The sequence below is a fragment of the Lynx rufus genome, unplaced genomic scaffold (genome assembly GCF_022079265.1).
Source record: "Lynx rufus isolate CCGP_SWC_20201006 ecotype Redwood Valley unplaced genomic scaffold, mLynRuf1.p SCAF_5, whole genome shotgun sequence".
Classification (NCBI taxonomy): domain Eukaryota; kingdom Metazoa; phylum Chordata; class Mammalia; order Carnivora; family Felidae; genus Lynx; species Lynx rufus.
In genome coordinates, this window is record NW_025814867.1 from 132,962,960 (window position 1) to 133,107,138 (window position 144,179).

General features: G+C 38.5%; 1 protein-coding gene and 1 pseudogene across 6 annotated transcripts; one reads left to right on the forward strand and one right to left on the reverse strand.

The window, feature by feature from the left end:
- Positions 1-31,394: 31,394 nt before the first annotated feature.
- LOC124527282 (40S ribosomal protein S2-like) lies at positions 31,395-32,313 on the forward strand (annotated as a pseudogene).
- A 22,336-nt stretch (positions 32,314-54,649) lies between these two features.
- Positions 54,650-93,125, reverse strand: CUNH21orf91 (chromosome unknown C21orf91 homolog). Of its 6 annotated transcripts, none has more exons than XM_047100380.1 (7): positions 92,812-93,115; positions 91,774-91,907; positions 66,907-67,443; positions 65,827-65,889; positions 63,253-64,652; positions 57,767-57,952; positions 54,650-55,254 (listed from the first exon to the last, which is right to left on the reverse strand). In XM_047100380.1, exons 1-5 carry the CDS (start codon positions 92,943-92,945, stop codon positions 64,486-64,488), a joined length of 1,035 nt encoding a protein of 344 aa, XP_046956336.1. In that variant the 5' UTR covers positions 92,946-93,115; the 3' UTR covers positions 54,650-55,254; positions 57,767-57,952; positions 63,253-64,485. The 6 variants fall into 6 exon arrangements, with proteins under 6 accessions (XP_046956336.1, XP_046956338.1, XP_046956339.1 ...); XM_047100382.1 differs by lacking the exon at positions 92,812-93,115 and adding an exon at positions 92,258-92,489; XM_047100383.1 differs by lacking the exon at positions 63,253-64,652 and having other exon boundaries at positions 92,812-93,125.
- Between the last annotated feature and the right edge of the window lie 51,054 nt (positions 93,126-144,179).

The following is a 144,179-nucleotide window of genomic DNA, read 5'->3' on the forward strand; positions in this document are numbered from 1 at the left end:
TTTCTAAGGGTTGTTTTGGCTATTTGGAGTCCTTTGAGATTCCATATGAATTTTAGGATTTCTTTTCTATTTCTATAAAAGAATAGCATTGGCGATTTTTAAAAATATAATTTATTGTCAAGTTAGCTAACATACAGTGTATACAGTGTGCTCTTGGCTTCAGGAGTAGATTCCCATGATTCATCACTTATATACAGCATCCTGTGCTCATCCCAGCAAGTGCCCTCGTCAATGCCCATCACCCATTTTCCCCTTTCCCCCTCCGCCCCTGCCCCATCAACCCTCAGTTTGTTCTCTGTATTTAAGAGTCTCTTATGGTTTGCCTCCCTCTCTGTTTGAAACTATTTTTTCCCCTTTTCTTACCCCATGATCTTCTGTTAAGTTTCTCAAATTCCGCATATGAGTGAAAACATATATCTGTCTTTCTCTGACTGACTTATTTCACTTAGCATAATAACCTCCAGTTCCATCCACGTTGTGGCAAATGGCAAGATTTCGTTCTTTCTCAAGTAGTATTCCATTGTATATATAAACCATATCTTCTTTATCCATTCATCAGTTGATGGACATTTGGGCTCTTTCTATGATTTGGCTATTGTTGATAGCACTGCTATAAACATTGGGGTATGTGTGCCCCTATGAATCAGCACTTCTGTATCCTTTGGACAGACTCCTAGTGGTGCTATTCCCGGGTCGTAGGAATTTTTTGAGAAACCTCCACACTGTTTTCCAGAGCTGCCTCACTAGTTTGCATTCCCACCAACAATGCAAAAGGGTTCCTGTTTTTCTCTACATCCTTGCCACCATCTGTTGTTTCCTGAGTTGTTAATATTAGCCACCCTAACCGGTGTGAGGTGGTATCTCATTGTGGTTTTGATTTGTATTTCCCTGATGATGCATGATGCTGAGCATCTTTTCATGTGTCTGTTGACCATCTGGATGTTTTCTTTGGAGAAGTGTCTATTCGTGTCTTCTGCCCATTTCTTCACTGGATTATTTTTTGGGTGTTGAGTTTGGTAAGTTCTTTATAGATTTTGGATTCTGACCCTTTATCTGATGTGTCATTTGCAAACATCTTCTCCCATTCCATCGGTTGCCTTTTAGTTTTGTTGATTGTTTCCTTTGAAGTAAAGAAGGTTTTTTATCTTGATGAGGTCCCAATAGTTCATTTTTGCTTTTATTTCCCTTGCCTTTGGAGATGTGTCAAGTAAGAAGTTGCTGTGGCTGAGGTCAGAGAGGTTGTTGTCTTTTTTCTCCTCTAGGACTTTGATGATTTCCTGTCTTACATTTAGGTCTTCCATCCATTTTGACTTTATTTTTTATACGGTGTAAGAAGGTGGTCCAGGTTCATTCTTTTGCATGTTGCTGTCCAGTACTCCCAGCACCATTTGCTAATGAGACCGTCTTTTTTCCACTGGATGCTTTTTCCCGCTTTGTCAAAGATTAGTTGGCTGTACATTTGTGGGTCCAATTGTGCGTTCTCTATTCCATTGGTCTATGTGCCTATTTTTGTCCCAATATCATACTTTCTTGATGATTACAGCTTTGTAGTAGAGGCTAAAGTCCAGGATTGTGATGCCTCCCACTTTGGCTTTCTGTTTCAACATTACTATTTGGTGTTTTTTGTGGTTCCATACAAATTTTAGGATTGTTTGCTCTAGCTCTGAGAAGAATGCCGGTACAATTTTGATTGGGATTGCATTAAATGTGTAGATTGCTTTGGGTAGTATTGACATTTTAACAATATTTATTCTTCCTATCCAGGAGCATGGAATGTTTTTCCATTTCTTTGTGTCTTATTCAATTTCTTTCATAAGTTTTCTATAGTTTTCAACATACAGATCTTTTACCTCTTTGGTTAGGTTTATTCCTAGGTATTTTATGGTTCTGGGTGCAGTTGTAAATGGGACCAATTTCTTGTTTTCTCTTTCTGTTGCTTCATTATTGGTATATAGAAATGCAACTGTACATTGATTTTGTATCCTGCAACTTTGCTGAATTCATGGATCAGTTATAGCAGCTTTTGGTGGAGTCCTTCAGGTTTTCCATGTAGAGTATCATGTCATCTGCAAAAAGTGAAAGTTTTACTTCTTCTTTGCCAATTTGGATGCCTTCTATTTCATTTTGTTTGATTCCTGAGGCAAGTACTTCCAACACTACGTTAAACAACAGTGGTGAGAGAGGACATTCCTATTGTGTTCCTGATCTCAGGGGGAAAGGTCTCAGTTTTCCCCCCATTGAGTAGGATATTACTCAGGATATTACAAAGTAGGATTGAACCAACCTTGCAGCCCAGGAATGAATCCCATTTGATCATGGTGAATAATTCTTTTAATATACTGTTAAATTCAGTTTGCTAGTATCTTGTTGGGAAATTTTGCAGTTATGTTCATCATCTTCATTCTTTTTAGTGGGGTCCCTGGTTTTGGAATCAAGGTAATGCTGGCCTCATAGAATGAGTCCAGAAGCTTTCCTTCCATTTCTATTTTTTGGAACAGCTTGAGAAGGGTAGGTATTAACTCTGCTTTTAATGTCTGGTAGAATTCCCCTGGGAAGCCATCTGGCCCAGGACTCTTTATTTTTTGGGAGATTTTTGATAACTGATTCAATTTCCTCATGGGTTATGGGTCTGTTCAAATTTTCTATTTCTTCCTGTTTAGTGTGTGGGTATCTAGGAATTTGTCCATTTCTTCCAGGTTGTCCAGTTTGTTGGCATATAATTTTTCATGGTATTCTCTAATAATTGTTTGTATTTCTGTGGTGTTGGTTGTGATCTCTACTCTTTCATTCATAATTTTATCTATTTGGGTTCTCTCTTTTTTCTTTTTGAGAAGTCTGGCTAGGGGTTTATCAATTTTGTTTATTCTTTCGAAAAACCAGCTCTTAGATTCATTGATCTGTTCTACTTTTTTTTTTTTGATTCTATATTGTTTATTTCTGCTCTAATCTTTAATTTCTCTTCTGCTGGCTTTGGGGTTTCTTTACTGTTCTGCTTCTAGTTCCTTTAGGTGTGGGGTTAGGTTTTGTATTTGGGATTTTTCTTGTTTCTTGAGATAGGCCTGGATTGCAATGTATTTTCCTCTTATGATTGCCTTTGCTGCATCCCAAAGGGTTTGGACTGGCATGTTTTCACTTTCATTTGCTTCCATATATTTTTTAATTTCTTCTTTAATTGCCTGGTCAACCCATTCATTCTTTAATAGGATATTATTTAACATCTATGCATTTGGAGGTTTTCTAAACCTTTTCTTGTGGTTGATTTCAAGTTTCATAGCATTGTGATCTGAAAGTATGCATGGTATGATCTCAATTCTTTTATATTTATTGAAGGCTGTTTTGTGACCCAGTATGTGATCTATGTTGGAGAATGTTCCGTGTGCACATGAGAAGAATGTGTATTCTGCTGCTTTTGGATGAAGAGTTCTGAATATATCTGTCAAGTCCATTTGGTATAGTGTATCCTTTATGACCATTGTTTCTTTATTGATTTTCTGCTAGATGATCTGTTCATTGCTATAAGTGGAGTATTAAAGTCCCCTGCAATTACTGTATTCTTATCAATAAGATTGCTTATGTTTGTGATTGATTCATTTATATATTTGGGTTCTCTCAAGTTGGGGGCATAAACATTTACATTTGATAGCTTTTTTTGATGGATAGACCCCATAATTATGATATAATGCCCTTCTTTATTTCTTATTACAGCCTTTAGTTTAAAATCTAGTTTGTTTGATATAAGTATGGCTACTCCAGCTTTTGACTTCTAGTAGCATGACAGATGGTTCTGCATCCCCTCACTTTCAATCTGAAGGTGCCCTTAGGTCTAAAATGAGTCTCTTGTAGACAACATATAGATGGATCTTGTTGTTGTTGTTGTTGTTTTTTTTAATCCATTCTGGTACCCTATGTCTTTTGATTGGAGCACTTAGTCTGTTTACATTCACAGTTATTATTGAAAGATATGGATTTAGTGTCATTGTGTTATTTGTAGGTTTCATGCCTGTGGTGATGTCTCTGTCCTTTGTATTATTTGCAGCATTCCACTCACGGAGTTCCCCTTAGGATCAGTTGCAGGGCTGGTTTAGTGGTCATGAACTCCTTCAGTTTCTGTTTGTCTGGGGAAGCCATTATGTCTCCTTCTATTCTGAATGACAACCATGCTGGATAAAGGATTCTTGGCTGCATATTTTTCCTGTTCAACACATTGAATATTTCCTGCCACTACTTTCTGGCATGCCAAGTTTCAGTGGACAGGTCTGCTACTACCCTTATGTATCTACCCTCATAGGTTAAGGCCCATTTGTCCCTAGCTGCTTTCAGAATTCTCTCTTTATCTTTGTATTTTGCCAGTTTCACTATGACATGCCATGGTGAAGATCTATTCTTTTTGAATCTGAAGGGAGTTCACTATGCCTCCTGGATTTGGATGTCTGCTTCCTTCCCCAGATTAAGGAAGTTCTCAGCTATAATTTGTTCAGGTAAACCTTCTGCCTCTTTCTCCATTTCTTCTTCTTCTGGAACTTCTATGATATGGATATTATTAGATTTCATTGAATCACTTAGTTCTCAAATTCTCCCCTTGTGGTCTAGTATTTTCTTATCTCTCTTTCTTGGCTTCATCATTTTCCATAATTTTATCTTCTATTTTACTTATTCTCCTCTCTGCTTCCTCCATCCTTGCTGTCATTTTGCTAGTTTTTGTCCTTGCTAGTTTATTTTGCATCTCATTTACAACATTTCTTTTTCAAAATTTTTTAATGTTTATTATTTATTTTTGAGAGAGAGAAAGAGAGACAGAGCGCAAGCAGGGGAAGGTTAGAGAGAGAGAGAGAGACAGAATCCGAAGCAGGGGAAGGTTAGAGAGAGAGACACACACACACACAGAATCCAAAGTAGGCTCCAGGCTCTGAGCTCCAGGCTCCAGCACAGAGCCTCACACGAGGCTTGAACCCACAAACCATGAGATCATGACCTGAGCTGAAGTCGGACGCTTAACCAACTGAGCCACCCAGGCGACCCTCATTTACAGCATTTCTTAATTTGTGTGACTATTTCTTAGTTCCTTGATCTCTGCAGCAATAGATTCTCTGCTGTCTTCTATGCTTTTTTCAAGCCTAGCTATTAATCTTATGACTATTATTCTAAATTCTTGATGAGATATATTGTTTATATCTGTTTTGAGCAATTCTCTAGCTGTCATTTCTTCCTGGAATTTCTTTTGAGGAGAATTCTACTGTTTCATCATTTTGGCTAGCTTTCTGTCCTTTATGTGTTTTCATAGCTTGTTATGTGTCTTGCACCTGTGAGCACCACTATATTAAAAAGGGGTCATACACTGTCCAGGGGCCTGGCCCTTTAACAGGTGTTTTTGGAGTGTGTTGTGTGCTCTCTGTTGTTGTGACTCTGGTTGTTTTAGCTCCCTACTCATAATGATGGTTTGGACCTTCCACCAGGTCTGCTTTCATTTTTCATTGAAGTAACCCTGGAAAAAATTTAAAAGGTGGGGGAGTGGCAGAAGAAGCCTTATCCCATACAAAGAGAAAAATGACAGGGGTGAGGAAAAAGAAACAAGAAATTGACCAGGCAGAGAATCAGAGAAACTCTAAGACTTAATCCAGAGAGAGAGAGAGAGAGAGAGGAAAATAAAGAAGAAGGAGATACAGAAGAGGTATAAAAATAATAGATTAAAAATGTCTGCCTAAACAAACCAACCGCCAGAAAAGAGAAGAGAAGAAATAAGAAGAAGAAAAGGAAAAAAGAAAAAAAATATATGTATATGAAATAAGACTTTACTAAGAATCAAATCAGAAAATGCAAAACCACTGGACCAATATGACCACTATCTGGTGATGCCTTGGAACTGGTGGCTGTGCTGGTCTGGAGGAAGGGCCGGCTGGTTGGGTCAGTGTCAATTTTGTTCTGGTAGATAACGCAATTACCAGAGGGGCGGGGTTTGGTGTAAGCAGTCCTGCCTCCACTGTGGGCCTGCTGTCCATTCCCTGAAACCCCATCTTGTTGGTGATGGGGAGAAAAATGGCAATGGCCTAGTCTCTCCAGAATTGGGTGTCCCAAACCAGTCTGTTCAGGCTGTCCTCACAGTGCTGCACCTGTGCAAGTGGGCTAGTTTGTCCTGCTCCACAGTCTCCTGTGCCTCCCAGGCACTTAGCTGGGATTCAAATCCTGATGTCTTAAAGGATCCCACCCCGGTTCTGGCTGGCTAGCACCTGCAGGGTTTTTTTGTCTTTGGAGCAGCAATATACCTTCTTCCCACAGCACTCAAGGGTGGCCTGTACCCTCCGACTGCCTCTCTGAGCTTGCTACTGAGTCTGAGGCTGGCTTCTCCTATCCAGGCATAGGGCAGCAGGCCCCAGTTCGGAGGAAGTCCCCAAAACCTGGATTGTGTTAGAAATTGGTTCTTTCGGGGCGCCTGGGTGGCGCAGTCGGTTAAGCGTCCGACTTCAGCCAGGTCACGATCTCGCGGTCCGTGGGTTCGAGCCCCGCGTCGGGCTCTGGGCTGATGGCTCAGAGCCTGGAGCCTGTTTCCGATTCTGTGTCTCCCTCTCTCTCTGCCCCTCCCCCGTTCATGCTCTGTCTCTCTCTGTCCCAAAAATAAATAAAAAAAACATTGAAAAAAAGAAAAAAAAATTAAAAAAAAAAAAGAAATTGGTTCTTTCTTCATTTTTTTCCATTCCTCAGTCCTTGGTTTTCTCTTGTCCAAATACAATCCTATACTTCCACAGCCTCTCTTTCTCTTTCTTTTGTCTCTCACAGAAGGGGATCCCTCCCCAGTGTGCCTATGCTGCCCATTTTATTTCTCTCATTTTGCAATCACGCACCTATGGCCTGCCAAGTTGTCCCTGTGGGTCCCTGGAGATGTTTCTGTCACTGTAGCCCGGATTCCTGGAATTCCAAGTCTTAAGGCCTCAATACTGCTGTGTTTGAGGGACAGGGAAACTTCAGGTCCCCCTACTTCTCTGCCATGTGTACTCCTCCCATTGGGATTTTGATAGGGATTGCATTAAATCTGTAGATCATTTTGGGTAGTATGGACATTTTAATAATATGAAGTCTCCCAGTTTATGAACATAGGACGTCTTTCCATTTATTTGTCTTCTTTATTTCTTTCAGCAATGGTTGTAGTCTTTAGTGTATAAATCTTTCACTTCCTTAGTTACATTTATTCCTATTTTATTATTATTTCTTAAGTGTTTTATGTATTTTTGAGAGAGAGAGAAAAAAAATGTGAGCAGTGGAGGGGCAGATTGAGAGAAGGGAACAGGATCTGAAGCAGACTGTGATAGCAGCGAGACTGATATGGGGCTTGAACTCATGAAACATGAGATCAGGACCTGAGCCAAAGTTGGATACTCAACCACCTGAGCCATCCAGGTGCCCCAAGTATAACCTTTTTCTATAGAATAAGGACAGGCAAAAGCTTGTCCTTGGAGATAATCATTAGAGGCCTTGGCTACAGGGAGCAGAAGATCTAGGGGCTGGTGAAACAAGATAGGGGTTCACTATTAGCTTTAAAGCCTCATTATTTTCCTTTTCAATCACTTTATCTTCTTCTGTCTCCCTCCTCTTCATCCTACTTCCTTCTCTTCATCCTCCTTTCCTCCGTTTACCTCCTCCTCCTCTGCTTCCTTTTCTCCTCCTACCCCACCACCCAGTTCTCTCCCTCTCCCTCTGCTGGTTTTGTTTCTCTTCAGTCTTCACAGACACTGTGTATAGGAAATACGTGAGGAGTAGCTAAGATTTTGTCTTTTCTACGTTTTTGTTATCTTTGTACTCTGAGTTCTCTACAGGTCCACATCCCTTTCTGATACAGATACCTGATACAGAGCAACCAGGTAGAGTTTTCAAAGACAGGACCACTGCTGATGGTGGAAAAAAAAAAAAAAAGGAAAGAAAAATATCTGGTCACTTGATCTTCTCTCAGGAAAATGTCTAGATTATCTTGAAGGTTGGGACCCATGCTCTCACTGCCTGCGGAGCAAGTTTGAGCCTGTTTGAGGTGCTCTTTCCCTTTCCCCTTCCACTCCAGATCTAAAGAGATAAAGAAGGAGACTGGCTGTACAGCCTCAGACATCTCTAAAGCAAACATGAAGGAAAGTAGAAGTGTAGCCCACTTGCCAGGGTTGGCTTCCAACTCCCCAAATTCTCACCTTTATTTTAATTGTCTTGATAATACAGAACACTTCTTATTAGAGCAGAGATCAGAGTCATAAGCTCTTTCTCTCTTCTGACCACTCCAATAAACCTGACAGTTGTGCTTTAGTGAGTTTCATGGTTAACATGGATTCAGTAGCAAGTGCTGAGGTAGGAAGACCAGCTTCACCCTCTCCAGCTGGGGACAAAGGAGAGCTGGGCACACCTGTGCTGTAGGATAGCCAAATGAGTGACAGTCGCTTCCTAGGTATTAGCATCAGTCTGTTACCCAATGCACAGGCAACTTTGGCAGTGCTATGTAAATTGAACATTTACTCATGCTTTTGTATTTTCTTTATTTTAGTTTTTGTTGTTGTTATTGTTGGGGAAGGGGAAAAACAAGGTTTTGGTTCATGGCTACGTCTACAGAGAGGATCCATGTAACACAGAAGGTTAGTTAAGCAGTTAGCAGTTAGGGGAGCCCAGGACAGAGGGAAGACTTCGGTGGGAGAAAGAGGCCTGGCCAGAGACCCCTTAACCACTTCTCCCTGACCACTTGTAGTTGTTTACTGCACAAGTCCATCTCTGTGTATTGCTTAGAGGAATTTTGTTTGACTTGACATAGAGTTGTGGAAATACTTCTGATTCTGAAGCAGGTATCTAGGGGTAGGACCAGGGGGAGAAGAGGGAGGCCTTTTTGATTTGGCTGTCAGGTCTGTATGTTCCAGGAATTCCAAGAGGGAGTCTTGGATGGCATTTCATACAGTAATCATTTATCGGATATAGTCATATTCAGTGAGTTTGGCTACATTAGGTAGGCCAACTTGGAATCCAGTACCACCCATGCGTTATATCTGTGAAGATAGATGTGAACTCTTGAAGCATGTGTCATTTGAAATTATCTGTATATGAAACACCTTTCTTGTTCCTTGCTCTTTAGTGGCTTGTATTAATTAATAGTCCTGCTCAAAGCCATACCCTCTTTAGGACCAGCCTGGAAGAGTGGACTACCTAACATGCACAGAAACATACAGAAACCCAGGCAAAATGAATAATGAGTTCTTCATTTCCAGATAGTCCAAATTCCCAGTCAGTTAGTATTCTTGGGACTCAAGCACAGTTATATTGGAGGCTGTGCTGGATATAGAACAGCATGGATAATGAACTTATTGTGACAATTTGATTTCTGATACCTGGGAAGTAGACTGGCCTACGATAAATAAGGATGACCTTTAGAATATTATAGGGAGTTGATAATGATTACATCCTGGGAAAGGCCCAGAAAGGTTATCTCCCAACCTTTCTCAAAAATTGATGACTTGGGGCGCCTGGGTGGCTCAGTTGATTAAGCATCTGACTTCAGCTCAGGTCATGATCTCGTGGTTCGTGGGTTCGAGACCCGCATCGGGGGGTGCTGAATTAGAAGAAATCTTAAGAGACATCTGGGCAACTACTGTAGCCAAGTCATTAGGTAACACACCAATCTCAAACATAAGAAAAGCACCTTCTGAACTTTGAAGCAGAAGTTGGAGCACTCCTGCAGAACAACTTTTTTTGATGCTCTTTACTTCATTTTCTTTTGTAACATTTCCTTGTCTTTTATATCTTTTTTTTTCTCAACCCTTAGCTTGCCAAAGGGGTACTTGGGATCTCACAGACTGTTCTTTACAACAAAGATGGATACCAATATTTCCTAGGGCACAGTGGTTAAGAGGGATGTAATCAGAGGTGTTTATCTTAAGAAAAGTAGGTTCTGGCTAAGATACTTCATTAGGGTAATTGCTCAGTTTCAGATCCAAATTCCAAACCACTTATAAATAAACATTTCTCCTTGGATATCAGAAATGCATTTCTGTATTAGTTTCCTAGGACCACCATAGCGAAGTACCACAAACTGGAAGGCCTAAAGCAACAGAAATTTATTCTCTCACAGTTATGGAGGCCAGAAGTCTGAAATCAAGGTGTCTGCAGGGCTGGGTCCTTCTGGAAGCTCTGAGGGAAAATCTGTTCCATGCCCCTGTGTTCTAGGGTTTGGTGGTTGCCTGCATGCATAGCTTGTAGATACATCAGTTCCATTTTTGCCTCCATCTTAAAGTGTCTGTCTTTCCCCACGTGTGTCTTCATGTCTCCAAATCTCTCTCTCTATATAAGAACACCAGTCATTATATTTAGTGCCCTTAATCCAATATGACCTCATTTTGACTTGATTATGCCTACAAAAAGACCCTGTTTCCAAATAATGCCACATTCAGAGGTATTGGGGGGTTAGGACTTCAGCATATCTTTTTGGGGAACACAATGCAACCCACAACAATTCCAAAGCCTAACTCATGATCTTTTCCCTAAAACTATGTCTCAGACTTTCTATTCAGTTCAGTCCTTTATTTATTTAACAAATATTGGGTACCTGGTGGCATAATTGTTGGTGCTGTGAATATGATAGTAAAAATCAGCAAAGACCATGAAAACAATTTGTGTATGTCTGAAAGCATCCTATATTTTGTCATTTCCTCTCCCCAAATCCAAACCATCATCATGTCTTGTTAACTTTATTTCCTGAGTATTTTTCAGATTAATTCACTTCTTTCCAACTCCACTTTCATCTCCAGAGCTTACACTTTCACATTCTCTTGCCTGGACCATTGTAATAGCCTGATTGCAAATCACATTTAATTCTACTTCTATCTGATAAGTTCTACATTGCAGCTCTATTCGCTTCTACTTACCCCTAACACATACACCCTTCATGACTTCCCAGTACTTTTAGGATAAAGCCAAACTCTTAAATGCAGCCAGTGATGCTCTGGGTGTTTGTTTTCTGTCTGCTTGTCCAGCCTTGGCTCATACCATGCCTCACCCCTCACTTTCTTAGACCCAGCCACACTGGTTTTCTTTTAGTCTCTCAAATGTTAAAATGTATACAGATCACTTGGGAATCTTCTTAAAATGCAGAATGAAATAGATGAAGTAGATCTGTGATGGAGCCTGAAATTTCTGCATTTCTAATCAGCTCCCAGGTGATATGGATACTGCTGATCCAGGGCTCAGCTCTGAATCCAAAGGTCAGCCAGTCCCCAGGCCTCCTTTGCATATGCTTTGGCACATGTTGTTTCCCATTTTCCTCAATACTCTTTCCTCCTCTATTCACTGGAACATATTGTTCAGATCTTGATACCTTATCTCTTCTTAAGGAATTCTCTAATCTCCCCAACAAAGCCAGTCCCCTCAACCTTACTGTGAAATCTCATGAACCATATATCTCTCCTTCTTAGCACTTAGTACAGTCAAGTTCTATGTTTTCTCTGGACAGTTTTTTGATAAAATATTTATCTCTTTCACTAAATTATAGGCTCCATGATGGAGAGTCTGTATCTTTTTATTTATTTATTTATTTTTTTTTTAATTTTTTTTTTTCAAAGTTTATTTATTTTTGGGACAGAGAGAGACAGAGCATGAACGGGGGAGGGGCAGAGAGAGAGGGAGACACAGAATCGGAAACAGGCCCCAGGCTCTGAGCCATCAGCCCAGAGCCCGACGCGGGGCTCGAACTCACGGAGCGCGAGATCGTGACCTGGCTGAAGTCGGACGCTTAACCGACTGCGCCACCCAGGCGCCCCGAGTCTGTATCTTTTTCTGATTATCATTGTGTCCCCAGAGTCCACCATACACTTTTGGGCTGTCAGAATAGACATTCATTAAATGTTTGTTGAATGAATGAATGAGTGGTATCCAAGACCCTAATAGTCCTTCCCTTCATTAGTAGGGTAAAGGAGTGATATAATCATGCTGCCCCCCCCCCATGGATATTTAAACCCAGGGAAGAGAATGGCTTTGTCTCTCCCTTGGTTGCTGCTTCTATTTTGGGTTGCCTCTGATGATGTCAACAACCTTTGTATACACTCTGAGTTTGTTTCTGCCTTGCAGCTATTCAGTTCAGATGGTGACCTGGGGTTAATAAACTCGTGTCTTTGCAAGCAACAGACATTCTCTCTGATTGCTTCAAATAATAGGGACTGATTGTGAGGATGTATGTGAAAATGAGGAAGATGGAGATTGCAGCCGGACAGGCTGTGTACTCAGATAGCTCTACATGTCTGGGGTGAAATGCAGCTCTCCAGGTACCGTGTCCATAGTGCAAGTTGATTGCTCTTCAGTATATGACCCTGCCACTGAGACAGCTGACTGAGACAGTTACTCTTCCTGTCTCTGTATCACTCGGAGTCCTCATTTCTGATCTTGCCATCATGTGGTTACTTTCCATTACCAACTGCTTATTCATTGTTTTCACTGCTTCTTGGTCCCTATAGCATCACTGCATCTGCATTTTTAGCTTTTACTCTCCGGTGTTGGCAGCTCATATTCTCTCTCTCTCTCTCTTTTTTTATATGTAATTTATTCTCAAATTGGTTTCCAGCACCCAGTGCTCATCCCAACAGGTGCCCTCCTCAATGTCCATCACCCACTTTCCCCTCTCCCCCACCCCCATCAACCCTCAGTTTGTTCTCAGTATTTAAGAGTCTCCTATGGTTTGCCTTCTTCCCTCTCTGTAACTTTTTCCCCCCTTCCCTTCTCCCCTGGTCTTCTGTTGGGTTTTTCAGGATCCATATATGAGTGAAAACATATGGTATCTGTCTTTCTCTGCCTGACTTATTTCACTTAGCATAACACTCTCCAGTTCCATCCACATTGCTACAAATGGGCAGATTTCATTCTTTCTCATTGCCAAGTAGTATTCCATTGTATATATAAACCACATCTTCTTTATCCATTTGTCAGTTGATGGACATTTGGGCTTTTTTCATAATTTGACTATTGTTGAAAGTGGCAGCTCATATTCTCTGTATACCTCGCATTCAAGTTCAGTCAGAGAGCATTTGCGTGTTCTGCTTAGTTGCTATGGTCTTCTTCTGATTCTCATGCCACGGCAAGTCTAAGCCACTGACAGGCCTATACCAGATCTGTAAGTTGCAGTGATGTCCTGAAGATGGCTGTCTTCCTGGTCCCCAAGAGCTTATTGTGAAATATTTAGGAATTTGATGAGCCCAGTTGTTAAACAGTCAATAGTTCAAAAGCAGCCAAACTACTTCGTGGATTTCAGCAAAGGTTGAAACTCAGATGTCTTTTTTCCCCCACAGAGCCAGTTTTTCAGCATAATGCTGAATGGAATAGAGAACAAGGCTCACCCCCAGGAAGGACTCAAAGTCATTTCCCTTGTGTGGTTGCCATTCTGAGACTTCTCTAATGGTGACAGTGTAACTAACAAGTGCTCTGCCGTGGCTGATTCAGTCTCCCCTAATCACTCCCAGGGCTTCCTAAGTAAAGACAGACTTCTTTCACCATTGTCTCCACCTTAGTTGCTATTATATTTTTCATTGAGTTACCCAGGAAATAAACTCTGAGATAGAGCTTCATATGCAAAGACTTATTAGGGAGCACAGTTGAGTTCAATTTTTATGGAGGAGAAAAGGAGGTAATATTGCACAGAAGGAAGGCTTGAACTGCAATGCAGTCATCAAAAAAAAAAAAAAAAAAAGGCATCAGCCGATCCCATAAGAAAGACCAGTAATTAGATGGGGGATGCCCATTGGACAAGGTGGCTCTTTTCAGAGTGGTGTGAGGAACTTAGCTGAGAACCATCATTCCAAAGGGAATGAGTGCCTCGTCTTAAAAGGTCATCTGAATGGCTCACCCACATCCACTACATATCGTAAAATGAGTACTGCTCTGAGCTACCTGGGTTTGGATTGCTCTATTACACAACAGTAATCACAGGATCATCAGGTATGTGGCATCCTCAGTCTCTGACCAGGACAGTGGTATTTTCTCCATAGCTGCTTCATAAATGCTATAATTAAATATTCCAAAAAGTATCAAAAATTTAAGTATATTATTCAAACTTCATTAGGGAATTAAAAGCCTAAGACCTCTTTCTGTTACCTGTCTAGACATGTATACGGATGTAAGATTAGAGTTCAAGGCTTTTCTAGTAGATATGGAGAGTGCCAGGTCTTTCTCTGTTTTCTCCCTTTTTTCTTTTTCCCTCATATTATAGTCCTTTTGATCCAAACTGTAACCTTGTAGAAAGGTATCTGAAGAGATTGGCAAATAGGCTAAGAGTGGTGGTGTTTGGGGCTACTTTTCCTCTTTCAGAATGGAATGGAATCCTAGAACGTATGCCATTTGCCAGTTGGAGGATATGTTTCTTTACAAGGACAGAGAATTTCAAAAGTTTGACTTTGCTAAAAAGATGCTATTATCTGGTCTCATTCCACAGAGGAGAAACTGGCTTTTCACAGAAAAATTTCAATTGTTTTAATTGCACTGTACTGCAGTAAAAATGTGGACTTTGTGGAATGAAATATGGTTCTGAAATATTCCTAAATTGAATCAGACAATATACAAAGAGAACCTAACTTCTGCATACTGAGGCTTTGTCCCTATGAACCTTGCTATCGTAAATCTAATGTGGTCAAGGGGATTCAGATACCTCAAAAGCCTCGTGAAAATTCTTGGTAATTTGATTCATATTTTTGCATCCTTGCCCTTCTCTGGTATGCTTTTGGGTTAGTATAGAGGAGGATGATGAATAGATCAGGAAAAGAGTGCAGAGACATTAACTAAAAATTCTTGACTAGTTCACAAGACTAACCCAATCACAGTCTCTTCTGTGCATTGGAATCCCTGAAGAGGGATTCGATCCCAATCCCCTCTTTTACTCATGAGGAAAGGGAAGCCCAGAGAATTTAAATAACTTGTCCAATATCACATTGCCAGTTGTTAGCAAGATGAGATTAGAAAAGCAGCTATTGTTTGTGTTGTGACTATATCAACTCCTGCTTTTATAAACTTATTCTTCCCCAAATACTTGTCAGCCTGTACCTCTTGGTACTCACCATGCCAGGCACTGATAATCAAAAGATGAGTAAGATAGAGGTGGTTTTAGCCTCATGAAACTTACTCAAGGCAATCTGGTGAGACCGAATAGAATATAGTACTCTGTGGTGGAGAATGGAATTAATAGGATGGCAATCCAACTAAACTTTCCTTAGCATAGTCTTACTTACTGAACCACTGTTAGAGCCAGCCAGGTTTCCTCTAGGATAACATTCTGAGAAAAGGATGCTTTTCTTTCCTGCTTTTTAATAAAGAAGTTAGAGACTAAGTTCACAGGCTTTGTGTCTGTTACTTTGCTGCCAGCTTTGCCCTTGTTCTCACAGAAACCTGGAAGCTGGCTAGTTCAATAAATCTCAGTTCTTTCTGCTAGGGTTGATAGCCTATAAAAGGTTTATTAGCCTGTTTTTGTTATCAGGGAGAGTCATTTATTTACTCTGCTTCCCTTGGTTTAAACTCTTTATCAAGTAGGACTGATTGCCGATATGAGGCAAATAGAAAGATAGATAAGTTGATATATGAATATTTATAATTCCGGTATGTTGGAAATTGTATTTAGAAGAAGGCTCCAGGGGCACCTGGGTGGCTCAGTCCGTTGAGCGTCTGACTTTGGCTCAGGTCATGATCTGGCTGTGAGTTTGAGCCCCGCGTCAGGCTCTGTGCTGACAGCTCAGCTCGGAGCCTGGAGCCAGCTTTAGATTCTGTATCTCCCTCTCTCTGCTCCTCCCCTGCTCGCACTCTGTCTCTCTCTCTCAAAAAATAAATAAACATTAAAAAAATTAAAAAAAAAAAAGGCTCCAGAAGAATATAAGGCCAAGATACAGTCTGAACCATATCAGATAAAGGGTTAGTATCCAAGATCTATAAAGAACTTATCAAACTCAACACCCAAAAAACAAATAATCCAGTAAAGAAATGAGCAAAAGAATTGAATAGACACTTCTCCAAAGAAGACATCCAGAACCGACACATGAAAAAATGCTCAACATCACTCATCATCAGGGAAATACAAATCAAAACCACAATGAGATACCACCTCACACCTGTCAGAATGGCTAACATTAACAACTCAGGCAACAACCGATGTTGGTGAGGATGCAGAGAAAGAGGATCTCTTTTGCATTGTTGGTGGGAATGCAAGCTGTTGCAGCCACTCTGGAAAACAGTATGGAGGTTCCTCAAAAAACTAAAAATAGAACTACCCTATGACCCAGCAATGGCTCTACTAGGCATTTATCCACAGGATACAGGTGTGCTGTTTCGAAGGGACACATGCACCCCCATGTTTATAGCAGCACTATCAACAATAGCCAAAGTATGGAAAGAGCCCAAATGTCCATCGATGGATGAATGGATAAAGCATATGTGGTATATATATATATACAATGGAGTATTACCCGGCAATCAAAAAGAATGAAATTTTGCCATTTGCAGCTACATGGATGGAACTGGAGGGTATCATGCTAAGTGAAGTCAGTCAGAGAAAGACAAAAATCATATGACTTCACTTATATGAGGACTTTAAGAGACAAAACAGATGAACATAAGGGAAGGGAAACAAAAATAATATAAAAACAGGGAGGGGGACAAAACAGAAGAGACTCATAAATATGGAGAAAAAACTGAGGGTTGCTGGAGGGGTTGTGGGAAGGAGGATGGGCTAAATGGGTAAGGGGCACTAAGGAATCTACTCCTGAAATCATTGTTGCACTATATGCTAACTGATTTGGATGTAAATTTAAAAAAATAAAAAATAAGACAAGTTAAAAAAAAAATAAAGGTCAGCAAGAATTTCCACCCCTCCCCCCCACCAAAAGATACAGTCTGAACAACAACAATTGAGTAAGAACCATACCTAAAGACAAGATCAGACAGGAATGTATTAGGATAAGCTCTGTAGAATTGCCTATATTAAACTATTTTTTTTAAAGTTTATTTATTTATTTTGAGAGAGAGAGAGAGAGAGAAAGTACATGTGTGCAAGCAGGGGAGGAGCAGAGAGAGAGGGAGAGAGAGGATCGCAAGCAGGTTCCACTCTGCACAGCTTGAACTCATGACCTCTGTGATCATGACCTGAGCCAAAATCAAAAGTCGACTGAGCCACCCAGGCATCCCTATATTAAACTATTTTTAACCTACAAAAATGGCAGTGCTTTCTAATTCAACCGTATTCTATTGCCTGTATTGAAATCAGTTTGATTTAATATTCATTTATTTGTTTTTGAGCAAATGTCCTATTAAGAGCCTTAGGCAACCTTACCTCTGTATGACTCGGCTTCCTTATTTGAAAAATGAAGATAATAATAGGTTTGAAGTATGTACATATTTTAAAAAATGAGTTTATCTAGCCTGGCACCCACTGGCTTACTATTCAGATTCTCCAAGAACCTTAGGTGCCAGCCTCAGATGCTGGCTTATGCCTTTAACTTGTTCCTAGGATTACTGAGGCCTCTCTTGTTCAGTCTTAGTCACAGATTGAAGTTACTCTGTTTTAATCCACCTGCAGCTCAAATCATTGTCTCCAGCACATTTATATTGCATTTTTGTATTCAAGCTCTGCCATTCTGTTTTTAGTTTTTCATTTTCTTGAGGTATAGTTGACATACAGCACCAGATGAGTTTAACGTATATAGCATAATGACTTGACTTACATTTATTACAAAATGATTGCCATAGTAAGTTTAGTTAACATACACCATCTTATATACATAAAAAAAAGAAATATTTCTTTCCTTATGATGACAACTTTTAGGATTTTTTCTCTTAGCAATTTTCAAATATACTGTACAGCAGTGTTAACTATAATCATCATGTTGTATTCCTAGTTTTGTACAAATGTACAAAACTAGAAGTTTGTACATTTTCATGGCATTTATTCAATCCTGCTCCCTCCTGACCCCTGCCTCTGCTAACCATGGATCTCATTTCCTTTTCTATAAGTTTGGCTTTTTGTTTGTTTGTTTTTTAGATTCCACATATAAGTGAGATTATACAGTATTTTCCTCTCTGGTTTATTTCACTTAGCATAATGGCCTTAAGATCTATCCAATGGCAAGTCTCAAATGGCAGGATTTCCTTCTTTTTTATGGCTAAATAGTATTCTAATATATATATCACAGTTTCTTTACCCACTAATCTGTCAGTGGACACGTTGGTGGATCCCATGTCTTCACTATTTTAAATAATGCTGCAAGTTCTGGAATTTCTAACCTTTTAGATCAGTGGTTCACAACCCAGGCTGCCAGGATGCCAGTGGATCCACCCAGAGAGCTTTTAAAATGTAGTGATGCCTCAATTCCACCCTTTGGCTCTTGATTCCATTGGTTGTGGAGGTGCCAAGGCATTGGTATTTTTTCAGAAGCTCCTTTGATTCTAATCAAAGCTTGGGCCAAGAACCAAAGTGCTGCGAGAAATTACTCCGTGCTTACACACCTTTTTTTTTTCTTTCTTTTTTAAAAAGTAAGCTCTATATCCAATGTGGGGCTCAAACTCGTGACTCCAAGGTCAAGAGTCATATACTGTACTGACTGAGCCAGCCAGGTGGCTCATGCTTACACATCTTGATTAGTGTTTCTCCTCTCCCTCCTGAGGCCCTGGCATCCTGAGGACTCACTCCACATCATATTTATACTTTTTTTCTGGCTTTTGCATGTAACCTTTTTCATCTCCTTCCCAATCCTGCATCTGTAAATTATTAATGAAGAAGATGTTTTTTCTTCTTCTAGTGCTTCTTCTAGTGCTCAGGACAAAGCTGCTGGCACTAGAGGCTGGAGGGTACTTGTGTTTGGAGGGCTCAGGCCACTGCTGGCAGGACTCTCCTTATTCCATTGGGAACCCCAACAAATTTGGATGTGGCTTTAAGAAGTGCCAAGAGATGTAGGTGATAAGCCTCTGAGGTCTCCTGAAACATGCCAAGTGGGGGGCTCTAAGATATATCACTCTTCTTTCATTTCTCCTCATTCATCATCTGTATTACTTGGTGCAACCTGCAGTTCTGGACACAAGCCCTTGCACCATTATTAATATCTTTGCTGGGCTAGTTCCTCTCTTCTCATCTTGACAACTGGAATTTTATCCATGAGTTAATTCCAAATTCTATTCACTCCACAAGGCCTTTCCTGACCACCCCCTTCTAGTCTCCTGTATTATTTGGAACTTCCATAACATAAGGCAGCAGCCCAAGTAGAAATAACCATGGATTAGGAACCAGGCCAGACTCTAATTCTGCACAAACCAATACTGTCTGAGCATCTATGCTATAGTATTTGTTGACTGACTGACTGAATGGATGAATGAATGGTCTTGGGTGAAAAACTTTTCTGAGTCTCCATTTTTTAAGCTGCAGAATAGAGGGCCATTACAGAGAGGTGGGTTTTTTGTTTTGGTTTGTTTTGTTTCTAAGAGTGGTCCTTGCAATGCCTGTATCAGAATTCCTTGGGGTTTTTGTTTAAATGTTGAGTCCTTTTCTCCTTTCTGAATCAGAATTGCTGGAGGCCTGAGAATGTTTAACATTGCACCCCAGGTGACTATTATGGTCAATAAAATTGGAACACCATTGAATTAGTTGTTATTTGTTCAATGAAAGCGACATGAAGGCAGTCTACATGTAAAACTTTGGACATCATAGAGAGGGAAATTCTTTTTTGTGGAAGGTTGATGGAAGAGATCCCTTGGTTGTTAAAGTGTTAAGTAGTGGAAAGAACTTGAAATACTCCAGGAACATTAGGATCGTCTGCAGGTAGAAATTACGTTGGGGCAGAGTGATAGCGATGTATTTGAGTATCATCGATTCACATATCCTCCCTTTTGTAGGTGATAATTATGCATTAAATACCTTGCTCATTAGGCTAAGGCAAGCACTGGGGAAACAAGAGTGATTTTTGCCATATCAGCTCCATGTTGACATGGCTGTTATTATTACTCATGCTTGGCAGTGTCGGTTGCAAGACCAGGAACCAGAATCCCCAGGAGATAACTGAGTCCAATTTCCAAGATACTGACTGTGTTCTTACAAAATCTTGACTCTGCATTGCCACTTCTTTTTCATTTGGAGTCTATGGATTCTGTTTTCCATAGGAATGACTTTTGAATTTTATAAATGAAGTAAGGGAGACTAAGATTTTCTTTATAATGTTTTTTTTTTTTTTTTTTTTTTTTTTTTTTTTCCGGTAGCTGTCTTTGCTGTGATGTACCAAATCTAAGCAGGGGCACATGTTATGTTACAAGTTTTTGGACTGAAAAATCTCCTAAAGATATAAAATTACCAGCTGTGATGACTTTATTCATGCTTAAATCAGCATTCAGCTTCAGACGAAATTTCTAGTCATCAAAGAAAGAGCAGACTTGCTGTGATTCTGATTAATTGTCAGAGACCTGCTTGTAAGAAAAGCTGGCTTTTATTTCTGACTATATTACTGAACGCCTCTGTGATCTTAAGTATGCTTAAAGAGCTTTAGGATATCTTGGTTTCACACTCTGTAAAATGGAGATAAAAATACATTGCATACATCTTTCAGAAGTACCATGAGGATTAATGAGACAATGTTAGCAGACATATTAAAATCACCCAATTTTTTTTTTTTGTATTCGGACTTCTGATTCATTTCCTAATACTAAAAACAGGGTCATGTATTAAGAAAAAAAAAAAGAGAAAACTATGAAGGCTTAAGATTATAGTGAGCTGTAATAGTAATTTCCCCAAAAGAATGAACAGATGACAAGGAGGATTATTAAGCTCCTATATATAAATCTTCCCTTTTACTTAAATTCCATGTTTTGCTCATATTTTATAAAAGAATTTTTTACAGTGCTAGGAATCTTGACCCGTATACCAGCTGTCTGTTTAATTTTAAAACCACTAAAATGGACTAAAACCTTACATTGTCAATAATGATTTGCTTTACTTGACTAATGAGGGTGATATCCCTAAGCAAGTAATAAGCCCAGAGCCCAGAGCCCAGCCCTGGTTGAGTGTTGTTATCTTATCTCTGGACAACTCAGTCTCTGTTGGAGGAAATTCATGAACCAAAATTCATGGACTACGGGTAAGAGAGGAGCCATCCATCATCAGGGGCCCATCCATCATGCTGTTGCCCCACATTGTGCAGGGGGTTTGCCTGCCATGAATTTCATCAGTGGCTGTATTTCATAAGTCGAGCCTGGTGATCAGGCAGGGTCACCCTGAAGCCCCATCTGGAGAGTCAGGCATCACATGGCTGCCTGTCTCTTCTAGATTGATGGCTATCCCAGCATCTGTAGGTTTTAAAGCAGCTTAGGAAAAGCTGGAGGAGCAGCTCTACAGGCCACAGGAATTGTGGGCTGAGGGGGAGAAGAGCGGCCGGACGGGGAAAAGAGAGAGCAGAGAAAACAGGAAACAAAATATGAGAGAAGAAAAATATATAAGCAAAGTGGGGGAAGGAGACACCAGAATTATATGTAAAAGTGAGGATAAAGGGAAAAGAAAGCAAACCCAGATGGAAGGAAGCCAGAAAGATAATCATTTCACATTCACTGAGATGATATGTTTGGAGACACTTTCTCCACAGACTTTTGGTGTCTGGCGTGCGTGTGTCTACTTTCCCAGGAGCCTTTCGTTTTCAGTGTTTCTGCATATTTTCCCCACTCAGTCATTTCAATAAAGCTAGGCCAATATTAGCTCTGTTTTACATGTGAGAAGAGGAAGGCAGGTTTATTGTGAAGCAAATAAAGCTTAAGCTACAGGGCACTTCCCTAGCACAGGCTCTTTCCAAGGCTCTGGGAGGGGCCTTAACAATGTGATTATATCGTCATTGCAGGAGGAACCACAGTCCAGATTACTGTAGTCTTTTTTACTTTCTGACTTCTCCATCAGGTTTCACCTCCTGTCGGGTGACCTTGGAGTATTTTTGGCACCTGGCTGAGAGAAGTTGAGTCGAGGATGCATTTATGCGGTGTGGGATTTTTAGGTTATTTCCATGTGTGGGTAAGTTATTGCTAGCTGTTCTGGGGTAGGAGTAGCTTTCCAGACACATCCTATGGTGCCTTTCTTCTCCCGCTCAGTCTCCAATTCTGATAGCCCTTGGCTCTGTGCACAGTAGAGAAGAAAGAAGGCTTGAAATGAAGGGCGTCAGAAGCTAGTTTCGGGGGATGTTTTCCAGTCATCGGATGTGTAAGAAAGATTGCAGCAGACCATGAAAAGACCTGGAGGAAACTTAAATGGGTATTACTAAGTGAAAGAAGCCTATTTGAAAAGGCTACGTACTGTATGATTCCAACTATATGACATTCTGGAAAGGGCAAAATAGACCCAGTGAAAGATCAGTGGTTGCCAGGGGTTGTGTATGGGGGAGGAGGTGATTAGCCAGATTGCACAGAGGATTTTTAGGGCAGTGAAGATACTCTATGATATTATAATGATGGATATATGTCATTATACATTTGTTCAAACCCATATAATGTATACCACCAAGAGTGAACCCTAAAGTAAACTGTGGTCTTAGGATGATTATAATGTGTCAATATAGATTCATCCTTGAAATGAAAAGAAAAATGCAGCATTCTGGTGACTTATGTTGGTAATGGGGGAAGGCTCTGTATGTGTGGGGGTGGGGGAAAAAAGGGAAATCTCTTCTCTTTCTCTCAATTTCGTTGTAATTTTAAACTGCTTTAAAAATGTGTTAAAATTGGAAACCCAGCAAAAATACAAAAATTGCCAAAAAAAAAAAAAGTAAGCAGAGGGGATTCAGTTGTTTTTGAAGCCTAGTCAAAGTGGAGATTCCTTCTGGTCAGGAATATACATGATAATGTGGAACATATACTTATAGGCTACCATTTTTCTTCCTTTTTGCTGGGAATCCCACAAAATAGAGTTTATTATAATTGCTGTGTTTGTAAGGCAAAAACCAATACAAACAGCAAGTACAGCTAAGTGTGAGGTTGCTTTTTTATTTTATTATTATTATTATGAAATGTTTATTTTTGAGAGAGAGAGAGCATGCAGGTATGGGTGAGTGGGGGAGGGCAGAGAGAGAGGGAGAGAATCCCAAGAATCTTGCACTGTCAGCACAGAGCGATGCAGGGCTTGAACCCACAAACCATGAGACCATGACTTCAGCCGAAATTGAGTCGAATGCTTAACCAACTGAGCCACCCAGGCGCCCCGAAGTTGCTTTTTAAAAATGGATGCCAGCTGTCAATAGGAGAAAACAATTTGAATTAATCATGATAGAATTTTTTTTTCTTTTTGTCCCCTTTAAAAAATATTACAAAACAGGGCCACCTGGGTGTCTCAGTTTGTTAAGCATCCAACTCTTGATTTCGGCTCAAGTCGTAATCTCACAGATAAAGCTGTGCATTGTCTGCATTGGGCTCTGCACTGAGCATAGAGCCTGCTTGAGATTCTCTCTCTCTCCCTTTGCCCTTCCTTCCCTCCCTGTCTCTCTCTCTCTCTCTGTCTCTCTCAAAACAAACATTTTAAAAAATATTACAAAATTGTCATCATAGGAAAAGATTATCAAAGAGTATGCAGACAAAAATGTAGGGGGGAAAGTATTATAGCAGTGTGTGAGACAACATAAAAATATCTTATTATTCAGGATTTTGTGATATTTGTGGTATTTGTCAGCTTAACATTTTTTTTAGTTATGATTTTATTTCTCACTATAAATTTGTATTTTCATGCTTAAATTTGGATTATAATTGTATATTTTTCTTAAAGTATGTTTTGAAATCACATATAATCTTTAGTTCCACAAAACCTAGATTTGATCGTGGAGTAAAAAAAGGTCAAATAGATAGTTTTTCTGAGGTCACATGGTGACTGGCAAAATAGGCCATACAGCACGGAACAGCAGAGTTCTCTTCAGCCATCCGTCTATTTCTTTGGTCTTTCTCTAGTTTTAAGACAAAAGTGAAAGACAGCACTACCTTGAATGTGCAATCCAGAACACACACAAGCATTTAAATTGATGTCACCAAAAATAGAAACATCACAAGAATGTGACCCGGAAGGAAATGACTAATAAGTCATTGATTTTATTAAGTGGTAAATTTAGTTACAAAAATATATATATTAAAAGGTAAAACAAAGTATTAACTGAATTTTTTAGTTGTTTTCCTTTTATATAGAGATGAATAGAGAGTACAGATGTGTATTCAGCAGGCAATAGGAACAGTGCCAAACTTGAAAACAGGAAACCTTGATTAAAGACCCTGTTCTACTTGTAATGAGCCTGGTAATCATGGCAGATTTTGTTAATTGTCCCCAAAATTCTTTCCCATTTTCTTCTGTGTAGTACCCGTTGCTCAGGTATAGCCTCCCAGCTAGACAACATCCCCTAGTCTTCCTGTAACTTAGGTGCAGTTGTATGACTAAGTGTTAACAATGGATTGCAAGTAAAAATGTTTTTTTTTTTTTACTTGCAATTCTGTATAATGCTCTTATACAGTTCTTATAATATTCAAGAAGAGGTTGTCTGCTTCTCCCGTTCATTTTTGTTTCTTCCCCTGAGCTGGAATGCAATATTAGTGAGCCCATGTTCACCTGTAAGGGCAGAACCCAAGAGGGCAACAACATAGAAAGACCCTAGATGCTCAGACAATTCTGGACTGTGACATGAAAGAGAAATAAGTAGTTAATTTTTTTTTGAAGAGATGTTAGCTAAAGCTACAGTGGTAATGGTATTGCAATATAAAATGTATCAAATCAGCAAGTGCATCCTAAACTTATATGCTACACGTCAATTATATCTCCATTTTTAGAAAAGATTTTTTTCTGAGCCACTGTATTTTTGAAGTCTCCTTGCAAAAATAGCTTGTAAAAATGGTTTGCAGCCTAACCAACACTGAACTAGGAGCAAGTTACCACCTCTGAAAGCTTCCGTTTCCTCAAGTGTAAAGTGGGGACCATAATACCAATTCTGGCCATGCATGCAGCTGCTCTGAGTATTAAATTAAATAATGTAAATCAGAGATGAATACATTACATTGTATAATATAAAATATTATTTATGTTTGGGTGTTACCACTAGTGGGGGAAGAAGATGAAATGAGGTTTTATTTATTTATTTATTTATTTATTAAAAATTTTTTAAATGTTTATTCATTTTTTAAATTTTTTTTTTCAACGTTTATTTATTTTTGGGACAGAGAGAGACAGAGCATGAACGGGGGAGGGGCAGAGAGAGAGGGAGACACAGAATCGGAAACAGGCTCCAGGCTCTGAGCCGTCAGCACAGAGCCCGACGCGGGGCTCAAACTCACGGACCGCAAGATCGTGACCTGGCTGAAGTCGGACGCTTAACCGACTGCGCCACCCAGGCGCCCCTGTTTATTCATTTTTGAGAGAGAGAGAGAGACAGACAGACAGAGACAGAGTGCAAAAGGGGGAGGGGCAGAGAGAGAGGGAGACAGGAAATCTGAAGCAGGCTACAGGCTCTGAGCTGTCAGCACAGAGCCTGATGTGGGGCTCAAACCCATGAACCGTGAGATCAAGACCTGAGCCGAAGCTGGGCACTTAATGAACTGAGCCCCCCAGGTGCCCCTGAAGGTTTTATTTTTTATTTTCTTAACAAATTTTTTGTTTTGGAATAAGCTTAGATTAAGAAAGTAAGTGCATAACTTTAGTATACCTTTAGCCGGCACCCCCAATGTTAATGTTTTACATTCCCACAGCACATTTTTCAAAGCTAAAAAATCAGCATTGGTCCATTACTGTAAATCCAGACTTTATTTGGATTTTACTAGTTTTTCCACTAAAGACCTTAAATTTTTCTCCCAGAATCCCATTTATGAGACAACATTGCATTAATTGCCATATTTCTTGATCCCTCTGGTCTGGACATTTTGTTTTTTTCTTATTTTTCATGACCTTTACAGTTCTCCCCCCCCACCCCCTTTTTTTAATCACCAAAAACTTAAAACAGTTTTAAGTGGTATTGACTGGATATTCTGTGGAAAGTTCCTCTAGTTGGGTTTTTCTGATGTTGTTTTCATGGTTTAACAGTAATGATGGTTTGGGGGATTTTATTTTATTTTATTTATTTATTTTTTAAAATGTTTTATTTATTTTTTGAGAGCGAGCGACAGAGTGTGAATAGGGGAGGGGCAGAGAGAGAGGGAGACACAGAATTCGAAGCAGGCTCCAGGCTCCGAGCTGTCAGCACAGAGCCGGATGCGGGGCTCGAACCCATGAACTGTGAGATCATGACCTGAGCCGAAGTCTGAGGCTTATCCGTCGAGCCACCTGGCACCCCTGGGGTTTTTTATTTTTAATGAAAAAGGTTATGTAGGATAGAAAGGGGTAAGGGGTAAAAAAAAAAAAAAAAAAAAAGCAAGAGAGCACACAAGCGAAAATAATCACTCTATTTCAATTTGATTGCTTAATTAGCTCTAACTATTGTCCTAGTTAGCATGCCCCTGTGGCAGAGTAGAATTTTGTACATTAGCCTTATAAGGTACCTTTGAGAATGGCAAGAAGGTATCAGCTTCCTTCTCTCTCTTTATACCTCTGAATGGGCCTAGGTTGTCCATTTACTGTCCCTTCCTTCATTCTGGAAAAGTATCTAAAAAGCATAAGGTTATGATTCTGGAACTTGATGGCAGATGGGTATCCAGTGGCATGAGCATCTTGTCTCGTGGAACAGAAAATAGTCTTTTTTTTTTTTTTTTTTTTTTTTAGAAAAACTGTTCACTTACAGCCTCAAAGCCACAGTGAACTGGTTCGCAAACCCTTAGCATATTGAGAAGACTTTTTTTTTTTTAATTTTATTTTAAGAGAGAGGAGGGAAAGGCAGAGGGAGAGAGGAACATTACAAAGGCAAATATCAATTATAGGCAAGAAAAAAGATAAGACTTAGTGAATTTAAGATCTTGAAGAAAAGTTTCAATGAACAAGAAGGCTAAAATCTTTCCTTGGATGCTGAACTGTAGTCTGACTCCCCTCACATTATAAAGGGAAAGCAATATTTTGATTAGGACAGGATTTAACCTACATACTTCATTTTGTATTTACTTTTTAAGTTGATCACATCCTGGGCAAGAACCTGCTAGGCAATATTGTTTTATTTTTATTTTTTTAATTTTTTTTTAACGTTTATTTATTTTTGAGACAGAGAGAGACAGAACATGAACGGGGGAGGGTCAGAGAGAGAGAGAGGGAGACACAGAATCTGAAACAGGCTCCAGACTCTGAGCTGTCATTACAGAGCCTGACGCGGGGCTTGAACTCACGAACGGCAAGATCATGACCTGAGCCGAAGTCGGACGCTTAACCGACTGAGCCACCCAGGCGCCCCAGCAATATTGTTTTTAATATTTTAAGTAAAGATATCCATCTTGACTGCCATTAGAATTATTAAAAAAGGTTTACTATGTCATTTCTTCTCTGGCTATATAAAGTCTTGAGTATACAAATTATCATCAGCACACACACACACACACACACACACACACACCTATACTTAAAAAAAAAACAAAAAAAAAAAACCCAAAAAACAAACAAACAAAAAACCCTAAAAAGATAAAACTGGGAAGGATCTAATTTTAATTAAATTCCAGAGTCCATTCTTTGAAGAGATCTTTTGGCTAAAACCAATCCAATCCATGGATAGCTCTGTACTGTTATCTTTCATCTTTTTTTTTTTTATATGAAATGTATTGTCAAATTGGTTTCCATAAAACACCCAGTGCTCATCTCAACAGGTGCCTTCCTCAATGCCCATTACCCACTTTCCCCTCTCCCCACCCCCATCAACCCTCAGTTTGTTCTCAGTATTTAAGAGTCTCTTATGGTTTGCTTCTTTCCCTCTCTGTAACTTTTTTTTTTCCCCCTTCTCCTCCCCCCTGGTCTTCTGTTGAGTGTCTCAGGATCCACATATGAGTGAAAACATATGGTATCTGTCTTTCTCTGTATGTCTTATTTCACTTAGCATAACACTCTCCAGTTCCATCCACGTTGCTACAAATGGGCAGATTTCATTCTTTCTCATTGCCAAGTAGTATTCCATTGTATATATAAACCACATCTTCTTTATCCATTTGTATATTTCATCTAAGATCCATTCCTGGAAATCTTGTCTGGACTCAAAAGGCAACACCTCAGAGAATACTTGGTGTATATGATCTTTGTCAGCATCCACTTTTCTTTGTCTATACGTGGCTTCCCTCTGACCATTAATCTCCTGTTAAGCACTATTTCCCTATATCCCCATTTCCTCCCCCACCTAATTCCCTCCTTCTTCAAACTCATGTCCCAGTTTTCACCATGTCCTGCTGAGTCTGCTTCTTTTTAAAAAAAATTTTTTTTCAACGTTTTTTATTTATTTTTGGGACAGAGAGAGACAGAGCATGAACGGGGAGGGTCAGAGAGAGAGGGAGACACAGAATCGGAAACAGGCTCCAGGCTCCGAGCCATCAGCCCAGAGCCCGACGCGGGGCTCGAACTCACGGACCGCAAGATCGTGACCTGGCTGAAGTCAGACGCTTAACCGACCGCGCCACCCAGGCGCCCCGAGTCTGCTTCTTAAACGCATCTCAATTCCATCCATGTCTTTCTTTCTCTACTATTCGGGTCTAACACTACCACTTTTCTGGTGTGACTCTCTACTACCATTTTTCTTTCTTTTTTTTAAAGTGTATGTATGTATGTATTATGTAATCTCCACATGCAGCATGGGGCTTGAACTCATAGCACCAAGATCAAAAGCCATGCTCTTTGGACTGAGCCAGCCAGGCGCTCCTGTACTACTACTCTTCTTCTGGACTAATGCACAGTCTCCAGTGCAGCGGCAGTGATATTTCTGAGACGTAATTCTCTTTGTATTGGTTCCACATGTGGCTTTTAAGTAGCTTCATCCCCCGACCCGCGTAAGGGAAAAAAAAGTCAAAATTCCTGAAAAATACTGATAATAGATCTAGTCTTGCCAGATCTGGTCTACCCATGTTTTCCCAGCCAGATGTTTGGCATTTCCACCTTGTTGTTCTTATTCACCATCTCTCTCCTGCTTTCCTCCCTTATCTTGCTCATTTTTCTCCCCACCATTGACCCCTTGGCCATTTCTTTCCGTCCCTAAAAGATGCCCTACTTCCCCACTGACTCCCCAAGACCTTCACTCACTCTCCAAATCCCTTTTCTCTCATTCTTCAGGATTGCATGCCCCCACTCAGCCCCCAGGAGAATCTCCCTGCCCCTTCTTTTCTATTAGTTTAGGTTGGGGTTCTCAACTATGCATCCCAGACATCCTCATCTTCTTCTTTAATAAACCATCCTCTTTTGTAATCATGAGCTTGTTAAATATTTTGTAAATAAATACATTTCTTAACTATTTCAAAGAAATACATACATCCTAAAACCCTCATGGACCACATTATAGAGGAGTAGAAGATTCATCAGATTTGCAAAAATATGGCAAATAAATGGTAGCAGGGTCTAATACCTATCCCTTCTCAGTGCAAAAGTTTTCTTTTACTATACAGATATTATCGAGAACTATTTTGCATTGCACTCTAAACCTGTGGGAAATTTTCTTCTTAATTAGTATGCTCTGAATTTAATTTTCTGTACTTTCCTTTCCTATCCTAAGTGAGAGTCCATTTAGGAGCTCTCAGTAGGAGGAACTGGATAATGTAGTTGAACATGTTATAATTCTAATGGAGAGAGTCAAGCATCCTGGGATTACTCACAGAAAGTCCTGGCTATATCTGATAACAACCTTGGTTTTGTTACATGCCTGCATATGCATAGTTACATTCTTAAACTGATATCCAAACACAGTTAACTATAATAACTGTTGTGTGCTTCTAGAGGATGTAAATATATCATGAAACAAAAAATGTAATTGTGGATGGTAGGTAGCAATTCCAAAAAGACTCATAATCACTGATCTATTTCTTCTCTTTTAAACCCTTTTGTGTTTAAGCTTCTAACGTATCTCTACATAACATATTCCCCCACCCTCCACTTTGATAAATATGTTTGATGAACACTTTGAAAACATATGTATTTTTCCTTGATTATTTCTAGAAGAACAGTTTTCAGATTTTTAGTTATTAAAAAACAGCTTTAGTTTAATTCTGAAAATTTTGCTTTTGTAGCAAGACATCTAGGTGTGTTCCTTGGAAGCTACTGAACACAACTCACAACTTTCTGTCATCTGTATCTATTCACAGTGAGAGAAAAAGTGCCTTTAGATCTATATATAGTGTTATGTCACTAGAGATCCTGTATTTGATTCCAACCGAACATAGTAGACTGTGGAAAAACAGACAGGAATATCTTGGTATTTTCATTATGACTGTGATTGACTTGCTGTGGTATTCCATCCTCCTAATGAATATAAAATCATTGCTGAAATGTCCCCATTCAGCAGAAATACATAAACAATGAAGGAAAAGTAATTTAATTTTAGCTTATATTTGACTGAATGGTTACCAGTTTGGGGTAGCAGCCACAAAAAGCCAAGCAAATTCCAATGCTGTCAGGCAGTGTCTGGCAATAACAAGCAATTACAGTTTTCTTCTTAGAAAAGTCCCCAGATATTTCATCAAAAGTACTTAAGGTCAAATAAAGCATATATTCTCTTGCTTATGAACATGCATTCTAGAAACATCCTCCATGTGCTCTTTCTGGTTTGTTGCTGCTGTCGAGTTCCTTCTTTCCCCATTTTCAGGGACTTGCTTGCTCCACTTGACAAAATCCTCTGGTCATTCATACCCCGCCCTGCACGGACCTGCCACCTCGGCCCTCCTAGCCCCACTGCCAGTACTAACCCATCTTGTCACTCCTCTTCTTGATGCCAGGGGAGAGTTGAGTTTCACAACTCTGGGAATATAATGTACTTGGTATAGTCTCAAATGGAACTCTAAATGTATTTCCTTTTAGGAATTACATGGTGGAATTCCTCCACACGTGGTGAATACATTCTCCCCAGTGCCTTGGAACCTAATCGTCACATGATAATGGTTGCATAGAAAGTATGTTGAACAACTGACTTGGGGGTGATTTGGGGAAAATTGTAATTGCCTGGACTTCTGGAACTATTCATATTCCTATACTATTTATATTCACTTAGTATCAAAATAAATGGTGATTTTAAGAAATATAGCAGTTTTGAAACAAAATCGACTACTGTTATAGGCGTGGTATAGCCATCAAGTCAAAAATGAATGGCGAAGTACAGAAGACTGACCTCCGAGTGTGGCCTTCATCCCACATTTACAAAGTATTGTAATTCTAGAATTTCACCAAAAGATAACTACGTGAAACCTGTGAAATCAAGGTAACTAGGAATAATTTTGACTTTTATTTTTCACCACTCCTGCCCCTAAAACTCAATGTATATTAGAAAGCAGATTTAGCTTCTTCTCTGGGAAAACACCAAATGGTGGATGACACTGGTGGGGCCTTGGAATGGGAGGCCACAGCGGCTTCCGAAGCCGCATCTGGGGCCAGGGCAGGCCAGGGTGGGAGTCGGGTGGGGAGGTGGCCTTGTCCGGGGCTGGGGTGGGGTTGGGGCGGGTCCGGGGTTGGGGCGGGGCGGCGGAGCTAGTGGAGGCAAAGCCTAAGGTGAGGAGTGGATCCTGGTCACCAAGCTGGCCGCCTGGTCAAGAACATGAAGATCAAGTCTTTGGAGGAGATCTATCCCCATCAAGGAATCCGAGATCATTGACTTTTTCCTGGGGGCATCCCTCAAGGATGAGATTTTGAAGATTATGCCCCTGCAAAAGCAGACCCATTCTGGCCAGTGGACCAGGTTCAAGGCATTTGTTGCCATCAGGGATTACAATAGACACGTCGGTCTGGGTGCTAAGTGCTCCAAGGAGGTAGCTGCTGCCATCCATGGGGCCATCGTCCTGGCCAAGCTTTCCATCATCCCGGTTCAGTGAGGCTACTGGGGGAACAAGATTGGCAAGTCCCACACTGTCCCATGAAAGGTGACCGCCCCTGTGGCTCTATGCTGGTGCGCCTCATCCCTGCCCCCAGAGGCACTGGCATTATCTCAGCCCCTGTACCCAAGAAGCTACTGATGATGGCTGGTATGGATGACTGCCGCACCTTGGCCAGGGCCTGCACTGCCACCCTGGGCAACTTTTGATGCCAGTTTTGATGCCATTTCCAAGACCTACAGCTATCTCACCCCTGACCTTTGGAAAGAGACTGTGTTCACTAACTCTCCTTATCAGGAATTCACTGACCATCTTGTAAAGACCCACACCTGAGTCTCGTGCAGAGGACCCAAGCAGATTTAGAAGTATACTGTGTTTTATTAGGTTACTTATAAAAATGTATTTTTGTATTTTATTAATTTAAATAAATTTTTAATTCCAATTCATTAATATAGAGTGTTATATTAGTTTCAGGTGTACAATAATTCTAGGTTATTTATGTTTTTTAGAAATTCTTCCTAAAGGAAATGTTGTCTATTGAACCTTATTCACTGCTGTCCTTTGGGGGTTAGTGAGAAATAAATGGGTGACAAAGAAAAGAAGTTGTTGTATTGTTGAAATTGAATGTACAGGTTAGAAAAGTTCTGTGGCTTCAAGATTGGCGATGGATTTCATTAATTACAATTAAAAACTTGCAGTGGAAACCACCCAGGAAATAAATCTTTAAAGTGTGAACAGCTTTTCAGAAAGGAATTAAGTGATTAAGTGGCCCCAAATGGTCTATCACATAATTGTATAATCATATGGATATTTTCTTTGATGAAAGAAAGACAGATAATTTGAGGACTATAAATAGGGAAGCAGACTGGGACAAATAAGCCAGATATAGGAAGGTCTTTTCTTCTTCAGCCAAAATCTTCCTATTGATGCATTACCATTTTTAATGGATGGTGGAAATTAAGTTTTCTCTAAAAATGAAGTCTCTAGTGTATGAGTTACATCTTTTACTATTCTATTTTTGCAATCTAAATTTTTGCCTTTCTAAAGGCAACTTTATAGAAAGATACTTTCAAAAGTATCAGGCAAATTATGAATAAAAAGCGGTTGGGACAAGCTGAGAAGAACAAGGATGAACACCCAGCTCCTTGGAACTCCCTATCTGCTAAAATGTGATGCCACCCCATTCAAGAATCATTTGATAACATTAATTTGATCTTTAAATGTACTCAGTTGAGTTTTGTTTTTTAACACTAGAGAGAAGGCAGGGTTCAGAGTCCAGGAGACTAGGTATGGGTTTAATGGGTTTGATATCCAAAGATTCAGGTCCATTTTAAGAGACTCACAAAGAAAAAGATCCAAGAACATTAGCCAGAGTTCCAGGCCCGCAGAGATCAGTTGAAATCTGGGTTTGTGGGTGTCCAGGGGCTTTAGCGACAGGAAGACAAAAGGGGTAGGATGTGTGTAGGCAAGAGCAGGCAATGATATGAATGGGTTTCTAATATTTTACAATACAAGAAATGAGTCCTATAAATATACACAAAAACCTGGCTTTAAAAAAGGTAAAATTAGGTTTATCCAATGATGTTACAGAGAAGTATTCCTGATGATTGGAGGAGACAGGAAACTGAACAAATGGTGTTCACAATACCAACCTGTGGGAGTTCCTTGAGGAATGGACTTGCCTTTGTCACCTCTGGGTCTTTAGGACCTAGAGCTTGGAGCTGAATTGTGGCTTAATGTATAGGACTCTAAAAGTCTTCTAAAGTGACCTTAGGGGAGCAGAAAGAGATTTGAGTAAATTAAAATGGGCTCTAGGTATAGTGAATTGTAGAGTATCAAAGTATTAGTTGAGATGCTGAATTCAGCCTATAGGCTTATGACATATATATTCTTTTCCTTTGGCTTAATTAGCTCAGATTTTTAAAAAGCAATGAATTTTGATTTCCTGGCAGGGAGATGCACCCTCCAGTTTGCCTTGTTTATTCTATGACACAATTGTTTTACCAGGCTCATACCTGAAGCCCTTTGAGTTTGACCCTTTGTCACTACCTGGGAAACAAAGAAGCACAGTGAGCTGAGTGAGCTGATGTTAGTGAGCTGATGTGATAAACAAAATTTCACAAGTTCAACTAGGATGTTTCCAAACTCACATCACTACCTCAAAACTAGAAGCAGATGGCTACATCCTCTTATTCAGTTAGTGTCTTCAGCACCCACTTGCCTATCAATAGAAGCCTAGAACCTCTTTTTTAAGGACCCACCCAATTGGTTGAAGGACTACAGCCAGGTTGATCATATTTGCAAACAAGAGACTTTGCAAATAGCATCTGATACTGATGATACAGTTGGTTGGCACGGTTTTCTTGGTGGTACTCACAGGCTTAAGTGCTCGTTAACTGCTGAGGCTGGGTTTGCTAGTTGCACACTGTGCTCAAACTAGCACTTCCTCCTCTAACAAACTTCCGGTGCTTCACCTCAGGTCCTCAGTCAGACTGACTCTCCTTTCCAGGTAACAGTCTCCAAGGCCACCCTGGTTCACCCAGTTTTTCCACTTTCAGGGCTCTGTGAGCAGAGTTCGACAATGGATACCTTCTCTCCTAGAAGACTCTGGATTTTTTTTTTTAAGTTTATTTATTTATTTTGAGAGAGACAGAGACAGCACGAGTAGGAGAGGGGCGGGGGGGGGCGGGGACACAGAGAATCCCAAGCAGGCTCCACACTGTCAGCACAGAGCCCAATGTGGGGCTTGAACTCATGAAATCATGAGATGATGACCTAAGCAAACCAAGAGTCAGCCACTCAATCTACTGAGCCACCCGGGCATCCTGACTCTGGATTCTTTATGTAAAAAGATTCATCCTTCCCCACGCCACCCCACCAAGTGACAGCTTTGCTATCTGCCTTTTCCTCAAACAATAAAATCTTGTTTGGAAAAGAAAAACTACTTTTTCATTCTGTGGAGTCCTTCACTCACCCTATGTGTGTCCGTTGCCCTTGAGAGATTTACTAACTAAGGAAGACCAAAACTTCCTAAAACAGAGATAATTTCCTTTTTCATAACTTTCTCTAATTTATTTTCAAACCACATCAACCTGTTTGTCCCAGGCATAGGCATCCTACTGCATTCATATTTTTCATATAAAGCTTTGCATTGATTCAGAAAACAAAAACTCAGGTATAAAAACATTAATGTGGAAAGACGATTAGATTTAGTAATCTGAACAAATTCGGTGAAATACTTACCTGAATTACAAATTATGTGAGTGAGGCTGTGGAAATTCAATTCTTAGAAGGCTCTCTTTAACCAAATATAATAATTAGGTCAATTGCCATAACTTTGTAGATGTTGAGGGCTTTCCAACAGGGTCTCATATATGCTCCCTTCTATTTTATACATAATTTAAAAATCTCAAAGAAATTACCCTGGGAAGACTATAAATGGGAGCGATCAAATCCTAGCCAATTAATTTTTTTTTCTTTTTTTAAATCAGTTTTACCAATGTGATTCCATCTGGCTGAATTGAGAAGGTAATTTATTGCATTTGGTAAAAGGGCAGTCCTTTTACTAAATTATAAATATGTTAACTAAATGGAAATATCATCTAAATTACATGCCTGTTCCCTTCCTGATGAACTGCAAGTCTGAGCTTCCCAGAGAAGCATTCAATAAATAGGCTTTAGACATAGGGCTTCTACTACTGGCCATCAAAATAATTAGGTATAGAAATGTTTTAGAAAAATACAGACATTTATGATTTTAATTTACTTTTTTTTAGCTTTGACTCTAAAAGCAGACTTAATTATGGCCTAATTTACATGTGCTTAATAGAGATCATGTTTAAAAATGTATTAATTTTTTTTAAAAGTTCATTTATTTATTTTGAGAGAGAGAGAGAGAGAAACAGAGAGGGAGAGACAGAGTGAGAGGGAGAGAGAGAATCCCAAGCAGGCTTTCCACTATCAGAACCGAGCTCAATGCAGGGCTAGAACCCATGAACCATGAGATCATGACCTGAGACAAAATTAAGAGCTGGATGCTTAACTGACTGAGCCACCCAAGTGCCCCATTAATTGTTATTTTATTTATATAAAAAAAAATTTTTTTTAACGTTTATTTGTTATTGAGAGACAGAGAGAGACAGAGCATGAGCAGGGGAAGGGCAGAGAGAGAGAGGGACACACAGAATTCAAAGCAGGCTCCAGGCTCCGAGCTGCCAGCGCAGAGCCTGATGCGGGCCTCGAACTCACAAACCGTGAGATCATGACCCAAGACGAAGTCGGACTCTTAACTGACTGAGCCATCCAGGTGCCCCAATTGTTATTTTAAAAATAACAACAGATCTGTTGATTAAAAATACCTATGCAATTCTGTACACTGAGAAGGCTCCTTCCCACCCAATCCTCCCTTGGTTTCCCTTTCCTGATTTTCCTTCTCTTGTTTACCCTCCTTCCATAAAGATAACCACATTTATTTCATTAATCCTGAAATTTTCTTTTTTCTTTTTTTTTTTTTATCCTGAAATTTTCATTGCATTTTAATGGGGGAGATGGGGAAGGAGACAAATGAGAATTAACTTTATAATACATAAATAAATACAAATGTTATTCTCTGCCCCTTTTTACATAAATGGCAGGCAGCATACTGTACAAATTGTTCTACATCTTTTTATTCATATTTATTAATATATTTGCCAGATAATTATATAAGAGTACATGAGTAGCTTCCTCTTTCTTTTTATAGCTGCATTATATTATGTTGGATTGTTTTCAGTTTTATGCTGTTACAAAAAATACATCTGTGAGTAACTGTGTACATCTACCACTTTACATATGTGCAAGTATTTCTGTAGAATAAAATGTTAGAATTGGCGTTGTTAATTCCAAGAGTATATTATGAATTTGTTGTTCTTGGAGATGTTGTCCAATTACATCCATGAGGGGTTGTACCAAGTTATAGCCCCACCAATTTATGAGAGTGCCAATTTTTCCACAATGTATTTTCAACACTGTGTATTATCAAACTTTTAGTTTGTTAAATCCATCCAACAGATAACACGGACAGTTTTAATCTGTATTCCTTATATTACAAGGGATATTACACATCATTTTCATATATTTGAGGCCCACTTATGTTTCCTTTTTGGTGAATTATCTATTTATATCCTTTATCCATTTGTATTGCTTTTTTTCTTGTTTGCTGAAACACACTTTATATTTTAGGAATATTAGGTCTTTGTCCATAGTACATTGCAAATATACTTACCAATTTGTCATTTGTCTTAACTTCGCTTATGGGCTTTTTGTTTTTGATTCTCTGGTTTGTTTTAGCACACAGAACTTTTGATTATGTGGTTGAATTTATCAATCTTTTTTCTTTTAAGACCTCTGGAGGTTGGAGTCATTGTCAGAAAGATCTTTCCTTGTTTTCTTCTAGTACATTTATAGCTTTATTTTTTTTTACTTCATTTTTTGATTCGTTAAGAATTTTTTCTGATGTTCACTGTGAAATTTGAGTTCTATGTTAATTTTCCCCCTAGATGGGTACCCACTTGTCCCAACAGCACATATTAAATAGCTTGTCTTTTCCTCTACTGATCTAAATTGCTATCCTTAATCCTATTATGTATTTTTATCTGTTTTTTAGACATTTTATTCTATGACTTGGTCTGTTTATTCATGGGCCAGATAACAGTATTCTAACTGTTAAAGCTTTGTATTTCAATATCTAGAAGTTCCAGTCTTCCTACATTGCTCTTCATTGTCAGTTTTCTGTCTGTTTTTGCCTATTTTTAAAAATGTACTTCGGCATTATCTTATCTAGTTTTAAAAAAGGTCATTATTTATTGTATTAAAAGAATAAAAAAACTTACAGATAAATGTTATTTATATGATGTTGAGTTTTTCTCATATTAAAAGTATGCCTTTCCTTTTGATCAGTTCTTTTGTGTTCTTCAGAGGGTTTTACATTTTTCTACTTTTAGTTTTTATTTCTTAAGATAATTCCTAGGTGTTCTGCAGTTTTTGTTGGTATTGTAAATGAGATCATCCCTTCAAAGTTATTGACACGCGTAAGGACAAATACAGATTAAAAGTAAGAGGTTTAATTCTTCCCGTTGAAAATAAGGGAAGAGGTTTTCCTCCCCTTCTTTTTCTTAAAGCATTTCTTTTAGAAACTTCTAATTGGAAATGCTTTCTTTTCTCTTTGAACTGTATATAAATTCTTATGAAAACTGGATAGGCCTGTTGTCAGCTTTTCAACTCGGGGAATGCCTTTCTCAAGAACTCAGGAACCATCTCTTTTCCACGTAAACATCCAAGGAAGATAGCACCCTATTTCCAAGTTTCAGCAGAAGGGTAGGAGCCTAACTGGAGCTGACCTGGCTCCCAGTTGTAAAACTACCTCCTATCACAAAAATATGAGAAGTTTGTTTTTACTTTGTCAGTTAACTAACACAGATTAGCACTTCAGTTGTCAGGTAAATGTAGGATGAACTATGTGAAATAGAACGTTGCTGTCAAGTCTGATGGCTTAGGGACTAGTTATTGTTTATCTTGAGAATGTGTGCATAATGAGTTGTATCTGCCTATGTGGCTGAAGGGTGGAATTTCTCTCTGCCTCTGCAGTCTCCTATCAGGTTCCCTGTAATGTGTATCATATTCCAGTTTAATGCTTATTCAATAATAAAATTGTTTTCTTTTTCTACTGCCTTCGTGGAGAGGATTTCTGGACTGGAAGAAGATTTTGTTTTTCATTCTCTTTCCTCACATGCAGTGGAGTCGTGTCCTTCTCCTTCTCCCTCTTCATATTTGGGCATGTTGGCAGAAGCTGTGGCTATCTTGGATTCTGCAGGTGCCCTTGAAGATGGAAGCCTCCCTAAGATGGCTAAGGTGTTGAGGAAAGAGGAGAATTTTGGAGCCTGATGATGATGGAGCTTCTGTGCCAGCCCCGAATTGTTTAGCTTTAGATTTCTCTCATGTGAGAGAGAAATAAAATTTTCTTGTCTCAGCCACTGTTATTTTGGTTGTTCTGTTAAGTGAGGCTGAATCAGTTATTCTAACTGATCCACTGCCAGAAAGAATAACTTCAGATAAAATAAAGCCAAATCAGCTTTCTTATTTAAGCATCCTTTAACATTTAACTGGTTTTTTTTGTTGTTGTTTTTTGGTTTTTGGTTTTTGGTTTTTTTTGCTTACACCCATGTACTGCAAGTCAACTGACTTAGTTATCAAGACATGCATTTTGCAACCAGTTTATTTTTGGTCTTTACCATGAAGCCATTTGGTCAAATTTCAGTGTCCTCTGGGTGCTTTTCTGGCTTTAAAAAATGACTAAGACGGACTTTTGATAATACATAACTTTATCTCTTACAGATAAAAATACTAAACTTTGGTCACATTTTGAGCCTCCATCCACCATTAATGCATATGTTGAAATGGGCCTAAAATGTTCTTTAAGGGGAATCTTAACCCTCTTATAGGCTCACTTCTGTGGATAGTAGCTAAATCTTCTGTTTCCACATGGGGCTGGAAGTGCCTTCAGCTTCTGTTAAAGGATGTTAATTCAGTTCTGGCATTGCTGATGATTAAAACCCATCATTCTGTCCTACAGCAGCACCAGAGAATATCTCCAGGCACTTGTCAGGAAGTATAACATTAAATTCACAGCCACTCAGTATGAAGCAAAAGCCCTCTGAGAAGAGTAATATTTATGGAGGACAGCTTGAAGAATATGCAGTCCTTCCCTTCTTCAGATGATCTGAAATCCATCCTTAACTTAAACAGATCCTCTCAGGGCTGTTTGTCTGGATTCCATAGTTTTGGTCCCTTGTACAATGACTTTTATATAATTATGTTTTGTTGTTATGACTTCTGCGTACATCTAAAGATATTATAAATAATAGCTACGTGAACTTATTTTAACTACGATAAGGCTATAGTTGACTCAGTTACTCATTTCATGGCATGGTGGTTTCTTTATGAGGTCACATGCAATAACTTTCTCTGTGGTTTCATTACAAAACTGCATTCATTAAGTGACTGGTTACTTTTTATTGGTTTGTTTTGTGGATCATGTATTATTTTGTGTATTTTTGTGTGGTATATAGGGTACTAAGTCTTATGACATCTTTTTCTGTAACAGGGGCATCAAAATAAACCCTTGACTTAACGTAGCTTCTTGTTTCACACTTCCACAAATTGTCCTCCTTTTTCATGATCCCTATTCCTGTGACTTTTCCTCCTTGGCTCATCTGTTTGGTTTTGTGTCTGTGGATTAAGGATAAAGAAGGCTAGTTGGATTCATTCTGTTTTTCTTAGCAGTATAAAAAACAAACAAACAAAAACACTTTTTTTTTTGTTAGAGTGGAGTTTCATTGAGTTTTTTTTTTTTTTTAATGTTTGTTTATTTTTTAGAAAGAAAGAGAGACAGAGTGCATGCAGGGGAGGGCAGAGAGGGAGACACAGAATCCGAAGCAGGCTCCAGGCTCTGAGCTGTCAGTACAGTGCCCGATATGGGGCTCAAACCCACAAACCATGAGATCATGACCAGAGCCAAAGTCAGACGCTTAACAGACTGAACCACCCAGGCACCCTGGAGTTTCATTGACCTTTTAAGAAAAAGAGCTTTAAAGTTGACAGTCTTTTAGAATGAATGTTTTAAGAAAAATTGGAATTTTGGCTTTATTTTTCAGGCTAATAATTTAGTTATTTTTTAAACCTGTTTAGAATTCTTATTTTACTTAACTTTTTGAAAGTTGGTAATATAAGGGCACCCGGGTGGCTCAGTTAACTAAGCATCCAACTCTTGATTTCAGCTCAGCTCATGATCTCACGGTTTGTGAGATCGAGCCCACATCAGGCTCTGTGCTGACAATGTGGAGCCTACTTGGGATTCTCTTTCTCCCTCTCTCTCTGCCCCTCCCCCATTCATGCTATCTCTCTCAAAATGAATAAATAAACTTAAAAAAATTTATAATAAATGGGGTGCCTGAGTGGCTAAGTCAGTTGAGCATTCAACTCTTGATTTTGTCTCAGGTCATGATCCTAGGGTCATGGGATTGAGCCCTGTGTAGGGATCTGCACTGGGTGTGGAGCCTGCTTAAGATTCTTTCTCTCTCTCCACCTCTCTTCCTTTGCTCCACTGCTCATGCTCTCTCTCTTTCTCTCTAAAACAAAATTTTAAAAAATTAAAAAAATAATAAAAATTAATAACACATCCATACAGCTCTAAATGCAAAAGGAACAAAAAGTATAGAATGAAAACTCTTCTGGTCCCCAGTTCCTTTCCCTTAGAAGTTGCCAATACTATGATTCTTTTGTGTTATGTTTTTGGTATTTTCTTTTTTTTTTGTATAAGCAAACAAGTATATATAAACTCTTTCTTCTGATTTTTTATGGTAACATACCCATCACATTGTGCTGCCTCCCCTTTTGTCAGAAATGGTATATATTAGAGCTTTCTCCATATCAGTACTAGAGTGCTTCCCTATTCTTTGTTCCAGTTGCCAAGTATTTTAGGGCTGTACTTTATTTAACCACTTCTTTCTTCATGGTCCTTTTGGTTGTTTCTAATCTTTTAAAATATTATTAGTATGAACAGTATAATCTTGTACAGAACCAGTTTGCCTATTTGAGTTTATCTGTAAGATAGAGCCCTTAGAAGTATAACTTTCAGCTCACTTTGTACATGTATTTTAGGTTTTGATGGGCATTGCCAACTTGCTGTCCATAGAAGTAGCAGTAATTTACATTTCCCTAGCTATTTTTGTATTACTTCTTAAATGAGGATCTCAAAGCATCAAATTACTTTATATCATTTAAGTGCTGTATAGAATTAACCATAGATGGTCTTGGCCCTTAGGAACTAGCATTCAACAGAGATGTATTTTTTCCAAGTACATACATATTTTTTAATTGACTGTTCAGCTTTTTGTAATTTACTTGCCCCCATTTCTTTGTCTCGCTTTAGGAAAGTTGGGAAGAGTGAGCATGTGAAACTGGCAGAAACAGCTAGAAAGGTGGTTAACAAATGGTAGTCCTCCCTTGCCCCAGGGCCCATCATGTTGTCTTGGATGTCTCTTGCTCCTGGATTTAAAAAGGCCTGTGGCTGCAGGACAGGAGGGTGGGGAGAGATGAGCTGGAAGTCTGGTATCTAAAAGCGGAAGCTTAAACATAGCCTCGCTCAGGAAACTGTCCAAACTACAAATTACTCTTAACTTAAAAAAAAGAAGAAAGAAAGAAAGAAAGAAGAAAGAAAGAAAGAAAGAAAGAAAGAAAGAAAGAGCAAGCCCCAAACCATTCTCACGAACGATTCTGATGTGAAAGAATAAAAAAGCAATTTTCAAACAATGTCCTGTGCACTGGCGGACTACAGCCATGAAGAAATCTAGTTTCCCAGGGGTGGTCCTGGCAAAACAGCTCTGTCTCCAAATGGTTCTAGACCTGTTTCTGCCCATCTCATTATACCTGTGAAGTAAAAGGACAAATATGTCTTTCTCTTCGGTAAAATAGAGTCTCAGAGAGCTTGTTACAGCAAATACTCAGAGCCCAGGAAGAGACAAGCCACACACAATTGGGGAATCAGGAAAAGACTGTTTATTGCACACCGGTGCTGGCCCAGCAGAGTCACCTCCAAAGGCTGAGCCCTGAACCCTGGCATTGGCCTCCTTTTATGGCTGGGATGGTAGGGGTTTGAGAGACAAAAGAAAAAGGGGAGAGGGCGCTTATCAGTGATGCTATCCGGGCAGTTGGTGGACAAGGGAGGCAAGCAAGATTATCGAAGCCAAAAGCATGCAAGGAGAATATCCAGCCTCGGACATCTGACTGGCCCCTTTATCTGGTTTTTGTAGCTTTTCTTCTCAAGCTTTGCACTGGGATCCCACAATGGAGATGTGGCCAGAGGAGCAAGAATTTGAGAAGGTTGTGCTGCCTGCCTCCCTACAGTCCTCACACCTCTGTTCGCAGTCTCATGAGAAGACAGAAGAACTCTGCCTCAAATTCAGGGCCCTTCCTCCAAAAGTAGTTCTCACACTATTCTGACTTATTCTCAGATTTATTCTTTTCACAGAAGCTGCACTCCTAACACACAGAATTATGTGCTCATCTGGTAACATACTCTGTTCTTTTCCATGTCATGTCATTATGCTTCTCCTGTGCCTGGAAGATTCTCTTCCCACTTACTACACATCAAAATTCTAGCTGCACTGTGCATTCATTAAGTGTTCTCTTACTTTGCTCTGACAAGCTCTATGTCATCTCTCCCTTGGCCAAATGCACGTTGCACTTTCTCATACTTCTCATCTGGCATTCTGGGCAGAGCATTCTGTTTATGAATTTGCCTCTTGTCTTCTCTTGCATTGGATTATAAGCCCTTTTATAGCACAAACCATTATCCTTCTATCCATTGCAGTGCCTGACTCACTTGAAGAGCTTAAACACACACACACACACACACACACACACACACACGTACACACACACGTACACACACACACACATATACACACACACACACGTGGATGTATTTAGCATATGCCTAAAGCAATTATGACTGAAGTGAATGAATGAATGAAGACGTGTAACTTTCTTCTTGTTAATTGAATGGCGGAAAACATTTCTTACAATTGATGCAACCAGAAGATAATGTTTCCTCCATTTCTGATAAGCCAGTGGTTCTCAATGCCATCAGGATCATCTGCATAGATTGTTAAAACTCAGATTGCTGGGCCCCACCCCCAGACTTTGATGCAGTACATCTGAGATTGTATATTTCTAACAAATTCCCAGGTGATGCTGATGCAGCAGGTTCAGGCACCACATTTTGAGACCTACTGTAATAAGCTATTAATTGTGTAAGTATCATAACATAATTATTCTTCAGTCACTTTTGTCCAATTAGCTCTGGTCTGTTTACTCAGGAGGGGATGTTTGATACATTCCAGAGACAGTTTGGACTGTGCCAGTGTGTCAGTAGACTGTGACCAATGAGACCAACCTTCGTGGCTGGCATTGTTTGGAAATTGTTGCTCCCTTGAACCTGTGAGGGAATCTAAAGAAATCCTTTTCCCCTGTTCCTTACCTCCCTGAGGAAGGACAGTAGACTTGAAGGTCAATCACTGTTTAAACTCAATACTCCGTTGTGATAATGCCTTTGGATGGTATACACCACTATTTAAACTCAATACTTTGCTGTGACCATGCCTTGGGATGGTATACAAAGAGCTACAGCATTGTACTGACATGGAACCTGTGTGGTCCTAATGCCTAGATTTTTAAAAGAATAAGTTAACAAGAATATAATCTGTGGGACCCAGCACAAAATGAGAATGAGGGGTCTTTCGATAAAGAATGATGATGAATTTCAAGGTGGCAACAGCAGAGGATAAAGCCAAGTGTGAGGCCCTTCTCAGTGTAGAGCCTGTGTGACTGCTCAGGTCACGTTTCCATGAAGTTGGTCCTGATCTTGGCCGTGGAAGGGTTTCCAGCCATTTCTGGAAGAGAAAGCAAATGCCAGGGAAAGAGACAGGGCGAGGCAGAGGAATTGTATGATGCATGTGGAAATGGTGGAGCAGTAGACTGGAGTTAGAGCTGACTTTCTAGGCCCTTCTTTCCCTCCACTTTGTTACTGTGCTGCTTTTCCCCCCTCAGAATACAGAGCACTGAAGGGATGGCGTGTCCCTCAGGAGATACAGCCCATGATGGGTTAAGAAAGAATGCCAAAGACACCACCAACCCGCCACCCCTTGCAGAGTGTAGTGAGGAGCCTGAGAAAAGCCAGGTTGGCTGGGAGCAGTAGGTCAGTCACCCCAGGAGCCTACCTGAACTTAGAGTGGATGCAGTTCTCCCCTTTTAGTGTATCTTTTTCTTCAGGTGCTTCCTTTAAAAAAATTTGTTTTAATGTTTATTTATTTTGAGAGCAAGAGAGCATGAGAAGGGGAGGGGCAGAAAGAGAGGGGGAGGGAGAATCCCAAGCAGGCTCCGCACTGTCAGTGCAGAACCTAATATGCAGCCCCATCCCACAACCCTGGGATCATGACCTGAGCGAAAATCAAGAGTCAGATGCTTAACCAACAGAGCCACCCAGGTGACCTTTAAATTTTCTTCTAAAATGACATATATTATTTTTCTGTGGAAAATTTTTTTCTTGGAAAAAACCTTGTATTTATTAAAAAAAAATAAAGGAATCCATAGGTTTTCCATTAAGCGTCTACTAGATGGCAAGCTCCTTGGAAGCCAGGATCTGCCCCACACGTCTTGGTGTCCTTGTTCCCAGCACAGCACTAGGCCCACAGACAAAGCGAGGTACAATTATGTTGAAAAATTGAACAGAATTGTTTCTGACATTTGCTCTAAAACTTCAAATGTTCTCCATAGTGGCTAGCACAGTGTCATTGTTTAAATATTTTAAAAGAAGATGGCTAGTTTGAGGCACACATTTGGGTTATGAGCTAAAGTTTTGCCAGCTTTATTATGGAATTTTTCTTGTTATAATAAATTCCTTTGCTAGAATATGTGTGCAAAAAATTTAAGACCATTAAGATTTAATTTGACACAAAGTAGCTGTGTCATCTGTATAGCCAATTTATAAGTCTGGGCCTTCTTTTTCACATTCATTATTTGTCATTTAACTGAGCAATCAATTAATTAACATCCATTTATCGAGTCAGGCTTTGCTAATAAGCACAGGGGATCTTAACACACACAAATAGACATAAGTACTCATTCTTACCTTATCATCTGGTGATCATGGACATGTAAAGAAATAACAGTGTGGTTATGACGTGTGCCAAAATGGTAGTGGTAGTAAAAGGGCTCTGTGAACCTAGGAGAGGAGCCCCTGCCCTCTGCCTGCAGAGTTGAGACGAATTTCACAGAAAAGGTGCACCTGAGGAGTGTCTCCAGAAGTGGTGGATGGGCTCCCTGGAAATATCCTCAGACTTCTTCTAAGTATGTCAGCCAAAATGGAAGAATCCCTAACGTTCCTTGCAGAGGATTGAAGAGATGGCCTGAAAACGTTTGGGAGCAAGCGCATATTTCCACTGACCCTATTTGTTTCTTTCAGGCACTCAGCTGTTTGCAATTCCGACACATAACTCTTTTGACCACATGGTTCTGTTTGTTGTGGTGAGAAGACTGTCCTTTAATATTTTTATTAAGGAGCATAATTTCTGTCCTCACCACCCTCGTATACTGGTTTCTTCTTTGCTCCTTTTCTTTTTTCAAAGATCCTTGAAAAAGCCCTGTTTTACAGAACGCTCCTGAGGAAGAGCTAATTAGTTTTCTCAGCAAAATTAAAGGTGAATCATCTTTGAAACTCATAGACCTTTATACATTTCTTAATTCTTCAATTTCCAGTAAGAGTCCCCTATCTTCTGATGAAATTTCTTTTGCTGATGGTCATTTGTGATGAAAACAGATTCCTTAACTCTCTCTACAGAGGGTGAAAGAGAATCTGTTTCTAAAGAAACCATATAATACTTAAGACCTTTATGGTTATATTAATTTGGGGAAACATTTTAATGGGACCCTTTTTAAAAGAAAAAGGGTATAATAAAGTTTCATCCCTCCAATTCTTCATAGTCTGAGGACTTGTTAAAAAGGGAGGTTCCTTAAGGCAGTTTTGACCTTGAACAGCAATTCTGCGTTCTCAAAATTGCTACAATGGAACTTTGGAAGTTTTGTGGGAATGAGGACAGTAACTTCTTAGAACCTGTCACTTCAGTTTTATTCCCTCAATGTTGTTTTGAATAATGGGAATGGGGGACATGGATAGGTGGGGAACATACCACGTATGGGTTCTTTTTGTTTGATTTTATAGTGTAATACACACGAGTGTTTCATAAAGATATTTTGGTGATTGTGTTCATTATCGAAGGAAGCAGGGACTATTGAAGGAAGCATAGAGCTACTGAGTTTTGTGCTTCCCTATTTGGTGCAAAGATGCCTTGCTCTTCATCTCCCAAGTTCTGCTCCAACTTTGGGGGTGGAAGTGGGTTGAAAAAGCTCACAGAAATAGGTTTCATGGGAGGCCAACACTCTCAGCCTTCCAGGGAGCTACCATTCTCCCTTCTGCTCCCCATGGTCTTTACGCAACTTAGGCAAAGAATGGTTTTTGTCTATTTTATGGCATTGCTCTGTCTCCTCCTTTCCTCATCACTTCCCCCTGAAAAATCTGAAATCCATGAGCAAAAGATACTGCTACCTATACTCAGCAGTTTCAGGAAAGCTGAAAATGTTGAAATATTTGGGTTTCATTCTCTTCCTCTGCATATTTATCCATGGATTTAAAAGCACAGTCCTAAGAGTTATTGAAACAGGGTTTACTTGGTAAGTGTCACAACTGCTAGGGCACCAGTGTTCTCTCAGCTGACCTTCCCCCATGTAGCAACTTTCTTTTAAATATTGCTTCCACTGCTAAACTGAAGACAAAATAAAGATGAAGTATGATGACAAATCCCTAAGAAATGTTTCACAATTTGCTCATTCAGAGTAAGGTAGAGTCCGTCGTTCACTTAAAAAACAAAAACCATCCTCCTCAGCAGAATTTGCTTTTGTTTTTCTCTCTGTAATTTACTGCCTGGTTAGGGTTTAATAACACAATATACTCTAGTTCACTGCCACCATAAAACTTGCAGGCAGAGAAGCAGCTACAGTTGAATACGTTCCCACTCTGAGTAAAGAAATGAAATCCCGAAGTTTAATCTTGGTGGCAGTGGAGCTGTGAAATGATAAGACAAATCAAGTTTACCAGACATTTTTGCTGAGATCAGGTTGCTAGATATTCAAGCACTGCAAACCTCCTGGGGGCCTATCTCATTCAGCGCACTCCACTGCTCACTTGGTTTAAGTTCTGAACATTTATTTGTGTTGATTGTTAGTATGAAAGTGATGTAATATTGCAAGAATTATGACCAAACCAAATAGTGCTTCCCGAGCTTTTCCAAACAGAAGACACTTTGGAGCACCAGAGGGGTGAAAGCTACAGTGATTTCAACATGGTTCTACTTTCCGGTTTTTTAAGAGAAGCATTTTTCACTGTTGGATTAAAGGGAATGCAGGATGTGATGAGGCGTAGATCACTGAATTGTAGGAGATGCCTGTGTATGTGTCTGTTACAAAATGGGAGTTTTTATGACCTAGGGATAGGTTTATGAATAGGAATGTGAATGCTGGCTGAAGAAATAGCATCTTTTATTTGTTGTCTCCTAGTATTTAAGCTAAAAGATCATCTATGATCTGGCCCATTTAATTAATATCACACAACTGATTGGATGTATACTATCTCCTTTCATACTCCTTAGGCGTGAGGGTTATTTGCAAGGCAGATCTGCTGATGCTTAAAAACCCAAACAAATGGGAAGAATCACAAAAGGATATAAGATAAGGACACTTTGTACATAGATACTAGAAATTACTAAATGTTGGAGCTAGCAGCTGAGCCCAGACCCTGTTAACCAGAATGTCTAGTCTCAAGTCCCAGCTTTACCACTTAGAACCTCATGATGTGGTCAACTCAGTCTTGTGCCTCAATTTCCCATCTGTAAAGTAATAGTACCCACCTCTTAGGTTTGTTAAGAGGACTAATTCATTTACTGTGTGTAAATCATTAGAGCAATTTGTGGCACATGCTGTTCGTTGCTTTGTTATTATTTGCTATGATCATTTACTCCAAGTTCCTGATGTCTAGTTTAATGCTCTTTTATATGACTGCTGCCCAGAAAAGAACCTAATTTCTAGGTTCAAATGAGCTACATCATGCTGGTAAACACAGAAACTGGAAATATATGTGTATGTGTGTGCATGTGCATGTGTGTCTCAAATATAGCAGTCTATACTTCAAATCATGCTACAGCAGGGACCTTGAAAGAACTGTTTCTGTCTCCTTCCATTGAGGAAGGCCATCTAGAATATCGTAGGTGCCTCCTAAGTGATGTGTCCTTTAAAGGCCATCACTCTCACTGCCCTCCCCCTGAGTGGCCTTTCATACAAATGTTGAGCCTCCTCTTTTAGTGGAAGTTTTAAGGTCACCAGTGATGTTGTTAGCAGTTGACAAACCTCAAAGAAACATCTTGGCCCAAGAGCTTTTTCCAGGCTCTGTTTGCACAAGTCATCTGAGTGGGACTTTGGAATTTGCAACTCATCAGTAGTAATAATAGTCCCAAATAACCAGCTCAAGACCAGGAACGTGCCTCCAAAAATTGTACATTTTTAGAAGCGGAACTAGGTTTTCATCACTGACCATAGTCAGCATTGGATTTACTGTTTTAGTTTGCAAGACTCTTGCTCTTTTCTGAAAACAAAAAAGTGCCTTTACCTTACGGGCAAAATGTAAATGTGTGACATGTGCTTTTCCCCAGGCAAGTGACTCACTGCAGATGTAATGACAAGCAATCCTTCAGTTTGATAGTAGATCAGTGAACTCGATGTAGAAGTGCAGGAAATGTGCAATGTTAGGAAATTGGATAAGCAAGTTTATCTCTAAAATAAGCCTCAACTTGTTAAAAGTACTACTGCAGCCAAAGTTAATGGCTATCAAAATTTAGAAAGAGTATATTCATAGATCCAATTCATTCCCTCAACATTAGTTTAATGAGCATTTACTACAAGTCTCTCTACTAGGGTCGAGGACACAAAGACAAGGAGATACCGTCCTTGCCCTTGGGGCATTTTGAGTCTTTGGCTGAAACTGATCCTAAATAAATGCTTTCCAAAATGGATCCATAAGTCTAGTGTTAAGGGAGCACAGAAATTTGGAGAAATATTTTCAGAAGATTAAACACTTAGAGTGGGTCTCAAAAGGGAAAAATAAATTTCTGGAGAGAACGGGGGAAGGACATTCCAGAAACAGCCAGAGAGCATGTATAGAGGCAGAGAGAAGGGGTTGCATAGGATGTGCTTGGGGACTTGGCTGGAGGGAACATTTCATTGAAAACTGTAGGGAGAAGTAAAGTTAGTAATAGTAATTGGGTCCAAAGGTACAGAGCTTTGGATACCCTGGTGGGTTTAAAACCCAACCTAAGGCAACATACCATCACACTTTTTAAAGTATGAATGTGATGTGGATAAAGGTCTTTGAAAGCTGACTTGGGAGATAGGCTGGTGTATGGATTAGGATGGGGAAAGTCTGGACAGAGTGGGGGTATGTTGGTCAACTCAGGCTCTGTAACAAAAACCATAGACTGGGTGGTTTAAACAACTTATTTCTTATAGTTCTGGAGGCTGAGGAGTTCAAGATCAAGATACTGGGTGATTTGGTTCTTGGGGAGGGCTCTCTTCCTGGCTTACAAATGTATGCTTTCTCACTGGCTTCATAAGGCTGAGGGGGCTGAAGGAGGAAGGAGGTATATGTGTTGGGGGAGAGAACATTCTAGTCTCTCTACTTCTTAGGAGGACACTAATCCCATCATGACCTCATGTAAACCTAATTACCTCCCAAAGGCCTCACTGCCTAACAGGAACCTAATTTGTAGGTTCAGATGAGCTACGGCATGCTCCCAGACTGTCACATTGGGAGTTAAGTCTTCAATACATGAGTTCTGGAGGCACGCAAACATTGAGCACATAACAGAATTAGAAGGCTCCTTAATGACCAAGGCATTAAATAGCAGGGTTAGAATTAAGGTACCTCAGTTTTCTGATCTGTAGAGTGGGGAAATTAATTATACCTTCCTCACAAAGAAATTTTGAAAGTTAAATGTCACAATGTGTATAAAGCAAGAGGAACAATGCTTGCTCTTTAGGAAGACTCCATACATGTCAGTATTTTATTATCTACAATGACGAATAATAGTATTCACTAACTTTTTGAATTGCTTTTTTCACATTGGTTAAATTTGAAACTCTAAGGATCAGGATTTGTATTTAGAGCCATTATATGATTCCCCCCCCCCTTCGTTTCAAGTGCTTTGTTATCACAGAATAGTCTTTCTTTTAATTTTTAAAATTAAAAAAAGTTAACATATAGTGTAATAATGATTTCAGGAATAGAATTTAGTGATTCATCACTTACGTATAAACCCAATGCTCATCCCAACACGTGTCCTCAATGCTCATCACCCCACAGAATAGTCTTTTTTTTTTTTAATAATTTTTTTTAAACGTTTATTTATTTTTGAGACAGAGAGAGACAGAGCATGAATGGGGGAGGGTCAGAGAGAGAGAGGGAGACACAGAATCTGAGACAGGCTCCAGGCTCTGAGCTGTCAGCACAGAGCCCGGCACGGGGCTTGAACTCACGAACTGCGAGATCATGACCTGAGCCGAAGTCGGACACTTAACCGGCTGAGCCACCCAGGCGCCCCAGAATAGTCTTAATTCATAAAATTTGTTGTTTCTTTTCTAGCTTTCAGTGAATAAGCCCTAAGAATAACAGCCAAAAATTTTTACCAAATGTTTTCCAATTTAATATTTTTATCAGTTTTACATTTATATCATTAAAAAAAAATCAAACTGCATTTTCTTATGGTAAATAGCAGTCCCGTGCCTCTTCCCACCCCACCTTCACCCTCCATCACTTAATCACCTGATTAAGGTGGGGCCTTAAAGTTATTTTTTTCCACTTGTTAAGTCATAATTATTTAGGGGAGGTGTTTTGAGATTATGTAACTCCTCTATCTCTCATGACAAACTCAATTTATTCACTTTTTAAAATCAGTATGGATACCTATTTTCCCATTTTATTCAAATGATTCACTAATTATTTTGATACTTAAACTGTTTCTGATTTAGCCAATGGAGTCCTGTTAATGTGGCTTCTGTGTTCTTTTGACATGTCCACATCATGTTTTAAACACTTTTGTACTTTTGGGAACAAAAAGACTCATCTTGTTCTTTTCCTGCCCTAGTCCTAAAGTCAATCATTTCCCTAAGGGGCCTGATTTAGTAAAGAATGGTTTGTAGAAATTAAGGTTTGGGTTCTAGGTGATGCTTATTGCTTTTGTCCAGGGTCAGTCTCCCAGCCCCTTTCAGTGGACAAGCACATATAAATGTGTTTACGCATATGCACCTGTATTCCTCTATCTACTTAGCTATCATTTATCTATCTTAAAAATTATGAGTCCACTCTATTATCTTCAGTTCCAGTCAAGCCCACAGAGTTCATGCTAGTATTCTCCCTTTCCAATTTGTAACTCTTTCAGGAATGAGAAACCAGGCTCCCATTCTCCTTAATATATTCATTTGATCAACCTCTGTGTATGTAACCAACTCTTCATCGCCACTCTTTCCCCCTTCTTCCTGCAGATGCCCTCTTCAGCTCACTGAGGCTCTAACACCCCACAGCCAGGTCTTCATCTCTCCTGATGCCCCCATGGATGCCCTCCTTATCTCTCTGGCGGTCTGTCAGACTGCATCAGCTGCCTCCACCCCCCCCAGCTCTAACACCTCGCACCAGCAGCACCCCCCACCCTCTGGACAGCTGGCTTATTTGTCTCACCTAGTAGTTCCTATGCTGAATTGGTCTAGAAGGAAAGGGGAAGAGGCAACACAAACTTCCTGAATTTTCTTAGGGCATTTTGCTGGTGCTATTTCTGGCATCTCCAGTAATGAGATTTCAGTGAAGTTGACTGCTCAGAACAATTTAGCACAGCCAGACATGTGGCCAAGCTGCAGGCTGCTTTCAGACATGAGTTCTTTCTTTATAGCAGTCTCTCATTCTCTTCCTGTCCATTAGCATGACAGGAAACCAAGCAGTGGGTAATGGGATAGGTCCTCCTTTTACTTCTAATGAGCATTAAGTTAGTGGTAATGACTAAGAAGAGGGTTACTTAACTAACAGTCTCAGATCTTGTTCTAAAGTTTCTTTGTATCTGGCTACACATCTGTATCAAATTCACTTAGGTGTGGGATTGGAATTTGGCTTACTGAGTTTTGCTGGTCCACCTACCTTAGCTTTCTTCTCACTGGTTCTAGAGTGTGGTACAGAAATATGTCATTTCTGCAAAAGAATTAATATAATATATAATATAATATAGTATAATATAATATAATATAATATAATATAATATAGAGTGGGACATTTGGGACTTTATACATGCTGTTGTCATTTTCTTCTGTTGTCAAGGAAATCCCACCCACATTGTACATAGCCCTTTGAACATACAGCTACAATAATATAGGACTTTAGCACCTCTGTTTTGAAGAACCAGTTAGGAGCAATGAGCATATGTTTTCCTTTTTTTCTAGGTAATTGCAGTGGACATTTAGAAGCTTCCATATTTCCTAGGAATGAATTTTGCTGAAACTGGGTTTTTGATGTAAGGAAGGCACTTGCTGTCTTCAGGTTCTGATAGGAACTGTTCTTATAGCCTATCCTGGTTGCCCTCCCAGTGAGGACATCTAAGATACTCTCTGGATTCACTAGCAGTTGTCCTGGTTCCAACAAAGCCTTGCTTTAACTTAGCAGGGAAAACTTACCCTGTTTTTTTCTTTTCCCTGTGTTTTTCTCTTCTGGCTGTTTCTGTGGTCCATCAGAGTGTGAAGAAATATCCTACAATTCCATTAGATGGAACATCTTATATGATAGAGATAAAAACTAGAAGCCTGGATAGAGGTGGTATATCACAGGAATGCTGGAAATGGAATGGGGAGATTTGGGATTTGGTCCTTGCCTCTGTGGCTACTAAGAGCTGTAGAATGTTTGGAAGTTTCTTAAGCGATTTAAGCCACTTAAGGGGATGAGACTAGTTAAGCAGTTTCTTATAGGGCTTTGTAGATACCCAGGGCTATAGATCACTCAGAGCTGACCTACAGCTTTGGTGTAGGTGACAGTTTGGGGGACCTGGGGGTGGGGGGCAGTCACTAAGAAGGATGTGAAGGCAGTTTGTTCCAAGAATCTCCACTGTCTTTCTTGCAGAGCAGTAACTCTACTTTCATACGTTACAATTTATGTTCTTAGAGGACTTTTTGTTTTGAAAGGCTCTCCTAAAATAAAACAAAATCAAGTCAAATAAAGGCTAAAGGACTCTTGAAGTCCCCTTTAGCACTACATATTTAGTGGTTTCCTATGATATTTATGTATCTCACATGCTGGTTCACTTTGTTCTCTGAGATGAGACCAGTCTGTGTCAATCTGGGACAGAAATTCCCTCCACACTTTGATGAAAAGCAAGGTAGCCCTGCAGGATGTGAACTTTCTGTTTGCTAGTGCTTTGTTCACACAGGTATGAAGATGAAAAGAAATGGAAGAAGCAAAGGAAATGTGGTTTTACATGTCACTAGCTCAACTCCGCCTACATTTTCTTTTCTGTTAAGGGAAACTCCCCGATCTTTCTTTCGGAAGGGCTTCAGCAGTGCACAAGGGCCCCACATTTTTTCTGGTGCTTTTCTGAGAGGCAGTGTGGCAGCAACTTAGCAGGGGGCCCAGATGCTGGATTTTCTAGTTTCAGAGCTATCTGATGAGGACAGAAAGGAACAAGTTCCCCACAGTGAGACAGCCAGAAACTTATTTACCCAGTTAATTGTGGGGAGCACCCAGGACTAAGCAAATTTGTTTCAAGGATGTTGGCTTTGGGGTGATGGTGGTTAAGATTTAGTGGTATCTCTCTGGAGAATTATTTGTGTGGTAGAGGTAGGAGAGAGCAAAGATAATAAGAGATGTACAAACAATCAATATTCTAAAACCTTCAATAATTTATCTAAAATTATTGGGTAGTGATTTTACTAGGGTTAATCATCTACATAAGCTTGTGGTTTTAATTTTTACCAAATAAGGACTCAAAATTTAAGAAATAAACACAAATAAAAACCTACCGTCTACTATTACTATCACTTTATGAAAGAAAGAACAATTTTCCACTCCCATAATAGGAAAGATATAATCTCAGAATAAAGGTGAGATGTATTGATGGAATTATGTTCTACTACACAGATTACCATACTGCTTTACATTTTCATTTTCCATGCCCAGGTGGAAATGTCCAAGCCAGTTATTAGGGGCTGAGCTGTAGATGACCCAACTTCTGACTGTGTGACGGAATCATCCCATTGTTACTCCTAAGAGAAATACTTTTCCTTGATAAAAAAAAAAAAAAAAATGTGGGACAGTAATAAGGTGTCAAGACTTAGTCTTTTTTTTCTTTCTACAGACAATACATAGACAACTGTATAGCTGTTTATGAGCCAGGTTGATTCTGCTATCTTTTCTCTTCTGTCACAGAGGATCATACAACTATCTTGCTGTAAAAGCACCTCACAGTTTCTTCTTAAATGAAACCACACTTCCTTTATATTCTTTTCAGCTCAGTTCTGCTGTTCATGCCGGGGCTAGGGAGATTTTCCATTGCAGGCTTCTTAAAATTCATGATCCTTTTAGCATATGAGCTGGCAGTTCCCCTGAAGATCACCGAGTTCAATGCCACCCTTTACAGATGAGAACACAGAGCGTAAGAGAGTTAGAGTGGCGCCCAGCAGTGACAGAAGAGGGTCAGAACCTAAGTTCTCGAATGTCAGTTTAGCAATGCCTTCCTCATTACAACTTCCTCTTCTGCCTTTACCGCTTTCCATTCAGTTGCCTCTTTTTCCCTAGAAGAGCCCTTCTCCTTCACGTTGCCTTTTCTTGGCTTTGAAGTTGCAGATCTGAAACCGTGTTTAGCTAGGCCTTGGCTTTCCTCCACACTCTGTATCCGTACTAGCTTCTTCTAAAGTGCTTTTTATCTAGGGTAGATACTTCCCACTTCTATGCTGAAGCTTGACACCAACCGACCTAGACAACAGAGTCTTAATCCACTCTTCAAACAAAAATAATTGCTTGAAAATGATTGCTTAAGTCAAAGCTACAGAGTTCATTTTTTCTGCTACACACTATTTGCAGTAACTTTTCAAATTTCTCATTTCCCCCCACGTTTGGAATTTTATCTAGTGGGTAGGGTTTTTGTGAATTTTGTTTTTGAGTCACAATGTTATCTGAGTTTCAGATTCTATTTTCAGCAGTGCTTTCAGCTGAGTTTACAATTGCAAAAATATTCCTACTCTGTATGTATTTACAGCAACAAAATCTGAATGCAAATTGAGAAATTCAATCAATGGCGAGTCATAGACCCCAGTTTCCACCTTTTCTAAACAGTCTGGCAACCTTGCCTCCGGTAGCCAGGATCTCTCTCACGCCTGAGACAGCAGCTATTTAGCACTTCACCATTTCTCCTGAGCCTCTGACCCCATCATCTTTTTCTTTTCTCTCAGAGAAAATAGAATTGGCCACATAGGGGCTTTTTCAACTTACTCTTCAATGAATCTCCCTCGAACACGTGCATCTGCAGTTTTGTCTTCTCTCTGATGTGAAAGCCTGAGATGATCCTAAACTTCTTCAAAGACAACCTGTTCTAGATATGCTAGCCTGTTCTGCCTCTTCAGTACTCTACTCCTTTGATTATGGCTACTTCTCCATCTGTAGCCTTTCCACTAATCTGTCCTCTTAGTATTTACTCATGATAAAGTACTTCTCAACTTAAAAAGCACAACCACATTCTGACTTCACCTTCATTTATCGTTAAAATTCTTAGAGATCACACCCCAGTTCCACTATGCTACCGCTTTACCCACACTTCAATTCATCGTGCTCTACTTTTTTCTCCCATAGGTCCATTAAAACACTTCTTATTGAATTTTTGGTTGCTAAATCCGATGGACACTTTTCAGTCCTTATTGACTTAAACTTGCTGTGTAATCCTTTTCAGTTGACCAGTAAAACCTTATTGGCTTTTGTATCCTTTGGACCCAAAGCCTACGGGGCGTGTTAGAATTCCTGGCACATAAAAGTCTCAGTTTGATGACAAAATTTAAATGGAAAATAGGCAGGAGCCAAGTGGTGAAGGCTTTTAATGCTGAGCTCTGAGGATTCGTTTTGATTACACGAGCAATGGTAATCTAGAAAAGACTGCGCAGGGAAGTAGTAGTATTACATCTTGTGGGAAGTAAACTCTGGGGCAGTTGATGGTTTAGAGCAGTGGTTTGCAAAGTGCTCTGTAGACCAGCAGCATCAGCATCACCTGGGAGTTTGTTCGACAAAAATTCATAGGTCCCACCCCTGACCTATTGATTCAGAAGCACTGGAGGTGCAGCCGCGTGATGTTATGTTCCATGAAACTCAGAACCAGCATTTTGGAGAATATTGAAATAGAGACAGAACGAATGTGAGTTATCAAAGTCCTGAAATAGTCATGAAGGTGTGAAAAGTGGGATACGAGGAGAGGTGTATTCAATCACTGGATGAATGCCTTAGGCATTGTTTTGGTAACTGATTTACCTCTAGAGGGCATGCAATCCTAGTGTTGCCTATGAAGTCTCATTCACTCATTCATTCTATAGATGCTTACTGGGCTAAAGGTCATTTAGTATTTCCAGGGAGAACACAGGCAAAGCCCTGAGCTAAAATTATGACCAACACTCTTTCTATTAGATCACCTCTTCCAAGATCCTGGTAGATACAAACCGTAAGCACTTTCAGTAATCAGTGGAGGGCAGTGAGAAGTTCTCCAAAGTCACCCCAAGTGCGAACAATGAAAATGTTTAATTGGAAAAGACACCCACATTACCAAAAGGTTTACTTTCTCTTCAAAATTTTCCCATCAGATTCAGCTAACCCAGCAGGCAGACATTGTGGTCCTGAAGGCTTTCAGTTCACTTTTAGAAATGAATGTTGTTAAGATTTCAGAGCAGAAGAACATTGGACATGGACCCAGTGCATGAAGTGAGTAACTGAGTTCTCAGTTGCAAACCAGAGAAAGCAACCACTTCACTTAGGCTGAAAAGGAACTTATTCAATGGGCAGAGATCACGCAAAAGGCTTGGAAACCAGAAGGAACAAAATGTACAAGATTCATGACCAGATTTACACAGAGCAATGGCTACTCAACACCAGATGCCAGGAGCTTACCTGTTGCCCCCACTGGATACTGGATGTAGGATGTTTGTCCTCTTGAGGGACATTGCTGCTCTCAACATGGACCTTTCCTACCCAGTTTCTTTGCTTTGCCAGTCAGAGTGGGGTGTCCCAGATGTAAGAGAGGTTGGGATTAAGTTTTTGCTTCTAGAAGTCAAGGTGGTTTGTGCCATTTGAACACTGGAATGGAATTCAAACGGAGCACGAATGAGAGAGAGAGAGAGATCCATTGATATAAACTTATGAGTCATGTGTAATTTAAGATAGTAATGATCTAAGACATGATCTAGATCAGATACCAAAAATGAAACCTTTTACTAATACTCAGAATCCAATATATAAATGATATAGAAAGGATATTATTCTGATTGCTGCTCTCCCTCTGTTCTGTCCAACACATGCACACCTACTTGCTAGGCTCTAAATTACCTGCAAAGAATTCCAGGCCCTATCATGACATTTAAAGATGACGGAGAACAAATTTTATTAGTTTTAAAATTCCCAAGAAGGCTTGGCAACTGGGCAGGAACAAAGGTTGGGAAGGGGCACTAAGCTTGCATTCTACCAACTATTTGCTCTAGCTTGGTGAATTCAGGCTTAGAAAAGTTAAGTGATGAATTTCCCTTAACATCACAAAGTAGTTAAAGCTAAAACAAGACAGCAATTTCACTTGTGGTCTCGTGCTCTTTCCAGTATTTTCTCCAAAACAGACTCCATTGATCTTCACTTGCCTCTTCTGGAAAACAAAGTGGTCTGACTTAGACTGTTAGACATTGAAAAGACCTTCAAGGATGATTACTATTCTCTTAGCAACCTGTTAAATGTTTCAGTTCTCAAACATCCCTTGTTTTGTATTCTGCCTCTGATCTTTTTTGTACAACTGTCCTTGTTTCCTAGTTTTAAATTACCACAAAAGCAGGGGCGCCTGGGTGACTCAGTCAGTTGGGTGTCTGACTTTGGCTCGGGTCATGATCTCACACTCTGTGAATTCAAGCCATGCATCGGGCTCTGTCCTGACGGCTCAGAGCCTGGAGCCTGTTTCAGATTCTGTGTCTCCCTCTCTCTCTGCCTCTCCCCTACTCACGCTCTGTCTCTCTCTCTCTCCTTCAAGAATAAACATTAAAATAAAAAAATTTAAAAATAAATAAGTTATCGCAAAAGCATATACATTACTTTAAAAATCATTTGTGTGGAAAAATTGTAATTTGTGAATATTTGGATTAATAATGCTAACCACAATTAATGACCTTGAATACTTTAATTTCTATTTTAATATTATTTTAAAAGCCAATTTAAAAATATTCACAACAGCTTTATTCATATTAATCCCATACTGGAAACAATTAAAATGTCCATTACAGGTGATGGATAAACAATTTACAATACATTCATACAATAATAGAATATTGGTCAGAAGAAAAAAAAAGAGGGCACAAATTAGTGATCTTTTTGTTAATATGGAAGAAATTTCAAAGCATCCGGTTGCATGAAAAAAGCCAAAGGCAAATGAGTACAGTACATCCTATGTAACATTTATGTAAAGTCCTAATATAGCCAAATGCAAATTACAGTGATGGAAGTCAGAACAGTGGAGGGGAAATGGGGAGTTAAGACGACTGGAAAGGGTCACAAAGGTTGATGGTTACACAGTTGTGTACCTTTGCTAAAACTCAAATACCACTCTTAAAACCTGTGTATTTATTGTATGCAAAGTACACTCCAATTTAAAAAGTTGCACAGACACCCAGTAAGCCACAAGAATCTTATTTCCTGTTTCTGGGCTCTTGATACAGAGGGAATATTAACTCTCAAAGAGATTCTCACAAAAAATTAAGATAAATTGCTAGAAGATGATTGTTAAGTATAGACTCCCTAAGCCTGCAAAACAAAACGCTTCATATAGGTCATCCATTTAAGGAAAGAAAAAGAAAGTACACTTAAAAATATCCACTGGGTGGCTCAGTCGGTTAAACCTGACTCTTGATTTTGGCCTAGGTCATGATCTCATGGTTCGATTCATGGGGGATAGAGCCCCGCATTGGGCTCTGCACTGACAGCACGGAGCCTGCTTGGGATTTGCTCTCTCTCTTTCTCTCTCTGCCCCTCCCCTGTTTGCACTCTCTGTCTCTCTCAAAATAAATAAGTATTAAAAAAAAAATCCACTGAAGCTAACAGATAACAAAATATTTATTTTATTGTTGTAAAATTAAAAATAGACAAGCATATGCAGTTACAGTTCCAAAGCAGAACAATACAAATATATAAATTATTGCAGTTTTAAAAGAAAAAATAGCCAGTAATGTCTGAAACCCTCTTAAAACCAACTTGTTTTTTGCCAGTAGTTGCATTTTCTTTTCCCAAAGACCCTAGCACAATTTTGTAAAATAAATTTCTAACAGCAAAGAGAGGTAAGTTCAATGATCGTAGTATATGCTACTTTAAAACAAGGTTAACACACACATACGGACTATAAAAGTAGGGATGGCAGTATTTAAACAGAAGACACTACTGAATACTTTGTAAAGTGCCTCTTTTGGAGGCAGCAGACGGAAATAAACATTCTACACAAGTTTGAAAAAAGAAACACACATTTGCTAAAATTCCCTTTGCTGTGTGTGCAGCTGAGGAAAGTTCAACTAACAATTTAGGGGGGTGGGGAATACTCATCTTCATGATTTTTTTGTTTTACTTTGGTAAGCTTAAAATTGTGTACTAATTCAGTATTACTAAAATGCATTCGTAGGCTGGACTCTTTTTAAACCAAAAGAATAGGGAAAAGTAGGTTACAAGCTAGGTGCTAAAAAAAATCTAATGCTAGAGACTTGCTATGATTGGTTCATAGCAAGATGACCAAGTTGCGTAATGCGTTAGACTAAATTCTATAATAAGGGCAATTAGGAAGGGATGAAGTGAATGGAAATACTGAGATGTAGGACAGACCCTCGTTATTCCACAGTACTAAAGCCCTCCTCCAAGGTACCTTTCCTTGTGCTGGAGCTCTATTACCTTATTATTCTGGTAAATAACCTCTTTCCCATGCTACCACCACAAAACTTAACATGGCAAGAATAACCTTTTGAAGATTTTATCTCTCACTGATTCTCACCACAAATTTCCTCCATAATTATTCCCACCAACCTGAAGTTAATAACACAATTAAAATTAAAATTAAATTAAAAAAATTGTAGAGTACTAAACTTTTTATTAAGTACTTAAAAATACTCAGATATCTTACTTCAGTATAAGCAATATCTGTCAGTAAATCAGAAAAAAAGAAACACTATTAGACCTTTACACTGTCCCATTTGAAAACTTTTATGTCACAATTTTATGGTCACCAACTGAACCTCCTTCTAAGCGATACAAATAATTTATTCTTTAATAGTTCTTACTTAAATTTAGAGCGTATACATTTTAAATTGAATTTTATAACATTAATACAAAACAAAGTAAAAGCAAAACTGGTAAACATTAACACAAATAGATCCTCAAAAATTAATTAAAAAAATCCTAGCAAAAACTGACAAGTCTCAACAGTGTAAATGCCAAGGTAAAAAATATCTAAACGAGAAAAGAAAGCACTTTAAACCATTTTCAGTGTTAAACAATGTGGTCAGATGAAAACCCCAGGAAATCTCAAGATGCCTGTCAAGACGCCAATAAAATATATTTTGATTATATTTTTGAAATCACTTCCCAACATGAACTTATTATTTTAAAAATAATTCTCAAGTGTATGTAAAAATGGGCACTTTGTGGTGAATTGCGCATAAATTTGAAAAACTAAGAACATTTCTTTGCTCCAACATTTAAGAACTACATAATGGAATGAAACACTATTTTGCTGTCTGTATCACCTAAGTGATGTCCTAAGTGCATACCTTTTTTTTCTTAAAAAAAAAAAAAGGAAAGACTAATTTGGATATTAAATGTTAGGGTCAAAGGGTGATAACCTCAAATTAAAATAGATTTTTACCTTAATTAAAAGTCTGAACAAATTTGAAAACTTTAATCTCTAATGTGAACAATCTCGTGTGGTCAAAATCACTTTGGACTTCAAGTTGATTTTTAAAACTCCATCCAATTTGTCTAAAATTATGAAATCTAACATGAAAAAAACATTAGTTTTATTTCACTCCCCTTAATAATATAAGCTCTGGAAATGTTAGATTGGCGGTCTTCTCCCTTTTGCCATTTTTGAAACTGATGGTATATATGAGATTTTCTTCTAAACTTCCTCAAAAAGTACTAACAACTGTACAGAAGAATAGCCAAGGATGGTAACAATATTTGTAGTATTTCATATTCTCTCAGAACTCAACTCTGTCCCTTCTCCTCCTTTTAGCATATACAGTAACTACATCTTCATTCAATCAAGAAAACTAACAAAGGAATCAAAGTTTACCAAATGGTTGGATAAACTATTGTGCAAAGTCCTTCAAGAAAAATTCTTTCACTACAGTATTCATTCAAATAAAGTACTAATATGAGTACCAGCACCGCAGATTGTTTACAGCACCTTTCCTTTGAAGAGCTTAGGTAGAAATATCTAAATGAAATAAATCAGAATCCTCAGTTAAGACCTTACTTAGTACATGCACAATCCCACCCAATTGTTCCAAACTCATTAGTAAAGCTACATATTTGCCAAAAACAAAGCAAACACTTTTCTTTGGATTAACACTGTTGCATTTAGGACTGCACCATATGGCTCATCCTCTGGAAATAGGCTACTACTGATATCAAATGCAACACATCCCAAACTTTTATGACTGTCCCTAAGTGATCTAAATAGAAGCACAAATGTGTGCAAGCACACTGGCTGGAAACATTCTTGATGAATTATGCCAAAAAAGAGTAAAGTCAAATTAAAAAAATGTGACCTAACAACTAAGCACTTACTAAGGTATTTACTGGCATCATCAGGAAATGTCTTTATTTAACTTGTAAATTTATAAAGATTTTGATATTGCACACGTTCAGTTTAAAGCTTATCAAAACTAAGGCAATGTATCCCCACACTCCTTGGATTTCAAATTCATTTTGGATGCCTCGAAAAACTGAGAGAAATTCAAAGTATTTTTCAAAAGCTCCCTCTGAAAAGCAGTTATGTCAGACTTAAAAGAAAACAAAATGAAATCAATTGAGATATCAATTAATACTCTCAGGCAAATTTAACACGTTAGTATTACAAAAAATTGTTTTCTACTAGATGAGGCATTTCTTTGCTTAGTCAAATACTGTTTGTGTTCAGACTAAACTGACCCAAGCCAGAGCAGGCTGCCAAATTTAAAATAGAAGTCATTCATATCTTTATGCATGAAGCCGCCAAGTTAATGGGCTTTTCTGTAGATTCTTTCAAGCAAAGATTTTACCTCATAAATATATTCTAAGCACCAACACAAAACAGAATTTAGAGCCCATTTTAATTCTGTATTGGTTATAGCTTTTACTATATAACACATTGTTATAAAACTTACCTAGCTGTCTGAGACGACATACTAGTTCAGAATTCTTTGGAAACATCACAGGCAACTTACAAGAATATCCTTTTAAAATGGGCTTATTTTTTTGAATTAGAGTTTTGTTTTCCTGTGTCAAGCAGTCTTCTCTTTGTCTTTAAGTTCTAAAGTTTAGAAAAACACCTCATAATGCTTTTTTCAGGTCAGTAATATTGACAAGAGAATTTGGACAGTTTAAGGATTCTTGAACCTATATCTGAAGTAGCACAAAGAAGAATTTTTAAGTTTTTTTTTTTTAAGATAGGACAACAATTTCGCAGCATATTCAATTTGACAGATGTTACACTGGACTTGGAAGTGAGGCGTGACTTACTCTGTCCAAATTCTAACACATCAAAGTCATTAGAATGGAAGTAATAATGAAATACAACAGGCTTTTACTTTTATAGAGACAAGCTGACATATGAAAACTAGATTAGCATTTTCTTTCTGAACAAACTCAGAACTGCTTTTGTTAGAAAAAAATAATGTACTTTTTTTCTTGGATATTTGCTTTAAAAAGTTATTAATTCCTCTTTCCTAAGAGTTATTAGAAGTCAAAACAATTCAACTAGATAGATTTCTACTTCAAAATACATTTATCTTTGGAAAACAATAGTAAAAAGAGTATATTAAGAGAATAAAATGCAGTGATCTGAAATATGAGTGAACGTATTCACACAGGAAAAGTGTAAATATAATATACAGAGGCATTCAAATACACATTTATAAAGAGAATGGAAAGGTACCTAAAATAGCATTTATATATATAAAACTTTCATATTAAAATATTGCTCATAATAAATAAGAGGTGTATTATGAATTCCATTTCCCTCTTAAAAGTAGTCTTTAGTAGTTCAGACTAATCTAAGGAGTTTAATTTTCTATTGTTTTGACAGGTGAATTGCATTAAAATGTTTAATCAAGTCACACTGTAACAGTAGTCACATGTGGTAAGTTAGGGAGGGCCATTTAGTAATAATGGGAAGGAAGATTCCCAAAATGAACCAAAATGATTAATCCTAGAAGACTAGAGTGTAACGATCTGCTTTATTTGACAAAGATGTTAAATACTGCCTTCAGCTTTCCAAATTTAAGGACCATAAAAAAATGGGACCAATAACTTTCTTCAACTTCTTTAAAGTTATCATGCCTGGCAGACCAGTACATGGTAGGGGCATGAGGGCCAAGGAAAGAAATGTTAAGTCTGGTTTAGTTGTTTATGGGTAGGTGTGACTTTGTTCCTGTTCGCCCCACTTGCAGACATGGTAACTTGGAATAGTTCTTGAGGAGCTGTTCGATGGCAACGTGGCGGACGTGGAGCTCTGAGGCCAAAGAATCTTTTTCTTGCACTTGGTGTGTTAACTCTTCAAAAACTTCTGTAAAGATTTAAAAGGTGGATAAATATATAAATAGGTTCATTTATGACTTATGGGACAGGAAGTGACCATTAATACTCAGGTCTGGAAATACCTCTTAAGAGGTTTTGGATTCAGACTACCTACATTTTTGAATTCTTGTTCCTACACTTTTGTAAGTCTCAGGCAAGTGACTAAAACTACACGCTTTAATTTCCTCTTATGTATAATCTTGGTATCAATACTAAGCAATTCACAGGGCTACTGTGAGGATTAAATGAGGTCATATTATAAAGTACATTCCACAGAATAAGCACTTGATAAACAGAAGTTGCTATTACTATTATTATTGTTACTATTTTATTATTCTCAGCTGATGTGTGATTAAGACCACTGGCCATGGAGTTAAGGCAGGGGTTATATAATCCTTAATCTGTTACTAACTGAACGCACGATCTTTGTAAGCAACTTAATGTCTCTGAAGTGTAATTTCCTCACCAAAATGAAAATCAGTTGTTTAAAAAAAAAAAGGGAACAGGGGAATATCAACATTAACTGTTGTTAGTGTTAGCGTTGTATTTGATGATGTTTAAAGAATTACTAGCTATTGTTGTTTTTTTTTTAGGTGTGATAATGAGGTTGTGATTACCTTTAAAAGAAATTATCTTTTAGAGAAAATCCTGGAGTATTTGTGGACAAAACAATTTGTCTGGGATCTGTGTCAAATAATCCATGCTGGGCATGGGGTGAAAGGAATGGGTATGAGCAGAGATGAGGGGAAATTAGCTATGCTTTTGATAATAGTTGAAGCTGGTGAAGATGGGTCAAGGGGTTCACTAAACTATTCTCACCACTTTTGTGTTTGACATTGTTTATAATTTAAAAAAACTCCACAAAACAGGGCTAATACAACTTTAAGGAACTGTTAGGAAGCACACTCATACAGTGTCTGGCATAATAATATGCTAAGAAGAGATATGGGTTTAGTTGTCTCCATTTTTACTTAAAAAAGAAAAACTTATTTCCCCTTTATTTCATAAAGAAGTCGTTTTCTTAATCTTTTGCTCTGGAAGTTCCAATGGGTTCTAATCCCCTTTCCGAATTTAAATGCAGATAAAGTTAAGAATGTCCTGTCATGAGGGATTTTCTGTATCAAAATTTTCACATGCATAAAACATTGACACTGAGTCTTTACCCTGTATTTCCTGTCGGAGCTTTGCATTCAGTTGCTTTACCTCACCAAGAGTCATCGAATTCACTGAAACATGAAAATATGTGAATTATTACTACAGTAACCTGGAAAAATAAATTGTCTACATCACTAATACAATATTCTATTTAAAAAAATATTCACTTAACTGCCATTATAGTATTCACCCGTCCTCCAGGATTTATTCATTAACTCCTACAGTGTGGAGGATATTTTCAAATTCTAACTACAGCTCACAGCAAGAAACATATTTTACATCACTTCCAGTACACCTCCACCTGAATCAAAAGTTTTGCCAAAGAATACTTGGTAAACTGCTAGAAGCCACTACTCATCAAGCTGATTATGCTTAAGCACTACATAGTTTATGATCCACAGTTGGGAAAACACTAAAGTACTGTGGAAATAGTCTGAAAAACTGATCTATCTTGTTATATAACCTTAGATAACTCATGTGTAGAATTTAGAAGTTGCATTAAAGATACACCAATGTCCCTTCTAGTTCTAAAATCACTTGACTTAAAGTCAATTAGAATTATCTCAGTTTCTGTGAGTTTTTGTGGAAATAAATGAAAACTGAACGGGTCACTTTTCCCAATTTTAAAATAAGTGCACACATTACCTTTGTCCTTTAGTGAAATGTCAGCTTTTTGCTTTTGAAATGCCACCCCCAGTAGATTAATCTTGTAGCGATGAGCAACGCGACAATGTATGTTAGCCAATGGTTGAAGATGTACTTCTAAACTACATGAACTTCAAACTTCCAATTGTTTGTCAATTCCATTTAGTTTAATACATTTAATTTATTAAATTTATTTATTTTAAATTTATTAAAAAAGATGATGGGACTGAATTCAAATGCTTTAGGACATACTAAGTAGTATTTGAGAGAACTGATGGAGAATTTAAGACACCTCATTTTTGCTAGGGTGAACCTGTCATTTAAATACTCTATAAAATCCATAATTCTAGAACAAAATTCTTGACATATCACATATGTAAAAATGTAAAAAAAAGAAAAGCCAACAAAACTGCAACCTTTACTTTTCTCCCCATTTTACTTACATTCCTCTCTGCTGTAATGTGGATGCTGGGCCTGGACGTTAGCATCTGGATCAGAGATTATTTCTTCTTTTTTCTGTGCCTGGTTGTGACTATGAGGCCACAATACACTACTGTGGCATAAAGTGGCACCTGAATCTTGCAACACCGCAAGCTCAAAGTCTGTATTTTCCCGCTGCTCCAATATTCTTTGTGAACAGTTTGAGAGGCCGCCTGCGCTTGCATCTATCCACTTTGCAGAATACTTTGGTACTTGAGAGTCAAACTGTGGGAGTAACTTTTTATCTGGCTTATGCCTGCAACTTAACAGGTGATGCTGGGTATTTTTAGAACATTCAGAATCTGAATCCATATCCTTATTTTGTGCATACTGTACAATCCAGTTTATCTTCTTACTCAAAAGAGTTTTAACTTCTTCGTAAGTACTTTTTGAAAGTTTAGATCGGGGACAATCCTGGTTTGCAATCAAATGGTATTTTTCAAAGCAGTCTTTATGGCCCCTTAATGATCTGGTGTGCAAGAGATTAGATTTTGGTACTCCTATAGAGAAAAAAAAAAAAAACAAAAGACAACATTTTGTTTTTTTAAAAGCTGCGATAAGAGTATATACAGATCTTAGTAAAACATGGATCTCAGTCATCAGGTTTATAAATTAGAGGAAAGATGCTAAAGAATATGGGTGTTAATAACATAAAATATGGTCTAATAATTTCTGCTTCAGTTTAACTATATAGTTCAGTAATATTAAATTCTTATGAATAATAAAGCCTTTCCAAGGACTTGATTCATTTTAAACCTTGCTCCAGAGGGAGGTTATTGCATATAATATAAAAAAGTAGTACCAAACTAGCAATTTACATTTACAAAATGTTGGCCTTTATAGTGTAGTGCTTTCTTTGCTAATCCTCCTGAAGTACACACTTGCAAAAATTTCTACTTTAAGGCTCAGTAAGAGAAATGCTTGACAATTTTTTTCTAACAAAAACATAAGTTGATCATGTTCTTAAATTATAGTTATATTTTACTGAGGAAAGGTATACCAGAACCAAAAAAATACACATTAATAAAAGCCTCACAAAGTCAATGAAGTGGGTTTTCTGTCTGTCTATCTATCTATCTTGATTCTATCTAGTAGGCCTCATGCCCAGCATGGAGCCCAATTCAGGGCTTGAACTCATGACCCTGAGATCAAGACCTGAGCTGAGATCAAGAGTTGGACACTTAGGGTTGCCTGGGTGGCTCATTCGGTTAAGCATCTGACTTGATTTCAGCTCAGGTCATGATCTCATGGTTTGTGAGTTTGAGCCCTGCATTAGGCTCTCTACTCTCAGCACAGAGCCTGCTTCGGATCCTCTGTCTCCCCGTCTCTACCCCTCCCCGCTTGCTCGCGCACTCTCTCTCTCTCTCAAATAAATAAGCTTAAAAAAAAAGAAAGAGCTGGACATTTAACTGACTGAGCCACCCACGTGCCCCTAGATTTATTTTTTTAACAAAATGAAAGCATCTAAAATGTTTTCACATTTGTTTAGCTTTCTAAAACTTTATCAAGATAATTTTATCCTCTAGAAGAAATGCATTACACACAATTTTCACATAGCGATAGATTCTATCTGCTCCAATAACCAGTATAATTCTTCAACAAATCTTCATGATATCCTATAAATAGTAGAAATGCTCTTATCACATTTTTCTATGTCCTAACTTTTTAGTAAGCTTAAGTATGCTATTTCAATTGTTTTTTAAAATACAGATCATAGAACACATTTTCAAAGACATAATACATTTCATAATACAGAATACCTTATTACATTTTTATAAACTCAAGCCATATTATTAAAGTCAAACAGCAGTATGTTTATACTGAAAGTGAATAAGGGATGTGGAGCTGAAAATTAATGCCTGCCAGAATTAACCAGTCTAAATCTGCTTAGCTTTGAAAACAGGGTAAGTGGAGTGCCACTCAGGTGGCAGGTTAAAAAAAAAAAAAAAAGTTTTAGCTGACTTATCAGAAAAAATTAAACCCTGCACTCATCCTTTGTTTTAAAAATTGAAGTTGTAACAATTTTATTAACTGAACTGCAAACTTTGGCTAGTAGTAAGATAATGAAGTATTTGCACTTTAATGGTATTAAATCAGGTATAAAACAGCGTGTAAGTATTAATTTGTTCTAAAATGATGTAACATCAGCCAATAGTGGGACCTGCTGAGTTTGCCAAAACCACTGCTAAATGGGCTATCCGTTGGCTCACAAGTGAGCTATGGGGAGTACACCTCCTGAACAATGATCATGTAAGCATGTGGGAACAGCTGCTCTCACGAAGCAAACTCAAATATCTCAGCGTTGTCTTCCACCAAGTACAAAAACAGACCTGAAATGGAATTTCATACACATTTTATTTATCCCTTTGCTACTTATACTGCAGTTGTGTGTGTATGTTTTGTTTGTTTGTTTGTTTGTTTTTTAACCAGTTACTGTCTGATTAGGTCAAATTTCCAGCAAAATTAAGATACTTAAGTGCAAATCTTCAAAGCTCTATTTGATAACATGAGCGTACACCTTCAAGACTGGGTAAATTAACACGAAAAGGAAGTTCACAAATCTTATTAGAATGAAAATATTAAAAGTTTTGTTATTATATATGTTTAAGGCCATAAACAAGACAAAAAAGTAGCTAGTACAAAAGTACAGCCCAAATAAATAGCTCCACTCTGCTGTTTGATTCTAATACTTACTGCACTGGATAAACAGCAGGTAGGCAGAGAACCTGAACTTGCTTACTTTACTAACTCGGGAAGATTTTTCAAGAGCTGCCTTACACTGCAACCTCCCTTCAGTCTCACTGCCAACAGATGGCTAACCAATCTCCAACGGTCAACTGTCTTCACAGACCACTGCCACAGCTCTAAGCCATGATTTAGTTGAATCTATTAAACATAGCAAATTTTAAGTTTCACTGGTCTCTATGAAAAGAAATTCTTTAGCATATAAAAAAAGGGTTTAAATTATGCTGCAGAAGTTAATTTTTGCTGTTAAACCTTGTGGGCTTCTGGTATTTATTTAGAAACGTCAAAAACTGTACTGATAAAAGATACAAAATTGTATGAAACAATGAATTTCCTGATGTGTCCAGAGCTTCAACAGCAGGTTAATAGATGTCTATTTGAAGGATAACGTGGACTTTTAAAGTTAAAGATTTTTCTTTTCCAATGTTCCTTCTTAGTTATTTGTGCAACATAACTTTTCTTCAAAAATATTTTAATTTTTAAGTTTATTTTTATTTTGATGGGGCGGGCAGAGAGAGAGAGAGAGAGAGAGGTGGAGGGGCAGAGAGAGAAGGTGGGAGAGAATTTTAATTTTTAAGTTTATTTTTATTTTGATGGGGCGGGCAGAGAGAGAGAGAGAGAGAGAGAGAGAGAGAGGTGGAGGGGCAGAGAGAGAAGGTGGGAGAGAATCCCAAGCAGGCTCTGCACTGTCAGCACAGAGCCCTATGTGGGGCTTGAACCCATGAACCATGGGATCATGGCCTGAACCAAAATCGAGAGTTGCTTAACTGACTGAGCCACCCATGTGCCCCAAAATAATTTTTCTTTTAGTTTTTACTTAAATACCCAAATTAATGCTAGGAACCTGGATAAAAACATGATTACATGCATATAAATAATCTTTTGAGATGAAAAAGCAAATCAGAGAACAATATTCAATTTACTGTACAAATACACAAATGTAACATAAATTTCTTTCAGATATTCAGGAGTAAAAGTCACCTGTAAATGACATGAGGGGCTCCTAGGTGGCTCAGTTGGTTAAGCGTCTGACTTCAGCTCAGGACATGATCTCATGATTCGTTGAGTTTGAACCCTGCATTGGGCTCTCTGCTGCTAGCACAGAACCTGCTTTGGATCCTCTGTCCCCTCTCTCTCTCTGCCCCTCCCCTGCTCACGCTCTCTCTCAAAAATGAATAAACAGGGGCGCCTGGGTGGCGCAGTCGGTTAAGCGTCCGACATCAGCCAGGTCACGATCTCGCGGTCTGTGAGTTCGAGCCCCGCGTCGGGCTCTGGGCTGATGGCTCGGAGCCTGGAGCCTGTTTCCGATTCTGTGTCTCCCTCTCTCTCTGCCCCTCCCCCATTCATGCTCTGTCTCTCTCTATCCCAAAAATAAATAAAAAACGTTGAAAAAAAAATTAAAAAAAAAATGAATAAACATTTTACAAAAGAAAAATAAAACACATGAAAAAAAGTGTCATGGGCAAGAAAGAGTTCTGAGTATAGGGAACGTTTATACTTAGATGGCCCATAGGCTTCCTGGACGAAATGCTTCTTCCTCTTCTAAGTGCCCAAACCTTAAACCTGATTCTCTTCCTGAGTCTGGCACCACCAACTGCTCAAGAAACCTAGGTGTCCTCCTTGACAGCTCCTCCCCTCACCTATCCCAAATGTTTTGCTGTCCATTTTAAAGGGTTCTTTTCCCCATAAAATCTAGCGGTACAACATCCCAAAATCCTGCTTCACCCGATCACCCCTCTCACTGAACTGTCTGGGTCATTACCATCTCCTGTCTGGTTCTTACTCCAACACGTCTGGGTTAGCTGAGAACACCAGATTTCACAAATGCCTCTTCACTGGCCTTTATCTCCGACTATGAGTAAGTTCTGTGGGAAAGGGCACATGCCTGGCACATGGGGAGTACTCAAGAAAAAGCAGTTAAATGAATAAAGGAAAATTTAAATTATATTAAAACCAAATAAAACAAACTTATTAGCGATTGTCATTCAAGGTCTACTACAATGAACTTTTGCCCATCCTGGGCAAGGGAAGCAGGATATGCAGTTTTGCCAGGCTACTCAGAAGTTAACTGAAGAAAGCCATCTTCAGTGGAATTACTCCTATGTTTAGTTTAATGGGCCACTAGTCTGAAGAACTGATGAGTGGCACTGATATACAGATGGCAATCTTGTGGCATCGTTCAATCTGCCAGGCAAAACCATGAACGTCTACTCAACTGTATTAATTTTAACAGAAATTTACATGTAGAGAATATAAAAGGCTGTTTTACGTGAACTGTACCTCATTAATACCTTTAATTTCTTTAAGCTCACTAAGTTTTAAAGTTCAATTTGAAAATGTTTGTTTTATAAACATGGTTTAAAATATCCCATGCAGTAGCACAGGAAACAAAACATTCAAAAAGTATAATATACTGATTACTTCATATACTTGAACAAATTACCTTTTAATCTAGAAAAGAATGTGAGTAGCCCACTTAATTTGTATCAGCAATATACGTGCCATTTGATAAACTCTTGAAGTGATTTTGTTTTCTTCACTTCATCAGTTCGAATTATTATAAAAGAAACAACTATTGCTATTATCAGAGATCCCAGTGAGTTTCCCTACTGACTTTTCAATTTTAATTGCATTTACAAGTGTAAACAGCTCTGAGCACCAATTTGTTTCCTTAGCAGCTTTTGAAAAGGAATGAATCTAAATGCAATTAAATGAGTTGATATTTTTGAAGAGCTGAGTTACAAGGAGTTTCCAAACCAGTTCAACAAAAACTGCGCTACAACTTCCTCACTAATAAAAATGTTGAAGGCCAACGTAATTGACATCCTAACTATTATGAAAACTTCTTTAAATCATACTTCAAAAAGGTCCATGTAATTTTTTTTTTTTTTGTCATGAAGTCATTTTTATTAGTGAACCAAGACCTTAATTGGCAACCATGACTGCTTTTTTTTAAGTACTAGCTGCTCTGGAGAGAGGCCATTTAGAATCACATAGGCAGTATATTTCTGTATGAACGGGGGTATTTTAAAAAGTTAAGCTGTTCCTATTCAATAGTTTTTTCTTTTTTATCTTTTCCCACTTTCATCTCTGATTTTGTTATACCATTCTCACATACTTTGAAAACCCTCCCACTAACCCATCTGGCATGCTATCCCCATTTCTATTCTTTAAGTCCCTCTTTAAGATCAATTTACTTTTAAGAAAACTTGGTTAAACCCACAGAAGAGCAAAGTCACTCAAATATAGACTTTTCTGTCTACCTGCCACGGTTGCCCTTTTAAAATAAGGATATTTCCATGCTTATATTTAATCTGCCTATCGTAGCAACATATCTCTTTTTCCCTAGTAAGATGAGACTCTTAAGTGGCACTAAAAAATAGGAACAAAACCCAAACGCTTAGCAAGTTGTATTACATGTCCCATTATCCTTGGATTAAAAAAAAATTTTTTTTTAATGTTTATTTTTGGGAGAGAGAGAGAGACAGAGCATGATCATGCAGGGGAGGGGCAGAGAGAGAGGGAGACACAGAATCCAAAGCAGCCTCCTGGCTCTGAGTTGCCAACAATGAGCTCAATGTGGGGCTCAAACTCATCAACTGTGAGATCATGACCTGAGCAGTAGTCGGATGCTTAACCGACTGAGCCACGCAGGCACCCCATCCTTGGATTTCACCTCCAGCCTCTTGAAGACCTTATTTGGGATTTGGTGGTAATGAGGTAAACAAAGCAATCTTTTCTTGATGGCTCACCAGTTGGTCCTGTCAAACAGCACTGTTTCTCAGTGGACTACACTGATGCCACATGGCTTTCTACTTTACACATCCCTGAATCCCGTCATCTGACTTACTCCAATCCTGCCTTACTGGACTCCGTCCATTAGAGTTCATTTTGAATTTGATTACATAACTTCATTTCCTAAAGGAATGGCTTCATATAATTTGGTGCTCCTTAGGCAGAGCAAACAGAACACAACCAGTCGTTGGATGTAAAGCTGTGAATACACACGTTAGCACATCAGTAGGAGACTGGACAGCTCTAAGAGAGCAAGCTCTTCAAGTTTTACTTCAAACATAAAACAGAATTAGACAACTGGCAGTGTTGGTATTCCAAACTGTGGGTTTGTGTGTTCTTTCTTAATATTTAAATAAGGCAAGGAAATTTTAGTTATAAATTTAAGTTCCAGGCTGTTAACATGCTGTGAAGAAATTTGAAACATTTTGCCTTCAAACATGACCAACATTTGTGCAACAATTCGTGTGGTATTGCTTCAGAATCTTTTCTATGCAAGCTCACATTTTGCCCAGTTTAAAGAGTTTTCCAAGAGTTAAGATGTTTTTCTTTTTATGATGATCTTATCTTAGTTGCTAAGAAAGGGTTGTACAAGTACCTGCATGTTTATGTGCTGTTCATATTAAAGTAATCTTGAGCTTCTTTAAAGTGTTAATTGTAAAAATGGGAGGAGAGCTAAACTTTGTTGTGCTAAGATAAGAAAGCCTAAAAGGATTAAGATGTTACTTTGGGAGGATCCGATCCCATTTCTGATAAAAGGAATAGAGGAAAAGCTCTGTAAATAGACGTAGCACACCCACATCCATACTGCAGACAAGTTTTGTTTAGCCTACAAGTGTATTAAAAGAAGAAAAAAATTATATCTACTTATAGTTTTCAGTTTCTTGGTTTCTCTTAAAAGCCAAATCTGAAGATCTGGCAGCAACTGGCTAGTAGTGAGAAGCAGCTGCCATCTGAAAATAGGGCAAGTTCTCTTTAATCCAAAACAGTCCTTATCATTTCCTTCCTGAGTGTGCAGGGTACCTATGACCCAGCAGGCTCTGCGGCCAGGCTGCCAACTAGTGACACGTGTGCTATATACCAAGACTGTGCAGTGATACAGATCTGAATTGCTTTGGTGCAAAAACTGCTTGTCCCAATGATGCTTTGACACCTAACTTGACCAGGCTATTTTGCATCTGATGAGCAAGCAGGAACAGGCAAGCTAGGATTCAACAAGAGTTATTACCACTGTATCTATTGCCCATCACAGCCACTCAGTGGGAGGATGCTCAGATTGTCTATCCTGCCATGGGGCTAAACGTGAGAAATTAGACCAAAGGCAGGAAGGCAAAGATACATAGTTGGAGCACCCACTTCCTTTCCACACCCATAATAGGCCAGGCTTCTATTTTTATTGGATGCCCAAGTGCTTTAGTGACTACTATGCTAACAGTGTCCTATTCCCTCCCACCCCATGCCTTTAGCTAACTCAGGAGCCACTGAAGAGTATGTCATATTGAAGTACTGAACATACTGTTAAAAAGTAATAGGTAATTGCTTATCTCTGCATTTAGCAGATGGAATTGCTGGCAACCACAGTAAGCCAATATACAGATGGGTTCAGCAACCTGCTTTTCTACATTTTGAGAACCAATGCCCTAACGGAAGATATATCAACAGGTGGTCTTTAGACAGCAGACTGCAGTTTAGAGATGTTTATTCCATTCTCAAGTTACTGTATGTGCTAGGAGAAGGATTAAGCCGTTAAACAGCTTAATCCAGTAAATGAATTATAAGGGCAAATTCCAGTAAGCAATGAGTTCTGAGAGACAATGTTAAAAGATAAACCTCAATCTCTAACAATGAAGGAACTGAGGTCTGGTAATGAAAGGAGATCTATAAACTGCAAATGACTTGTCAAAAAGAAAACCTCTCGGTGAATTTTACTTTTTCACTTTAACAGTTGGAAAACTGGGGAAACACACCTACATAACAACTGTTTATTACTAACGGTACAAAAAATAAGTCCACATTCAATTCTATTCCCTAATTTAGCTACCTGTTTTTTTTGTTGTTGTTTGAGAGAGAGCATACACACAGGCAGAGGAGAGGGGCAGGGGAGAGAGAGAGAGGGAAAGAGAGACAGAGAGAGAGAGAGAGAATCTGAATCCCAACATGGGCTTCTATCTGATGACCCTGGGATCATGACCTGAGTCAAAACCCAAAGTCGGATGCTCAACTGACTGAACCACCCAAGCACTCCTAGCTACCTGTTTTTTAACTAGCAATGTCCAACAGAACATTCTGTGATGATGGACATGGTCTATAACTGTTATCCAATAGTAGCCACTGCCACATGCAGTTATTAAGCATTTGAATGTAGCTGGCATGACCAAGAACTAAAATTTTAACCTTATCTAATTTTAATTAAGGTTAATAACCATACTGTGGTAGGGCTACCAAATTGGACAGGGCAGTCTGTCTGGAAGTAATTAAGCAAAAGTGTACTTGGAACGAGAACATGGATAGAAGCTGTCCATGTTCTTACTAATGGTTTAATATGGGCTACTAAGCTTACAGCAGCATACAATATAAAAGGCTAAATTTGTTTGTCTAGTACATTAAAATATGTCAAATTTAGACTGTAATTTTTTGGTGGTACAAAAAACATTATACTATAAAAAGTTTTAAGTCAATAATCCAACTGACTCAAGTAAACATCTACTTGTTTCATTTTCCCCAAAAGAGCTCTGAGTATACTGACATTAAAAAATTGTTTTTGTGCATGAAGCTCTATAAAAGACTCCCAAAAAGTTACTCAAATCAGGGGTGCCTGGGTGGCTCAGTCAGTTAAGCGTCCAACTCTTGATTTCAGCTCAGGTCATGATCTCATGGTTCATGGGATCAAGCCTCACACTGGGCTCTGTGCTGACAGCATGGAGTCTGCTTGGGATTCTCTCTCTTTCTTTCTCTCTCTCTTTCTCTCCCCCCCCCCCCACACACTCTCCCCAGCTTGTGCTCTCTCTCTCTCAAAATAAATAAACTTAAGAAAAAAGTTACTCTAATTAACTGTAGTATGATTGAGCTGTTTTATATGTGGCACAAAGAGACACTAATTTGCAGAAAAAAAAAAAATTCCAACATTTCTAAAGATACATAAAGTTAAAATGATACATGTTACTTAAACAAAAGAGACTGTAAAAAAAAAGAAATCCACTTTTATAGTAACACCAGATAAACAGGGAAAATCATAATGACAAAGTAAAATTATAGGTTCCAAAGCAAGAAATGTTATAGACATATGAATTCTTTGCCCTTTATCTCCTGAAACCTTGTCTGCCCAGTAAAGGTTATGAATGATTTATTTTCTTACAAATGAGGAAAAAAAAAATGAAAAGCTGTCCTACAGCTATTTTAAAACCTCAGTTTTGCATTTCAACTTTTTGCATAAATTTGAATCATGGTTCCTGAAACTCTAGTTGCCTATTCCTTAAATAGATGCTAAATGGTAGCATCTAATAGGGATATATTAGCTAGTGAATTTGAAAACATGTATAAGTCACTTACTACTATAGGTAGTAAATGGTAAAAATTCAGGCTGATGGAAAACAATCATTACAATTCACTAACCATTTGATAAGAAAAACTAACATTAAAAAAAATAATTGATAAATCATATTGCATGATGCTAAACATAGAAATATTATGACTGTTATAATTGCATCATAGTAATTCTAGAGTAGAAAGAACTAAACAAAGGGGTTGGTGAACTGACATAAAATAAAATTTTCCCATGATGAAAGAAATAGTTTTTTTTGTTTTTTTTTTTTAACTGGAAGATTACATGGTCCTAATTCAGCAGTAATGGAAGCCATTGAAACAAATGATAGGACTACAAATTGGGACAGGACTCTGATCTAAAAGTCTACCTCTGGGAATTTAAACTACAATGAAATGGGAATTTAATCAGACATGCATAAAAAATGTACATATAACAATGTTTTAGTACTGGTAAACTGCAAACAAGCTAAACATTTAGCAATGGGATAGTGGTTTTAAATGAATTAGGGTACAATGGACTGCAACCTTAAAAAAAGTAGAAAATTTTACCTAGCATGAAAAAGATATTCCTAATATATTAAATGAAAAGGCTGATTACTAAATGCTATATATAGCTTGATTTCATTTTTAAACACAATTTACTACATATGTGTGCATGCACATACACATACATAGTCTACTACAGAAAAAAATTCAGAAGAACACACCAAAAATATCAAGAGATTGTTGGTAGATGAGTGGCATTATGAATCTTAATATTCTTATTATTTCCTATATTTTGATTTTTCTGTAATAGGCATTATTTGCTTTTTCAGTGAAAAACATTTTTAAAAATGTCTAGGAATAAATACATTTTGGTTTGGGAAAGAACACTGCATTCCTTAGTCTAAGACAAATTATGCTTTTAGTATTGGACTGTATGTTCCATTGAACTAAGTGAAAGAAAAAAGATGGAGATACTGATAATGATAAAAGACACACATACCTAAGATTCTTAATTTTTTCAAGACTGTGAGAATTTTCTTAGGCGAACAATGTATCTAGCAAGGAAAAGTATTTTCCTTCAAATGAAAGCAGTTCCTCTTCTCCAAAGAAAAATCATAACCATGTTATCGTTTTATCTGGCAATCCTCGGTGATGACCCAAGGACCCAAAGAGAGTAAGGGAAAAAGACACTGATAAGTGAAGACAGTTCATACTGTTGATTAAAAAAACAAAGAATGTATGGTGAAAGGATTTGCTGAGCAGCTGCTACAAAACAGAAATGAAAGCTAGAGCAGAAAAACCTAATGAAACCAAATCACAGAAAGGTAAAATCAGGTAAATTCAAACCTCCTCAATGTACAATAGAACATTAAATTATTTTTGTCAATGGAGAAGATGTTCAATATACAAGCAGTATTTCATCTTTTCAGATCCTTCTAATATTTGAATTTAAATACTAACATTTGTTTCATATACTATATTTACCACAAGGCTCCTCTATACTCATCATTTGATGTGACCCTCACACTGCTCCTGAACACAGGCGTTGATGTTGTTTATCATCGCCTTTATTTAATACATGTACTCTAAAAGTTGAGCAGTTGCATACTAGGAGGAAGGAGAAGGAAATGGCATTTAAGACAGAGGAAACTTAGAAAGACATGGAAGTGAGAAAGAAATGGAGGGAATGAACCAGAGTGAGAAAGACAGAGATAGAGTTGGCACACAGACTGGCTTGTAGAGTGCCTTTGGAAGAGTAATGAAAGATGAAGGTGGCCAGTTGAACAGACATAACCCAGTCATGACATGTTTTATGTGTTGTGTTAGGAAGCTAATAATCTGAGTAAAATAGCAAGGAGTCAATGGATAGTTAGTTCTATGACAGTGAATGGCATGATCAGATCTTTAAAGTAAAAGACCTTTCTGTTGATACTGAGAAAGAACTGGAGAGGTAGGGTAGCGGTGGGGATAAAAAGATTAAATCTATAAAGCTAATTAAGTAGTCTTGGAGTAATATTGGTAAAGAGGAAAAAGGGCCTGGACAAAAGTATAGCAGTGGGAATGAAAAGTAGGAAACAAATGGGAGAGAATCAATAGGACTCAGGGACAGAGTGCAAAGAGAGGGCAGGTGGAAGCCGTCGGGTAACAGACAGGACCTGCTGCTAGGCCATAGGCCAACTTGCCTTTATATATTGGAAAGTCATCCCTACCAGGGTACACAGCTTGAACAGCAGAGCCTAGATCAGATTCTGGGCTACATTATCATTGTACCTACACAACTCTACATGGAAAGTCCTGAAGAACCAGGAACCATTCATTCACTAATGGCAGTTTTTCAAAGTTTGGTCCTGAGGTCATTTGCAGAATAGTTAGCTGGGACTCTTGTTAAAATGCAAATTTCAAGATCAACTCTAGACCTATGAAATCAAAATCTCTGCATGTGGATCCCAGAGTTCCATTTGAACCAAAGATGAATGAAATATAAAATGCATGTGTATATGGAAATAGAGATCCATTTAGTTCTGAGAAACTTAAATTCAAGACAGGTACAAAATATTCAAATGGAAGGCACAAAATATTCAAGACAGTTGAATATACAGGTCTGGCACTCAGAAGAAAGATTTGGTTTGGCCTGGCAATGTGTCTGTGGTATAGTACAGAGGTATAGCTAAAGACATGTCAATGAAAGAAGTAGATGAGTGCAATAAGAGAAGGACAGAATTCAATGAAACACTAGTATTTTAGGGACTTGTACCTGGCAATGAACCCGAGAAGACAGAAAAGTGGGCAGAAATAAGAGGACACAGCTCTTTTCTCACAGAACCCATGGAGTCAAGTGTTTCAAAAGAAAATGTTAAGTGTCAGATTTTGATAATGGCACGAACATGAGACTAGTTACTGCATTGACTACAAGGAGGTCACTAGTGAGAGTAAAGGAGGATTGCAAATTATAAGGGCACTGAAGGATAGGATGGGAGGACTGAGTAGACCCAGAATGAACACGACTGTTCCAAGAACTATGGTTTCAGGGAAAGAAATCATATGGTTTATGATTTTTTCTTTTAAGTATGGGAGACATGAGCATTTCTGCCACTCTAACCATCTTTTTGGTCAATCTGCCAGGATACAGAGATAGTAACTGTAGGTAGGCAAGATGATGAGTAAGCAGAAGTTACAACAAATGGAGGAGAGAGTAAATAAATGAATTAAGAAGAGTGGGTGGTAGAAAAGACAGTCTGTAAAAAGCATGATATTTTTCTACATCTAGTCCTAACTGGATATAGAATTGTGAGATTTTAGTTTCTTTCTCAAGATACTTGCGGCTGGTATTTACCAGACACATTTAGTTAATACACTGGTAACCTAAAACTGAGTTTTTGGGAGAACTTTCTGTTACAGTATGTAGGAATTATATTTTATCTATACTGTTATATTTAATCTATATATATTTATTCTACTTCGTAGCAGAAATACAATCAAAATGTTGCTTGACACGGAGTTGAAAACTGATTGTTAATATCCTGAAAATACTCTGAATAAGCCAAAGTAACATAATCAAGATTATAAAGAATATTTTAATAATAAACAGAAATGTTATCAGGACAAATATATTAACAAACAGTGTTAGTAAGGAAGTAGAAAGAATACAAAAACTTGAAAATATTTTACATTGTAGCCAATACTTAAAGATCTGTAAGTATTTAAAGACAGAAATACAAAAATATGAAGAGTACTTTATGTTAATTTTGAAACACTCCCCAATACCCCTAAACTTTAACATATGGGTTCTGTTTTCAAATCAGACTAGCAATTTTTGTTCACTACATTCATTGTAGATATTATTCCAACAGTTATCCTAAGTTTTAGATATTAAAAATGTCATTTAAGTATATTTGAATAGCACTTTAGAGATTGGAAGGTGCTTTCACTACTTAATCTCCACGTTATTTCATAAGAAATGAACATTAAGTGTAAATTTCAAGTAAGGTAATACATGGAAAAATATACTAGTGATTTAATCTATACTTCATAAAGGCAAATAATCCCATATCCTCTTCCAACATACTATATAGTTAATTTATTCTATTGTCTTTTCCCTCCTCTCATATAAGCTTTATGAGATTTATGTTTGTTTTATTCTATGTCTTATCCTCAGCTACTAGAATAACTTCCAGCACAGAGTGGTTGCTTAGTTAATATTTACTGAATAATTGTGCTTAAAAATTGCTATGGACCCAACCACACAGCTTTAATTATGAGATTTAGATTTTAATGGGTACACACAAATTATTCTGCTTTACTGGTATACAATTGAGACAGGAATGGCAAAAAATTACCAGAGATACACTAGTTTAAAATTATTTGTAAACAAACAGGCAAGTTTCCCTTATTACAAACTATAAATCCAAGGCTGTGTTTAATGGGTTTATTCCCCTTATCAAAATCGTAATGGACCATATGGTGTGCCAAATTGGATTAGCATAATTTAAATCCACTCTAACTAGAACTATAGCTACCACATTTTGATAAGTTTTCAGTGTTAGCCTCTTTGATTTTAATCACTTATACATTTTTCATGTATTACTATATTTGAAATTCACAATGTTAACTTCCTATATAATGTGGAGATTAAGGTGCTGTAAAAGCACCTTTCACTTTCTAAAGTACTATGCAAATATAAAGGTGTGAGGTCTTTATTTTCAGTAATAAATACGGAAAATTTAAGTCTTTTTTTAAGCAGAATATCAGCAGAGGTGCTGTATTTCTGAATATGTTCTAAGTATTTCTAAAATCTTCTATTGATGTAGTTAAGTTCAATGCTCATTACCTTCTAAACTCAGAAACTAGAAAACTCATCTCATAAACTACCTATTTTTCTCTTTCTGAAAGTGCCCCAGGCACTTATTGAGGCCGATGAGCAAAAGGACCATGGTGTGCAATTTCCAGGAATGGTGCTAACATTTTCACTTGTGTTTGCACTGACTACATCCATTTACTCAGATCCCTATTCCCTCTTGAAAGACTGGTAATCAGGGTAAGCCTCCATTACCCAGATGGTTGGGAGGACAGAGAACAGTGTTAGAACCACTGCCTCGTTACTAGTCGACACCTGCATGATTCTCTAGCAAATGTCAGTCTACAGCTCAATAAGCTTATCCTTTCTGGGCAGGAGTGGCAAGATAGTCACAGGTGTGTTCCCTTCACTCTGATCGTTACCAGCCCAATCCAAGGGTTCTAAAAATTGTATTTTCTTTTTTTTTTTTTTTAAATTTTTTTTTTTCAACGTTTATTTATTTTTGGGACAGAGAGAGACAGAGCATGAACGGGGGAGGGGCGGAGAGAGAGGGAGACATAGAATCGGAAACAGGCTCCAGGCTCTGAGCCATCAGCCCAGAGCCCGACGCGGGGCTCGAACTCACGGACCGCGAGATCGTGACCTGGCTGAAGTCGGACGCTTAACCGACTGCGCCACCCAGGCGCCCCTAAAAATTGTATTTTCTTGACAGATTGTTGAGATTACAACATATTGAGATTACAATCCATGTGGAGACTGCATCATCCTACTCTCTTAAGTCATCAGAAATGTATATTTTCAGATATTCCACTGAACATGTATTAATATCATGGGGAGAAATAATTTTAAAAAATTTTATGTCTCCTGAGACCCAGATTTTGTTCCTTGCCTCAATATTCACATTTGTATAATTCACCCCTGACTTTGCCTAACTTAATACCTCCTAAATTTTAATAGTTCATGTAATTTTCTTTGGAAGCAGAAATGATTTAGGCACTTGGTTTTTTGGAATCAGAGACCTTGGGTTTGAACTTGTAAGCTGTGCAATTTTGGACCAGTTACCTAGCCTGTCTGCTCACTTTCCTTATTCATCAAATTGGGATAACAATAAAAACAACGCATGTAAAGTGTACAATACTCGACAAACAATACCTATTATTTAAATAAGTCTCTTATCTGAAAGTGTAAGTCCCTTAAGTATTTACTGACAGTTGAACTAGCTTCTTCCTAACTTGAGAGTGATAGTTCACTTCTTCCAGAGAACAGAGAAACCTATCTTTGTCTTCTTTCTTCACAGGACATTATTTTGCATGTGATAGAAAAATTACCCTTTTATTTCTGGGTAGCTGATTTCTCTTTATCAACTTTTCAGTAACAGTTTTAAATTATTTTAAGTCATATAAATCATATCCATTTACTGAGAATAGATAATTTCGACCTACATATTAAAGATTTTCAATCTAGATTTAATTTATTTCCATACCTCATAAAATATTTTTCATCTTTGTCAACACAATGGGATGAAAGAATTATGAAGCTGAACCAGAATGCCACATTTTTAACATTCTAACAAATCCTTTTTATTTATAATTATGATGTTCTTATTACTAAGATATTCTGGGTTGTATATTCTGCTTCCTTGTTTTCAACTTTAAATCACTGATTTAACGAATATATTTTTATCACAGATTTAAAGAGGACTCAGGGTCATCAAATGCCTAGGGGTCATCATTATGAGCACACAACACTATGTTGGGGTGTCCAGAAAAAGAGAAATGCAATGCGTAAAATGAATCTAGAAACTCCCATTCTTGACACAGCCCTGTTAAAACTTCTTGCTCTGTATTTGGGGAAAAATACTTATGTCTGTTTTTTACCCTGACTGAAAAAGAACCAATTATCACTATTAGTATTATTGGCTACATCTTATTTTTTTGAATATGGTACAAAGTTCTATTAGTTAAGATTCATAAAACTTCTAGTAGACTCTAAAAAGATCTCATGAAATTCTCTAAAAGGGCAGAAAAATAGTAGAAAAGTTTCAGTGTGAGCAAGTTTAAAGGAAAAATAATGTAAAGAGAAACAGTACTCTAAAGTCTCCTTTAGATTGATGCAGTCTTCAGTCAAATATTTATTCATTTCTCTTTGCCAGTCCTGTGCTACTGCTGATTATGTACTAGCAAACAAAACATACTCTAAAATAAATCCATGTCCTTACAGAATTACAAATGGGGGGGGGGAGGGAAGCACATTAAACAAACACACAAGCAAAGAACTACAGTAAACAATTATAACGAGTGCCATGAAAAAAAAGGGTGCTATGAGGAAAAGAATATTGGGGAGAGTAGTGGTGGTGGGGAGGGGCTGGGGGGAGGAGAATTAAAAGGCAGGGAGGGATCCTTTGAGAAGTAACTTTCTAAGAATTAAGAAACAGGTAGGCTCTCTCTGTGGAGCTAACCTGCACAGATTTTAGTTAGGCATCTAAGTCTTTACCTTCTCCACCCTTGACTTCCAACTCTGATATTTTTGGTTTCAGGGATAGAAGGGGAATTTACTTATTTATTCATTCACTCACTCTGAAAAGAGATATGGCTAGGGTAGGAATAACAGCTTAAAGCTTTAGACATGTAACTTGGAAGTACTTATTGGTTATATAGGTGAAGATGTCTAAAAATTAGTTACACATATTGATGTATAGCTGGGGGTGGGGGTGAAGGGAAGGAGGAGGAGGCAAGGGGTTGTTTTGTTAGTTTTCATCATATAAAAGGTTATGAAAGCCCAGAGTGAGGATGAAAAGCCTAGAACAGAGGAGGCCAACATTAAATTTTCCTTTTTCTTTTTTTTTTTTTAAAGAAACCTATACAGATTATCAGGACCACTCAAAAACATTAAGAAAACCAGTGAGTGAATGAGTGAATGGCATCATTATAGAGGTTCTGGTCTACAATTTAAGCTGTTAAAATACGACAAAGGAAACAGAAATGTCCATTCCACACAGTGGTACATCAGCTCTGATATGAGACACCTGATTGGAATCCCTTCTGTGTCGTTTACTGTCTATGTGACTTTAGGCAAGTTTACTTGACCCCAGAGCCTTTATTTCGCCACATATATATTGGGAATATTACCACTTACTTCTTAGTCCTGACGGGAGAGCTCTGTTAGCTCTAATAAATGCTTGGTTATGCTTAAAAATCAGTAGGCAAAGTCAGGCTTTCCAACCTTTCTAGTCATTTCTACAGGTATTTTAACTATACACTGTATCACTAAAGAAGAGAAAATAAATCTTAATCATTTCCTACTTAAAACTCAGATAGGCATATGCCTCCAGCTGAATTGACAGGATCATAATACACTTAAGCAACTTGCCCAAGTTCTCCTGGTTGGTGAATGGGAATTTGAATCCAGTCTGGCTCTGCAGTGTGTGCCCCAGCTGGAGGTGTTGGGCCTCTGGAGCAGTTTTAGGAACCTGTGCTCCCATTCACTGCTTGCTACTCTGCAGCTTCATCCTCAGCATCAAGAACAAACAAACCTGAGATCCACTGCTTATTTTGCCAAGTGCTCTTCTTGGAACAAATGGCAACTATGGGAGTTCAGCCTTCGGAATGAGATTCTGGCACAATAATTTCAAGGTTAAGAAATACAAATAGGAAATTGCTCTTACTGGTGACATTTGAGAACCAGTATGACACAAAAACTTAGATATCTTGCCAAGAAGACCCAACTAGTTATGTGGCAGGGTCAAATGCAAGGCCAGGTCTGAGTCTAGGACCCACGTGCTTAATCAGCAGAACAGAAGTGAGCAGTGGCAGATGCACCCGGCTGCGGAAAAGCAATCTTCCCTGTAAAAGTATGAGGGAGGTAGAAACCATGTGAGTCTACCATGAACAGAGTCTGGGAGAGAGGAGGGAAAAGTTTTCCCAAGTTTATAATCTCTAAATTGCTTAACCACACAAATTTCTTCCAGACAAAAATTGGGGGACCTCTTTCAGAACAGTAACATCAATCCTTACATGATACATAATGAGATAGGTTAGATACTTCAAAACTCTTACAGCTTTCTGGCAACAAGTCCACATGTGATCTGCCTGCATGCCCATCCTCAGAATACAATCCCTCATTCCGCTAAAATCCCTTCCAGTTCTAACTCCAGGACTGGAAGAATCATCAGAGCATTACTTGTTAGTATTAGCTGTAGCTCAAATAGTTTGTCTCCAACATGGAATAACCTTTAATTACTAGGAAGGCCCTTCTCTGCCTGATTTTACTTCTTGCCTACTCAATATCCTTTGTCCCATCTTTGTGAAACACTGACGTTATTTGGAGCAGCTTCTCTTAGGGGCAACGAAATGTGTAAGAAACTATTAGCTGGGACTTCACGAAAAACCCCTTTTTAGATGCAAGACTGCTAACATGCATCTTTTGTCAGATGTCCTGCTGTCCTTTCTTTCTTGTCTGAGAATAAGGAAGCAATGGCTGGAGTTCTAGCAGCCACTTTGGCTCATGAGATGATCTTGAAGATAGTTACATATGTGGTAAGGGAAGTGGAATAGAAAAACAGAAGTAGCTTGAGTCCTTCTGATCAGGGAGCTATCATACCAAGTCCAGGTCCAACTTATTTTTATATGGGAGATATAAATATCCATTCCATTTTATTTCACCATTATTATTTGGATTTCCTGTTATTTGCGGCCAGATCTCATTCCTGATGGATGTATCTTCCCCATCAAAATTTGTGTACGATCTAGGTTTTAAATTCATCCTAGACTTTAGAATTAGAAAGCTTCACAAAGTTAAAAGGGAGGAAAAGCTGGGAGTAACTAAAAAGAGGCAAACATTGGGGCGCCTGGGTGGCGCAGTCGGTTAAGCGTCTGACTTCAGCCAGGTCACGATCTCGCGGTCTGTGAGTTCGAGCCCCGCGTCAGGCTCTGGGCTGATGGCTCAGAGCCTGGAGCCTGTTTCCGATTCTGTGTCTCCCTCTCTCTCTGCCCCTCCCCCGTTCATGTTCTGTCTCTCTCTGTCCCAAAAATAAATAAACGTTGAAAAAAAAAATTAAAAAAAAAAAAAAAAAAGAGGCAAACATAATTAGCACAGGGATGATTCTAGAACCTGGCTCCTTATAAATGGGTTGGTAGTTAAGTCACAAGTCTTCATTAGATTCTGTTAGCCTAGATTCAATTATTTTTCTTTTAAAGTATTCTATAATTTAAACTTATCACCAGTTAAAACTACTTTCCACTTTCATCCCTCCCTACTCCTGTCCAAATAATGAGGTTTTACTGTTGCAGCCATTTAAAAAGCATTCAAATTTATTTAAAGTGACATTGAAAGGCAGTTAAAGAATTAACTTTGTGCCTGTATTTCTAAGTATATCAAAGATAGCCAAGTTAAAGTTTAAAAGTCACACTGAGCTTTATATTTACAAGTATTCTCGGGGCACCTGGGTGGCTCTGTTGGTTAAGTGGCCGACTTCGGCTCAGGTCATGATCTCGCAGTCCGGGAGTTTGAGACCCACATCGGGCTCTGTGCTGACAGCTCAGAGCCTGGAGCCTGCTTCAGATTCTGTGTCTCCCTCTCTCTCTGCCCCTCCCCTGCTCACACTCTTTCTTTCTATGCAAAATAAATAAGCATAAAAAAATTAAAAAAAATAAAAGTATTCTCTTAGTTAATACCAATATATCACGTTTGCAATTATATGAAACAAGAGGCTAATGCCAGATACAGTTAGCTATAAATACAGTTTTCCTATCACAAGAGGTGGATCTTTTTACTTAAGTGGAAGGATGCTAGTGTGTCAGAAGCAGGACAAAGGAAGAGCTATTGGCAGACTTTGAGTAGTAAATGACCAGTCTTGACAACCAAACTGAATCAGGATTTAATGTTGAGATTCAAACTGCTCACTTACTACTGACTACTAACCATGTGAACAATGTTTTGGTCAAAGACATAAAATCAAGGAAGAACAGATTAAAAGTAAGCACTGGGTTCACCAGTGAGAAAACACCTATAGGTTTTTCTTGCTGGAAAGACTACCAAGGATATGAATTTGGGTCAGTTTCTAGAAAAGTTTCTAGAAGCTTCAACAAATTAGGGGGAGAATGAAGTCGGAGACGAACTAGTAAGCATTGGTGGTGCTTACTAATCAACCATCAAGTTGGACTGAAAACTTTGCTTGGCATAAGAGGAACCAATCCGGTCTTTTTTTTTTTTAAATTTTTTAAATTTTTATTTATTTTTGAGAGAGAGAGAGAGAGAGAGAATGAGGCAGAGCGTGAGTGAAGGATCTGAAGCAGGATCCAGGCTCCGAGCTGTCAGCACAGAGCCCAATGCGGGGCTCCAACTCACAAACCGTGAAATCATGGCCTGGGCTGAAGTTGGACGCCTAACCGACTGAGCCACCCAGGCGCCCCCAATCCAGTTTTATAAAAAAGTTTATCTCCACAGAAAAGAAAAGAGAGGAAGTCAGTTATTAGAGGAAGGTAAGAATGCTCTAAAAATTATTTGCACAGTCTTTTGGCAGAAAATGAAAACTGTATGAAGTAACAGATTGGAGTCCTGGACTTTTGTCCCCTCTAGCTTCATTTCCAACTTTGTTACATTACAGCTGAGTTTTATTATTGGCTCCTGACTATCCTGGGCTATCTTCTTCCCAGCCTCAATAGCTTAGGGAAAGGTAGTAATATGGTCACTAATTGTAAAGATTTTAGTATCATGAACTATGATGCATATTAGAGTATCTGATTATACATGCATAAAAAAGTTTATAGTGTCTTAGAGCCTAGGATAGGCCATGAGTATTAGGAAGTTTATGCATCTGTTTTCTAATCCTAGAAGTAGACAAGTTATTTTAATGTGAATTACAGGTACAAAGAAAAATCAATCTTGCAAGCATTTCAAAACAGTTAAGTCCTCAAAGTACATTTCTTAGGTCCTTGAAGTATACAAGGAAGTATAAAAAATATAGGTACCATTTCCTTTTAATTACTGTGAAGTCACAGAAAAAAGGCAATTTAGAGCCATGCTCAGAATACGAAATCTCTCCAAGAAGATTTGACTGTCTTTTGTTATTTCTTTCTTCTTTCGTCTTCATTTATAAATATATGCAGGTACACAGCTTTAAACAACAGGCCATTTGATTGGACCAGTTTTGATTTGATGTAATCAACAACCCAAAAGATACAAAATTTCCTGTTTACTACAAATGTGTGGACTCAAAATTAGGTAAACTGTTATTATTCTTCAAACTGGCCTCTTGGAGAATATAGAATGCTTTAGAACAAATTTAGCAATTAGTAAACTAAGAAACCAAGTAAGAGCAACATTACCATACTACAAAGACTTACACCAAACTACTGTAGTTAAATGCCATTGTTTTTAAAAGTTCCTCTTATATTCTAATATTTATTGGCTGGTATTGTGCTAACAACTTCATAAGGAAGAGAAAATTTAAAACACTTTAAAAGATTTATTGACAAAGACCAGAATATACCTTGTTATTTTTCAGGTATGCGATTACTTTATTATCACTTTTTTTCAGAGTTTTAAAGACCTGTATACTGATATGAAAACTGAAATTCTGTGGAATTCAGAGTTCTCATTCCTTTTCCTCCTATAATAATCTTATGACATTAAGTTAAAATGGTTATAATAGACTAGCTTGTCACTGTAGTTAAGTATAAAAATGTATATATTTGGAAGAGCAACATCAGATAAATGGAGAAGAAAATTTAATTCTGAAATAATTTTTCTCCATGAAGTTTAATTCACATCTTAAAATATAAAATCTTCAGTGTATGTAGAGCATAAAATGAAACAGTTCTGATTCAAATTGAGAACTCTTTGTTTTTTAAGTTACACATCACTATTATTTCAACAACATGACTTATGTTACGCTTATATATTAAAATAGATGTTATCAGAGATGAAATATTTACAAAGGTGGTACCTGAAGAATATTTGTATGTTCTCTATATAATGACAGAAAACAAGTTGAAAGGCATATTTTTGAAAGGCTAGAAAAGCAATTATGGAAGTTTAGGTTTCTGTGGAAAAATTCTATCACAGCATGAACACCACTAATGATGATTTATTAGGAAGCACTGGTTAGGAAATGCTGGCTGACTGAATAGCAAGGATAGCTAATTAAGATTCAGGAAAATGGGTTTCCGATATTAAAATAACTATTGACAAAAGATCAATGGACTTAAATATATACTGGAAGGAGATCACCAGGCTTCAAACCCCAGCATGTCAATTACTGCTGAGTGACTTCAAAGTGCCTTTCTTGAAGGTCTCAATGGTTAGGTCCCATTACCTTTAAAATGGATAATAGAAACCACCCCAGAGCTATTTTGAGTTCATTCAATACGATAATCCACGTAAGGTGCTTACTACAGTGCCTGGCACCTAATGACAGTTTGCCATCACCACTGCAACCTTGAACAGTTCTATTATTTGACCCTCAGTTTCCTTCAATTAAAATACAGGTTTGGGCTGGATCATTTCTAATGCCTTTGCCCATTCAAAATTAAAATCTACAATGTAGAAGAATATATAGGGCCAACTCTATTTCCAAAGAACATAAATTTAGATCTGTCACCTTGGCATAATTAAGGACATGGTAATTTAAATGCTATAGAGGAATCGTATTTTTAAGTCAGTCCTTTCAAATTAGTTATAATTACTACACTTATTAAGGCCCAAGTTATATGTATTCTATTTATTCCCAAGAAATCCATGATCTTCCATCAACTATCATGCTCAGGAACTACAATTCTTCCAGAAGGTAAAATGGCAAAACTAACATAACCAATACGATCGTAAGGGGAAGATGAATGTCATGAAATTTATTATGATTTTAGTGTCTACTTATTATAATTTTGGCTTGTTACTACAGAATAGCTAAATATACTAATTTGGTGCCTACAACAATATCTGAAAAGTCCTAACAGGAATCTCAAAAGGAAACTGAAAACAGTAACAACAAATACATTAGGATTAACTATAAGAACATTTCACATCTCTAGTTACTTAACAGAAAAAGTAAAGGTAATGAAATTTTTCAAATATACAGTCCAGGAAAAAAAAAATTAAATACTGTTTTGAAACTGTCCCAAATCTAAAAGTCTAACAAAATCTCTGTACTGATATGTTACAATTCAAAATTCAAATGACACATAAACTTTTTAATCACAAGAATATTAAGATTCGTTTTAGTTTGAGTCATAAATATTTTTTTTAAAAATCTGAGTTTTATCATAATATCAAGATTAAAGAAACATATCCCACATGTTTCTTGGGGGCAAACTACTAATGTCCATACACATATTAACTGTACACGAATCCAAACAAATAGTACATTTAATAAGAGACTTTTTTTTAATAGTTGGAGAACTCTTTCATATACTTTCAAAATTACTATTAAGAAATGTAAAAAACCTTTAGTTTTTAAAAATTATTAAAGGTGTGTGTGATCACCTTTTAGAAATTATCTAAAAATTTAAAAATGTTTTTCCAGATAAGACATGACTGGGGAAAAGAGTTCTCATTCACCTCAGTCAGGTACCAGCATGAAAGGCCAAAGGAATTAAATTACATTTTCTCATCCATGTAAATGTTTGGTTATGTTCATTCTTAATATACAACGAACAAAAGCATCCACCTGACAATTTAATAGGGTCTCAAACCAGAAAACACGTTTCCTACTCAATGCTCATACCTTGTTTTTCTATTAGCAAAAATGGGGTTAGTACCCTGGGAATTAAAAAAAGGAAAAGATTTATCTTAAATTCACAGCTATGAGAACTTCGGCCTCGCTTCCATAAATTTTTATCTTCCACAGATCTTCACACATCATACCTGGCACAAGTGCCAATCATTCAAGAAATTTTAGTTTTACCTTATAGTTAGTTCAGCAAAAGTAGTTGTGTAAAGTTCATGCCATTAAAATGAATCTATACTGTATCCTTACCCTCAATATTTAGCTCAAAACAAACGTGGCAGAAGGAGAGTGTTTCTTTGTCTGTTCCCAGTTTACAAACACTGCAAATGTTGTCATCATTCAAATCAATGTTTACAAACTGCTCCTCTTCGTTCATAGTGCCCCTGTTAAGAAACAGAAAGGGTAGGTTATGCAATTTCAAGAACCTGACGGTATGGCAATAACAAGAACTTCTAGGGGAAGGATGCTGTTTATCTAATGTCACAGCCCCATCAAACAAGCATCGCTATGCTTGTACTTGAGTATCACACTTTTATCGTGTAAAGTCACAAAGCTAGTAAAACTTAAAGCCTTGCCATAGGCGTCACTAAGCCTGAGCGCCTTTTTTGATCTCGTACTTCATTTGGTTGAGGAGGTGAGCTGAAAGAAAGAGGTTTGCGGGTGTTCTGCTCTGCCCCATCCCCGGCCCTGGCACTGAATGCTTAGCAGCGCTGCCAGGGGTCTTTCAACCTACTTCACACTGTTAAATTCAGGAAAACGATCTCTTCGGGACACTGCTTTGCTAACTTCATTGATGGGTTTCGCTAACTCGATGTAGCGAGGCTTCCTATCAGAGATACGCGGCAGAAAAACACACGTGCCAGCGCGAACACCCGTAAAGGGCGTCCCGGCAGCGTCCAAAGGACCCGCACCGAAGGCCGGGCAGCGTCTCCGCCGCACGGGTCGGACACGGCCGGAGCCGGGGTGTCCAAGCCGAGCTGGTAGGAGTCTTGGGGACCCCTCGCCCTGGACTTCTTCCCACCCAAGAAGGCGTCCAAGTGCCAAGGCAGCCGGACAGCCCAGGACTCAACGCCTCGGGGAGCCAGGCCCCCACTCCACATCCGGCGTTGGGGGGGGCGCGCCCGTCCCTCACGAAGCCGCGGACCCGAGTCCGACTCTCTGTCCGTCCAGGCGCCCCGCGATGAGCAGTGCGAAGGGCCGCGGGGCTCGGAGCGCGCAGGCGGCGGAACCGCGGGATCGCGGGGCCGAGGCGCTTGCGGGTCTGGGACCGGGACGCGAGGTCTTTACCGTCGGCTCCGCGCGCCGCAGCAGCCGTTCCGCACGGCTCGGGCTCCTCCACTATTGTTTCCGGCCGCAGCGGAGGCGGCCGCAGCAGAGGAGGCAGCAGCGCACCCGGCCCCGCCCCCTCCCGCCGGTGCCATCCCGCGGAGGCTGGTAGGGGGACGCGCGGGAGGGGGGACGCGGCCGAGAGCAAAGCTGCGCGCTGGCCAGGCGGCTGCGGGCCCTGCCTTTCTCCGCTTGCTCCGACGCCGCGTTCTTGGCTAGGATTTTCTCGTGATTCCGAGTCTCTTGGCCCACATCTCTTACGGTTCTCTGGAACGTGGCTGCTGATACACCCCCCTCCTCGAGGCAAGTAGATACCGGAGTCCGTTACCACCTCCCCCTTCAGCGTAGTGGAAACTACTGCCCTCGGGCGGGGGCCGCAGGGGGCGGGGGCAGAAAAGTGACGAATGGATCGGAGAAGGGGACAGAAATGCGTGGGTAGGATTTTGTTTGAAATCACTAGACTGAAAAAGTAGTATCACTGAACATCGAGTTAGGTTCCAGTTGAAACATTTAATAAGGGAGAAGTTCAGATTTCGGGTTTCATCCTTTAGGGATAATGTTAAATACAGAAGCTTACTTTTTAAATGGGGCTTCCCTACCGTATAATATGGTCTATTCCTTGCACGCCCACGGGATAATCCCAGAGCCCCGCCTCATATTTTTAGGTCCCTCCCTGTTCTCAAACTGTGTAGTACTTGAAATCTTCTGCCTACTTTGCTTGACATTTTAAGCCATTATTTTTTTAAGGTTGTACTTCGTGCTATACTTTCGCTTACATTTTCTGTTGTAATCTTCACAACAGTTTAGGAGAAACCGGAACTATTCTCTCATTTCATAGCTATGAATGACTAACTCAGATTATAGTTGGTTAGAAACAGAACTGGGACTTGGACCCAGGGCTGCCGATGTAAAATCACTGTTATTTTCCACAGCATCATAAGCACCTGCACTGGTTACATTCACAGACAGGAAGCGGGCTGGGTTGTCAGTCTGCATATAAAGGATGATAGGAATGGATTCCATAGATCTGGGAAACTTCTAGACCAAATTGGCACTGGATACAAACCATCGATGCCTCAGTAATGTTATTTGTGTTCTTGCTGCTTAAAGTGTAGTGGATGAACCAGCAGCATCAGAATCACCTGGTGTTTTGTTAGAAATGTAGAATCTCAGATCTTACCCAAGATTTCCTGAATCAGAACCGGCATTTTAACAAGACCTTTAGGTGATTCCTATGGACATTAAAGAAACATTTGAAATAGAAGTTTGAGAAGCATTAACTGAAATAGAATAGTCTGTGCCTTTTCTATTTGAATTTTTCAGTCTAGGTAAGTATAACCAAAATGTCTTGCATCATGGATTCTACACATCTTTTCAATAAAGGTGTTTTCTAAAATCACGCTTCTTGCAGTGAAACAAGTTCTTTTCATTTCTCAGAATTATCTTACTTCCTGTGGCATTTTACCCTGTTAATTCTCTTTAAAACTCCTGACCCTTCTTGTTGTTGTTTAAGTCAAGAAATCCAGGCCTAATTTACAGAAATAAAATTTTCCTATTTTAAAAATGGTGAATTTCTACAAATGTACACACTGTGTAACCACCACGCCAATCAATTTATTGAACCTTTCCACAACCCCCAAATTCCCTTATGTCTCTCCCAAGTCAACCTCCCCCCACCTCTGATTTAATTTATATCCTTAAAGGCAAGTTTTGCCTTTTCTAGAACTTCACATACATGGAGTTAAATGGTATGTATTCTTTTGTGATTGGCTACTTTCATGCAGCATGTTTTTGCAATTTATGATGAGCTTTGTAGTAGTTTCTTTTTACTACTGAGTAATATTGCACAATTTGTTATCCCTGTGAGTTGTTTCTAGTTTTGGAACTATTATTATAAAGCTATTATGAATATTCATTTAAAAGTCTTTTTGTGTTTTCATGTATTCTTTCTTTCAGGTAAATATCTAGGAGTGGAATTGATGAGTAATATGGTAAGTGCATATTTACTTTTTTTTAGAATTTTGTTTAATGTTTTTATTTATTTTTGAGACAGAGAGAGACAGAGCATGAGCAGGGGAGGGGCAGAGAGAGCAGGAGACACAGAATCCAAAGCAGGCTGCAGGCTCTGAGCTAGCTGTCAGCACGGAGCCTGACGCAGGGCTCGAACTCACGGACTGCGAGATCATGACCTGAGCTGAAGTCGGACGCTTAACAGACTAGGCCACCCAGGCACCCAGTGCATATTTACTTTTAAAAGAAATTGCCCAAGTGCTTTCCCAAGCAGTTATACCATTTTTTAAAAAATGTTTATTTGTTTTGAGAGAGGGAGAGTGAGTAGAGGAGGGGCAGAGAGAGAGAGAGAGAGAGAGAGAGAGGAAGAGAGAGAATCCCAAGCAGGCTGCATGCTCACCATGGAGCCAGTCGCAGGGCTTGATCCCATGAACCATGAGGTTATGACCTAAGCTGAAGTCAAGAGTTGGACGCTTAGCTGACTGAGCCACCCAGGTGCCCCAGAAGTTATACCATTTTATGCAGTTAGTGCTGTTATGTCTTCTTGATGAATTAATCCTTTTATCACTATACAATTTTTTTTATCTCTGGTAATAGTTCTTCTGAAATCTTCTTTCTCTGATGCCACTCCTGCTTTCTTATAATGAGTGTTTGCATGTGTATCTTTTTCTCTTTTTTTATTTTTACCTCTTCTGTCTTTATATTACTACATGTTTTTTTTGTAGACAAATATAGTTGTGTCTTGCTTTTTAAATTCAGTCTGACAATCTCTGTCTTTTAATTGGTGTGTTCAGTCCATTTATGTTTAATGCAATTATTGATATAGTTGGGTTAAGTCTACTATCTTATTATTTGTTTTCTATTTGTTCTATATGTTCTTTGTTCCTTTTACCTTTTTGCAGGGCTTCTTTGGATTAGTTGAGTCTTTTGTTTTGTTTTGTTGTTTAGTATTTTGTCTCTTCATTTTATCTCCTCTATTAGCTATATTTTATGTGTGTAGGGATTGATGGATATATTTATGTATTTTGGGGCTGAAAAATATCTGGAGTTTAGTAGATTCATCTTTAACTTATCACAATCTACCTGAAATAATATTATACCATTTTATGTAAAACATAAGAAGCTTATAATAATATATTTCTCTACTCTGATCATTTATTATTGTCATGTATCTTACTTCACATGTGTTATACACTCCAAATACATTTTTTCCTCAACAAGCTATATTTTAAATAAATTTAATAAGAGCATGAAATAAGTTTTATATTTACCCACATATTTACCAATTTCAGCATTCTTCCTTCCTTTGTGTATATCCATATTGCCACTGGTATCATTTTCTTTCCCCTGGAGAAATTTGTCTGACAAATTTTATTTCAGCTATCATTTGTCTGACAATGTCTTTTTCATTAATGTTTATTTGGTTTTTTTTCTTTCTTTTTTTTTTTCAATATATGAAATTTATTGTCAAATTGGTTTCCATACAACACCCAGTGCTCATCCCAAAAGGTGCCCTCCTCAATACCCATCACCCACCCTCCCCTTCTTCCCACCCCCCATCAACCCTCAGTTTGTTCTCAGTTTTTAACAGTCTCTTATGCTTTGGCTCTCTCCCACTCTAACCTCTTTTTTTTTTTTTCCTTTCCCTCCCCCATGGGTTTCTGTTAAGTTTCTCAGGATCCACATAAGAGTGAAACCATATGGTATCTGTGTTTCTCTGTATGGCTTATTTCACTTAGCATCACACTCTCCAGTTCCATCCACGTTGCTACAAAGGGCCATATTTCATTCTTTCTCATTGCCACGTAGTACTCCATTGTGTGTATAAACCACAATTTCTTTGTCCATTCATCAGTTGATGGACATTTAGGCTCTTTCCATAATTTGGCTATTGTTGAGAGTGCTGCTATAAACATTGGGGTACAAGTGTCCCTATGCATCAGTACTCCTGTATCCCTTGGGTAAATTCCTAGCAGTGCTATTGCTGGGTCATAGGGTAGGTCTAATTGTTTATTTGTTTTTGAGAGAGGAAGAGAGCGTGCATGTGTGAGTGTGAGGTGGGAGGAAGGCCAGAGAAAGCGGGGGAGAAGGAATCCCAAGCAGGCTCCTTGCTGTCAGTGCAGAGTCCAGCATGGTGCTTGGTCTCACAAAAGAGTGAGAACTGAGCTGAAATCAAGAGTGAGATGCTTACCTGACTGGGCCATCCAGGCACCCCTGTCTGATAGTGTCTTTATGTCACCTTCAGTTTTGAAGCAATCGTTCTGTATATACAGAATTCTAGGAAGGTAGATTTTTGTCTTTTAGCCTTTTGAATTTCTTAACTTTTGTTCTTACGTATAATGTGTCTTCCCCCCACCCCCCGCCCCCATCTACTTTCCACTCTTCTCTTAATTGTCTTAGCCAGTTTGATTATGATGTGTCTTGGTTGGTTTTCTTATGTTTATCCTGCATGGGGCTTGTTGAGCCTCTTGAATATGGGGTTGATATTTTTCATCAAATGTAAAAAAGAATGTAATATTCTCTTATAGTATGAGATTGCAATTATACATGTTAGATTGATTAATATTATACTAGAGATTACTAAGGCCCTGGTCATTTATTTTTCAACATTTTCTCTCTGTACTTCACTTTTTACAGTTTCTATCGACAAGTCTTCAAGTTTCCTATTTCTTCTGTAGTGTCTAACTTATGCTTATCCAGTGAAAATTTCATTTCAGATAATATATTTAAAATTCTGTTTTTATATTTTAAAAATATTTTAAATATACTTTAAATATATTAATATTTTAAATATTTTAAATATTTTCTGTTTACTTCTGTTTAACTTACATTTATTTCCTCAGTGTCTTTATGTTTTTCTTTAAAACATTGGAGATATATATATATATATATATATTCCACATATATATGTATATATATAAATATATATATATATTAAAATTTATTGAGAGGGAGAGGGAGAGGCACATGGGGGAGGGGCAGAGAGAGGGAGAGACAGAATCCTAAACAGGCTTGGTGCTGTCAGTGCAGAGCTGGACAAGGAGCTGGAACCCACAAACCATGAGATCATGACCTGAGCTGAGACCAAGGGTCTGCTGCTCAACCAACTGAGCCACCCAGATCCCCCAAAACATTGGATATATTTTTAATAACTATTTTTTTAATTAAGAAAACCTTTATTCATTTTTGAGAGAGAAAGAGAGAGAGAGAGAGTCAGAGTGCAAGTGGAGGAGGGACAGAGAGAGAGGGAGACAGAATCTGACACAGGCTTCAGGCTCTGAGTTGTCAACACAGAGCCTGATGTGGGTCTCTAACTCATGAACCATGAGATCATGACCTAAGCCGAAGTTGAACGCTTAACTGACTGAGCCACCCAGGCACCCCCTTTAATGACTATTTTAAAAACTTTATCTGCTAGTTCCATTATCTCTGATTTCTGCCTGTTAACATTAATAGATATTTTGGGGCATCTGGCTGGCTCAGTCGGAAGAGCATGTGACTCTTGATCTTGGGATTGAATTTGAGCTGCACATTGAGTGTAGAAATTACTAAAAAATAACATAAAAATATAAAAATATATTAACAGATTTTTTTCCTCTTCCTGGATGTAAGTCATATTTTCCTGCACTTTATCTGATATGCGTTGATTGGATGCTAAACATTGTAAATGGGACTTTGTTGAGCATGGTGGGTAGAATAGCTCCCCAAAGACACTCATACCCTACTCCTTGCTTCCTGCAAATACAGTATGTAACATAGCAAAAGGGATTGTGCAGATATAATTAAGGTTATGGACTTTAGGATGTGGAGATTATCCCAGATTATTGGGTAAACCCGGTCTAATCACATGAGCCCTTAAAAGCAAAGAACTTTCTCCAACTCAAGTCAGAGAGATGTGCAGAAGGAGGAATGAAAGTGACTGGAAGCATGAGATTTTAGCCACCATTGCTCTAGGTGCAGAGACTGGGCCCCAGCTGATAGCTAGCAGGAAGATGGGGACTTCAGTCCTAAAACTGAAAGGAACTGAATTCAGCCAACAAATTGAAAGGGTTTCTGAAGTTCATTCTAATACCCTGCTGACACCTTGATTTCACCCTTGTGAGGTTCTAAACAGAGGATTCAACAGAATCATGCTGTACTTAGGCTTTTTACCTACAGAATAATGAGATAATAGATGGGTATAGTTTTAAGCCATTAAATTTATATCAATTTGTTACAGCAGCATTGTGAAACTAATACATTAGATATTTAGAATTTTAGAGTATTGGGCTTTGTTTTGGGAGGCTGTTACTCTAGTAGTGGATCAGCTTGATCCGTTTGAGGCTTGTTTTTAAACTTTGTTTGTGAGGGTCTGGATTATCCTTTTGTTTTAAGGATTTTCTAGTCCTTTTCTAGAGAATTTGGATTAGGCTTTCTGTTGTCTGTCCTAGGTCTTTAATAAAGTTTCTATACTCTAATTGGATGAAACTCAAATGACCCCTTTCCCATGTGAGTGCCAGTAGTCACTCAGATTATAGTTCTACAGTAATTTTTTTTTTCCTCTGGTAGTTAATTTTTGCCCATTCTCTTGGAGCCTTACCCTATACATGCACAGCTTAGTATTCAGGCAAAGACTTAAAGAAAGGGTATTATGAAATTCTTTCTGTGTACAGTTCTTCCTTTCTAACTCCTTATTGCAAATTCCAGACATTTCATACTCCCCAAGCTCAATCTTTGTTTCCTCAGCCCAGCTTTGCTTTGGGTCTCCCTGTGTTGATCATGGCCTAAAAGTACCTCCAGCTATAAAACTGGGACAATTGTAGGGCTCACCTCATTTTTTCTTTTTTTTCCTATTTGCTTTCCTGTGTTTCAGTGTTTGAAAACAGAAATTTCATATACTTCCCCCTGTTTTCTAACTTTTAACAGTGACTCTGGTACTCTTCACTCTATCCTGGCTGGAATCATTTACTTTGTGAGTGAATTCTTCATTCATCAAACAAGACCCTCTTCACAGGATTTCTTTGCTGCCAGTCTAGTTTTAGCAGTCCATCCTTCACAGTCCATTCTGAAATAAACACAGATGAAGTTTTCTCCCCCCAAACGTGTGCTGATTTCTTGACTTTCTCATAACAGTAATATATAAATCTATTTAGCATTTAGACAGTTACAGTGGGCCTGCCAGTTTACCAACTTATTTGGTAAAACCTAAATTATTTACTTGGATAGTCAAGGATTTTATCTTTAGCTGCAATCCTTTCAACTCTAGTAACTCAATAGCATGGGCAAAAATGTGTTATAAACACATTTTGTTATAAACAAAAATGTGTAAAGTAATATACAAAGACAAGTTATATAATTGGTTCTTGACCTAAAACAGATATTACCTTGACTTCAGGCTTAAAGCAGTTAGGAATTCTTTCAGGTACAAGTAACAGAAAACCTGATTAACATTATCTGAATTGAGTGAAGTTCTGTTTCACAGAACAAAATCAGAGGAACAAACTCTGTTTGTTGGCTAGTCATTGTCAAGACTACCCACTCTGCAACTATTCTGGGTTTCCTCTGAAGAGTACAGAATAGCTACCTTACAAACATATTTTCTAACAGGCATGAAGATAGTGATGGAAGGGGTAGGCGAAGTTGGAGGAGAAGCTGCCTCTTTTCTTCTTTTTTTAAAAGTTTATTTTGAGAGAGAGTGTGTGCATGCGTGTGCACAAGTGGTGGAGGGATAGAGAGAGAGAGGGAGAGAGAGAATCCCAAGCAGGCTCCATGTTGTTAGCACAGAGCCCAATGTGGGGCTTGATCCCAGAAACTGTGAGATAATGACCTGAGCTGAAATCAAGAGTCAGACGCCCAACTGAGCCACCCAGGCACCACTGGCATTGTGTACATTTTAAAGTAAAGGATTCAGGGGCACCTGGGTGGCTCAGTTGGTTAAGCAACCGGCTCTTGGGTCTGGCTCAGTTTGTGAGTTTGAGCCCCGCATCGGGCTCTGCACTGACAATGTGGAGCCTGCTTGAGATTCTCCCTCTGTCCCTCTCTCTCTCCCCCTCCCCTTCTCTCTCTTTCTGTCTCTCTCTCAAAAATAAATGAATAAAAACTTAACAAAAAAAAAGGATTCAGTATACTTGCAATATCTATCCATCCATATCTCACCCCTGCCATCTTTGCTTTTCTTCGCATGTTATCTTTCGCTGCTGTTGGAGATGTGCCTCATCCATTTAGCCTGCATGATGGGCATATGATGCCACTGGCTTAGAACTTTTTAATACCATGACTCTGAAGGCACCAGAAACTCAAGATATGTACATAATTTATTACATTGTTATTTCTACTTCTTCATACTCTCCCTCTGCCGAGTGACCTTACAATTCACTACCTTGGGCAGAATATACTTTCCCTCTCCAATGAAGTGTTAACAAATGCAACATGAGCAGAGACCGTAAATGTACTTGTGTGGTTTAGCTTGGCTTCTTTACCTTTGCCACCTGTCATGAGAACTTTACCCAAATGATTGCTGGTCCAAGGAGCATGTGAGATGTGGAGCAGGCCTGGGCTTAATCTTCAGCCTAAAGCTAGGTAAATTCAGCTGACCTGCAGCCCCATGATAGATGTTTGTTGCTGTAAGCACTAATTTATGGTTTGTTTTGATATGCAACATATTGCAGTGATAGCTGTTAATACAGTGGGATTCTAAATGGCCAAGTTTAATTCATATGCTCATTCCTGAATCAGTTACAATGGCTAGTACTTTAATTGGCCAGGCTTAGATTACATTCCATCTCTCCCCTCCTCCCCACCTTCTCAAATTACGGGTTGGCTCAGGAATGGGGCTACAGGTATTGAAACTTGATCTTATGGTATATGAGAAGAGTTATTCCAAAGGAAAATGGATGCTGTTATCAGAAGAAGAGTGTTCTTTTGAAATCATAATAAACAGGCAAAAACTATTATAATCCACTCTGGTGCTGTTTATACTTCAGTATTCATTGCTAAATTTTAAGCTGATTGTGTACAGGAATTCTGCCTTACTCATCTTGTATTTATTTCAACACTTAAAATATCTTACAAATATCTTGTATCAATTAGGATCAGATTTCACAGCAAGCAATATAAAAACCCCAAAGAACAGTGATTTTAAAAGATAGGACTTTTTTCTTTTCCATTAAAGTCTAGAGGTGGGCAGTCTAGGGTGGGTGTGGTAACTGATTCACAAAGTCCTTAGGCATTCATGATCCTTCTAGCTTTCTGCTCAGTCATCTCTACGAGGTGGGTCTCTTGTTTGTGTACAGGACATAGGCTCTTTCATTAGAACCACGTTCCAAACAGCAGGGTGGAGGAAGGTGAAAAGGCAGAGCACAGAATACATGCCAGCTGCTTTTTAGGGCTATGTCTCAGAAGCTGCCACATAACATTTCTGACTACCCCTCTCCCTTGTGGTGTTAAGAGCCTAGCTGAAAGGGAAACTAGGGTGTCAGGTCTTTATTTCAGCGTCCGTGTGCTCAATTAAAACTCAGGGCTTCTAAAGGAGTGAGGATATTGGAGCAGGCAACAAGCAATCTCTGCTGCAGTGCTCAATAAATATTTGTTGTAGAGGAGTGTGAGTGAATGAATCACATATTAAAAATTAAAATTGGTTAATAAACACTGAAGACTAAATTTTCATACTTAGATTCTATGCATGCTTAATATATTTGAGGTTAAAATGCCTTTTTAAACTATTCTTCATTTTTAGTAAGCAAGAACGCAAAAGTTGATGATTTGTTTTAGAATTCTTTTTGCATTGTCCTCAAATTGAACAGTGTGGGGGTCTTATTTCCGCTTTGTCAATCCATTTTCTAAAAGTCTAATCCTTAACAGTATTTGAGATGAAGTCTAGTGCTGCTGTATTGGAATCCTTAACCCTAAAGAAAATGTCTCTCTTAAAATTATGTCTCCTCTTAAGCTTAGACAAGCATCCCTTTGAGAGTTTGGGATACAAATATTTGCATTAAAGGGATTTACCACCTATAGTTTCAGTAATGCTGACATTATGGGTAAACTGTCTGCTGATCCATTGTCCTGCTGTGCAGGCAGAACAAACCAAAACTGTTTCCAGTCTGTGGATAAATTCACTGTTGGCATTGCTGGGAGGAGATTGGGAAGTAACTACCAAGCTATTGATTTTTTTTTTTTTTTTTTTTTTACTGTGGGCCAAATCCAGTCTTTAGTAATGTGCACAGTTCCCACTGCTAAATTCAAGGTGATAAAAGGAAAGTTTGGGATTGATGTCTCAAGTTAGAGAAGAGTCCATTTCATAAAATTTTATTAGAGGTTTATTTTTATATTTCATTGTATAAATATCAAATGTCTAGCTGTGGAATACTCAAGCTAGAAATGGAAATGCAGACATATTTCTGAGTTAACTATTGATGTGCCTATTGAGTTAGATATAAAATTTTAAATTTAAGAATTTTAAATTTTCATAATTTTCTTTATTCCAAAATATTTGTTGATGGGAAATGGTAGCATTCAGGGTGGGTGAGAAAGAATACAACTTTTTGTGTTTCAGGTGTCTATTAAACATGGTACTTTGGGGGCACCTGGGTAGCTTAGTTGGTTAAGCATTGGACTCTTGGTTTTGGCTCAGGTCATGATCTCACAGTTCATGAGATAGAGAGCCTGTGTCAGGCTGCTGGGCATGCAGCCTGCTTAAGATTCTCTATCTCTTTCTTTTTCTGCCCCTCCCAGGCTCGTGCTCTCTCTCTCTCTCTCAAAAAAACCCCACCAAAACCAAAACACAGTATTTTTTCATAAAAGTTAAAACTAATTAAACATTAATTTTTTTTTTCATTTGATCATTGAACACATTTTTATTAAATGCTCATTGTATGTGAGATATTATGCCAGGTATTAATTATACAGTAGAAAGCAAAATAATCATTCTTGAGAAATTTATGACCTAGTGGAAGAGACAGGCATTAAGTGATTGCTTTTGGAATGGCGTTTTTAATGACATTGAAGTATACTTGCGTTTTAATTCATGTAGCACTATAAAGGTGTCTGAATACTACATTGGCAAATAATATTTTTCTGTCTTTTTCTTCATTATTCTTCTAAATCTTACGTGTTGTTTAGTAATGATTCATGTATCCATAATCTGTAGAAAATGAGTGGTTCCTCCACAATTTTTTTCCAAAATAACAAAAATGTTTTCAAAACTTTAAAAATTTTAGCTATTTTGAAAGCAAACTACAATAAACATTTATGTCCCTTCCCCCCCAATTCATATGTTGAAATCCTAATCACCAATGTGATAGTATAAGGAGGTGAGGTCTTTGGTGAGGTGACTTAATCCTCATGAATGGAATTAGTGTCCTTATAAAAGAGATCCCAAAGAGCTCTCTTACCCTTCTGCCACATGTGGACACAGCAAAAGGATGTCTGTCTATGAACCAGGAAATGGGCTCTCCCCAGACACTGAATGCACCAATACTTTAATCTTAGCTTTCAGCCTCCAGAGCCGTGAGAAATAAATTTGTGTCATTTGTAACCCATCTAGTAGTCTATGGGCCCAAACTAAGACAAAAGCTTTCTAAAGTGAATTATATTCTTTTTTTTACCATCTTAAAATACATAGAAGATAACTTCTGCATCAGCCAGGGAGTTAAATTTCTATGTTAGTGTATACTAAGTCGTTGTACACATAGAGTTAGAAAATCAGAGACTTCAGGAACGAGTAATAGTCGAGGGTGCTCCAGGTTGGTAGCAGCTCTCTTCCACTCTTGTGAATGCTGCTTCAAGGACCAGGACTCTTCCTTCTTGTGACTCCTTCATCCTGTAGGACCTTGTCATCAGGTGCACGGTCTCAGGGCTTGTTCACCACATCCAGGTTGCAGCCAGTGGAAAGGGGAACAGTGCATCAGAGGTACACCACTCTTACAGGCCCCAGTCCTGACAAGGCAGGCACATATCCCATTTACCCACATATTATCACTGAGAATTTATGTATGTATGTATGTATTTGTTTGTTTATTTATTTGTTTATTTATTACATGAGCAGGGAGGTGCAGAGAGAGAGAGAGAGAGAGAGAGAGAGAGAGAATCCCAACCAATCTCCGCAATGTCAGCACAGAGTCTGATGCGGGCCCAGTCTCAAGAACTGTGAGATCATGACCTGAGCTGAAATCAAGTCAGATGCTCCACTGACTGAGCCACCCGGGTGCCCCTATTGCTGAGAGTTTAGTCACAAGATTGCATCAGTCTACAAGGGAGACTAGGAAATAACCTGATTATATACATAATCTATCTACATATATATGTAGATAGATTATGTATATAATCTGATTATATGCCCAAGAATAAGGGCTGGATGGATATTGGTGGGCTGCTATGGTGTCTCCCACAGCCTACAGCTCTGGCTGCCAGGTTTCTGTGTGTATCCTTCTCACACTCATCCTTTCTCCAAGCAAGACACGTAGAGCACACTCACCCCTTTCCAAGGGAGACCACTCAAAGGATCATCCAGTTTCTGTATTCAGCTTAAATCCAACGAGTCCTGGGTAATGATCTGTCTCTTCATTCATGTCCAAATGTAGCTCAGGTGGATCAGAAAATTAAAACTTCTATTCAGAAAAGAGAAGAATGAGAAACCGCAGTCACTGGTTCCTAGCACAGATGGAGATCAGCAGGACAGGAGTGTCAAAGACCTGTGCTCTGGCAGTGGATGAGGCCCCTCCAGTGCACGCTGTTTCACTCCCTGGGAAGGAATTCTTGTCCATTGCTGTCTGTGGCCCCTGCTTCTCTGTCTGGGAGGACCTATCTTGTCTACTATTTCTCTTGGTCACATCTGAAATTGGCTTTGGGAATATGTTCTCCCTGGGGGCTGCATATATTTTGCAGTTGTTTGTAGGCCCATAGGTTGTTTTAAGACTTCAAAGAGTCACATGGTTCTTTGATTCTTAGGCTCATAGGTTCTTTAACAACACAATTTCTGCAGTTTTAGTAAGCTCCATTTTTTTTTCTTCCAGCGTGTCTATAAGCACAACCAAAAATTTTTTTTTGCATATATTCTGCACAGTACTTACGGTTTTGCTTTCTTACTCTTCCTTTTTGATATGTTCTTTCATTTTAATGGCAGCTACCTTGAGGCCATCTGAACAATTAGACTGGGCTGAGAAAGCAACAATCTGACCTTCTGCCATTTAGAATCCAGAATCAGTCAGCTTTTTAGGCCAGGGCCTTAATCTTTGCCTTTTTTACCTTCAAATCACTGTCACTTTCTTAAGAGGCCTTCTCTATTCTTATCTTCCATCCAGTCCCACTTTGCCCTGATCTTAAAAAAATAAAACCAAATCACTTCCATATATATATATATATGAAATAGTTATATATATGATATATTTATATATGTGATATATATCTTTTTGTTATTGTTTATTGTCTGTTTTTCTCCTCTATGCTGTCAATTCTATGATGTTTGGAATTATATTTTTTCTATGTTGTAACCCAGGGATGCAAATAGTGTCTGTCTGCCACATAATAAGTGCTTAACAAATATTTGTTGAATGAATGAATGAATGATTTGAGAGTATGCAGACTCTTTAAGATCTTCTATATATCATGCTGTTAGTGAGCTCTGCAGATACTGGGGGTTACAACCATTTCTTCATCTTCCGTGTAAACAGAATCCTCATTTTGTGTATTTGGTAGCGTAAGGCAGGGAGGATGCATCTTTGTTCTCTGTTCTCTAGCCATAGAGTTTCTATGCCAGTTGTGGAAATTCCATTCTTCTTTGTTCAGCCTAACAATGGACAAGTGACCCAGTCTTGGCTTAGTGAGAGGTAAGCAAAAGTGTGTTAAGATGGAGAACCTCTGGAAAGAAAAGAAAATTGTTTTTGTTTGTTTGGCTTTGTTTTTCTTTTTTTCCTGCTCACTCTCTTCCTTTCTGCTTTGGCTATTCTTTATTCTTGTGATAGTGTGGTGTTGAGGCTTTAGCAGCCATCCTGTGATCATGAAGGCAGACAGCACTGACATACTGAGGTTGAAAGATGGCGAGAAAGAACTTGGACCCATATGACATAATTCAATCACTCCCTTTTAAAGTGAGATAATAAATATCTACTTTATTTAATCCATTTTTTTGTCTGCTATTCTGTTACTTGTTTATTGTAGCTGAAAATATTCTAACTGATACAGTAGCAGTATTTTTAGTAGCTGCTCAGACTAATTGGCTGCCATACTGCTACTCATTTAACCATTTGTCCATTCACTCATTATTAAGTTTATGATATATCAGGCTATATGCAAAACTTAGAGTAAAAAGATTAATAAGATACAGTTCATGCATATCCTCAAGGAATTGACAATAGGGGTATGAACAAATAATCACAGTTACACAGTCTCTGACTTACAGTGGTTCAACTTAACAATTTTTTAAAGTATTTATTTATTTTTGAGAGAGGGGGGAAGGGCAGAAAGAGAGAGGAAGACACAGAATCCGAAGCAGGCTCCAGGCTCTGAGCTATCAGCACAGAGCCCGTCGTGGGGCACGAACTCACGAACCCTGAGATCATGACCTGAGCTGAAGTCAGATGCTTAACTGACTGAGCCACCCAGGCACCCCGCAACTTAATGATTTTTTGAGTTTATGACGGTGCAAAAGTGATACGCATTTAGAAGTCATACTTTGAATCCTGAATTTTGATCTTTTCCTGGGCTAGTGATACGTGGTGCCATACTGTGTTGAGACATGGGGCTACAGGGGCCACTGCTTACCAGGGTAAGCAACAGATACACTTCCAACCACTTTTTCACTTTCAGTACCATATTTAATAAATTTCACAAGATACTTTTTATTATATTCTTTATTGTAAAATAAATAAATACACTTTTTATAAAATAGGCTTTGTGTTAGATGATTTTGCCCAACTGGAGGCTAATGTAATGTCGGTAGGCTTGACTGAGGTATGATGTTTCGTAGGTTAGATTTATTACATGTATTTTCAACTTAAGATATTTTTAACTTACAATGAATGGATTTATAGGGATATAACCCCATTGTAATTAGAAGACTTGTATCTAGCACATTGTTATCACAGAGCAAGTGTTTATTAACTTTCAAATTCAGTATAACTAGTAGAATTGGTTAGTCTTCTAGGTAGACCAACATGGCTAGAGGTAGCCTATCATCTCTGCAATGGGTCCACATGGATTTTACTCTCAGTTACCATTTGAGGGAGGCTTTAAGGAATAGTACGAATATAGGCAATTTTGGTCATATTATTTATGTTCTATTTATTCTGACATAAACCCATTGGGGGAGAAGATTATAGAGTTAAGGAATCAGGTAAGATAGTTTGCCTCTTTCTCCTCTATGTCCACCAATGGGTCCTTTTTAAACCCCAGGGAAAATGGAACTGACTGTGGGTACGGTGTGTTGATTAACTTGTGGCAGCTTAAGTATGCTGCTACAGGCTATTGTTAAAATTTTCATGCATGCCTAGAGAATAAATTAGAATTGCAGAGTGTTAAATATTTCAGTTTAATCATCTGGGAAACTATAGTTTGTTTGTTTTTTTTTTTTTTGTCTGCAAAAATCAAAGAAAACAAAAAAGCTTTGCAGCTTTATCATCCAAAGCTAGCTATCTAGTCTTTAATATGTTTAACTTTTTTTTTTTTTTTTTGCAAAGCCATTTAGTGTGCAGATGAATGATAATGTTAGCTGCCAAATGAGGATGTGGGCTTTATACCTAAAACTCAGTAAGGGAAGTTGACTGTATCCAGCTCTTTTTCATAATTGAAGTTCAAATGACAAATGCATGTATGCTTAGGATGCATAATCTCTCTAAAGTGCATTATATAATATTAGGTTCACTGGCTTACATTTTGTGTTAAGCTCATTAAAAGTTTATGTAGGAAAAAAGCTTGTGTGGCAAACTCAAGAAAAGATAGTGACTCAGGGCAGTACACTGATTTCTGACAGATCTGACAGATTAATTTATATGCCAATGGAAACTGTTCAGGAACTACTCTCAGTTTGCTTTATTTATTTAAAGTTTATATCAAATACCTTTAAGTCTAAGAATCCTTAATTATTTCTCTCTGCTTTAGAATGCTTTTATTTCCATTCTTTAGTCTTGTCTACTCTGTGGTCACTGACTTCTCTAATGGTATTTGTCAGTTTTCTTTATTTGCTTTTGGTTTGTGAAGTTTAATAGCCAGGTGCAGTTAACCAATGTAGAAGAGAGATTATAATTTTCATTTGTGATACATGTAAACTTGTGGTTTTTAAAGAGACAAACCAGTTACGTATACATCTATGAAGAAAGTAAAAAATAGAGGATATAAAAATGTGAAAGATACCAAAGCTAGCAACTATGCCTGTACCAAAGTATACTTAGACTTTTATAATGCCTTTCTTCTAAGGAGGTCAAAGTATTTCATATGGTATTTTATGTTTGTGACACTCCTACTACTGTACAGGAGCACTTGCCATCTCTACTTTATATTCTAGCATTGAAGAATGACTTATCTGTGGAACAGAGATGAGAATGACTCCACGAGTAACGAATTTCCCATGATCATGAGAGACATATTTATTCTATGTCTGGTATTGCATATTGTGAGCTGACTTATTGCAATACCCACCAGGGTAGTCTCTAAAAATTCTGACTCACTCACAAGACTTCCATAGGGTGTACCTGGCATCAGACTCATTTAGAGGAATATGGGCTTGGAAATGGAACTTGCTAGAAGGTCAGCATTCAGCACTCCTCTTCAATAAGACTTCTGATCGCAGTCCTCACACCAATCAGGGGGCATAAATTCCTGAGTCCCTGCAAGGGGCCTGTCAGTTTATGAGAATCATCACACTTAGGGAGCCCAAAGCTATGATTTCCCACAAGGTATTCTTAGTTCTTATGTAGTTTCTCTCCTGCTAGATGCGATTTGTGGTTTTTTTTTTATCATAAGAAATATTACCTAGTAGTACCACTTCCAATCTACCCTTCTCAGGTTTCCAGAGAAACAGTGTTATAAAGTTAATCCAAGGTCAGGTTTAGTCATAAAGGACAAGAGGTTTAGTTCATGCTTTACTCACAGTTATGTGGTCTCCTTTGTACTATGAAGACTAGGTTGGATGCTCAGCAGGTAATCCATCACTAATCGAGTAATATACTTTCTCTGGTCCTTGGGAAGAAGGGTTACATTTAATTTTATAGCTAAGGAAATCTTTTTCAACTTTTTTATTTTATAAATAAAATCTTATTATACCATATTTTGTACTTGCAACTATAGGTAGAGATAGAATTAACTTTTGGCACTTGCCAATAGTACCGATCTAATAGGGGAGAACACAGCTCCACTGTTTGGATTCCCACTGAGTTAAAATCTTGTAATCCAGAGTCTAACAACTTCCAGCACATAATCTGACTCTCTACTTGCATCTAAAAGGGCACAGGCAAGGACAGATCTTTGCAGGCATACAGGAAATACAGGCATACCCCAACAGGATTTCTCCCAGTTTTAACATTTTCCAGCAGAATGCTTGTGACGTTTAATACCCAAATGTCATAAAATATACATAGCTCTCAGCTGTGCCCATGCAATATGATGATGTACATTTTGTGAGGTATAATGTGGAATGTATACATCTTAAGTGTACAATTCAATAATGAATCAATATACTTACGTAATCCACACCATTGTCAAGACATAGAGCATGTCTATTACCTTGGAAAATTCCCTTGTACCCCTTCCTGGTCAGTCTCCTTTCTTTCCCCCTAAGGCAACCACTCTACTAACTTTGATCAACATCAATTCGTTTTACCTGTTTTGAATTTCCTGTAAATGGGGTCATAAAACAAATACTCTTTTGTGTCTGGCTTCTTTTGTTCACCACATTTTTGTGGTTCATCCATATTGTATGCAGCACTAGTTCATTCCTCATTATATGAATATACTACAGTTTGTTCATCTGCTGCCTGTTGTTGGACGATTGCGTGGTTCCCAGTTTTAAGCTATTAAGAATATGGCTGCTGTAAGTATTTTTGTTAAATAAGCTTTTAGTGAACGTGTTTTCACTTCTCTTGAGTAAATACTTAAGAGTAGAATCGTTGGGTCATAGAGTAGCTGTTTGTTTAACATCATAAGAACCTACCAAGGAAACGTCCAAAGTGCTTGTACTATTTTGCACGTTCAGCAGCAATTTATGAGTGATCTGGTTGCTCCACATCCTTTCCCGCATTAAGTGTTGTCAACCTTTATTTTCAGCCATCCTAGTGTGTATAAACTCCTGGAAGAAAGAAACACAAAAATATCTTTGTGACCTTGAAGTGGGTAAAGATTTCTTATAGAAATCACTAACTAGAAAAGAAACAATTGAATAATTGGATTCATCAAAATTAAAAGTTTCTGCTCTTTGAAAAACACTTGAAAAATGAAAAGCAAACTACAAGCAGGGGTGGGGGGAATATCCACACTACATATATTTGACAAAAGACTCGTACCCAGAATATAGAGAAACTCTTATATCTCAACAATAAAAATACATACATTGAATAAACGAAGTAACTTAAATACATGCAGAGACATTTAACAGAGGAAAATATACAAATACCCACTGAGTACCTTAAAAAATGCAACTCCATTAGTTATCAATGAAATGAAAAATCAAAATATTTTCTTTGTTTTAAAAATGTTTATTTATTTATTTTGAGTGAGAGAGAGAGGGAGGGAAAGAGAGGGAGGGAGAGACAGAGAATCCCAAGCAGGCTCCATGCTGTCAGCACAGAGCCTGATGTGGGGCTTGATCCCATGAACCATGAGATCATGACCTGAGTTGAAATCAAGAGTCAGATGCTTAACTGACTGAGCCACCCAGGGCCCCAACGAAATATTTTCAATGAAACAATGCATGGACAAGTATTTGAGTTATTTCAACCACAACATCAGGGTCACATGTTGATATTTTGGGAAGCTTTTGAGCCTTCAGACAGGAGGTATTCAATATATTGCTATATACCAAATAACTAGTTATTAGCTGTATTAATTTGTTGGCTACTAGGAAGTAATTTTTTAAGCGTTTTACATCCTAGCATGATGGTTTGTGATTTATTTAGAGGTATTTTACTGAGTTTTAGGAAGTTAGCTGTGGGTTTGTGGTTGATATGTGCCACATTATAAGTTTTTCTTATTTAAATCATAATAGGTTCCCAGTTAGCATTTTTGTACAGAACTATTCAAAAACAGATTATTGAAATTAAGATGGAGATTACCATATTTATTTATTGGTTAACTGGATTCTACATTTAAGTAAAGGAAGAATTTAGACTGCACTTTCATTTTTATTTATTTTTTTATTAAAAAAATTTTTTTAACTTTTTTTTAAATTTATTTTTGAGACAGGGAGAGACAGAGCATGAACAGGGGAGGGTCAGAGAGAGGGAGACACAGAATCTGAAACAGGCTCCAGGCTCTGAGCTGTCAGCACAGAGCCCGATGCGGGGCTCGAACTCACGGACCGCGAGATCATGACCTGAGCCGAAGTCAGCCGTTTAACCGACTGAGCCACCCAGGCGCCCTCATTTTTATTTAGAAGTTAAACTATTTCTTAAAACAATTTAATGATCCTTTTATTTTTTGAAATATTTTATTTACTTATTTATTTTTAAAAGTTTATTTATTTATTTTGAGAGAGATAGAGACAGTGCGAGTGGGGGAGGAGCAGAGAGAGAGAGAGAATTCCAAGCAGGATCCTTGCTGCCCACACAGAGTCCAGTTCGGGGCTCAAACCTATGGAACCGCGAGATCATGACCTGAGACAAAATCAAGAGTCAGACGCTTAACCGTCTGAGCCACCCAGTTTCCCCTTTAGTATTTTTTTCTAAAGTTTATTTATTTTGAGAGAGAGAGAAAGAGAGGGAGAATGCGCATGTGCACATGGGACAGGGGCAGAGACAGAGGGAGAGAGAATCCCAAGCAGGCTCCACACTGTCAGTACAGAGCCTGATGTGGGGCTCAAACTCATGAACCCATGAGATCATAACCTGAGCCAAAATTGATGCTTAATCAACTGAGCCACCCAGGTGTTCCAGAAACCTTTTTTTTTTTTTTTTTTAGTTAGGTGTAGAGATATTCAATGTGGGGCTTGAACTCACAACCCTGAGATCAAGAGTCACATGCTTTTTCTGACTGAGCCAGGCAGGCACCCCTTTAATGACCATTTTAAAATTTAATGTTTACATTTTTCAAAGCTAATATTACTAAATGACCTAGTAATTTGTTTCTCAGTGTAACAGGTAATGTTGAGCTCCTCTCTCTTACAGACTTCTTTCTTTCTCCCTTTTCTGTTCTCTCCCTGATCTCAGTATTGAAATGGCCATAATATAGGATCCAAAATAAACAAATGAATAGATTGTCATTCTTGCTCTAAACTAGAACTAGAACTAAGTTTACCTGAATATCATCATCATCATCATCATGAGCCCCTTAAAAGAAAAAGTATTTTTGTAACAATTTTAGAAGTTCTGTCCAAGCTCTCCCCAGAACAAAAGATCCCGTGAACACCGAACTTTTTCTATGAACAATTCAAAGTGATAGGTCGACTCTATGAGGCTATCAGGATCCTGAAAGTGGTTAGACTTCTAACTCACCTCTAGAGCAGGTGTCTCAACCTTAGTAGCAATGACCTTTTTGACTGTTGATTCCTGTGGGGACTGTCCGTACATTGTAGGATGTTTAGCAGCATCTCTGTCTTCTACCAGTTGTCTTCAGTTGTGACAACCAAAACTATCTGCAGACACTGCCAACATTCCCATGGGGAGCAAACCGCCCCCCCCCCCGCCTCTGCCATCCCCAACCACCTGATGCTTTTCCCCACTGTCCCCACTGACAACCACTGCTCTAGGGTTTATCTTAACTATCTGGCCAATTTCAATACCTAATGTACCTTCTTGGAGTCCCGTAGACTTTTAATTGACCCAAGAATGGACTGGACGTCTTTGGAATGCACTGTACTAAAGAATATCGGCTAGCAACCCTTCTCACCTTGGTGACCTATACCCAGCATTAAATTAGAATCAGAATATGCCTCAGAGAGAAGGCCAGGTGTGAGAAAAATAGTTCACTTTGTTACTTTCAATATAGTGTTGAACCATTTCAGTCAATGATTTATTATTATTATTTTAAATAAAGTATGTTGTAGTTCCCCAAAGAGAACACTTAATCCTCTTAAGAATGCAGTAAACACCTTTATACCTATTGTAAGTATAATTTTCAGAGGCCCTAAAGTCATACATGCAGAACAGGTAACATTTTATTTTCTTGCAACTGGACTTAGTTTCTGTTATATGCTTTATCTATTTTTCCTGATGCTGTAAAATTATATGCAGGTGTTTCTAGGTGAACGTAGTCTTTGTCACACCTTTTTCAGCCACTTCAAGTTTAAAATCATATTTCTGGATTTTACCTTTTTTTCTTCTTCAAGGTGACATTCTTGTCCCACGGTTTATTTATGATAATGACAGGATGGAAGTTGAGGGAGGAGGTCAGGGAGGGAGGGTGTCTGCTGTCTAGTGGTCATATTACATGGCAGTCTTCCAAAAGGCCACCTCCTGAAATCCCTGCAATGTAAGGCCTCAGTTGCATAATTCACGCTGGCATTTGGGTTACAAATTCAAGCCCCTTTGGCCCTTGGCTGTCTCCTTTAACTAACATTCGAGCCCTGCTTAGGGAAGTGCAGAAAGTTTATTTGTCTACTTTTCACTAATGAGCTTAAGGTAGAATCAGAGCTGTTGTTAGAGCCTCTTTGTTCCCTGATGTCATACCCAGCCATGTTTAATTGTTGGCCTGATGTCATTTTGGTGCAGAGAGACCCACACTACCATTTTTCCTTGATGCTAGGGTACCAAGTGGATGTGTAGATATATCTAGAACACCACACTTTTCTCCAGTCTTTTCTCTACTTAAACTACACACCTGGGAAGGAGGGTCATGTTCAAATCCTCCCTGTATATGCACTTAACCATTTTGCTTCACCTCTGTAATTTCTTTTTTATTTAAATCAGAAGTCCCTTGTTTATCGGGCATGGGAGTTTAAGTGGACAGGAAGGATGTAGTCTCTTTCTGCAAGTACTCTTGCAAAGTCTGTATTCTCCTAGAACGTTTCTTCTGAAGCTAAAAACAAAGAATATGACATCCTTTTCTCCTGTTCTGCAGTAGTTTTTCTTTTCCTGAATTAGGAAATGCCTCTGAATGAGTAGTATGAGGGAAAGTTCTTGGGACAACAAAGAAATGACCACAATTAAACACACACACATGCACACACACACACACACACACACACGCACACACACATACACATTTTGCCACTTCACCTATGAAAACATTCCCTTCTCTCTTCTGTCTTCACCCAGGACCAATCAGGTTCTATCATCTTCTTAATTTCATCTCATGAGTGGACTCTTCTCTTCATTATCATGGCTATACCCTTCTACTCACATACCCAGCATTTGTGATAGCCTGCCAAGAGGCTCTAGTCTCACTCCCATGTTTGCATCCTGTAAATTGATTCCACATGAATCTTTATCTAATAAATAGTACCAAAACCCTCAGTGGCACTGTGTTGTCTCTGAGATAAATTACATTGACATTCTGCATAATCTGACATCGATGTATTTTACAAAATCCACCTCCTATTTCCTCCTGTAATGAAATCTCCGGTTTATTTGTGGAGAAGCAAACACTGAGTACGTACTTTATTACAAACACTGGGGATTGGGTGAAAGCTTTCATTCACTCAGATTGAAAGATTCTTAATGATAAGAGCTGTGACCAACAGGAGCTACTCCAACAAGCGGGAGTGCTCATTAGTTTGATAGATTTCATGCTTTTGTGCATTTTCCTAATTTAGCTACAGTGGGGAAAGGGGAGCAGGAAGAAGTCAGATTTCCCAGGGAAAATGAAGAGGAGTTATTCATGTAGGAAAGGATGACGACGTGTTTCTTTATCTCTCTATTTTTTTTAAAGTTTATTTTTATTTATTTTGAGAGAGAGAGCACGAGCAGGGGAGGGGCAGAGAGAGAGGGAGAGAGAGAGAGAATCCCAAGCAGGCTCCACACTGTCAATGCAGAGCCCCACATGGGGATCCAGTTCATGAACTATGAGATCATGACCTGAGCCTAAATCAAGAGTCAGATGCTTAACCCACGGGGCCACTCAGGAGCCCCTGAAGATGTGTTTCAAACATGATTTTCAGCATCAGTAAAGCAGTGGAGGTATGAAATATTATGGTACATGTAATAACGTTTATTTTTTGTTGTGATGACCTAGCATCTGAACACACTTTCTGCATTGGAGAATTTTTAATTTGATTGAACAGAACCCGTATCTAACTTGTAGAGGCTGGAGGCATCAATGTGAAGCAGTGAGCATGTGACTTAGGCTCCATCAGTCAGATGTGCTTTCTCCAGACTTCGAATTGGGGGTAGTGATATCAAAAAACGCTGATGACACAGAATCCATTCTGGTGGCCCTGGCAGTGATAGTAGTAGCTTCAAGCACTTTCCAGGGGCCCAAGTGGCAGTCTCCGTGTCCAGCAGTACAAAGTGCAATTTTTAGATCTGGAAGAAGAGGTGGTAGAATTTCTACTGGACTAATCCTGTGGCTTCAAGTTTAGTTACTTAGATTTTGCTATATAAGAAACTACCCCAAACTAAGTGACAGATAACAGAGACTCTCTTCTTGACTAAACTTTAGTTAGGGTCCTCTGAGTTTCCTTTTCAACTAGGCCTCAACTTTGGCGTGTGAAAAACAGCAGACTCAGTGCAAATGATTTTGTCTACTTCCTCTCCCCCTGCTACCATGCACACTGAAAGATTTGAACAAACATGAACATATGACTCAAGGCCATATCCCTAGGCTGACCCCAGGCCTCTCAGTATGCCTGCCTGAGAAAATCAAGACTTCCAGAAGAATTACTATTTGTTCCAGCACAAACCTGGTAATCAACAAGCCTCTGAACCCCTTCTCATGGAGCAATTACTTTAGAAAGCTTACGGTTATAGGGCGCCTGGGTCGCTCAGTTGGTTAAATGTCTGACTTTGGCTCAGGTCATGATCTCAAAGTTCATGGGTTCAAGCCCTGTGTCAGGCTCTGGAGCCTGGAGCCCAGAGCCTGCTTTAGATTCTGTGTCTCCCTCTCTCTCTCTGCCCCTCCCCTCTACTCTTGCTCTGTCTCTCTTTCTTCCGAAAGATAAATAAACATTAAAAAAAAAAAAAGCTTACAGTTGTAAATCCATTCTCTCCCCCTTTGAGATGTAAATCTTCCACCACCCAGAACCTTCTTCTCAGACCAGAGAGTCATCTCTTTGAAATGCAGACATTCAGGGCAATAACTTTTGCCCTCCCTTCCAGGATGAAGGGGGCCATCCTTTGCTCTAACTTATACTACTACTTGCTAGCATAAAGATACAAGAAATTTCCTTCTCCTCCAAATAAGCTCCAGGTAATAAACCTAATCTTTGCTTGTTACCTGTGCCTACTCCCTCAATTTCTCTTTAAAATGCCCGGTCAGTTCTGCACAGATCAGAGTTCAGTTGACACTGGACCCTCTTCCTCATTGCAGCAGTTATTGCTGAATAAAGTCTGTCCTTACCACTTTTACTAGTCTCCAGATTTATCTTTGAAAAAGCCTTTTCAAAATAACCTGGTAGGCTATTTAGTTCAGGATTCTATAGAATCATCAGTTTGGACCAGTTTTAACTGGACTGCTTGCTCTGAGCTCACTCGTGTCTGCAATCGGTTTCCGGTCAGTGAGACAGCTCTGTTTCTGTGGAGTGGGTGACAGTCAGCTGAGGCTATAGAGACAACTGGAATATACATCCCTGTCATCCAGCAGGCCAGCCTACATTTGTACCCATGACCACTCAGCAGGGTTCTGAGAAGGAGTGGCCTCATGCTTCTTGTCAAAGCTAGTCATGAGTCCAGCCCAAAATCAAGGGGTAAAGAAATACACTCAACCTCTCATTGGGAGGCAAAGTCACATTGTCAAGGCACAAGGGTACAGGAAAGAGAATGATGGAGCCATTTTTTGCAAACAACCTGCAGACCTGCTACCTACCTATGCAGACTCTAAGCTTGGTTCTTTGGACCAGGTTTTGGAGACTCCTTTATTTTTCAGTAAAATCTTTTTTGCTTATGTCAGCCTAAATGGTCTGTGTCATGTAATTAAACATCTTGTTTAATATACTGAGTCATGCCCATATTCTCTACCTCTGTCTCTCTTCACCTTGTGGCCCTTTTCCACAATTTCTAGAACAGTGCTGTACAATAAAAGTATAATACAAGTCAGTACTATAATTTTCAAGTTTTTAGTGGCCATATTACAGAAAGTAAAAAGAAACCAATGAAATTAGTGTTAGTCATATATTTTCTTTGACCCAATAATATCCAAAACATTATCATTTCAACTAATCAGTATAAAATTGTTAATGAGATACTTTACTTTTTTATGCTAAATTTTTACAATCTGTTGTGTAGCCTGCACTGTCAACATTTCTTAGTTTGGACTCTGCATTTTCAAGTCCTCTATAGCCATATTGGCTACCATTTTGGACAGTTGTTTTGCTGTGACTGAGTTCTTGATAAGGACTGGAAAACTAATTCATTAGTAGAGTGAATGCATTTATGAAGAGATGCAAGGAAGGGAACCATCATTACTAACTATATATTAGAATATGGGCACTGTTAGCACTTTACATAACATCTTTGTTTTACCCCTAAAGCAGAGCCTGAAGCAAGCATTTGGGGGAAGATAATCTATTTGAGAAATGATTCAAGGAAGCCAATTAAATGCACATTATTGATCCAGTTATTGCTGTGGGCAACTAGTATTCAAATCCATTAGGGAGCCCCTCAAGGAACTGTATAGAATGGGCTTTAGACTTTTCCCTCCAAAGGGTGGGAGACTGGTGCATTTGTTCACTGACTCCCATTCCTCATTAGCTGAGGGTTGCTTCTGTGGTTGTTAATCCCTCATGTTTCTGGAATGTTCTTCATAAGGCTGAGTAATTGATATCTTTGAAACAAATCCTGAGGTAGAAAAGGTGAGTGAGAGATAAGACAGACACTTGGGGTGGAGTTTGGCCATAGCATGGGGATCATCTAATCACCAGTTGGAATTGGTCCATCAAGGATGGATTGGCATGTGGCGAAGTCCAATTTATGTAATATTTGCAAAATAGACATTAAGTAACATAGCTTAAGTTTTAAATAATAAAGTTTTATTGAGTAATAAGGTTTTTCTACACAAATGTGACTCACAGCAAGGTCCATGCAAGACATATTTTGGGGGGACTTTATTATTTTGAGGGAGAGAGAGAGAGAGCACACATGTGCAGGTGGGGGAAAGGCAGAGAGAGAGGGAGAGAAAGAATCCCAAACAGGCTCCATGCTTGTGCTGTCAGTGCAGAGCCTGTTGTGGCGCTCAGTCCTACATATCATGAGATCATGACCTGAGCCGAAATCAAGAGCCAGATACTCAAATGACTTGAGCCACCCAGGCACCCTGGAATTTTCTTTTTCTAAGGGAGATCTCTAGAGCTTCCCCCCCCCCTTTTTATTGCATATTACTTTGTATTTCAGAAATTTAGACACATCTACAAAGTCAGTTCTGATTGGACTGTCTTTAACCAGTTCTTTTGAAAGGGTAGCACCATAAACTTTACATCAGATTTTCATAAGGATATGATATACTGTTTTAAAAATGCACATTTGGTATTGTGTTTAATATATCCTGTGACCTTCAGAAAGAAATTTCCAGTAAATTTTGTGAGTTCACTTATTTTCATAATTCATTGCTGAATTTCTTGTGCAGAGCTCATTTTCAAGTCAGTTATTAGTCCAGCAGATCCTCCATAAATGGTAGAGACTGAACACATCACAGGCTGGGCAGCTCCCATTATCTGAAATAGCTGTAAGCTGCTTTAATGTTAGAGATTTTCTCTAAAGGATTGTCCTCTTGGAAGACTGGCTGTGGTTGTTGGTGAGGCAGAACAAATTATAAAATGATTGTGGCTTCAGAGATGTATGTTTCTAAATGATTGCTTCACCAGTCCATAAAATGTCTGCTTTTAAAAAACAGGTGAAGTATGAGAGCCTTAAGAGATTAGATCATTGGGATATTATAGAAAATGTCTTTATAGGCCTGGATGCAAGGCCATGGGAGTATATAACTTAACAGGGATGCTGATAGGAAGTCATCAGCACAAAGAAAGAAAGGCAGGTTTAACAATGAACAGCAAAGGCCTTAAGAATAAAATAATAAATAAAGCTAACTAAAAAAAAAAGAATTGAAAGGGTATTATAGTGCAAACTGTTAACTGTGTTTTTCTCTGTAAAGTGCTGTGGAATTGAGGGTACTTAGGGGTGAGAGAGGTAAAGCCAAAGGAGATTTTTCTTTTTCTCTATATGCTTCTGTGTGTACTTGAATGTTAAACTACACAAACATGTACACAGTTTGTGTAACTAAAAATAATCTTAACAGGGAATGTCACTAATAGATTTACTTCGCAGTTTTATCCTGCTGTTTTTTTTTTTAACGCTGGATAGACTTTCAAGTCTAATAACACACAGGGAATATTCACTAGGCATTTACTGAAGAAAGGAGGGAATCTTCAGAATGTTTGATATTGCCAACAGTTCCATTTTGCAGTTATTGATATATTTTGCCTTCTCAACATTTTCTTCAAAAATGTATATTTTCCTGTTAAAATAATTTTTTGCCTGTCAGATTCATTCTGTGCAGTGAAGGCCATGGTGCCTTGTGCTAACAGGCACTCATCAGAAGCTTTTTAGAAATTGCAATGATGGGGGGCACCTGGGTGGCTCAGTCAGTTGAACATCTGACTTTGTCTTCGTCTCAGGTCTTGATCTCGTGGTTCACGAGTTGCTGACAGGTTGGAGCCTGGAGCCTGCTTTGGATTCTGTATCTCCCTCTCTCTCTCTACCTCTCCCCCACTCACGCTCTCTCTCTCTCTCTCTCTCTCTCTCTGTCTCTCAAAAATGAATAAACATGTTTAAAAAATAAAAAAAAAGAAATTACAATGATGAAACTCCTATCTGAAACAGAGAAGGAATATTTTATAAAAAAGGCGAAACTAAATTTTTAACATTTTGTTATTTTTCCCTTTCATCTCTTCTTTATAAGTATTAATATTTGTTCTTAAAAAAATAAAAGTATCGGGGCACCTAGGTGGCTCACTCGGTTGAGCATCTGACTTCAACCCAGCTTATGATCTTGTGGTTTGCAAGTTGAAACCCCGCATCCAGCTCGTGGCTGTCAACCTGTCAGTGCAGAACCTGCTTCAGATCTTCTGTCCCTCTCTCTCTGCCCCTTCCCCGCTTGCGCTCTCCTCTCAAAAATGTAAAACAAAACAAAGTATTTGTTCTCATTATAAACGTGATACATGCTTTTTTACAAAGTTACATTTGGGGTCCTTTTTGGCTTGTTTTATTGAAACTACCTTTCTCCCTAACATTTGGCTGAAGGAAAGGGATTAGGTGGTTGCCATTATTTTGACAGCTGCCTTCCCATTCCTGATTCTAGTTGATTGAACCAAATAAAGAGCCCTGATTCAAGCTGAGCCAATCAGCTTGCCCCCTGTAAACTTTATCTGAGAAAGACAAACACTTAGTCGGGTGATGTGGTTTCTGGAACTGTGGGCTGAAACAAGGACAGCCATGTTGGGGTCCTGTGTACTGATCTACAAACAGAATCAAGGGAATGAAGCAGATACTCAAGGAAACATATACAAGAAATGATGTTCTTGATGGGAGAAGAGACAAACAGAATTGCTGTCTTGTTTTATTGCTTTCATATTGAAATTTATTGTGAAACCTGTTGCTAATTCCTGATTTTGGTTATATTGGATAGTGTTGAAAGACTGGGTGAGCTTTGATTTTTGCGAAAAACCTTAGAGAATATCTAATAAAATAAAAATGGCCTGCAAAACTACAGCGATTTATAAATTTCCTGTCTTTTTTTTCCTATGCAAGTGCTATGTGCTCACACTCTATTAAAATTTTGTCTTTCTTTTTCACAAAATTGGGAGAATTTTCACATTTTGTTAATACCAACCTCGGTTAAAGCCAACTGTCCATTTATTGAAGTCTATCTTTGTATGCCTGAATGGTTCTAGAGAAAGAAAAACACCATCTTGCTGACTGGTCTCAGTTTTAATTCATTGCTACTAACCAGGAGTCGGTGCAGAATACTCTCGGGCCACCATACTGCATTTCTCTAGTCCTCCCCTCACCCCTTGCCCAGACACTGTTTTCTTCTTTTTTACCCTCAGTGCCTCCTCCCCCATTCTCACTCTGCTGAGACCTCGTTTCCTGTTTTACTGGGATACTTTAGTAGTATCCCATACTTCTGCCTCTACATCCCCCCACCTCCCACCCCCACTTGCTCTGTGGCCTCAAACTCTGTTTTTCATTATTATGAGTGAATTTTCCACAGGCCTAGTTAAAGCCCTTCTCATGTGTCCAAGGATATCACATCACCAGTTGGCTTCTCTCTTCTGTACCATCATGTTTTCTTTGTTGCTTGCTCATTTTCATGAACTTATACAAATGCTATTTCTCTTATCTTAGGGGGAACAAAATTTTCCAGACTCTTTATCTGCCTTCAGTTACTGGATCATTTCTCTGCTCTTGTGAAAAGCAAATCTTCTCAATAGTTATAGCTACTGGATATCTGCAATTTACTTGTCTCCCATTTTCTAATCAGGCATTCATTCTCCTGGCTCCTGCAAAACAGCTTTTGTAAAATCGCCATTGACTTCCACAGAGTTAAAACCAATGCTTGATCTTAGTTTTCATCTTACTTGAGTTATTGGCAGCATTTGACAGAGTTGATCACTCTTCCCTTAAATATTTTCTTCCCTTAGCTTTTGGGACACTGGACTCTTTACTGGCTTCTCCTTTTCAGACTTGTTTTCTCTGTTCTCTGTTCTCTGGATCCTGTATATATCCCCAACCTCAGAACACTGGCATACCCCAGACTCAATCTCAAATCGCTTCTTTAAAAATATTTTTTTTTAGTGTTTATTTTTGAGAGAGGAGAGAGAGACAGAGACAGAGACAGAGAGAGACAGACAGAGAGACAGAGAGCAAGGAAGGGGCAGAGAGAGAGGGAGACACAGAATCCGAAGCAGGGTCCAGACTCTGAGCTGTCAGCACAAGTCCAACACGGGGCTCAAACTCATAAACCATGAGATCATGACCTGATTGGTGGGACACTCAACCAACTGAGCCACCCAGGCGCCCCTCAAGTCACTTCTAAGCCCAGACCTTGTTTCTCATCTCTAAATTTGCATACCCAAACTCCTACTCAGATTTTCCTGTTGGATGTCTAATAAGTATCACAAATCCTTAAATGTCCAATGGCTCCAGAACTCAAACCTTACAACTTCTCTCTTCCTTCCTGCCTGCCTTCCTTCCTTCTTTCCCCTTCCTTCCTTCTTTCCTCCCTTTCTTTCTTTCTACAGCATTATTTCTACAACATTATTGAGATATAACTCACATAACATAAAACTCAACCATTTGAAGTGTACAGCTCAATGGCTTTTAGTATATTTATAGAGTTGGGAAACCATTACCAAATAAATTTTAGAAGATTTTTATCACTCTCAAAGGAAACCCCATGCACTTTCTACCCTGCTCTCCTTCCCCGACCCGTGCCCTGCCCCAGCCTTAGGTACTTTCTGTGTCTATAGATTTGCTTATTCTGCACATTTCATGTAAGTGTAATCATACAATATGTGGTCCTTTGTGTCTGGCTTCTTTAAATTCACATAATGTTTTCAAGGTCTATCACACTGTAGTGTGTATAAGTACCACATTCCTTTGAATTTCCAAGTAATATTCCATTATATGGATATTTACCCACTTTATTTACCCATTCATCAGTTGATAGTCATTTGGGCTGTGAGCACCTTTTGACTATTACTAATACTCCTGCTATGGATATTTATGCACAAGATTTTGCATGGGCATGTTTTCATTTCTCTTGGATGCATATTACCTAGGAGTGGATTTTCTGGATCATAGGGTAACTCTGTGTTTAACCTCTTGTGGAATTGCCAGACTGTTTTCAAAAGTGACTTGGAATTCTTTTCTATTGGCACTCCTTCCATTCATCTCATCCAATCAATGGTTTTAGATATCGTGTATATGCTGAAGACTCACAAACTTATGTTTGCAGTCTAGATAGAGCTTGCCCTTGAATTCCAAATTCACATGGAATTTATTGTCCATTAACATGTCTATCATTGAGTTCCTGATTTTCCTTTTCACCTCATACCCAAAGCCTACTTTGCAATTTCTGTCCTTTATATGCAGAATGCTCTTTCCACCGGTATTGGCATAGTTTACTCCCTCACCTCATCTTTGCCCAAATGTTATCTTTTCCATGAGGCCTTCCCTGGCCACCCTGTTCTAATCTGCATTCCCCATTGCCCAATCTTGGCATACCTATCACAATCCAAGGCTTTATTTTTCACTGTAGGATCATCATCTTCTAACATACAAAACAACTTGTTGATTTTGGTTATTTATTTCTCTTTCCCATTTTAGAATATAATTTCACAAGGAAAGGGATTTTTGTCTGTCTCATTCAGCAATTTACAGCTCCTTGAGTATTGCTTTGAACATACTAGGTGTTCTGTTCAATAAATATTTGTGGAAGGAATTATTAAAAATTTCAGAAACATCATTGATATGGACTGAATGTTTGTGTCCCTTCAAAATTCACATGTTGAAGTCCTTACACTTTGGAGGTGGGCCTTTGGGAAGTAATTAGGTTGAGGTCATGAGGGTGGAGCCCCAGGATGGAATTAGTGTCCTAATAAGAAAAGGAAGGGAGGCCAGATCTTGCTTGCTCTCTCTCCCCAACATGTGAGAACACAGTGAGAAGATAGTCATCTGCAAGCCAGGAAGTGGTCCCTCACCAAGACCTGAATCTTTCAACACCTTGATATTGGACTTCCTGGCCACCAGAACTGTGCCTATTGTTTAAGCCACCCAGCCTTTGGTATTTTGTTATGGCAGTCCAAACAGACTAAGACCATCATTTTTAATAACAACATGTAGGTTGTTTCTGCCATCAATGTCTCATTCATATTCCCTTTATATATCTTTTACATCTCACTTTTCTATATATGCTAGTGGCATTTGTCACTTTTCAGCCCAGGGTCTGACCTTCTCTGGATGCATGCATATACTTGCCAGCACAAGCTGAAAGTTCCAAAGAGTTAGCATTCCCAGGATCAACCCTCACCCACCATCCTCCTCCCTCAGATGACACTACCACTGAGGTGTGTTCTAAACAGTGTCCCAGAGGCCCCAGAGGGGACTGAGTCCCAGTTGATGGCCTCGTTGGTACACCCTTGAATTGATTTCCTTCCTTGCCTTGTCTTACTTCCCTAACTCCCTGCTGATGCTTCTGCTTCATTTCACAAATGAACTATTTATTTTTATGTTTGCTTCTGGGGGAACCCAGCTAAGATAAGAATCTTTGTAAAGAAGTCTCTGCCCCTGTTTTTCTATTTCTTAGCGCTATATTTCTGCAAAGGGATATACTGAGTAAAAAACTGGATTTTTCACTGACTTTTGAGTACTCAATGTTAAAATCTCTATATTTGGGGAATTTCACTTTGTAAGTCTTGGTTGTAGGTAAGAGTTTATCTCTTTCTGTAGGGGCTAGAAACACCATATATTCACTTTGTTAGCCTCTTTTGAAGCTAGGGCATAAGCATGTGACCCCAGTTTGGCTAAGCAGATGGATCTTCCCCCAGATTGTTTGGCATGCAAAGAAGAAAGGATAGGGAAGACTCTTCTCAGATGGTGTTGACTGTTTTAGCAGCTCCCAGTTTCTGGAGATTGCATTGGTGGTGGTGCCAGAAGCAATTACTAGCATCCAGTGCTATAAGAGTAGAGAGTACAAGAGTAGTGGTGTCCTTTAGAAATGTGAGCCATATATGTCATTCAAAACTTACTAGTAATCTGTGGCACCTGGCTGCTCAGTTGGTAGAGCATATGACTCTTGATCTTGGGGTTCTGAATTGAAGCCCCACATTGGGTGCAGAGATTTACGTAAATAAATAAATAAGTAAATAAATAAATAAATAAATAAATAAATAAATAAATAAATTTAAAAAACCCTCCTAGTAGTTTAATTTTTAAAAAAAAGTTAAAAAAATACAACCAGGTAAAGTTAGTTTTCAGAATATATTTTATTTAACCCAAATATTACAAGTCAACATGTATTTAAAAAATTGGCCTAGACCCCAGAGGCAGTGGGCTGCTTTGTGTTCATATAGGACCACATCTGTGTTGTGCTGTGATTAATGAACTGGTACTGATCTCAGCACCACTGAGCCTCACTCTTTGGTCTTTCTGTTGTACGTATCAACAATTCAATATTCCTTCAATACTCTCATTTTATGCCGAGTTGGTTTCTGTTGCTTGCAACTAAGAATCCTCTTAATATACAAATGTAAATCAGAACTTTGTATGGGCATGGGCATTCAAAGAAAGGAAGGTGTTTGGGATTGCTTATCTGACTTTGTTAGAGATTATGATAAATTGGATTATTGTTCAGTAAATATTCTCCCCCTGCCTTATTGATGTTGGGCTTGGCCATGTGACTTGCTTTGGCTGGTGGGATATTGTGGATGTATTGTGAGCGAAGATCTGGGATGTGTTTGTATGATGGTTGCCTGCTCTCTTGCAGGCAGTTGGTAGCCAGCTAGCCAGTTGGTCCCAGGAGGATGAGAAGTATGTAGAACAACTGGACTACCCAATTGAACCCAAGCTGAATCAGCCATTGTTTACCAACCTGAGGTTACAAAAACAAGAACAAGTGGTTATTTTAAGCCATCTAGTTTTGTTATGCAGAATTATTTTGGCAATAGTTAAAGGTGATGAAGGTAGTGAAAACTCTTGCTAGTAAGCAGTGGGTCTCTGGCATACTATGGTATGCACAATATGGTGAACATTCATTTAAACGATTCACCCTAGATTATAATGCTAATTGAAGAAAGGCTTTAGGTGACCAATTAGATTCTGTTAGAGGACAGTAGGAAGAGCTATGTAAGACCTGTAGAGTATAGTATTTACTGTTATCATTTCCACAAAGCTTACATAAACAGATTTACTAATACAAATTGTGTAATTTTCCGCTTAAGGCATGGACTGAAAATCAATGACTTTTTTGAGTCTGCAAAAAGAACATCACATTTCTTGTAGTCACTGGGTTGAGAGATCTAAAAGATACACACAAACATTGAGTCTGTGGCTTAAAATCAGTATCAGTTGAATTTACAGTCTTGTCATGTGCCTGATATGAAGTCTGATAGGAAGGTATTGATCAGGAAGAAGTAGGATAGTAAGAATGGAGATTTTGTTATATGGGAGGAGCTTCAACTCCCTACAAGTTTTGTTGCCAAGTAAAGCAGCCCCCCTTTATTCTCTGATGGTATTCTTTTGCCTTTGCTTGAAAGACCCTTAACAAGACCTTTAGTAGACCCATTTAAGAGATATCCTTGGCCAGGGGAAGCCAATTCTTCTGTACCACCCTTACTCCTCTCTTTGTCTCTAGTTTTCAACTGTTGTCAGATTCTAGCATGCACTGGGAACCAATTTAAAAGCAAATCTGTAAGATACAAGAATTCCCACAATAGATTGCAAAACTTTGTATCAGAATTGTGTGTGTATGTGTGTGTGTGTGTGTGTGTGTGTGTGTGCATGTGAGTTGTGCATGTGTGTGTATGGAATCTTAGTGAATAAGGCCAAAAGGGAATGAATGATTTTATACCAGGCTGATTTTAGCATGATGGGGACACTTATGGAAATTCTGGATTCAATGTGCCTCTTCAAGCTGGGAGTAATTCTAATTGTTTTCTTGCTCAGTTGACTTATCTAAGAAACAAAGCCTCACACTGTGTTTGAATCAGAAACAACCAGTGGCATTATTATTCTAAAAACCAGCAATTGTCAGGAAAGAAAAGCAAGCTGAACTGATTTCTCCTCACTGAAAATTTTTATAATATACATAGATTGGAAGAACATAGGGAAAAAAGGAGAAGATAGTTTTTTTGATAATACAAGGGAATAAAATCAGATATATCACTCATTTAACAATTCTATTTGTTTTTGATTCATTAGAAAACTCTCAAAATTTAAAATTAAGGAGGGCTTTGAGGGGAAAGATTCATTCACCCATTTATTCATTAAGGCATGTATTGAATACTCGATATGTTCACACAGTATTCTAGGTACTGGAGATACAGTGGTAAAACCTAGGCCAATGAAAATTCCATCGTATAACTTATATTCCAGTGGAGGAAGAGAGAATAAGCAAATAAATGGAAATATACAGTATATTACAAGGTAATCTGTGTAAAGAGAAAAATAAATCAGGATAAATTAGTACTACCAGGGTGTGTAAGGATTTAATTAAAAAAAAAAAAAGCATTGCTATGGAAGATGTCACTGAGAATGTAATGTTTGAGCCATGGCATTGAAGTAGCCTTGTGCATTTCCAGGGCAAGGATATTCTAGGCAGAAAGAAAAGAAGGGCAAAGGCTGTGGACATGACTGGTTTGATGGAGGAAGAGAGAAGCTGGAGTGGAGTGAGCCAAGGTGATTATAATAGGGAATGAGGTCAGAAATGTAAAGTCAAACCAGTTAGGATTATTCTTTTACCAATTAGATGAAGAACAGAGGATTATACAGTAAGTAGTGAAGGATTAGAAACCAACATTGATGTTAGACATGTCCCAAAGACCTCCGTCAGCAAGTGGAAGGGATATATTCAAGATTGGGTCCATCAGTTGTAAAGGCAGAAGTAAGTTGCATAAATAGTTTCGTTAATTATCACATTGCCCCTTCTTGCTGCGTTGCTCTTCACTCTCATGGGGGCATTACTTCAGATCAGTTGAATGAAGAGGAAAACATTTGAATCTGGTTAAAAACGGTTCTGTACAAGGGTGCCTGGGTGGCTCAGTCATTTACACCTCTGACTTCGGCTCAGGTTATGATCTCGCAGTTTGTGGGTTTGAGCCCCACGTGGGGCTGTGTGCTGACAGCTTGGAGCCTGGAGCCTGCCTCTCTCTCTGCCCCTCCCCCGCTCACACTCTGTCTCTGTCTCTCTCTCTCTCAAAAATAAATAAATGTTAATTTTTTTTTTAAAAATGGTTATGCACACATTTGTGCCAACTAGGAATAGAATGCTGTGACATTATTTCTTCCCTTATAAATAGCCCTGTAAGATGGTGGAGAAAGGAAATTCTCCCAGTGGACCTGAATTTAAACAATATGTATTATCATCCACTTTGTTAGTACAAAGCCTGAGATGTCTATACCGATTGATGGGCTGTGGCTAATGATATAATCAGACTTCCAGGGACCTAAAAGAAATAGAATTGTAAGACTGATCACAAAGAATTGGGGGAAGACATCTATGGGTGATTCTCTCTGAATGGGATTCCAAAATGTGACTAAATGTATCCTTATGTAAATGACCAACAAAAGGCCACAGTAAGTGAGGCTTTTAATTATCAAGTGGACAAGTTGACTCACTCCATTTATGCTGCTTTACCTCTTTCCCAAGCCTCCTTAACAATTGATCAAAGTAGTTATGGTGACAGGCATTAAAATATGGACTTTGCCTCAAAAATCAGACTTTGCTGTGCTTGCCAGCAAAGGTACCAACCCTCAACTTCAATGTAGTACCATATTCTGGGAAGGCCAGCTAGACTTCCCCTATCATGGAAGGGGCTTTGATGCTTTAGATTGTAATTTGCCTTTCCTCCCAAGTTTTCTTCTTTTCCTATCACCATTCATGCACTGAGTATTTTATACACTATTATGATGTTCCATCTAAACATCTTCTGACCAAGGAAGTTTATTTTACAGATGAAAGAAGTTGGAAAAATGGTGACTGAGTGGTCTAAGGGACCCCAAGGCCTAGAAACAACTGTGGTCTAACTGCAGTCTCAAATACAGTATAGCTGAGGTACACCACCTTATGAGAAGACTGTTTTATAATATCTTTTTAGCCAAAGACCAATATACAGTATTGTGTCTCCTATAGATTGCAAATACAGGTTTGGAGACAGTAGGATAGAAGTGAGAATGGAGCTTCTCCCAATTGCACCTAATAATTCACTGGCAAATTTTTACCTCCTATTCCTATTCTTTTGGATTTATTTTGAATGTATCAACTAGTGGAATGTTTCTACATGGGATACAGCTTTCATTAAATCTGAAGCTTACACTGCCTCTTGGCTATTTAAGTTTCCTCGTGCCATTGGGTAAATTGCATAAAGAAAGTAATGGTCACTGGCTGGTGAGTCCTATCAAAGGTTTCACTACATAATAGTACAGAAGAAGCTGGGTAAAACTAATCTTCTGGATGCCCTACTAGTACTACCGTATTCACTGGTATAAACTAACTTAATAAAAGCCTAAAGCAACTCTTTATCAGAAGAATCAGTAGCTCAGATACATTAGGACTGAAATTTTAAGTCACCACTGGTGGAAGAGCCATGACTGTCTGTAGTACTTGTTGGAGGCACTCCATGAATGAGTCATGGAGAAGGGAGATCATGAATACTTTCCTTTCTCAACTGAATGCCTTGGAGTTTATCAACGGTTTCCTTTTTTCATGGGCCCTAAACTTCAATTTTTGCTCCCCCTGTCCGTGAGTCTAGGAAGCTCTGCTCATCTTTTGAGCCTCCACCAAGAATTAGCTAATGTCATGAGAAGAAAAGCCACTCTGTCAGGTTCACCTCTCTGCACCTCCCTCCTTTCTTGGATTTTAGCTCCCCGAGTCTTTATATGGTCTTTGTGGTTTTATGATACATTCAAACAGATTTTTTTTTTAATTTCATTTTTCTAGTTTACTCAGTAGGATGGTTGGTCTGAAACAAGCTGATCTGTAATTAGCACACTCGTGGAACCATGTTTCTTTCCTTCTAGCACTAGTCTCAGTTTGCAGTCATAAACTCATTTTGTGATAATTTGCTTAATGCCTGTCTTCTCTACAACGTGTAATTAGGTACCACACCTGTTTTTGCTTACTGTAGTACCCATGGCGTAGCACAGTGGTAGGCATATAGCAGTTTCTTAATATTTAGGAAGCCAAATGAATGAATATCAGACTAACTGCTTATTGTTAACAGTAATTACTTATTAAATGCAAAGCACCTGGATGAAGATAGGACATTGAGTCTTAATATCTCTGATTTCATAGCCTATTGTTTATTCTTAAAAACAAAACAAGACAAAATATTTTTCCCTCTCGATGAAGGCTTTGTCTCATATGGATATTAAATGGCCCAGAAAGGAATGAGTGTGAGGAGAAATCATCACACACAGTGAATGACCATCCACTAGGAGGGAGGAGCCCAAGAGAGTGACATAGAAACAGCTGGTAGAATAGATCCTAAGCAATTCAGAGCCACTCAGAAAATGGGCACATATGTGATTGTTGAAAAGTTAGCCTTAAATGCCTGGAAAAGAGGCCACATGGCATGTGTCTAAGTATCAACTGAAGAGAGTTTAAACTAAGTCAATGTAGTGTGAAAGTGGCCTGTGGTAGCACTGAGGAAAGAACAAGAGAGTGAGTACAAACACAGGATATAATACCTGTTAAGTTAGAGACTCAGAATCCAGTGTATTCTAATTGTGTGTGTGTGTGTGTGTTTTCATTGCTTTATGCTTTAAAATGGGGAGACTAACTCAATAATTTATGTTTGCTATCTGTATAAAGATTTATATCTGTGCATACATATAGATACAGGCAAATTAGAGTATATAAATAATGGTTTATTAATGCTCTCTTGGTTGTAAATCCTTGAAAGAACTCTAATTACTCTGTCCATATGTCTTAATTAGGCACTGTGAAGTCCCCATGGTAGTTACTAGCTGTGAATAAGAATACTAACCATATTACTTAAGCAATTATCTCAGAAATTCCAACTCTACTAAAGCGACAGGTCATAAGAGTTAAACAACAACTGGAAAAACAAAATGGCTCACTGTCATATGAAAAGTCACCCAGCCTTCCAGTTTCTGGAAGAAGTTGAATAGGGCAATATATTTAGAAATAGCGTGTGCATCTGAGGTGATTCCAATTAAGCATTTTTCATGATCACTTTTAATTTGCAATGGCATCATTTGAGAAGAAACTTTTATTCAGAGCTAGCAGCTACTGTTGCTTTCAGCTCCTGGTCACAAAGACACCAGATAGGCTAAACAAAGTAGGTGTCATATTCTCTTATGCAACAAAAGTCTGAAAGAAAGCCGTGCTGCGCATGTATGAAAGCTTCATAATCATTAGGGAAGCATACTTCTGTCTTGAGAGCATGGCTTTGAATCTTCAAGGACACATGATGTCTTCTAGAATTTCAGTCATTGTGAACATATTTCAGGGAGAAGTAGGGAGGAATAAATGACAAAAGTGTTGAGTCAGTTGGGTCAGGCTCCTTTAAAGTGGTTTCCAGAAAGCCAGCAGCGATTCTTACATCTTATTGATCTGTCATCCTGTCACGGCAAGGGAGGGTAGGAAATGTAGTCACTAAGCTGGGCACATTGTCACCTGGAATAAAATTGGAATTCAACAGGATACAAGAAAGAAAGGGAAAAGTGGATATTGGGTTCTGTCATAGAGATTCAAAGTGATCTAAAAAATTTCAAATAGCTATTGTTAGATACCTAATATATGCCAGGCTGTCTACTATATCCCAGGGCACAAAAACAAATATGATATTGGGCTAGCTATCAAGTATCTGATTGTTTAGTGGAGGAGACAGACTACAAATTATGTGGTAATGAAGTTTGCTATGGGGTTGTGGGGGAAGCAGAAATGAACTCAGTTCAACCCAGCAGTTTGGGCTTCCTGGAAGAGATGTTTCTAGAATCTAATCTTGAAGTAAGGGTAAGAGCTGAGTGACATTCCAGGCATGGGGAACACCATAAAGAAAGCTAAACATGAAGGAAACATCATTGTTTAATAGGAATTGAAAGCAGTTGGAGATAATTAGAAGGTAAAATAGAAGGTAGAAGTGAAAAAGTAAATCAAGACTCAAGTTATAGAGAGCCAAGTGTGTTAACTGAATAATAAGGCTATGGAAAGCCTTGGAAGGGGTTTAAGCATGAAAAATCCACAAATTGAATTTTGATGTCATTCTGAATGCTATGTGGAGGAAGCTTCAAAGGAAGGCAAAATTGGGATAAAGAGAGTTATTAGCAGGCTATTTCAGTAGTCAAGGTAAAAAAGAATGGAAACCTGATTAGATACTAGTAGTAGGGATGGGAGAAGGATTCTAGAACCATGTGGGAAGAATAATTAATGAATGAAAGATGTGGGTAGGTGGAGATAAAGGATAATAGAATGACTACAGGATTTCTGCTTTAAGAAACTATGTGGTTGATGGCACCATTAATTGAAATGGTATATATAAGAGGAGAAGGTGGGAGTGGCAATGGAGGACTGGGAAAAGATGAGCCCAATTGGAACAGGTTGAGTTTGAAACATCTGTGTCACATCCAGTTATAAATACATAGTAGGCGATTTGGTATAAAAATATGAAGCTTGTGATCAGGGTGGAAGAATTATATATATATATATATATATATATATATATATATGTATGTGTGTATATATATATATATACATACATATATATGTGTGTGTGTGTGTATGTGTATACACACACACATATATACACACATATATATGTATATATGATGTATATATAATGTATATGTTTAATTTTATTTTTTATTTTTTAAAATTTACATCCAAAATAGTTAGCATATAGTGCAACAATGATTTCAGGAGTAGATTTCTTAGTACCCCTTACCCATTTAGCCCATCCCCCCCTCCCACAACCCCTCCAGCAACCCTCAGTTTGTTCTCTATGAGTCTGGAAGAATTGTATTTTTTTTTTTCAACGTTTATTTATTTTTGGGACAAAGAGAGACAGAGCATGAACGGGGGAGGGGCAGAGAGAGAGGGAGACACAGAATCGGAAACAGGCTCCAGGCTCTGAGCCATCAGCCCAGAGCCTGACGCGGGGCTCGAACTCACGGACCGCGAGATCGTGACCTGGCTGAAGTTGGACGCTTAACCGACTGCGCCACCCAGGCGCCCCAAGAATTGTATTTTTAAGTCATATCATCTAGCTAGTAGTGAAATCCATGTGAATAGATGAGACTGACTTTTTAAAAATAATTTTTTAAAGTTTATTTATTTTGAGAGAGCAGAGAGAGTGTGAGCTGGGGAGGGGCAGAGAGAGAGAGAGAGAGAGAGAGAGTGCGCACGCACGACAGAATCCCAAGCAGGGTTGGCAGAGTCAGCACAGAGCCCAACATGGGGCTGGAACTCATGAAACCGTGAGATCATGACCTGAGCTAAAATGAAAAATTGGACACTTAACCCACTGAGCCACCCAGGTGCCCCAAGATTGCCTTTGGATAGTGGGTGGGGAAAGAGAGGGCCAACAAGTTAAGGCAGGAACTTTGCTGACACCAACATTTGAAGAAGAAACACTTGCTAAGGGCAATGAAAAAATAATAGACTGAGTGGTTACTGAGTTAAACAAAACAAAACAAACCTGGATTACTCAGGACTTCCTGTGAACCAGGAATAATCCTGCTGTGAACATGACAGACATAGTCTCTTTCTTCATGGAGCTTAGGGTATAGAGGATTCATTTGTTAATAGAATGGGTCTATCAGAATGTGCCTAATAGGATTATGAATGATACAAATAGAAAGAACTGTCTGTTGGAGACTGAAAGATGGTGGTTATGGCTAATTTGGAAAAGACTTCCCTGAGGAAGTAATATTTAAGGTAAGACCTAATAGGGAGATAGTTAAGTGAGGGGAGGTGGTTAGAAACCAAGACAAAAGTATTACTGAGGGTAAATGAAATGAAATAAAGAGCCCAGAAATAGCCTAATTATATATATGGTCACATGACTCAGGACAAAAGTATCCTGTTATAATACAGTGGGGAAATATAGTTTCTTAAATAAATGGTGCTGGGTAAATTAGATAGCCATATGGAAAAAAAATTAATCTTGACTAGCACTGTACATGATACACAGTATCCAATCCAGGTGGGTTGTATTTTAGTGTGAAACATTAGATAATAAAGCTTTGAGAATATCACATAGAAGAAAGTCTTAGTAGCATTGTAGTAGGCAAAGATTCCTTAAGAGAATATAAGAAGCACTAACCATTAAGGAAAAGACTGATAATTTCAACTGCATTAAATTTAAAAATTTCGAATTTTTGAAAGTTTTTATTTTAATCACTGGGTGCTGATCTCGACAAGTGCCCTCCTTAAACCCCATCACCTATTTCATTCTTCCTCCCCTCCCCCCAACCTCCCCTCTGGTAACCATCAGTTCTCTATAGTTGAGAGTCTGTTTTTTGACTTGTTCCTCTCTCTTTCTTTTTTCCCCTTTGCTCATTTGTTTTGTTTCTTTTTTTTTTTTAATGTTTATTTATCTTTGAAGGAGGGAGAGAGAAAGCATGAGCAGGTGAGGAGCAGAGAGAGGGAGACAGAGGATCTGAAGTGGACTCTGTGCAGACAGCAGAGAGCCCAATGCAGGGCCTGAACCCACGAACCATAAGATCATGATATGAGCCGAAGTCAGATGCTCAACCAAATGAGCCACCTAGGCACCCCTCATTTGTTTTGTTTCTCAAATTCCACATATGAAGGAAATCATATATTTGTCTTTGTCTGACTGACATATTTCACTTAGCATTATACTCTCTAGCTCCATCCACGTTGTTGAAAATGGCAAGATTTCATTCTTTTTTGTGGCTGAATAATATTCCATTGTATGTATATACACCAGATCTTTATCCATTCATCAGTCCATGGACACGGGCTGTTTCTATATCTTGGTTATTGTAAATAATGCTGCTATAAACATAGGGGTGCATGTATCCCTTTGAATTAATATTCTTATATTCTTTGGGTAAACACCCAGTAGAGTCATTGCTGGATAGTAGGGTAGTTCTATTTTTTATTTTTAACATTTTGAGAAACTCCATACTGTTTTCCAGAGTGGCTGCACCAATTTGCATTCCCATCAACCGTGCAGGAGGGTTCCTCTTCCTCCACATCCTTGCCAACACCTGTTGTTTCATGTGTTTTTGATTTTAACCATTCTGGCAAGTGTGAGGTGGTATCTCATTGTAGTTTTGATTTGCATTTTCCTGATGATAAGTGATGGTGAGCATCTTTTTGTGTGTTGGCCATCTGGATGTCTTCTTTGGAGAAATGTCTTCTCATGTCTTCTGCCCATTTTTTAATGGGATTATTTGTTTTTTGGGTGCTGATTTGTAGAAGTTCTTTATACATTTTGGATAATAACCCTTTATCAGATATGTCATTTGCAAATATCTTCTCCCATTCCATTGGTTGCCTTTTATTTTCGTTGATTGTTTCCTTTGCTGTTAAGAAGGTTTTCATTTTGATGTGGTCCTGATAGTTTATTTTCCCCTTGTCTCAAGAGACCTATCTAGAAAAAAGTTGGTACAGTGGATGCCAGAGAAATTAGTGCCTGTGCTCTAATCTAGGATTTTTATGGTTTCAGGTCTCACATTTAGTTCTTTAATCCATTTTGAATTTATTTTTGTGTATGGCATAAGAAAGTGGTCCAGTTTCATTCATTTGCATGTTGCTGTCCAGTGTTCCAAGCACGATTTTTTGAAGATACTGTCTTTTTCCCATTGGATATTCTTTCCTGCTTTGTCAAAGATTAATTGACCATATATATAATTGTGAGTTTATTTCTGGGTTTTCTTTTCTGTTCTTTTGATCTGTGTATCTACTTTTGTGCCAGTACCATACTGTTTTGAGCACTGCAGCTTTGTAATATAACTTGAAATCTAGAATTGTGATGCCTCCAGTTTGGTTTTCTTTTTTAAAGTTGCTTTGGCTATGTGGGGGTCTTTTGTGGTTTTAGGATTATTTGTTCTAGTTCTGTGAAAAATGCTGTTGGTTTTTTGATAGTGAGTGCATTAAATGTGTAGATTGCTTTGGGTAGTATAGATATTTTAACAATATTTGTTCTAGTACATGAACATGGAATGTCTTCCCATTTCTTTGTGTCATCTTTAATTTCTTTCATCAGTGTTTTATAGTGTTCAGAGTATGGGTCTTTCACCTCTTTGGTTAGGTTAATTCCTAGTATCTTATTATTTTTGGTGCAATTATAAATTGTTTTCTTAATTTATCTTTCTGCTGCTCCATTATTGATGTACAGAAATGCAACAGATTTGTGTAGATTGATTGAATTTCAATTATTAAAATACCTCTCTAAGAAGTGTAAAAGCAAAGTCAAGGAGCAGAAAGAGATAATTGCAATATGTATGTCTGACAAAGGATTCTTATAAATCAGAGATAGAAACCTAATAAAAAATGACAAATGACTTTAAAAGCATTTCACAAAAGTATTTCCAAGTGGCAAAGAAGCACATGAAATGCTACCTTAGTCATTAGGGAAATGCAAATTTTAACATAAGAAGATATCACTATATATTCATGGAAACAGCTATAATTAAAAAGACTGCTGATACTAAGTGTTGATGAAGAAGATGTAGAACAAAAAAAAAAAAAGAAGATGTAGAACAATTAAAATTCTCAATGTTGCTAGTGAGTTCAAACTGCTAGAACCATTTCAAAAAATTGTTTGGTAATATCTATTATATAGCTAAGCATATAACCCTATGAATTAGTAATACTATTCCTAGTTGTACACCAACAGAAATACATACATATGTGCAACAAAAAATATGTATATGGATGTTCTCAGCAAGTTTGTTCACAATAGCTTTAAACTGGGAACAACCAAAATGTCCCTCAGTAGTAGAATGGATAAATTGTGATACAGTCATATAAAGGAAATCTACAAAGAAATGACAATGAATAAGCTACTACCCTGTGCAACACTATGGAATGAATTTGACATATATACTTTTGAGGGAAAAAAGCAGACAGAAACACACAGTTTATGGTTCCACTTATAAAAAGTTAAAAAACTAGCAAAGTTAATGGGTGGTGATGAAAGTCATGATGTCAGTTTCTCTTGGGAGTGTAGGTGGGATGCTTGTCATGTTTTTCTTCCTGACCTGTGGCCGTGATAAGTCTGTATTCACATAGTAAAAATTCAGCAGGATGTACATTCACAGTTTGTGTGCTTTTCTGTATGTGAGTTACACCTCAATAAAAAGTTTATAGGGGCACCTGGGGCACCTGGGTGGCTCCGTCGGTTAAGCATCCGACTTCAGCTCAGGTCATGATGTCACAGTTGCTGGGTTGGAACCCCATGTCTATGCTGACAGCTCAGAGCCTGGAGCCTGCTTTGGATTCTGTGTCTCCCTCTCTTTCTGCCCCTCCCCGGCTTGTTCTCTGTCTCTCTCTCTCAAAAATAAATAAACATTAAAAAAATAATAAGTTTATATAAAAACTGTTCTGAACATGTAGAAACAGAAAGTAGAATGGTGGTTACCGAGGGCTGACAGGTGGGAGAGTTCGGGTGGTGTTGCTTAAGGGTACAAACTTGTAGTTAGTAGGTAAATAAGTCCAGAAGATCTAATGCACAGGACAGTGATTATGGAAACAGTATTGTATTATAATCTTCAAAGTTGCTAAGAGAATAGATATTAATTGTTCCCACTACAGAGAAGAAATGATAATTATGTGATGTAATGGAGGTGTTAGCTGGGTGGTAATCATATTGTGATATATAAATGTATCAAATCTATACATCATATACCTTAAACTTACACTATGTTGTACACTAATTATGTGTCAATAAAAAAAACCCTCAGAGTTTGAAGAGGGCTTGTGTGTGTGAGACAGGTTCTACTTAATCATATTTGCATTTGTCTCAGGGTAACATTTGGAGGTTTTAAAAACTGAGATTTTTTTTCCATTTCCACATTTTTGTTTTCAGTGTTCCATGGTCATTACATTTCAGGCAGTGGCATCCATTATTTAAAAGGAAGAACAGATTTAGCCTTAGAAAAAGAAGTCAATTGGTTATTTGAAACCCATAGCAGTGATAAAGATCTTGAAGGCCTAAGTTTTCTTTTCTTTTCTTTTCTTCTTTTCCCCAGTTTTACTGAGGTATAATGGAAAACCTGAGTTTTCAATGAAGAGCCTAATTCTTGAGCCAGAAAGTTTTCATGAATCTCCCCAAAGCAGGATTTTTAGCATCAATGGCCCAAAGCCTGAAGAAACAGTACATAGAATTTATCCATAAACAAGAGTGTAGGAGAGAATAGACTCAAAGCCAGTTTCCCTGTGACATACAGAGGAGAGTTTTTGTTTTTGTTTTACATTCTTGGTAGATGAGTGGAGCTTCAGAATAAAGGAAACAAGAGAGTCAGTGCCTGGTGTGAATTTCTAACAGAGGGTTCAGGCACCCTCTCCCTCTCAAGTTTTAGATCTTAATGGAATAGGATGGAGGATAGGAATGTCTGACCTATTGGTGAAACTGAGAGCAGAGACAGCCCTTATCTTGCTTTCCTAGGAGTAGCATGGAGATATTACCATTGTCCTAGAGAAGCCTTGCAGCCACCATAGCACAGGAGTGATAAAAGCAGTGGTTAAATGAGATGTAGGGCCAAGTGGGTTTAAGGACAGACTGGAGAATTTGGCATACACATATAGTGTGATGCGGAAAAAGCCACAGAGGCCCTGAATTTCCTGAGGAGAAAGAAAGGTTTATCAAGTGCTAAGAGACAACAGACAGATCCAGGAGATGGAAAACTCTCGGGGTTTGTTGGAATGAATGAATCAGTGTAGTTTCCATTGGGAAAATTATACAAGTGGTAATGCTATCCCCTCTCCAGTAATTTCCTCAGGATAGTTGCTCTCTAAGGTGTTACATATAAGGAACCCTTCAGACCAGGCCACAATCGTGTCCTTGGAAAACTATAATCTGAGTCAATCCTCCTGTAATAGCTTGCTCAATGCCATAAATTCTGGTATTCTTACCCTCTACCCACTGGTCCCTCAGGAGTGGGGGTGGGGGTTAACTTCCAAGTTATAACATTAAAGTACTTGTGGTTCAGCTAATTGTTGAATAATAAAGTTGGCAATGTTATTCAAGAACCCATATCTAAATGTGTTTTCTATATGTGACCAATCAACTATATATTAACATGTTTTTGAGCCCTTTAGAACACAAATAATTTTCCTACAATTTCTCCTCAATACAAAATGTGTTTCGAATAGATGATATGGCAGTTTCTTTCCAAATTAATTCCCCGTCACCACTCAAACATATTAGCTGTGTGTGTGTGTGTGTGTGTGTGTGTGTGTGTGTGTGTGTGTGTGTGTATTCTCTCCTGTCATGCTTCATCCTAACTTTCCCTTATTGGTGGATGAGCCTGTTTTCAGCAGAAGAGGTGAACTTACTCCCAGCCCTTTGCAGATCCATAAGAGAGTCTCCCTTGGAGTTACCTGTCAGGTTCTCTGGCCTGTCTCTAGTATGTCCTCACTGCCACTCCAAGGTTACTCCTTAGCCCACCTCCAATAGAATCCCTTCAACCCAAGCACTGGTGGGAGCTGGCAGCCTTAACTTGTCCTTTATATCCTAGACCTATCTTTCAGTGAGAAACACAGATCTCTCGATATCTTGATGGGGGAAATACAAGCTGGGAAGATATTTTCAAAATAATTAGGCATTAACATTCCAGATCCTATGTAAGGTATTGGTGTTCTGTTCTATATAGATCTTGTAGGAGCCAGTCATTTCTGTTTGTCTGTCTTTATTTATCTTTCCATATCTTTACCTTCCTCTGTCATATTCCCAAATGGCCTTTGGATAAACCAGTGGTGGTTTATCATAAGCACAGACAATAAACTAATGGGGAATGAGAAATAGAGGGTCATGACTGAGGAGGCATCAATAAGAGCAGGAAGAAGTTCCCAAACATTCAGCGCTTATAGGCCTGTGTAGCTGTTTATTTGCTCTGACATTTAGCTTTGAGTTTCCTGGTAATCAAAGCAAGTAGAAAGACATAGTACTTCTTTTCAGAAAAAAGGAGGTATCTCAGTTCCTTAGGGGAAGCAAACTGTTTTTAGCACTAAGTTCTAAAAAGCATTTTCAATGTGGTGCTTTACACAAGGGGCATTGAATCAAACAGTAGAGAATGTTTTTGACTTTCTCCTCATAGTAAGTGCAGGAATGGATTTCTTACGACTGTCTCTTGTGTTGTCTTTAGGTAATGGTGACATAACCTTAAAATGCATCTTAATAAGAGGTGATTCTATTAGTACCCACCTCCAATAAAATGAAAGCTGTCCAGACCAAATAAATTTTATCTGCCTAAAGCACTGGTTCATCCCTAGGACCTGTCCACAGAAAAGAGCTGAATACATTCATTTTTTTTTCCTTGGGAATGGTCCATATTCATTGCCATTGGTGCCATTCAGTTCTCTTAGCCATGTGTGCACTTCTTTCTGGCCCCAAGGTAGTCTCCCCCATTTTGTTTAATTTTTAGTGTCTTGCTTTCAGCTACTGTTATTATTAATTCTCATAGGAGCCAGAAGAGTCCCAGTGTCAACTGAATTTTGGAATAACTGAGTTTTAAAAAGTTTCAGATTTTTTTCTAATTGTTGGTCTTTTCAGAGCTTTTCATGCACTAATATATGTTGTGACTCTCTAAGAAAAATACCGTTTAGTATTTCTCAACCTTATTTGAGCATGGAATTCCTTTATCGTGTACCAAACATTTGCTGGGAAATGCTACTGGAAGCTATTCTTCGAAAATGTCTCAATGTTAGCCCTAACAGGATGCTGGTGACTTAATATAGGACTAATGATGGTCAAGGAGTCCTTGAAACCCAAAGCCATGGCTCATCAGTAGAGCATCTTTGGTGCCCTGGCAAGTAGATGAAACGTACTTGGGCAGGAGGTCCTTCCTGGAATCTTTTAGGTCATACCTTGTATTTATAAGTCAGCTCCCACAGTCTTGGACATGGTTTAAAAGTGCTTCTTTACCTATGAAATCAAGATTGTATTCTTCAGCCTATTGAGATTATTTGAAATGTAACTGGTTTATAAACTGCCACTTAAAGGAAATAGTGCATTATAGTCTTTGAGCAAGAATTATAAAGAATATACAACATAATGACTTTAAAAAATATTCAGTATTGTCAATAGGACACAAAATCATTAGGATAAACATTAAAATTTTTTTTAATATTTATTTATTTTTGAGAGAGACAGAGACAGAGACAGAGTGTGAGTGGGGTAGGGCAGAGAGAGAGGGAGACACAGAATCTGAAGGAGGCTCCAGGCTGTGAGCTGTCCATACAGAGCCCGACGTGGGGCTCGAATCTATGAACTGTGAGATCATGACCTAAGCCAACGTCAGAGACTCAACTGACTGAGCCACCCAGGCGCCCCATAGGGTAAGCATTTTTAATAGTTGTTGAGGAGATGTTTCAAAATAAAATAGTTAATTAATGACATCAAGCACCTCCTGTATGGAGACTTATAATTCTTTAAAACTGGAAATTACAAAAGATGGTGAGACTGGAAAAAGTGGAAACAGATCTCATTTTTTTACATCTTAGAAATAAACATTTGTAACCATCTGGAGTATATTTACTAGATTGAGGACAAGAACAATATTCCTACAAAATTATCTTTGAAATGTCACTTCTAACTTTTAGTGGTTGAACAATACTATAGTTTTTTTCTCCGTTACACTGAATACACTATTAAATATTTTTTAAAAAGTAGAATTTTAACATATGAAACAAAAGTAGTTTTTATCCTCTAAGGCAATAATATTAGTTACCAGTGAATGGAATTCTGTCTGAAAATTGAGTTTTTCTATTATGATCCAGTGAAACTAACCTGAACATTCTTAACTTTTTCACTCTTCTGTAACTTTTTTTATTTACCTACAGGGAACTCTCTCCAATGTGTGATAAACTTCTATTCATCCTCTAAAACCCAACCTAGCTTTCTTTCCCAGCAAGTCTTTTCTTATCCTCCTCTTAGGTTGCACATGTATTTTAACAGTCTTTCCTTTGTGCTAACTTTGTGCTCATACATATTTTTATTTTTCCATTTATCACACTATGTTTTTATCGCATTTTCCCCATATAGAGTGTGAGTTCATGGAGGACATGAACTACATCTTATTCATTTCTACATTTTGGAATTAAAATTTATACTACAATACAAATTTCTACAAAATATGCTGCTGCTTTTATTTGCTATCATTGATCTTTTTTTAAAAAAAAAATTTTTTTAACGTTTATGTATTTTTGAGACAGAGAGAGACAGAGCATGAACAGGGGAGGGTCAGAGAGAGAGGGAGACACAGAATCTGAAACAGGCTCCAGGCTCTGAGCTGTCAGCACAGAGCCCGTCGCGGGGCTTGAACTCACGGAGCGCGAAATCATGACCTGAGCTGAAGTCGGCCGCTTAACTGACTGAGCCACCCAGGCACCCCATTGCTATCATTGATCTTATCTCGAGTTCAGCTAGTGGAAGCATGAGTATGGTAGGAAACACTTAAATTGCCTATTAGAGGTGACTCAACCTCTTCTGGTTTGACAAGTGTTTCTTTGTGATTGATTTAGCTTTTGTGAGTAATCTTTAGGGAGAATGGTAGAATAAAATAGCTCATCAGTTCAAAGTGTAATCTCCCTGTTAAGACTCTTTCTCCCCACCTCTTATGAGGTGTCCTCTTTCTTCTTTTTGTCCAAGATGGCATATTTGTTCTGAGAGAAGATTGAATTGTTTAATGTAGTGTGGAGGTAGTCTTTCGGCATTGGACTACCTTCTGTATTCTTGGGTCTCTGTTGAGTGATTAGCTTGTTCAGTGCCTGATTTTCTTCAGGTGATTTCCACAAGGGTATAGGTAATCTCACCTTGTCTACTTGGGTTTCCTGCTGGGATCTCCTCTTGAAGTCTATAGTCCCTTCCACTTGTGTGGGTTTTCCTGGGTTCTGTGGTTTATTTCTCCTGGTACTGGATCCTTCAAATGTCTCAACACCAACGCTTCCAGGCAACTCATTTGGGCCATGGAAACTCCAGGATCTCTTCCATGCCAACTATTGGTCATGGAAGATAAGGATGCTCACTTCCACTTGCTTATGTCCAGTCTTCTGTGGTTGAGAGAGGCTGCTCTAAATGATAGGAAAATTTCAAGAGAAGGAACAGTTTCATTCTGTCAGATCCCAGCTAAGGGAATGAGCATTCAGAAAATCATTGTCATAAGAGTACTGACAGAATTGAG

What these genes read in the sequence shown, in the direction of transcription:
- CUNH21orf91 (XM_047100380.1), bottom strand. Translation starts at nt 92,945, where the DNA reads ATGGCACCGGCGGGAGGGGGCGGGGCCGGGTGCGCTGCTGCCTCCTCT. An exon ending in TTTTGAGCTAAATATTGAGG is followed by an intron (nt 67,444 to 91,773) that starts GTAAGGATACAG and finishes TTTTCTCTATAG; the next exon opens with GAGTACCAAAATCTAATCTC. An exon ending in ACATTACAGCAGAGAGGAAT is followed by an intron (nt 65,890 to 66,906) that starts GTAAGTAAAATG and finishes TTCATGTTTCAG; the next exon opens with TGAATTCGATGACTCTTGGT.